The sequence below is a fragment of the Panthera uncia genome, chromosome D4 (assembly GCF_023721935.1).
Source record: "Panthera uncia isolate 11264 chromosome D4, Puncia_PCG_1.0, whole genome shotgun sequence".
Classification (NCBI taxonomy): Eukaryota; Metazoa; Chordata; class Mammalia; order Carnivora; family Felidae; genus Panthera; species Panthera uncia.
In genome coordinates this window covers 44,875,104-45,019,282 of record NC_064807.1, presented here as the reverse complement: position 1 = coordinate 45,019,282, position 144,179 = coordinate 44,875,104, and the positions used below count along the sequence as shown (strand labels likewise).

General features: G+C 41.2%; 2 protein-coding genes and 2 long non-coding RNA genes across 11 annotated transcripts in view; 2 read left to right on the top strand and 2 right to left on the bottom strand.

The window, feature by feature from the left end:
- Window positions 1–4,668, bottom strand: part of LOC125915551 (uncharacterized) — a 97,044-nt gene extending 92,376 nt beyond the window's left edge. For both annotated transcript variants that reach the window (XR_007455712.1, XR_007455696.1), the window contains exon 1: window positions 4,580–4,668. This is a non-coding gene — a long non-coding RNA (uncharacterized LOC125915551). The remainder of the gene's footprint in view (window positions 1–4,579) is intronic.
- Window positions 4,317–49,401, top strand: CDKN2B (cyclin dependent kinase inhibitor 2B). 4 transcript variants are annotated; one of them, XM_049621105.1, is made up of 3 exons: window positions 4,321–4,855; window positions 46,719–47,025; window positions 49,196–49,401. In XM_049621105.1, the coding sequence occupies exons 1-3, from the start codon at window positions 4,700–4,702 to the stop codon at window positions 49,207–49,209; spliced, it is 477 nt and encodes a 158-aa protein (XP_049477062.1). In that variant the 5' UTR covers window positions 4,321–4,699; the 3' UTR covers window positions 49,210–49,401. The 4 variants fall into 4 exon arrangements, with proteins under 4 accessions (XP_049477215.1, XP_049477062.1, XP_049477291.1 ...); XM_049621190.1 differs by lacking the exon at window positions 4,321–4,855 and adding an exon at window positions 43,045–43,209; XM_049621258.1 differs by lacking the exons at window positions 46,719–47,025; window positions 49,196–49,401 and adding an exon at window positions 7,086–8,961 and having other exon boundaries at window positions 4,317–4,855.
- Window positions 49,402–54,154: 4,753 nt separating this feature from the next.
- Window positions 54,155–90,731, top strand: LOC125915510 (uncharacterized). Its single transcript, XR_007455688.1, has 4 exons — window positions 54,155–54,336; window positions 54,931–55,029; window positions 87,402–87,519; window positions 90,228–90,731. It is a non-coding gene; the product is annotated as an uncharacterized LOC125915510 (long non-coding RNA).
- MTAP (methylthioadenosine phosphorylase) lies at window positions 73,946–116,171 on the bottom strand. 4 transcript variants are annotated; one of them, XM_049620988.1, is made up of 9 exons: window positions 115,908–116,171; window positions 106,452–106,538; window positions 105,171–105,229; window positions 102,106–102,273; window positions 97,695–97,808; window positions 88,035–88,137; window positions 83,224–83,463; window positions 78,000–78,122; window positions 73,946–75,440 (listed from the first exon to the last, which is right to left on the bottom strand). In XM_049620988.1, exons 1-9 carry the CDS (start codon window positions 115,938–115,940, stop codon window positions 75,402–75,404), a joined length of 966 nt encoding a protein of 321 aa, XP_049476945.1. In that variant the 5' UTR covers window positions 115,941–116,171; the 3' UTR covers window positions 73,946–75,401. The 4 variants fall into 4 exon arrangements, with proteins under 4 accessions (XP_049476945.1, XP_049476870.1, XP_049476721.1 ...); XM_049620913.1 differs by lacking the exon at window positions 83,224–83,463 and having other exon boundaries at window positions 115,908–116,028; XM_049620764.1 differs by lacking the exon at window positions 97,695–97,808 and having other exon boundaries at window positions 115,908–116,028.
- Between the last annotated feature and the right edge of the window lie 28,008 nt (window positions 116,172–144,179).

The following is a 144,179-nucleotide window of genomic DNA, read 5'->3' as shown; positions in this document are numbered from 1 at the left end:
TCTCTCTCTCTCTCTCTCTCTCTGCCCTTCCCACCCCCTCTCAAAATAAATAAATAAACATTTTAAAAAATAAAATAATTAAGAAATAAATAAAAAATAAACAGAGATAAAAGAGACTGGTATCAATATCAACAAACTTCAATGTGTTGATATTATTTTCATCCTTATTCAAATAAATAAATTATTAACAAAAATGATATGTGTAAAAACTGGGAAAGATTCCATTATGGACTGAATTGTGTCTCTCCAAAATTCACATGTTAAATCTTTAACCCCCACTATCTCAGACTGTGACTATACTGGAAGATAGGGCATTTAAAGAAGTGATTAAGTTAAAATGAGACTTTTGGGGTAGGTTCTAATCCAATCTGACTGGTGTCTTTATAAGAAGAGGGAATTTGGATACACAAGAGATTACCAGGAGCTTACATGCACACAGGATGACTATGTGAAAAGGCAGCAGGAATGTGACCACCTGCAAGGCAAGGAGACAGGCCTCAGGAGAAACCAAAACTGTGAGAAAATAAATTTCTATTGTTTAAGCCAACTAGTCTGTGGTACTTTTCTATGGGAGCCTTGGAAAATTCATACAGATGCTAAAATATCCACTGTTCAATAAAAGTTAAGAAATATATATGGGAATATAGAAAGAGATACGCTATGAATCCTGAAACATACATCTCAACTGATGAAATGGAGAGAATCAAGCCTCCTGATGGGAGGTGGGTCATATATAGTTTGAAAAAGTCCCCAAAATGATTTTGAATTCCCTTCTCTCTCCACTTAGAAACCATGGATCCAACCATATGCAAAGTTATGTCATTATCTCTCTTGGTCATTCAACCGATTCTATTCACACCTTCATAGTGAGTTCATATACAGTTTCACCAACTAGAATATAAACATTATCACTAGACATTTGCATTATTTATTATATTGAAACTGATTCTATTTATTCATTCCCTTCTATTTACCTCCGAAATTCTATGTCAGTTTACCATTTACTTCCTCTCTTTTCTCACTTATAAACTATCCCCTATTAAATGGCATAGCTGTGACAATTCTAAGTTTCAGCTGCCCACTATGTTCCCATCCACTTCATCTCTTAAATGTGTTTAAAGCATTAACAATAGGTTGTGTTTCATCCTAGAGACAGCTGGGTTTCAGGGAGAGGTAAAATGTTTCATTATCTCACCCTATTGTCCAAGACAAATGTGCTATTGTATTACGTGTGAAATGTCATCTTTGAAGTCTATTAAGGGTGTGCTGTGAGGTGAACCATCTGGAAAACACAATGTAGACTGGAAAATAATTATAATCCAGTTAATTGCATTTTTCCCCAGTTAAGCCTACCATGACAGCTGCTAAAAACACTATGTAGTGTTATGGATAGAGGCACTGAAGCCACACAGGTCAGACCCTACCTCCAAAAATGCTTAGCTAGTATGCAAGTTACTTTCTCTGAATCTTTGGTCTTGTCTGTAAAATTGAGAAACTAATGCATTTTGCATAGGAGTGTTACAAGAGTTAAATGAAATAATGCTTGTAAAGCACTTGGAACAGGGTAGACATTGAGGTGTGATCTCTCTTCTTTTAAATATAGAGGATGTTTAATGTTCTTTACATAGAGAATATTAGATAATCCAGTAGTATTTGGAAACCAGATCGAGCAGTTCATTGTAAAGATGTTTCGTAAAGAAGCTCATTGAGTTTCCATGTGGCTTTCTTTGAATTTCAGGAGAGAAAAAGGGTTTGAAAGATAATGTGTGAAGCTTTCTCAGCAATTCTCAGTCTGGAGTGGGTTAGGACCACCCACACACGCTTACTAGGAAAGCGCTGTCCGTGGTGCTAGCAATCGTATGTAACGCGGGCAACATTTCCCCCGCCCAAATTCTTTTCCTGTCAACTTACGTGGTGAATCTCTCACATTAGCTGCCTCGCTGAAGATTCTTACTCATTCCGCTAACTGGCTTTTTCCCTATCTTGCCACTCTTTATCTATGTCCCCTACAACTAAAAACAATTTTCTCCAATCTCTTTATCAACTCCAAATAATTTTTATTTTTGGCCACTTTGGCCATGCTTACCACTTAAGAAGGTGGCTCAAAAATTGGTTCATGCTATCTCTTTCTACCTTTTTTGTTGAGTTTCAGAGAAACCCAAAGCTCAAAGCTAGAACACAAGAAACAATTAATGATGCATTCTCTAAAGGCTCTTCATCTGGCAACGCCTCTAAGAAATCTCCTGCATCTCCATCTTGAGTCAAGTTCCCCCCTTCTAACTCCCAAAATATCCTATAGGTACATCCACAGTAAATTTATCACATTAAATTGAAACTCTCTATTAGTTTTGAGTGCCACCAGAGAGACTTTCTTAAAATCTAGCACCCATATCTTACTCAGTTGTGGACTCCTAGAATATAGGACATCCTGGAGCTAAATTTTGTTGAACTAATTTAATTACTGGACCCATTAGAAGAAATATCTGAACAACACTCCTTTAAAAGCAACCTGCCTTGTTACCTTTCGCTGTGCACTAAATTTCAGGGTAGCCAGGCTATTCTGATGAAGATACTATGATGAAGATATTCTGATAAAGACATTTGCTACCGCATCCACCTATATGAGTCTGATGACTCAGCCCCTCAGAGTGACTACCAAAAAACTCTGACTTCCCACTGTCCATATTTCCTCTTCCCTCTCCCATTCTACCTACATATCTGCAATCCCCAGTACACTGTGGGTGGGGACTGGCCCCAAAGACTGGAGAAAAAAAAAGCTCATCTATTCTTTTCATCCAGAAATAGACTTCTATTCCTCTGGCCAGACCAAGGAATGGAGCCACCATCAACAAATAAAAGGAATTTTCTTTTTCAGGTAAGTGTGGAGGTTCAAATAAGAGGAAAAGATAGGAAAATTAAGAAACTGAAAACTAAGAAATGGAGGTTGGATAAGAGAGAGAAAAAATAGTTATTAATGCTGCCTTCCTTCCCTTCCCTATCCAGGTGGATTTCGACTCTGTCTCAATCAGTAGATCTCTATCCCTAACCACCACTTCCATGGGCTCCCCTAACTTTAAAGAGCTCTTCTTTAGTCTACAACGGACTGGGGGGAAGGGAGTCCAAGCTAAGGCATGCTAGAAGAAACATGTGAAACAAACTCATTTGTGAGTAAGCAAGCAATTGCCTTCCCTTAAAAACTGCCTTCCTCTGCACTATGAACCAATAAATGATCTTGTAAATGAGAACTGTTCCATGTTAAGAGAAGCTCAGTGTAATGTGGTTCCTCACCAAAACTTTCAGACAACAGATACATAACTTGTGGTTCTCTTCCTATTTCAATCAAACATCAGCTGTAATTTCTTAAATCTTCAGAGCAATGCATATGTTAATTCAAACTCACCTAGGAAGATTGGGAAGAAAAGAAAAGCAACTGGCCTTTAAATCTTCAGAAGAGGATTTAATGACAGGTTCAGCCTGTTTAATGACAGGCCCAGCACCACACCCCTGTTTTATTATGTTTCATTATTACTGCATAAATTTCCTTTATTACTCAGGATAAATAAAAATCAAATACTTGCGAAGTGGGTTTAAATAGGTAAGCGTGCAAACAAAAATAATACTGTTCAAATATCATGAAACTGGAATTTCAGATTCTTAAAATATATATTTATATTTTTTAAATGTCTCACGTGCACCAGTTTGCCATTGTCAATCTCAAACTAGGTTTGTTTTTTGGAGCTGTGTGTGTATCTATTATTCAAAGATGAAAAGAATAAAAATCACATTCAAAACAGGATTCTCAGGATTTTTCACTGTAACTGATTTTTGACCGATTCAAATAGGAAGACACACCCAAAAGAAAATTGCTAAGGTTGATGCAAGATGAAAAGCTAGTGAAGTTCAAGTACTGCCTGGGGGTGAATTTAACCTGCATGACAGGTGCAAAGCTGTCACTTTCAGAAATCTTGGGAGAGACAGAGTTATTTTAAATGCCTTTCTCTCAGCCAGCCATTCAATTATACAAGGAAGGACTAACGTCCCCAAAGTGAAAGCAGCTGGCACGGGACTGAGGAATAGAAATCCTCTGCTCCGCCTGCTGGAGGAAGGGGATTAGGAGCTGAGTGCATGGATTCAACTTTTCCAAACCTTAGTTAAGGCCTTGCAGGACACTCGGCGAGCAGGACAACAGGCTCTGCGCGCTTGGTGTCTGGCGCATGCGTCCCAGCAGAGTCTGGGCTGGCTTCCCAGCACCGCCCCCCTCCCGCGCCCCGCCCCTACCTCGTCGGCTGTAACGTCATCCGAGGGCCGGGCCTCGCAGCCTGCAAAGTGGGGACTTGCCCGGCCCGGCCAGACGGACAGGGGGCGGGGCCTAAGGGGGTGGGGAATACCCTGTCCGGCCGCCCAGCTGGAAACGGACTCATTCCCTTGCAGGCTCTCTACCTAGCCGGACCATTGCGACCAAGCGAGGCGCTTTTTCCCGGGAGCGAGCTGGGAAAAGCCCGGTTTTGCCACGAGTGGCTCGGCCATTGCACGGGCCGCCTAAGCCACAGGAGGACGGTGAAAGAGAGCTGAAGCTAACCTGAGCTCTCCCACGTAGGGGTGAGCGCGCCAGGGCGAGGTGGGGAAGAAGGGAGGAGTGTGGCGAAGCTCACAGCCAGTGGTGGATTATCCGGGCCAGTCTGCGTCTGTGGACTGCGAAATGCGCGAGGAGGACAAGGGCATGCTCCGTGGTGGCGGCGACGGCGCGGGCCTGGCCAACGCCTCCGCGCGGGGGCAAGTGGACACTGTGCAGCAGCTCTTGGAAGCCGGTGCGGATCCCAACGGAGTCAACCGCTTCGGGAGGCGCCCAATCCAGGTAGCTGGGGCCCTGGGGCCTCGCCGGCAGGGGGCGCAGGAGTGCAGGGGAGCGGCCTCCGTGGGACGCGACTGGGACCGAGATCTTCACCGACGTCCCTTTTTCTCTCTTCCTGGAGGTGTGGAGCCTAGGTGTAAAACAGGTTCTCCCGCCCCAAAGATCCTAAAGAACGGGAGTGGAAAAAAACATTACTTCAGTTTGGTTTTCTTTTTAGTGGTGGAAAAAATGTCAATAATCTCTCTTCCGTCTCATGATCACAGATAAAACGGATAGATTCAATTGGGAAGAAAAGGAGAGGTTATTTGGGGAGAAAAACTTTTGTCTTGTCTGTCTTTAAACAAATATCTATCAACTTTCAATGATAATTAAATTACAAGTTACACAGTCCGGATTAAATTTGAGGAATCATGCAGAATCACATTACATGAAAAAATTCACCGTGAACTTATAGGTTGTGATATAAAATTCTTTGTATTTTTTCCTCATAGAGGCAAACTGAATACAAAGAGATGAGCCAGGATTCCTCGATCAAAGTATTTAATTCCTTTTATGTTAGAAGAGTCTCTTGAATATTACATAAGAAAAAAATGCTTTTATGGATTTTTGCTTAATTATCATACAAAATGATTGGATTACAAAAGCATGCTTATAGCAACTGTTAGGTCCTTTTTAAATGGCAGAGGTTCTACATGAATAATTAGCCTCTTCATTGATAAAGTTCTTTTGTTCAATATGTTTATTAATCTCGCTTTAATGAGTACATATGTATTTTTTCATTCCTTTAAAATCCAGTATCTTGTGCTTTATTGTTGACTATAATGGTCACAATTAGTATTCATCTCAATGTCACATTCTAGAACCAAACTATTATTAAGGAGTCTTGTTAACTGTATAGATTTTTAAAGAAAATATGTGTCCATTCCTTTTGCCTTCTTGGAAAAGTGTTCTAAGAAGCAGCAAAAATCTGGTAGTTCTTAGACTTCAAATAATATTAATAATTGTAAAAAGATTTTAATTATAGTTTTAATTCACCATTTCCTGAGATAACAAAAAACCTTTTTTCCCTCTATGTATGAAATACCTTACATTAATAGTGATAATGATAACATCTCATGGTTTTTAAGGGAGTAAATGGATGCTTCTAATATTCATGAAACAAAAAAGTAGTATGCTATCTTTCAGTTACATGGTACATTTCAAAATACATGAACTGGCAAGAACAAGTAACTCCGTTTTGGATATTTAATTATCAAAAACTTTTATTGTTAATTACAAGAAAGTAAATGCTTGCATAATGTACATATACACAAATGGCTGCTACAGGATTACTGCTCTAAAACATCTTTTTTCTAAGTTATGCATTGTTCTGATTTGACTAACATCCAAGCTCTTTTTTATATAGCAAATTATTTACCATCTAACATTATAAAATCCTATTACATTATAAAATCCTGTACAATGTAAATACAGTGTTTATTTTACATGCTTATGTTACATTAAATATATTACCCTTTAAACTTTATCCCTTACCTGTAACATTAACTTAAAAATATTAAAACTGGTAAATCATTTGTTAAAAAAAAACTTGTTTTCATCATCTTATTTTCTTTTTCCCCTCTATCTCCAATTTGACCCAAATTATCAGACCATATTCAGTTTATGACAACAGACATGCAGGCCAGTGAAAAGTAAAAACTCTGACAAGGGATTTACTATGAGAACTAAACAACCTATTTCTCCTCTAAAGCATGACTCTAACTCTTAAAAATATCAGCTGACTGCCTAATAAATATTTGTAGAGGTGGATTATGGCTGAGGTAGGAAAGACATCAAGGGAAATAATTTAAGACTTTAAAGGCTTTTAAACTTAACTCTGCCCATAAATCATTTAACAAACTAGATTCCCATGTTCCAACGAAAATCAAGATTTTTTCTTTTTCTGTACGAGGATTAGTGCTTTATTATCAGCTCTTTCTTGTCTCCCCTTGTTTGGAGCATGAAATGGAACTCAAGCAGGGCTGAGTAAAGTGTAAAACGGGACAGGGGGGTGGGGGGCGGTGAGTGCATCAGCCAATGAAGCGTAACCAAACGGTCTCGAGGCTCCTAGCCCCTTTGCGTTAGTGAGAAACTTCATGAATAGGTATTTCTTTGAAATGGTTCTACCTCTGGTGGCCAGGCCTGCGTGTCGCTGCTCCCGCTGCCGCCCTGACCACTCTGCTCTCTCCGGCAGGTCATGATGATGGGCAGCGCCCGCGTGGCCGAGCTGCTGCTGCTCCACGGCGCGGACCCCAACTGCGCGGATCCCGCCACCCTCACCCGACCTGTGCACGACGCCGCCCGGGAGGGGTTCCTGGACACGCTGGTGGTGCTGCACCGAGCCGGGGCGCGGCTGGATGTGCGCGATGCCTGGGGCCGCCTGCCCGTGGACCTGGCTGAGGAGCGGGGCCACCGCGACATAGTCCGGTACCTGCGCGCAGCCGCGGGAGATTGATGGCCGGTCCAGCCAGCCGCCCACCAGGACATTTCTTTTCTCCCCTGTGCCCCACGCCCAACTTAGTTCAAGGAAGGCTACGAACGTGGAGCGGCGCAAAGCCTGAAAGCCTTCCAGGAGCCTTGACTCACCGTGGGGGAGGAAAAGCAGACCGTGAATAAAAATTTTTTTTTCCTTTTTCTTTTTCTCTGGATCCAGTCCTCACGCTCACCGTGAAGCAAGCGGACTTCCCAGAGAGATTTAGGAGCTGAACGTGAAGCCCCCTGGTGTTGTTGACTTTTCAGGCTTTTCTGGCAAAAAAGTGGCCTGTAGGGTCTCTAATGATCCGAGGTGCCTGCGAAACTTCACAAGAAAGACGCTGGTGGCAAGAGGGGCGGGCGGCGGCCACTGGCATGTGAGTGGGGGGCGGGTGATCCGTTCGCCCCTCTGACCTTAAGGGAGCGCCCCGGAAGCCCCTACTGTAAGGCGTTGGGCCCCCGGAGGCTGGAGGGGAAACCGGAAGGCCGAGGAGACGGAGGACGACGAGGAGGACCGCAGACCTGGGCGCCACCAGGTGCCCAAGGCTTTCCACGGTGTGTGTTGCGCTACAAAGCACTCACCTGCGAAGCGCTGCTTCCCGGAAGCCCCGCAGACGCGCCGAGCTCCACCGCCAGGGACCGGAGGACGGGAGAGCGCGGGGAATTCTTCCACAGGTTCGAAAATCCCTGAGCCAAGATGACTCAGAACGGCTCTCTGTAGCCTGCCGTGTGTTCCTCAGAGGAGGGGAGACTTCTTCGGGAGTTCCAGAAGTCAGCGATCCGGATGAAGTGGTGGATTGCAGGGAGGGCAACCGCCTCCATTAACCATTTGCTTCATCTGTGTACGACGGGATACACCCCCCCCCCCGGAAGTCGGAAAAGATTTGGAGATGTTTTGAACTTTCGGGGTGTTCTTAACGGGGAGGCTTTAAGGAAGAAAGTAACTCCTTGGTAAAGAAGTGAAGAACTGCAGCTTTTAAATGAAGCCTTGGCACGCTGCCAAAGCCTAGACCCATTTATCCATAACCTATTTATTTAAGTTTTCTGACCGGTTCCTTTACTAGAGTGTCTCAGGGGGTCAAACTATGAAATATTCCAAATGTCTTTTAGAAAACCGATGCACCCACCCAGTAAATTATTACGGGGTATTTTCCAGAGGGCTGCTGAAAGAGTAAACTGGGTATCAAACTGTTGAAAATGTATGATGATGGCTCACGGAATGTCTTAATATCCGCTGAACAAACTAAAGGGGCACTGCTTTGGGGATTTAATTTCCAGTGCTGCTTGATTCATTACAGCATTGGAACAACTGATACTTCAATACTTTAATAAAGAAAAAAAAAAGCAATAGATTGGACTCCACGTCTGGCTAATTTGTTTTAAAAATGTATGATCATGGATTTACCACTAACTCCTGAGAAATGTTAAAGACTCAAAGATGGTCATTTCTCTCACTCTTTGTAATGATTATTGATAAATGATACCAACAACAATTCATTAAAAAAAAAAAAACCTGCTACCCATACTAGGAAAAGATTTATACATGGTGTGTGTGTATGAGAGAAAAAGAGACAGGAAAAAAAACTAACTTGGGAGACCAAAGGAAGGGGTTTCTTTGAACTGACTAAAAAATCTTTACTTCCCCATCAATTCTTTATGCCTCAAATGAATATATTACTGGGGAAAGGTAGTTGAGAATCAGAGCATTTCTTACTGGAAATGATATGTAAGCACTTATCGACACATAACTTAGGCCAGACATGCTTTAAAATACATTTGTGAATTTAATACTTAAACCTGAGAGATAGGTACCGTTTCCCAGAGGAGAACAAGACAGAGAAATATGGATTATTTTTATAATAGGGTATAATTTTTCCAATGTTCAAGACATTGCCACTCTACCAAAAGAAAAGTAGAATTAGTGATCTGAAAAAGAACAGAAATCATCAAAAGAAGCACTTCTATGGACTGGCTTCTGAAGAAAACGCAAAAGTCAGTGCCATCTAAAATACAAAAGGTCTGGGGCTCCCAGCTGGCTCAGTTGGTTAAAGCATGTGACTCTTAATCTAGAGGTCCTGAATTCGAGCCCCACACTGTAGGGATTACTTAAGTGCAGAGATTAGTTAAGTAATTAAATAAATATCTTAAAAATACAAGAGATCTGCTTTCATGTATATGTCAGCAGCTAATCATAACCAAATTCTGACATACAGTACTTACTAAGTTTTCATTACTAACAACCTATTGAGTTCTTTTGTGAAAACCTGAATAATTTTTGGCTTGGTATAATTTCATAGTGTCCAATTACTAAGCTACAAGTAGATATGGACATGGAGATCATAGATGACAGAACGTATGTAAGAAAATAAAATTTTTGTTTAAAATTTGTTCAATGTTTATTGTTGAGAGAGGGAGACAGAGTGCAAGCTGGGGAGGGGCAAAGAGAGAGGGAGACACAGAATCTGGAGCAGGCTCCAGGCTCTGAGCTGTCAGCACAGAGCCTAACGCAGGGCTGGAACTCACAAACTGTGAGATCATGAACTGAGCCGAAAATCAGGTGCTTAACCAACTGAGCTACCCAGGCACCCCTAAAATTTTAATTTTAAAAATTAGTTGGAGCAAGAACAGTTTTTCACAAAACTTTCCATGATCTTTTCCTGTTCTATTTATAATGCCAGGGAAGCAGGAGAGGATGAAGGAAAGAGAAGTTAGGGCCTGACTGGAAAATAGAAGACCAGGGTCCCAGTATTGGTTCTTCAACTACATGATGTACTGAGTCATATAACTTTGATGAGCCTCAATTTCCCTCATCTTTAAAAGGTGGGAATTGGACCAGATTACTCCTAAGTTCCCTACCATCACTAAAGTTTTACCCTTTATGAATTTGTCTCACACCTGACTGTAGTGGTGTCTTATATTTTATTAGTAATAATTGTGCCATAGTATGAATCCAGGAGGGATTATGTAGAATAGAGAGGAACAACATGTTTTAAAATCCTGGAGCCCTGGGAAGGAAAAAAATCTTTATAAGCACCACCTCCACCAGTTAGTTGAAAAATGACACGACAAATTTGTGAGAAGTAGGAACAGAAAGGATGCTTTGCAAAATCAATAGTTTAGCATTAAGGTCTTTCTCACTTCATTTTACTTCTCATTTTTCCTGTTGCTGTTTGCATTTCTCTTATGCCACCTGGAGTCACTAGAGGGATTGGTTTCTTAAAGTGAGATAAGCAAGTAGACCCAATAGATTTATTGGCATATAAGAAGGGATTCTGACCTAGAATGGGTTGGTGTAGGATTTAGAACCAAGAGAAAAAGTTGGGCTGGAGTACCTAGCTGGCTTAGTGGGTAGAGTATGCAAGTCTTTATTTGAGGGTCTTGATCTTGGTGTTATGAGTTCAAGCCCAACTCTCTGTTGGACTGTAGAGCTTAGTTTAGAAGAAAAAAAGAGAAAGAGAGAAGGTTGGGGATATCAAAGTGCAAAGGGAAGAAAATGCTAAAATACATAGTCAACAGGAGATAAGTAACTCTGTAAACAGCTGTCATGGATTTTACAGACCCATTTCTAAGTGTCTGTACTTTCTCATTTGTTTCTACTGGAATCCTTAAATTTTGTCTGGGTGGTAGCAGAAACCATCTGGTTAGGGAAGACCTTCTGTATCACCTAAATATGTACATGTCAGCCTCAGAGTTCGTGTCAGTACTCTGTCAGGAGGACAGAGAAGAGGAAAGCAACAAAAGAAAAACGAGGAGCAGCTTGGTGGTGTTTTGTGGAAGGAGGGTCAACAACTCAACAGAATTCATCAAATCAAACCAAAACAAACTTATATGGTCTACATATTTATGGGATTTGTGAAATATTCTGAGGCCTAAAATAATTCGAATCTGCTCATTCCCTACTACCCTGATTTTCTATAAAACTTTCTCAAGTTCAGCTACTACAAATGGGATAGCTCCTTTCTTGCCTCTTGAATCCCCCACTCAGAAGATTTTAATATCACTCCTTGCATAAGGAAAAAAATTACTTTTAGATATGGTAACTTTTATATATCACTTATGTTTATAATTTATAATTATATAATTATGTATAATATAGGTATAATGTATACTATATGTAGTTATCTAATTTATATATTTATAATCCCATTACTAATTTTACCACAAATTTCCTTCAAAACCAGTGCAGCTAATGAAATACTATGTAACTAGCATGGATTACATATTAGGCACAGTAATATAAATCAACATGTACATCAAAACTGAGCAACCAACTCTGATTTACTAATTTGAAGTTTGAAATAAATATAAACCAAAGATTTTACTGGGGAAAAAAAAAAAACATTAGAGATGTGTGAAGATAATGTGCTATCTCACAGCCATCTACATTACAGTGAAAGTTTACAAAGGAACTCCAAACACCTATGAATCCCCTTCCCACTCAGAGGCCCCCCTCCCCCACCCACACCCCTCCATGAGACCTTCAGTACCTGTGGGTATGAGTTGCTGAGCTTTACCACCTTTCCTAGGGCACGGAAGAACCCTTTATCCCTGTACCCCCTCCCAACGTGTCACCTAGAGTTATAAATACTAACCTTGCCTAAAATATTTTGTCATCTTCTACTACTCTCTATTGTCTGGATCGCCTTTGATAGAGTTATCACATAAGGATCTATTCAATATTGCAGGAGCCTTTTATCTGCTTAAATCTCACCATAAGCAAAAGAACTTACTATCATCCTTTCTAGGGAAAAATTGAATGATACTTCATTTTACATTCACCTTAGGTATTTATTATATCTTTACAATGATAGTGCTATCCCCAGCAGTCATTTGCGACCAACATATAAGGATGCAGTTCTCTATCTTGGCTCCATATTAGAATCACCTATATAGAGAGATGTTCTAGAATTTAGGTTTATTGACCAACATCCAGTCTCAAGAATTAGAATCCCTAGGTTTGAGGCTCCAAGTGTCTCTGGTGGTTACTTTAAAATTCTTGTTCATGATAAACTTTCAAACAGTACAGATAATAAACAAAATTAAGTGAAAATCTCCTAAAACCTCGCTACCCCTCCCCATTCTCACTACCCAGGGGTAACCATGATTTTTAAAAATTTTTAACTGACCTTCCAGAAATATAGGTACATATAATTGTAAACACCTCTCACCAATAATCACACTTGGAAAACGTAAATGGGATCATACTATTCTACAACTTGTTTTCTCTGATTAGTAATAGATCTTTGACAACTTTCCTTATCAGGACACAGAGATACACTTCATTTTTTTATGGCTGTATAGTAGTGTGGTTTAAAATGTTTTTTAATGTTTATTCACTTTTGAGAGAGAGAGAGAGACAGAGCGTGAGCATGGGAGGGGCAGAGAGAGAGGGAAACACAGAATCTGAGCTGTCAGCACACAGCCCGTTGTGGGGCTCAAACCCACAAATAGTGAGACGATGACTTGAGCCGAAGTCCCAGACTGAGCCACCCAGGCATCCTGCGAATAGTATTGTGTTTTATGGATTAAACACAGTTTTAAAAAGAAACCTATTGATAAACAAATTATCTCCTTTTTCCTTTCTTGATTTTTTTTGTGCTACTACATATGATGCTATAAAGAATCTTTTTTGCATCCTTAAGTGAATTATCTGCAGAAACTTATAGAGAGAAATTCATAGGGTTAAGAATACATCTCTCTTTCTCTCTCACACACACGCACACAAAGTGTGTGTGCATACATGTATCGTATGTAAAACCTTTCCATACTTATACATACATATATATATTATGTGTATGTATATCTTAAATATTAAGTGAGTGTGTATATATGCACACATAGAATTATGTATTTTTTCATACTTGTATGAGTTATAGGAGGGGGACTGCATATCTTTATATATGTATATAAACATGTCTGTATATATAAAAATACAAATAATATCATAAATACAAATATATGCATCCATGCATAACATACACCTCTTTACATACATGTATATTGCATATAGCATATATATATTTCCATACTTATATTTATGTATGTGTGTATCTTTGCATACGTACATGAGTTATGGGAGAGGAATTGCTAAGCCAAAGGGATACATATGCATGTTCAATTTTTATAAATACTATAAAGTTGCCTTCCATGGGGCGCCTGGGTGGCTCAGTTGGTTAAGCGTCCGACTTCAGGTCAGGTCATGATCTCACGGTCCATGAGTTCGAGCCCCGCATCGGGCTCTGTGCTGACAGCTCAGAGCCTGGAGCCTGCTTTAGATTCTGTGTCTCCCTCTCTCTCTGACCTTCCCCCGTTCATGCTGCATCTCTCTCTGTCTCAAAAATAAATAAACATTTAAAAAAAAATAAAGTTGCCTTCCAAAACAATACACCAAGTTACAATAGTGTGTGTGATTGTTTCCTGACAACTTTACCAACACTACCATTCCTTTTTTTATTTTTGCCACATCCATAGATACTGGTCATTGTTTCTGTTATCCTTCTTCACTAATGAGTAAAACTGAGTATCTTTCCATATATTTTTCTGCCCATTTGACCATTTGTATATGCTCTACTATAAACTACCCATTGTATTCTTTGCTCATATTTCTACAAGTTTATCTTTTCATATATGTATTTACTTACATATTCTAAAAGTTACTCTTTTGTCATATATGTTCAGATGATAGTTTTTAAATCTTGCTTATGGTGACTTTGGTCTTATACCTTTGGGGTTTTCAGTTTGAACATGTGCTATATTAGAGAAGTTTCTCATGGAATTCTCATCATCAAGAGTTACCAGAGGGAAGAAACTAGTATCCTGGGACATCATGGGAGGAGACGGGCAGGTGGTACAACATAAGTTAAGTAAAATGCTCTCTTCTGTCTCTGCCCGTGGGATGAACTTTCTGATCCAAAATAGAAAATCCTCTGCCTCCGTTCGAAAACTCAGAGAGATCTGAGAGATCAGTTTTTTAGGCCAAAGGAAGAGAGCAATGAAAAGAAATCACATTCAGTGATTCTGCACAAATGACCCACTGATAGCTCACTCCCTACTGACACCAGCCTTTAGTACAACAGAAAGAGCACGAGGCTTGTAGTCTAACGACCTCCTTGATGATTACAGCCCTTACACTTGCTGGCCATAGACTGTCCAAGATTTGAGCCTCTCTGGGCCTGTTTTCTCACCTGTAAAGTAGAAGTAGAAATCCCAAATTCAAAGGGCCACTGTGAGGATATAATAAGTAATACATGTGAAAGTGCGTACACATAATACTACCCAGTTCTTAAGGATGCATTTTTTAAACATCACATAGCCAAAAGCCATTTGGGATTCCAAAAGTCTTTGTAATGCCACAAATTAGTTGTTTTGCTAAAGATTCAGCTTCATAATTATATTTTGCTTAGTCTACTATTAAAATTGCATAGAATTCCCCCTGCATACCACAACGTACAAAACACAGGTGTTCGGCAGCAGGGGAAAACCAAGATGGAATTGAAGTTTAAATGTTAAAATTTATATTCATTGGACACAGAGCTTACTATATAATGACCTTAATGTTCTTACTCAAATGGCATTCCTCTGAAGTGGGCAACTTCCCTTATCCCCAGACCAAGTTTGGGTGGAGATGAAATGGCTATAGGTTAAGCTATACAGACCGCATCAATACAGACAGATTCCTGAATTTAAACTTGTCTGGAAAACTGAGGCTCAGTAAACCCCTCAGACATAATGGGATAATGTGATAGCTAATTAGGTGTCAACTTGGCTAGGCTAGAGTACCTAGATGTCTTTTCAAACACCAGTCAAGCTGTTGCTGCAAAGGCATTTTTTAGGTATGATTAACATTTAAATCCAAAGACTTTGTGGGGGGGGGGAGGAGCAGATTATCCTCCACAATGCATGTGGGCCTCACCAAGGCCGTAAGTGAAAAGACAGGCTTTGGAAGAAAAAGGAACTCTGTCTTCAGGCTGTCTTTTGACTCAAAGCTGCCTCCTCTGTTCTTCCCTGCGTCTCCAACCTCATCTACGTGTCTTGCAGATTTCAGACTTGCCAGCCCCCATAATCAAGTAAGCCAGTTCCTTAAAATAAATCATGCACAGAAACACATGCACACATGTCCTATCGGTTCCATTTCTCTGAAGAACCCTAATAATGTCAAGAGATGTGCCATACAGGTCTTCTTGACCTCACCCACTATGGTTTACTGTCACAGCTAATCCCCCCTTCCTGGAAACCCTTCACTCTACCACTTGTCCAGGGTTCTTCTAGAATACCATACTGGATATTACACTGTTCTCTAATGGTGTGCAAAGTCGCTTCCCTAAGACGGACTGAACTTCAAATTCAATATCCCTCTGCTACATGATTTTTGTATTGTTGTTATTATTACTATCATTAGCATCATTGGTGACAGCTTAGGGAGAATCTCCCAGGGAGGTGGTGTTTGAGTTTCGACTGGCTTTGAGGATTTGATGATCAAACTATATTCAATATACCCAAGGACAAATGGAAAGTATTACTCTTAATAATTACATTAATAGTAAAAGTAATGTATACGTGAAAAAAAAATACCTTCCTGGAATTGGGCAGCATTTTCCCTCCAGGATGATTTCTCTACCCACCCTCTAATGTGCCCCTCCTCTATTGGCCATAAAATGAAATCCACTCATTATAATCCATCTCACCCATGAAGTGTCTGGGGGGGGGGGTCATGGGTGTAAGTGTAAGACAGAACAGAATCTGGCTCCCATGGAGTTTACCTACCACTGTAAGAGACAAACCACAAACAAGTAAACAATCACATAGGATAATTTCTGTATGCTAAATGCTATGCAGGGAGGAAAGAAAGAAAAAAAAAAAAAAAAAAAAAAAAAAAAAAAAAAAAACAACCACCACATCAACATGGTGATCAGATGGGGCCTGAAAGAGGAAGAGTCTGTGAGCAGGGAAACTTGAGAAGAGATCTGAAGGAGAAAGAGCTAGCCTCGTGAAGACCGAGAAAGAGAATTCAGTCTAGTCGGAGAAGTAGCACGTAGCCCCAGCACGGAACACAGTGCTCAGTAAATTGAGTGAATCCTGCAGGTTCCGGGAGAGGTGCGTTTGTGAAGACCTAGACATTTAGAGTAGCTACTTAAGACTGGTACCTAAGTCTCGCTTCTTCTAACCGGCCTGGTCGGCGGCTCGGTCTCGGGATGAGGGGAGGGATGGAGAACGGGTAGACATCTGCCGCCAGACCCGGCCTCTCGGTACACTGCTTGGGCAAGGCAAGCCTCGCTTTCTCCACGTAGTGAGGGGCTTGGCACCTGATCTGTAAGGCTCTGTCAGCTCTCACGCTGTGGGTCCTCTTCGGCAGCTAAGCCACCACCCCGGGCACATAGAAGAAACCACCGCGCGGCGGGCCACCTTTAGGGTTCCGCGAAGGCTGGGCCTAGTCCCACATCCTCTGTTACACGCACGGCCGGCCAGGCCGCGCCTCCAGCCCGAGAGGCTGTAGATCGATCGCTACTGACTACAGGCCCTGGAGGTTGGGGAACCGGGTCAGCGCCACCCGCCTGAAAGCTGCGTCCTGGGCTGGACTTCCCGCCTTTGGGGAGCCAGCGAGCCGGCGTCCGAGCTCCATCCAGCCCCGGAGCGGGGACCTGCCCTGCTGCGCTCTGGAACTGGGCTCCGTGTCCTTAGGCCGCCTCCGTATCCTCGACTCACCCCTCCTTTATGCTGCCGCTTCCTTTCCTTCCCCCGCTTTTCCTGTGCTGAGGGGACCACTGAGGGGAAGGGGGAGGGAGGGTGGCCGGCAATAAAAGATCAGTGGTGTGGAAGAAACCGGAGGGCAGGGGAAGGAAGCCGGGAGCGCGGGAGAGCGGACAGCGACCGCGCTGCGGAGTCGGGCAGCGAAAGCCGAGGGTGTCAGAGCGCCGGGAGGGAGGAGAGGGAGGAGGGCTCTCCGCCGGGAATCACTGACCGCGAGGAAACCGGGAAAAGCGGGGAGCAGCCTCTGGGGGGGAGGGGAGTGCCGCGGGCGGAGGAAAGAGGAAGAAGCGTTCAGATGTTGCGCCGCTTCTCGAAGGTTAAAACCGAAAATAAAAACTGCCGGGCTTCTCCGCCCAGTCCCGCGCTCTCCGCGACGCTGGAGCACAGAGGGGAAGAGGTACCCCGACCCAGCAAGGAAGCCGGGGTTGGGGTTCGGCTCCACCTACCTGCTGGGGCGCCAGGCCCGCCGCTCCGGCGGCGCCAGCGCCACTCAGTGTCCACATGTCGCGTCGGCTGCAGGCAGCGGTTTCCTTTAATTTCGCTCGTTTCCCAAATCTAGAAGTGGAGCGTAGCGCCATTTCTTTCAAAACTGACATCCAGCCTCCTGAGTGGCTGATCGAGCGCTGAGATGACCTTGCTTTTCCTTTCTTTTTCCTCTTTTAAATAATCCGGTTTGGAGGAGTGGAAGATCTCTAGCGAGGAGCGCGAAGAATAAAAGAAGTGGGGGGGGGGCAGGGGAACTGGGGCGCGAGCGAGCAGGACTGGAAGCTGCCGCATGGCAACGCGGCGGTTCCTGCTTACGGCCGTGTCAGGTGACAAATGTTGCGAGGGGGCGGGGGCCTGGAGATGCGTTCTGGCGACAGGCCCTTGAGCTGTCACTGCGTGGGGCGCCCGCGCGGATCGGGCGGGAAAGAAGTCGTGGGGGAAGGGAGGAGAACCTTGGGTGCTAGCGGCCCGCGCGCGCGCAGCACTCCGAGCTTCTCCGCCGGCCTTTCCCGCGCGCGCCGGGCGCAGAACGGTTCTGAGACCTGGGGAGGTCGGGGGCGCGCGAGCGCGCGCAGGGAACGCGGGGGCGCGCCTGCGGGGCGGGGATGGGCGGGGGGCGGTGCGTGGGTCTCAGTCTGAGATCGGGGGGCGGGCGCGGCGCTACCTACCTCTGGTGCCAAAGGGCGGCGCAGCGGCCTCGGAGCACAGCGGTGGTGGCGGCTGCTGAAGTATGGTGCGCGCGTTTTTGATCACAGTGCGGATTCGGCGCGCTGGTGGCCCTCCACGAGTGAGGGCTTTTGTTGTGCGGATCGCGCGGCCAGCGGGTGAGTGGGCAGCTCCGGGTGTGCGGGCCGCTGCGGCCCTGGTGCTAAAGCTAGTGAGGAGCCGTCGCAGAGCGCAGCAGCCGCATCCTAGAAGAGCAGGTAAGAAAGGCCTCGAAAAGTCCCGGGCGCAGTCGGCCTTTGGAAGACTTTGTTTGGTATGATTTAATACAGATAAACCATCTTCTAGACCAGGATAGGAGGAGGAGGTTTCTAGGGGTGGAACCTCTTTCCCGGTTCGGGTTACAGTTGCTTAGAGGTGTGGTGCTCCCAATGTATTGAGCCCGGAGCTCCTTTCACACACCTCCTCAATCCGGTGAAACTCTGGGGGGAACCGGGAGATCCCAAACCCACCTTAGAAGTCAGTCACTCCTGAATTTCCTGGGTGAGAGCCAGTAAACACTCGGGCGCGCACACACATGCAAACACACACACACGCACACACACACTCTGTGAAGGTGTATTTCTAGGGCACTTTATTTCGCCCTGGAGGAAAGTATTACCAAAGGTCTTAGTTTTAAGGGGGCCACCTGTTGTCTCCTCTGCCAGGTCAACTCTCTCTCCTTACAGTAGTGGGGGATGTTAGAGGTTGGGGGCTGGCACGTGGTTTGACTTCCCGAAATAGTAACACTGATCGAAGAAGCAAACATTTGCTTTTGCAGTCTATAGAGAGAGTTGGGCTTTCGTAGTGAGGCGCAGACTTCTTATTTGAAATCTTGACAGATTCAAACTGCTCCGAATGATGCTTAGCATCAAATGCTTAGCAAAAAATAGACCTACACTGGTGAGTCTGAGAAATCACTATTAATCATACTTTAATCCTCTCAGGCCACAATGAGCACTTGTTTAAAAATGAGGCCTACTTCTTGAAAAACAAAATCCTGGGTAGTTTTGTCTTCACAGCAGACAAATCTTTACACGGTGTAATTTCCTATGACCCGAATAATTGAAAAATACACATTGCTACAATATGCAGAATCCTAATTAGAACTTGGATAATAAATCTAAAAGCAATTTAATGAGACTTAATTTTTGTGACCTTACACAAGTAAGGCATCCATTTCCACCAATAGACGTTTTAAAAAAACAAATGCGGGGGGAGGGGGAATTTTTTTCTCCCCAACGTTAATAGGCCTTTAACACGTAAATGTAAAACTGTTAAACTATAGGTGTTTAGTTAGGTACCTCCATTTCTAATGCCAAAAATTTACAAGCAGGGGCGCATGGCTGGCTCAGTCGGTAGAGCAAGCACGTCTTGATCTCCGAATTGTAAGTCCGAGCCCCACTTTGGGTGTAGAGATTACTTAAAAATAAAATCTTAAAAAAACTTACAATGTATAGGGTAAATACACATTTTCTTTTTCATATAATTATGAAAGTTCAGTATTTTTAAAAAATTAGTAAGAGCTTGTAAAAGATTTCATGGCATGTTGCTGGACTTAACTTTCCTTCATTTTAAACAACATTAACAAGACCCTGTTTGTTTTATGGTGCTTTATTCTGGCCAGCAAATGTTTACCCATCATATATTTTTGAATATCAGAGTGGTTACTATTACTCTCTACTTAAAGCTATTTTATTTAAAGTATTAGGTTGCTTCTGGAAATCTATAGTAACAAAGTAGAAAGTTTTAATCTGTGTAAATATTATAATTATGTGTTTTCTATTTTAGGAATACACAATGTAATAGTGCAATTAACTTTAAGTTAAAGACATATTTTATATATTTTATGAAATGTTAAAAATACAAAAATGGTAGTTCTTTGAAAGTAGCCATTTACTCCTTGTTATTTAGGTATAAATCAATTTTCAGGAATAATATGTAAAGTTATTTAAAAATGTATTGACTATTTGAAAAGCCCAATTTTTAGTAAATATCTGAAGGCAGAACACATGACTTAGGTAGAATAGACTATTTCTTAAATATACGTGCAATTCTCCAACTTCATTTTTTAAGTTATACACATATATAAACTTACGGAAGTATTAATTATAAATGACATATAATTATATAGTTCACATAAATATATATTATGCCTATGGTTATATTGATTTAAGAACGTATATAGAATGGATGGTAATTATGTTGGGACCCATACAATTTCTTACGAGCCACAATGCTTAAAAAAATTCTTGTATGAATTACTTAATATTATTAATATAAGTATAGAAGGTGTTATTTTTTGTTTTTAAAGTTTCTGCAACTATGTTCATTATGACTTTTTATTTTTATATGACTGGAAAATGTATATAATAAAATTCCACATTACTAGTTTCTTATTCACACATGCCTGATGAATTACATTAATTGATTTGTTGTTATTTCTACCTTGGTGTGTTTACAAAATAGTCATATTTCTATAACAGTAAGTGTTTATTTGTTTACTGCTACTTGGGAACCCTTAGGATTTTTTATCCCCTTTGACAGAATAGCATTCTCTCAAGGTAAGCTCTATACAGTTAGCATAAACCATAATTCGCAATGCGTACATGATCCCCAGGTTGTATTATGTAAAGAAACAATAACACTTAACCAAACTCAATATTTATTTACTTCTTTGGGGTCTCTTGAATTTTAAAAAGTCCATTGTCATCCTCAGGTAGCAAGGACATAACCTTGTCTACATCCATAATATTTTATATGTCTGTTAATACATGTTAATTCATCGCTAGTAACTACCATGGTAGGGTTAATCTAAACCATTTTCCCAACATGTGAGTGACCCCTGTTAGTAAAATGATCCAAATCATCTCAAAAATACTTTCTTAGCTGAACATTTGATCCAGTATTTTTATTCTTCACAATTTTTCTTCCTTTTTGAGAAGCATAACAATCTCACTCATCCCCTCCACACTAAAACACCTTGGGCCAGAGAATCCTTCTGTCTGCTGCAAAATCTAACCTGATTAAAAAAAAAGTTGTGGTGCTTTATTTCTACAGTTTAAATTATGTAAACAATGGATATTCTTTCACTTTATAAATATAAAATTATAGTTATTTGCTAACTTTTTAAAAAAGCTACAATTCTCTAAATTCTCATTGTCACATAATGATAGCTATTAATGCACTTCTTAAACCCCTCACTGGCAAGGATATTTTTACTGTAGGTATGAAGAACTTTTAAAATATCCATACATTTTTGGGGGCACCTGGTTGGCTCAGTCCACAGAGCATGTGACTTGCAAGTTCAAGCCCCATGTTGGGCATAGAGCTGACTTGAAAAAAATTTTTTTAATCAGAAAAAACATCCATACATTTGTATTCTCTGTGTGGGCATCATCCAGTGAAAGAAAGATTCTGACAAAGGTTAATACAGACAAATAGTAGCAAGAAATTGAAAATTGCCTCACATTCTAGCAACAAGATGTTAAATTGTGGTACAAAACTATGCTCTGGAATAATGGTCTGGAATATTCTGCACTCTGGAATACTAGACAATCATCGTGTCTTTGAAGAATATTTAGTAGAGTGTGAAATGATTACATTATAAAGTTAGGTGATTTTTCAAGATTCAAAACAGTAAACAATTCTTATTCTCACTTTTCCTCCTTTCCTCTCTCTGGACACACACATACACTCTGTTTTTGTACAAAAATTTTTATAGTGTTTTCCTCAGGATGAGGGGATTGGGATTGGTGATCTTTAATTTCTTCGTTATACTTTTGAGTTTTACAAGAAGTTATGACCATCACCAGTAAATATATATAAATATATATATATATAGTCATTTTCAAACCCTGAAATGATCGTGCATTAAGGATGAACTGAGAGCTTGCTTAGCCTTAGGTTGTTGAGGGGGGGGGGGTTGGGGCTGGGCAGTGAGGAAACTGAGTTGTGCAAGGGTCATAAATAACAAGGTTCTGGTAAGGTCTGGAGAAAGCACGAGACAGTTGTGACTTCAGACCAATGCTCGTTGTGCCTATTCACAACCTAGTTCGTTTTTACATAGACTATAAACGCATAGCTATGTCTATTTCCAAAGAGCTTGGGTGTTAGGCCTCTGGTCACATAACTTGCCCCCTTCTAGGAATCCCTCTCGCTAGTCCTCTCAGGACGATTTCAAACTGGGGCTCACCGCCTCCCACAGCCTGGCTGGGGTTGCAAAGGGCCTCCCCAGGACCACAGAGAGAGTCTACCGTAGGAAGCGAGACTCAAAGCTGCACCGACCTAGCCTCCCCCACCTCCTAGCTGCGACCACCCTCCTCGACCCCATCTCCCCACCCTCTCAATTTCTAGAGACGCTGCGGATCCCAGAGATTTAACTGGCAGCTGGGGTAGGACCCCGTAGCAAGAGTTTAGAGGCATAGCCCACTGATCACCCCACTCCGCGAATGCACCCCTTCTGTTGTTAACCGCCCCGGGCCTCGCCCCACACCCCAACTGTTTCCTCGGGTAAGATGTGATCTGCGTTAACAGTGACTGACGCCTAGAGCGGGATTGGGGCCCAACTAGGTGGAGGACGAAGTGGGGGCCTCTCGGATTCAGGAGGGGTGCAAGGAATGATGAGGACGTCTCTTGGTCATCTCCCCAGCTTGGAACTGGCCAGGCCTTTTTTCTGGAGGGGTGGAGCGGAATGGGTCAGGTTCATGCGAGGAAAGTGTCCAAAACTCGGCAGCCAATCCCTTCCGCGCCAGTTGGCCGCCAGCGAGTGTTGAAAGGCCTCCTTCTCTTTGTTCCTCTTTCTGGGGTGCAAGACGGAATGGAGGATGGAATAAGAAGTTTTTCCAGTGATGAAGAATTTGCCTCAAATTGTTCTCTCAATTGTTTTCTTCCCATACTGCAGCTTTCCTTGTGTTTGAACACTTGCCCTACGTTAAAACATTCATTTATTAGAATGAAAAAAAAAATCACTAAGCGTTAAAATAAGATCAATTTCTATGACAGTAAGCCAACCAATGGAAATAACCTTGGGAATAAATGAAGGCTTTGTTCAGTAGGGGAAGGAAGGTCTCTTTGTAAGGCTCTCCCCCATCCTAGAAAATGCCCAACTTGGGACCTGCACTGGTTTACCATATCCTGAGCCATGCTATGTCGGTGTGTATTCAGCAAAACCACGTATATTGACAACTGTTGAACTTGCTAAGTGTCAGCATTTATATTTTAAAGAAGGGAAAATTGAAGACAATCTCTGCTGTCAGTGCAGTTATTTATTTCAGGAGCCCTAGAATAATGGCTGCAACTGGGCAGACCTACATAATCATAAAGAAGTAATAGAAGGGAAACAACGAAACCGTCAACTACAAGACTTCAAGTTCCAGTGCCTCAGAGGTCCTTTGAAAAATAATAAGTTGATTTTTATTTTTTATATTGTAAGTAACATAATGGCTTTGTTCATGATAATATAAAAATTCTATCACAAATGACTTTTTAATTCTTCTTCAACAAGATCTCACTTTTTCCCTTCACCTCAAAAAAAAAAAAAAAACACAAAAAACTCAATTTATTTAAATGGTTTCAAAGCCAGTAGGAAGAAAGGTTTTGTAGAGGTTCAGAACTATATGAGCAAAGATATGTAATCTCTTAAACAAACTGAAACTAATAAAATTGTGCAATCAGAGTGGTATAAACAAATATGCCTTTACTTTCTTAATTTAAGCATGAGAGTAATGAGAAGTCGAAGAACTGAGGCAAAGGTTATCAGCAACATCATTACCTGGAATGCTGTTTAAAAATACACATTTCTGGCCTTCCTCACAGAAAATCTAATTCAGCATACTTGCTGCAGGTGCCAAGAATCTGCATTTTATTTTATTTTATTCCAAGAATCTGCATTTTAAATAAGCACTTGGAGGGGATTCTGTTACAGGTGGATTTCTGCAACATCATTTGGCACATATGGCCAATGTTGCTTTTTAACTAATCTTATGTTTGCTTTTTTATTTTTAAATCAAGGCCCAGGCTTTTAGGTAAGATTTAGATTTTAGAATCAGTCATGCTTTGGGCCCCAGGAGAGTCTGAATAATCAGTGGAGAAGCTATTTTACTAAGCAAAGGAAAACTCTTTATTATTATGTGATCCTTCATCTAAATTGAAAAAGATGATCTCTTAGATCCCAGATTTTTACTATCAGAACATATTTTAGGGGGGAAGGATATAACATGATATACTTGTGTGTTAAAGCTCGTAGCACCAAACAGAAATTTTCCACAGAAAACATTTGTGATATCTTTTTGAAACACTATACAAACTTAACTCCTGCTTACATAGGATGAATGGTTCTAGACAGATAGATAGATAGATAGATAGATAGACAGACAGATCGATAAGAGGTTTCTTTCATTTCATTTTATTATCCAAACCAGAAACGAGCCTGGTAAACATGACCATCTAAAATTACGTAAGAGAGGAAAAACAAAACAAAGAAGTGTTCTACAGGTTTAAATTATATTTATTAATAAAGGCAAAATTGCAATAAAATGTAGCCATAAGAGAATAAAGCATTTATGGACAAAACGATGGGACTTTGTATCTCTCTAAAGGCACACTGACACACAGTATATATACATATATATATATACACATATATATATATAATATAAGCTAAAAAAATAATTAGCCATTATAAGAAAAACTAAAATATTATGCCTTCCAAATTACAATTTTTCTGCCTTTAAAGTACAATTTGTCTAATGTTATACCTACTTTGCAGATGTATTAAGGAAGCTTATGTTTTGCTTTCTTTTCTTTTCTTTTTTTATGAGTGCCACCATTTTCTTGCTCTGAATCTCCGAGGCTGCCAGATCATCTGACTCAGCAACTGTACAGTTTTTTCACCCAATTTAAAGAAACAGCAGCCATCCAAAGAACAATGAGTCCTCCCAGTTGCAAATCTTTCTCACCTGTAGAATAAGTACCAAATTTTAACTTTGAAACAATTGTTAAATGTCCATACAACATGGGGCACTTGGAACTCATTCAGTTTACATGCTGAATAATTGAAGTTGAATATATTTTGTGTAATATATGATTTTTAAAAGAAGCTTATTGAAACTTTGTTCCAAGAGCACAGGGTCAAGTTTGCTTTCTCTTTTCCTTCAAAATAATTACAAGGACCTTAACAGTAATAGTGCACATCAACTCACAGCATCTCATTTAATTGTCACATTGTCTGTTTTAGAGATTTTATTTTCTCATTTTATAGACTGGAGACTGAGGTTCAGATAAGATGTTGCATGGTTTGCCAAAATTCACCAGTAATTCATATATAATTGAACTAGGTGTGCTTCTTGCCTCAAGTGCCCTGACGAACCACTTTATAATTTCCATATATATATATATATATATATATATATATATATATATCCATATATCACCTATCTTTATATCTATATCTATTTCTATTTCTATGTCTATATCTATATCTGTATTGTTTCAGTTCTATCTCTTCTAGTTCATTGTTGCTTCATAAGTTACTTAACTCCCTTGGATCTCTGTTTTACTCAGCATCAGCCACATGTGTTCCAGTTAATATACATTGATCAGGTGAATGGAAAAGTTCTGAAAAACAAGTCAGTATAATAATAACTGAAGTGTCCTTATGGGCTCAAAAAGCCATTGCAGCTCATAATAAAACAGGGAGATTAATTTCTTTCAGAATTTGTTTCTTGCCCAGAGTAAAATTAATCCAAACCCCCCTTGTAAATTAAGTGTAAATTACTTATTCCCACTTTGATTCAAGAGCCATAAGTGGGAAACCTATGCACAAGCATAAGAATCACTTAAAGCACAAAGTAGAAAAGTAACTTTCTTGGAATACATTACTTGTGATTAGATTGTTTCCTTTACTTACTAGCTATGTAGTATTAGGACTAAGCATTTGAAACATTTTCTAGTCTGTAAGCATGAGACAGTAGCCTATTATATTCATCTAATAAAAACTCCATAAAATAGTCTATGTAAAGATATACTGTAAATTTTAATTTGGCATACATTTTTCAGTTGTTGTTAAAGTGCCAAATTAAACTATGCCCTTAAAAGCACATTAGTTTACTTTTGCAGTTAAATGCCTACTTAATTTGACCTTAATTATTCGGACTAGCTGAAAATTCCTGAACTCCATGTTAAAATATATACATATCATAATAAAAATGTATTTATCAATTCAAATCCCTGCCACCTTCCAAGTGTGATGTCAAATCAGTGTAAATTTGCCTACTTTTTTAACCCACGTTTATACAGAAGCCCTGTATGATGTCCTTTACAGAATGACTCTGAACTCTAGTATTCATAATCATTATGTCAATATTAAATATTCATTAACCTCTATTTTCTAAGATGAAAAATCAAATGACTTTTAGAAAGCTGAAAAAAAGTTACTGACTTGCCTTCAATTGATCAAAAAACTCAGTAACCCAGAATAATAATTTCTGGAGGGAACACTGAAATAGTGGACTCTTAATTCCTCCAGAATGGTTGCCATGGTCTGAATATCTGAATCAATAGTTTTGGCACAGAATTTTGTAAAAAAAATTTTAGTGTAAAAAGTTGTGTGTGGGGGCGCCTGGGTGGCTCAGTCTGTTGGGTGTCTGACTTCAGCTCAGGTCATGATCTCACAGTCCATGAGTTCGAGCCCCGCATCGGGCTCTGTGCTGACAGCTCAGAGCCTGGAGCCTGCTTCAGATTCTGTGTCTCCCTCTCTCTCTGCCCCTCCCCTGCTCATACTCTGTCTCTCTCTGTCTCAAAAATAAATAAAAACATTTTTAAAAAAAATAAAAAAATAAATAAAAAGTTGTGTGTGTATGAGAGAGAGAGAATGCAACGAAAGAGGACTAGAAACATTAAAGTCATCCTAAAAATCTTCAGAATCTCTGCCTTGGAAGGTGGCTTGCGATTTATTAGGATATTTATGTTTATTAGGATATCAAAAAAATAAAATGTATTATTTACATTTATTTACAAAAATATGAAATATATTATGTAAACTTCCTTAAGGCAAAATTGACTTAGGTGTATAAAATTGTTGCAGAGTAAGCATAAAATGTATTGTTATCATTGCCTTTTTAAAAATGATGTATGGCAGTTATCATCTTAACCATAAGAAAAAATATATAAAGGTATACCTTCAACCCAGAGACTCAAAAGAAAATATGAATGGAGATGTTATATCTGTGAATAAAAGGTGCTAAACATGAATAAGAAGCATTTCCTCATTTATTCAGAGTTGATACATATCATTATGAAGTTGATTCCTTCCAGAGAAGTTTAATCACATATTAGGTGAAGAATGTGACTTGAGGAAAAGCAGTCCAAAACAAGAACTATTTTTAAAGGTCTTTTATAATATCAGATGATAATTTGGTTTCAGAAGTCCAGGAAAAGCCAAAAAAAAAAAAAAATTGAACATAACAGTAAGACCACAGAGCCCCAAGAAGGCAGGCTACTCTTAAAGGGTAATTGTTGGGAGGAGGGCAATCATTTCTCCATTTGAAGAGGAAAGCTTCAACTTAGATGATGACCCTGAAATTAGAGTATCCTATGTCACTGTTAACCCAATCAACCATGAACATTCAACCCCTACCCCCAAGAGTAAAAACTTAATTATTTCTCTGTGAGTTTCAATAGTTTCTTTGCATTCTAATAGCACATACATGCATCAGCAGCATAAGCAAAAATGGAATATTTCCCTTTTTTTTTTTTTTTGCCATCAACAACAGACATTTATTTTCTCACAGTTCTGGAGGCTGGAAGTTCAAGATCAAGATGCCAGCCAGCAGCATTGGTTTCCTGTGAGGACTCTCTCCTAGTCTTGCAGACAGGCACCTTCTTGCTGCCTCTTCACATGGTCTTTTCCTCTGACCCTGGCATCTCTCTTATAAGGACATGGGTGATACAGGATCAAGGAGCCACTCTAATTGCCTTAGATTAACTAAATTACTGTTTTGAAAGCCCTATCTCCCAAGTAATTTACATGGATTAGGGTCTACCCATATGACCTCATTTTACCTTAATTTCTCCATAGAGGCCCTATCTCCAAATTCATTAGATTCTATAATAACTTCCTTTAATTTTAGATAGCATGTCTCATCAAAATATACTGATAACTGCCATCTTCAGGGATTCCAGTTGCTTTATAGTTATACATAAATAATCTGGATTTCAGGTGCCCACACCTCCACTACCCCTGCCTTTGGGTGAATAAGAAAAACTTGATTCAAAACCAGTTCTACCACCCATTAAGATCCAAAGGTTGTGCTGTGATCCTGGGATTGTCCATGGCTAATGTGCTTGTGGGCTCCTCCCCACTGATGATCACACTCATGGGTGCTGCCTCTATTTCACCCCCCTTAACCAGACCGTTAATTCAGCTCCTTCGGGGATCTTCACAAAACCCCATAATGAGCTTCCTCACTTTATTTAAGAGTTGGGGCCGGTGGGGCGCCTGCGTGGCTCAGTCAGTTAAGTGTCTGACTTGGCTCAGGTCATGATCTCGAGGTTCTGGAGTTTGAACCCCCCATTGGGCTCTGTGCTGACAGTGCAGAGCCTGCTTGGGATTCTCTCTCTCTCTCTTTGTGTCTCTCTGCCCTTCCCCTGTTTGTGCACTCATGCGTGCTCTGTCTCTCTCAAAAGAAATAAACTTAAAAAAAAAAAAAAAAGAGTTGGGGCTGGAGCCAGAGCCATGGAGAGGCATTCTTCTCACACCCCTCTTCTCAGCACCACCACCACTTTCCCTGACTTTCTTTTCTTTCCTCTTCCCTCTTATGATTATGACAAATGCCTCTCCTTATCACATGCAGAGCAGTTTACTAATAACTTCTCTAGCTTGATGATACCCTTGGGTCTCACCCTCTGCCCCAAATGGTTTATTAAAGTATTTCTTCACCCAAATATATTCAGAGCTCTCTCTAAGAGGAATGCTGGTGAATATGATTTTCTCTCCCTCATTATGTATACAGAAATCAGCTCCTATTTCTGATCCAGCCCCCGTCTTCATCCTATATATCCATAACCTTGTGTTGGAGCATCCCCCTGAATGCCTTCCTGTAATGGGGTAGGACACCAGGAAGGCTGCTTGCCTGGTGCAGCTCCAGCTGGACAGGGATCAGCAACATGGTTGTGCAAAGTGATGCCACGCGCACTACAAGTCTTTATTTCAGTGAGATGCAACACTCCTCCCGTGCAAAAGCTCAGCAGTTTCCCCATGTGCAATTCTCGTTACCCGCCCCGCAAATTTGTGGCTGTAGGCAGACTCTTCAAACCTGACTCTTCCAGACTTCTGAGTTTTCTCAGCTCACAGTGTTCCTGCAGCAAGGAATTCTCTCTTGCCACAGAGAAAAAAATTCTCTGAATATTTGTGTCTCATGCAGTTCAGCAGATCACAAATGATAAACAGGCACACTCTCTTTGTTTAAAATTTTTTTTAACATTTATTCATTTTTGAAAGGCAGAGAGAGAGTATGAACGGGGGAGGGGCAGAGAGAGAGGGAGACACAGAAACAGAAGTGGGCTCCAGGCTCTGAGCCATCAGCACAGAGCCTGACACGGGGCTCGAACTCACGGACCGAGAGATCATGACCTGAGCCGAAGTCGGCCGCTCAACCGACTGAGCCACCCAGGCGCCTCATCTTTGAATTTGGTTTCAGAAGTGTGTCCATCAATCCAAGTGATCCTGGCTGCCAGAGACCTCAGAATTCATCAGCCTAGGACCCAATTCCTCCTGTTAAGGCTCTTGATGTTTTCCTTCTTTCATGTCCCTTCTGTCATGTTCCTTAGTCCCCAGTCCTCTTCAATTACACACTCCCATTAGGACTCAAATACCAGATGGTATCCCATTATTTGACAATAACTCCCCAAATGAGAGTAAAGATACTGCCAGTGTGAGGGCACTCAAACTGTCCAATATTTTCAACTCCTGTAAGCTTTCTGCAGTGCAGGAACACCTCTTATGGAATGGACATGTGCACACAGTGAGTCCTGCAAGGATGTCACCATCCTTGTCAGAAGCCACCAAGTCCTAAGTTTCTGTTACTTTAGTCTTTGAAATAAGAGATCGTAACATCAGTTTTTCCCACTCTAAGCCACTGAGTCAGCCATTTTTGGTGTTCTCAGAACTTCTTGCCAAGAAAATACATCTACTCCCTGGCCAAGCATCCCCCTGGGTCTATTTGCAAAAGGTGTTCTATTGGGTACAATATTTGAGTACCACTGCATTTCCATTATACCTGCCTCATTATCTTACAGGAATCTGTCTGTCCTTTGTTTGGAAATGTGCTGATTGTGGAGCCTGGTAAACCTCAGGCTGAAAACAGGAGTTTATGAGCTGTCCCCCAGTTCCTGTCTGCCCTCTCCTGTGGCCACAACCCCAAAAGATCAGTCACTGAAACATGTTTTGGTGTTAACTCTGAAATTCTGCTTTTTAAGAGCATACCATAATGAAACCTTGGAAATAGCATGCAGAGTTTCACCTCGTCATACCCCTGAAGATCACATACTCTCATTCAACTTAAAGGGACACTAATCATATTCAGCATTCAAGCAGAGAGGCTTGTAGTTGGAGATGACACTATCATTTGTACAGGATGTAAAAATGAAGGACCATGAATTTTATATCATTAACTGAAGAGCAGTAGTGTTAAACCTCTATAGTTATCTTCAGTGAATACATTTCAGAGACATCTTCACAAATGGGCCTTGTGTGCGACTGCACCAGCCTATAGATCCTAGAACAAAGGCAAGGCTCTACGCTGTTCTCTTCAAGGTGCACGGGCTAGCTCATCATTAAGTTAAAAGCTTAACTTAGATCTGAATTGCTTCCTCTGAGTAGAAATAAGACATGTGGGGATTCCAGGCTCCTGGGAGGATAGTGTGCCTGGAAGAGGGGTGTCTAGAGCCTCATGCCATGTTTCTGAACCACTGAGACAGAGGACAGGGAGGAAGCCCTGCAGCCCTGGGATGTAGGTAAGGTCTCCATACAACCTCCAGAACTCTGCACTCTAGCCTATCAGCACCCCCACCAGGACCTGGCGCCATCTTATTCCTGATTTCATCCCCATGTCCTCCATATGTTCTACATTTACCAGTCCCATATGTTATCCCTACACACCAAACTTGGCCCAATGTGTTGGCCCACAGAGGTAAATCACTCAACAACTCACTCTGCAATGCTACCCAGCTGACTGGTCTGCAACCCCAGGTCAGCATGGAAAGTAGCACTTCTAAGGATTTACACAGAAGATCATAAAGAACCATTTGAGTGACTTATTAGAAAAAAAAAAAAAAAAAAAAAAGGTAGGGTAAAGGATATGGATGGGGAAGGAATAGGCATGAACTGGAAGGAAAATTCAGCCCTGTGGTCACAAGCAACATGATGCCAGGGTCAAAGGCATCAATCAGAGAGAGTCATGATGATCCATCTTTGCTTCCATATGAGTGGGTGAGAAGACAGGGTAGGGCATTAGGGATAGAAGGACTGGGCAAGGAGTAAGTGATGCCCAAGGTTTAATAGTTTGCGAGTTCTGCTAATTATGCCAACATGCAAACTTATCACCTGAAAAATAATAAAGCTACTTTTGAAGCGTAGAGTCACAGAATCTCCCTGGTATGCAATTTAGGGTTCCTGGGGGGGAAAGGTTAGGAGTCACTAGTGGAAATAAAGCAAGGCATTAGCCAATGATGTAGCAATATATGCACACACATTCAGCTGAAAAGGCCCTGTCTCCAGAGGTGGGGAAAGAGTGACAATACCAGTAGGAATTTTAGATACCAATGTGCCCGGGTTGGGGAAGAACCTGGGGCAAACAGGCCTTTTAAGATAGGTTTTACTTGGGAAACTTGTCTGACTTTGTGATAAGCTTCTGTAGGTATAAGGGGCTCAACTCAGGATAGTGGGGGCTTCCACTAAATTCCTATATGCCTCACAGCTCAATTGGCTCTTCGTTTCATGCTTCATTTTCTTAGTTTGGTATATATGCTTTTCTTTTCACTACTTTCTTGAGGTCGATTTTGCATACAATAGACTATGTATATTTAAAGTATACAATTTGATGTGTTCACAGAAGTTTGCAATATACATACATACACACACATGCACACAAAGTCAAGATACCAAGCGTTCCTATCATTTCCAAAGTTTCCATTTTCCACCCGAAGTTCGTGTTTAGCAATGAAGAGGGCAACATGTGTTTGAAAGGAGAAAATCTGTCCCATCAGGAAGAAAAAGAAGAAGGTTGGGAATAGAGGTTTAGAGGAGGTAAACTTTATAATCCCTCAGTTTTGCCTGTAGTTTCCCCATTGTACCTGGTATTTGAACTGCACACCAGGAGTGGTGGGGGGTGGCAATGAATGCAGAGAAAACTTTGAACACTGACATACTTCATTGTTACTTTCCATGATTTAATGAAGGTTTTTGTGTAAATTCTTTTGTTTTACACAGCCAACTTGATTACAAAGAAGCTTTGTTTTCCAGACTTTACAATTCAAAGACAAAATTAATCACACCTTTTGGAAGGGAGTTTGCTTGTTCAAACCGCAGATACCAGCCAGAATGTATAGTAATGAACAAAAAAATACCCCAGAGGAAATTGACTTTGATGGCCTAAATGATTAACATGATAGTAAATGCCATGTCTATTCTCCAAAAAAGTAAGTTCTATTTATTGAGCCTACTGTGTGCTTAGATTTTTATATATCTGACATTCTTTATTCTTTATAAAAACCCTATAAGGTAAGCTTTATTTTCCCCACCTTGAGAGGTGGGGAAATGTAGACTCAGAAAGTTTCCATAATTTCTTCAATCCCACAGAGCTAGTTAAATGAGGGATCAGGTCTATCAGGCTTTCCAGACTGGGATTGTCCCATTACCATGCTGCATTTGTGTCTCCTCCAAGATTAGGAAGGATATGGTTGACAATCTCACCAACCACACCTGTCCAAGTCAGAGTAAACAGCTGTAAACATAGAAAGATTATGGAGAGACAATTGATTCAAAACCCGCAGCAAATATTTATTAACTGTGTAACCATGGCAATATATCACTGCTCCATTTTCTTATCTATAAGTCAGGGGGGTAGCTTTTTGAAAAGCAATTTTGCAGTATGTGTCAAGAGCCTTATACTTTGTGAAAAACTGCAATACTATTTATTATAGCAATTGGAAACACCTTAAATATCTGACAACAGGGCATCATTAAGTAAACTGTAACATTGTTTCAGTGGAATGAGGTGCAGCTGTTAAAAGTAGTGTTTATAAAGTGATTTTTTGGGGAGAATTTATAGAAATGTTTTAATGATAAGTGAGAGAAAAATCTTATTTCAGAATTCTGTTATATCCACGAGAACTAAGCAAGGAAAAAGAAAGGAAGTATTTCAAAATGTTAACAGTCATTGCTTCTCTGCAGTGTCATTTTCCATTTTCTTTATGCATCTCATTCCTTAAAAATTTTTTTACACATGTGAACTATAATCCGGAAAAAAGCGTTCAAAAATAATAGAGTTAAGTGACTCTGAAAGGACCTTAAGATCCAAATTTCTGTCATTATGCGTGGTTTTAACCAACAGTACGTCACTGAGAAACACAGTACTTCCGGAAAGTGGAGATCCTGACACCTTGGTCAGGATCTGCCACCTGCTTCTCAATTCTCAAAGAAAAAAGAGCAATGCTGAGTTGTCCCCCATGATCTGTACAAATCAGCCAACCAGGAGACGCACCAGGGAGAGGGTGGACTTCTCAGACAGAACTGCTGACACAGTTAGCAGTTTGAAGTCCATCTCCTTGTGCGTGTTGTTCCTGAAGCACTCTGGGCTTCTGTTTTGATCTATGAAGGAAGGATAATGCTGTCCACCCCACAGGACAGCTGTGGGATTAGACATGACATATGTAAAGCTGCTTAATGTTTGTCACATAGTTGGGGTTCAATAAATGGTAGCCATTATGATTTTCTTGGCAATTTTGAATGAATTTCCTATTCTTTATTTATGTCTGTTTATCCCTCCTCTGATTATATACCTTATTACTTATTTTGTTCCTTAGGATGAGGCTAATTCTCAGTATCTCTACAGGTAAAAAAATTGTACACGTGCACACAAATACATACTCTAGATAGATATAGATAGATACATAGATAGATGTGCACACACACACACACACACACACACACACACACTGTGCTAACATTTTAGTTTTTTCAACTGGCCAAATAGCTACAAATAGATAAATACAAGTAATTCACCTCAGAAACTTCTCCATATACAAAAGCAGACATTTACAGTTGAATTTGGGAATGATGGTTTTCATGAGCTGCAAAGATTCCTCATTTCATAAGAACCCACTCTATAAATACATTATAGTAAGCTCCTTACATAGATTTAAAATCATATTTGTTTTGCACAAAATTTAGAAATGATATCTGCTATATAACAAATAATGCACTTCTAAATTTTTCTCAAAATGATCTTGGGAAGATGATAGCGACTGCAGATTCTGTGCCCAGTTAATACTTTGGAAACTAAAATTGGAAAATTGTGACTTACCTATAATAATGCATCAAGTGTATAATAAGTGAAGGCATTTTGAGTTTCATGTTCCTTGCCAAAGTCCTGTCTGAACAAGAAGAGAAAATTTACAGTAATTCCGAGTGAACAGAGATGTCATAGGGTCCCTAAAAGAGCACCTTACCTATAGCAGGCACTCGGCAATTGTGCTATATTGAATTTGATTAGAGAATATTGAGAGGGAGAAGGAAACATCCTCCACCTTGAATTTTCCATAGAGCTAATCCTGGATCCCTTTCCCAGCAAACTTGTTCAGAGGTCTGCTCTGTTTTCTCAGGGGTCTCCCTTTCATGTTAAAGGTATTTTCTTCTTGTGGGAAAGTAAATAAAGGGAAACCTTGTCTTTAATTTTCTTTGCCATTTTTCACCTAAGGAAATCCTTCTTTCCCATTTAAAATACACAGATTGGACACTGAACCCTCAGAATTCTTACCCAGGGGCACTTTAATGGAGGAGCATGTTTCTTGGATCAGCAATAATCTTTCGAGGCACAGTCATTAATATACTTGCTTTGTAGATGGGGATATTTAAGCAGAATAAAGTATGACTTGTTCAAGGTGATTGGTGGCAGAAGTAGGCTCTCTTTTCCTTACAGTATTAACTTCTAAATGAAAAGGGGCACATGAAATTATCCTCCCATTGTCTTTGTCTTTGAATAATCCTCTATTGCACCCAGCATTCAATCCTAGAGCCCATCTATTCAGGCTTAACCCACCTATGTCCAGAAGCTCTATTACACAGCATAGCTTCCTCTGATAAGCTATTTCCTAAGAAACTCTCCTTAATTATGGGATCCTCTCCACGCCCTGAAACATCTTTTCCCTGGTAACACAGGTCTGGGATGTCAGTTATCAGAATTCATTTTCCTTCTCCTATACTATTAATGCAGACTCCCCTCAAGAGCCCATCCCATTTCAAAACCACCTCCCTCCTTCAGAGAAGCAAGCATGTTGACTAGGACTCTCTCTTGACTAGGACCCTTCTTTTTTTGGACTCACAGCTTAAAGCCAAGCAGCTGACATACAGTCTGTATTCAGTTACTCTTTGTCAAAGATATGAATGATGGTTTTCAGAAAGGTAACTCTTATTTGCCTACTAAAGTTATTATGTTTAATTAATTAGAATGGCTACAGTATGCACATAGTACAAAATTCAAACATTACAAGTTGCAGAACGTGAAAAAGAAAGTCTCGTGTCCATCACAGTTCCTCATTTCCTCTCCCAACAGTTAACAGACTTTTCTATATCTTTCCAGAGATATTCTATGTATATTTTATTTTTAACCTCAAACTATATTTTGAACAATTGTTTAATAACAGTGCTAATATTGAATATGGTAAAGATATATATGCTTTTAAAAATAGCTTTTATGTGTATCTCACTTGATATCATAACCTCATGAAGTATAACAAATAGAGCAAGATAGATCTCATTTTAAAAATATGGACATTAAAGCTAAAAATAGTCTCAAAGGAGTTCATAGTCCAACAGCAGTTCACTAGATACATCAGGACTGTCATTCGGTTCCATTTCAGAATGATTTCTCCAACGCCTTTTATTTTCCCAATAAAATGTTTTCATATGATACGTTTGCACACAATTCATATCAATCTTGCCAATCCTGCAGTGCCTTGTCAGAATCAGAACCTAATTTCAGAATACTACCTTCTTAATTATCTTTCTATTTCCTTCTGCTGATGTGTTAAATTAATAGTCACATCTAGAATTACTATTCTTTGATTTGTAGGTTTACTGGGATAGCACCATTGCAAGACTTTCTTTAATTTAAATAAAATAGTCAGATGCTCCTGCAATGTCATAGTCTCTTATTCTAGCTGGGTTCTCCAGGCTGATGAAATGCTTCTCTAAGTCCTACTCAGCCCAACCCTTTCTCCTAGTAACAGATATTCTAAATCTTCACCACTCTCACTTCCTTTTTTTAAATATAAATTTTTATTTAAATTCCAGTTAACATACAGTGTTTTATTAGTTTCAGATGTACAATTTAGTGATTCATCACTTACATACAAGTGCCCTCCTTAATCCCCATCACCTATTTAACCCATTCCCCCCCCCCCCCCCCAGGTCTCCTCTGGTAACCATCAGTTTGTTCTCTATAGTTAAGAGTCTGTTTCTTGGTTTTTCTCTTTCTTTTTTCCCCCCATGATCATTTGTTTTGTTTCTTAAATTCTACACATGAGTGAGATAACAATGGTATTTGTATTTCTCCGATTGACTTATTCTGCTTAGAATAATACTCTTAGTTCCATCCACATTGTTGCCAATGGCAAGGTTTTATTCTTTTTGATGGCTGAGTAATATTCCATTATATATATTCCAGTATAAATTCCGTTATATATATGTGTGTGTGTGTGTGTGTGTGTGTGTGTGTGTGCCCCCCCCACACACACACCACATCTTCTTTATCCATTCATCGGTCGATGGACATTTGGGCTCTTTCCATAATTGGCTATAGTAGATAATACTGTCATAAACATCAGGGTGCATGTATCCCTTCGAATTAGTATTTTTTGTATTCTTTGGGTAAACACCTAGTAGTACAATTGCTGGATCATAGAGTAGTTCTATTTTTAACTTTTTGAGGAACCTCCATACTGTTCTCCAGAGTGGCTCCACCAGTTTGCATCCCCACCAGCAGTGTAAGAGGGCTTCCCTTTCTCTGCATCCTCACCAACACCTGTTTTTTCTTAATTTTAGCCATTCTGACAGGTGTGAGTTGATATCTCATTGTAGTTTGGATTTGTAGTTCCTTGATGATGATTGCTGTCGAGCATCTTTTCATGTGTCTGTTGGCCATCCGTGTATCTTCTTTGGAAAAAAGATGTCCATTCATGTGTTCTGTGCATTTTTAAGTGAATTATTTGGTTTTGAGGTGTTGAGTTTTGTAAGTTCTTTATATATTTTGGATACTAAGCCTTTATCAGATATGGCATTCACTCTCACTTCCTAATCCACCATCTTATCCTCACTGCAAACAAGCCAGCCACTTTGTTCATGAAAGGAAGTGCTTCAACTTCCTCCCTGCCTTAACCTGTTCTTCTTTCTCAAATCTAGCTGTGCCTCCTGCGTCCAAATTCATGACTGCTCTCTGTGCCTTGTATTCTATTTCTTCCTGACTTTTTAAGGACCTCTGGTTCTCAGAAATACCTTATCTTGCCTGGGTCCTCGACTTCCCTTTTTTCTCTTCTGGCTGTCCTTTTCTTCACCTGGCACCTTTCCTTGTGTGTGCTCAAGCCTCCCAGCCCTGCCTCCCTTCACCCTACATTGCTGTGAACTGTGACCACTAAGCTGGGAAAGAATAGTCACTCCGGGTTTTCCAGCTGACAATCTGCGCAGCCCTTCCCACCTCCTCTGAAGGCTTCTTCGGGGAGTTTATTTCTCCAGCTTCTCACCATACATCCCAGTGAATTATTTTCAGTGTTCTTGAACTTCTATGCCTTTTCACACGCTCTCACCTTTGCTTGGAACATCTTGCTCCTCCTTTTACGTCTTTAAGCTCTTGTGCCATTCTCCAAAGCCAGGGTCAGCTTTCAGCATCCGTGCAGCCTGGGCCTGAGCCACCAGAAGTTTCGTTCCTTTTTCACTTTCCTGTGTCATCCTCTGCTTCCTTTTGCTTCCACGCACATTACATGCAATGCCACATTTAATACCTACAGCAGCTCTTTGAGGCATCTGTATCTCACTTAAACAGATGAGAAAACAGACCCAGATGCATTAAGTAACTTTGTTCAAAGTTATAGGAGCATTAAATGAAAAGTACAGGTTTGAACCCAGGCAGTCCTACTCTAAAACCATTATGTTTAAACACCCCCCCCCCCAACCTCCATGCTCCACCATTAGCCTCTTAAGTTTGTCAAATGAATGAACAAGTCTTTTTCTTTTTGGGTTTTTTTTTTTAACATTTATTCATTTTTGAGAGACAGAGAAAGACAGAGCATGAGTTGGGGAGGGGCAGAGAGAGGGAGACACAGAATTTGAAGTAGGCTTCAGGCTCTGAGCTGTCAGCACAGAGCCTGATGCGGGGCTTGAACCCATGAACCTGTGAGATCATGACCAGAGCCAAAGTTGGACACTTAACCGACTGAGCCACCCAGGCACCCCATGAGTCTTTTTCTTAAAAAATTGATCAAAATTAAACAAGTTTAAATTTCATAGCATAGATTTTCAAAACTGCCAAGGCAACACAGACCTAAATAAGGCCATGATATTCTCAAGGAAGAAGAAAAGTAAGTTTGGGAATGATAATAACAATATGTAGCAGCACCTGGATGGCTCAGTGGGCTAAATGTCTGATTCTTGATTTCGGCTCAGGTCATGATCTCACTGTTGGTGAGTTCAAGCCCCACATGGGGCTCTTCACTGTCAGCATGGAGCCTGCTTGGGATTCTCTCTCTCCCTCTCTCTCTCTGCCCCTCTGCTGCTCCCTCACTCTCAAAATAAATAATCTTTAAAAAAAGATAATATGTAATAAGTTTAGGATTAAAAAAGCTCTTTGGTGTGTATCATCTCATTTTATCAACTTATGAAATATATTACAATTCCATTTTACACGTGGGCTGAGGCTGGAACAACCAGCACCAGGTTACATTTTATGTCTTCTGAAGTACTGGCCTTCAGGTATTTACTGATATGGAAGAGTAAATTGGGAGTATGTAGGCTCTTTAAAAGAAAAACTAGGAGAGTTTTACACTATTATTAACTACTTACTTATGCAAGATTTCTAATGGAGTAGGGGATCAATTTCTAGAACAAAAGGGCCACACCCAGGGATGCCATAATCTTTTGGGAGCTCCACTGCAAGTGTCAGAGTTAGGATATACCTGTCTAAAAAAAGTCAACCTCCATGTCTGTTTACAATTCATCAGTGGATGTTTTAATATGGTTCCTTTACCCATTTCCTTAAACAACAGTCCAGTATATTGCATAAGAGTTTAATGAGTTCTTTTTAAAACTTTTTTTAATGTTTATTTAGTTTTGAGAGAAAGAGAGAGAGAGAGAGAGAGAGAGACAGACATAGCTCGGGTGGGGGAGGACCAGAGAGAGAGGGAGATACAGATACAATCTGAAACAGGCTCCAGGCTCTGAGCTGTCAGCACAGAACCCGATGTGGGGCTTGAACTTAAGAATGGCGAGATCATGACCTGAGCCAAAGTTAGACACTTAACCAACTGAGCCACCCAGGAGTCCTTTAATGAGTTTGATGTAGGAATCCATAGGTGAGTTTCAGAAGAATTTCTGAATTCCCTGAAAGTTATATTCAGAAATACATGTGCAAATGAACTCACTAGTTTATATTTTTAAGTTTATTTATTTATTTTGAGACACACAGAGAGAGCATGAGTGGGGTAGGGGGCAGAGAGAGGGAGAATTTTAAGCAGGCTCCACAGAGTCAGCGCAGAACCCAATGTGGGGCTAGAACTCACAAGACTGTAAGATCATGACCTGAGCCAACATCAAGAATCAGACGCTTAAGTGACTGAGCCACCCAGTCACCCCATGAACACACTAGTTTAAAAAAGTATTGCATACTTTTTTATTTTATTTTATTTTATTTTATTTTATTTTATTTTCCTTTTATTTATTTTTGAGAGAGAGAGCAAGTAGGGAAAAGGCAGAAAGAGAGGGGGACACAGAATCCAAAGCAGGCTCCACGCTCTGAGCTGTCAGCACAGAGCCCGATGCCGGGCTCGAAGCCACAAACCGTGAGATCATGACCTGAGCTGAAGTCAGACACTTAACCAACTGAGCCACCCAGGCGCCCCGCATACTTTATTTTTTGAGGAGAGGGTCTATAGCCTTCAACAGATTCTCAAAGGCCTACTTCCCCTGTGCCAAGATTAAGAAGCATTTTTTTTTTTGGTGATGGAAGCTAATTTTGATACTGGTGTAACAGCCAGATACATTATAAGGGAAATCTGTTCCTCATTCCCATTACCACGACTACTATTTTCCCCTTCCCTATCATACAATACCTTCAGTCACATTAAAAGAATTTTATGTCCTTTTTTTGTTTTGTTTTTTAGAACTTTATGTTCTTAGCCACAGTTTGAATTTTCCACACCAATATTACTGAGATAATTGATAGGTGCCTAGAAGAAAATATAGAAAGCACAGTAATGCATTTTTATAACAGATTTTAACATTCCATAAGTGTTTTAACTGGCATCATTTTATTTTTTTAAGTAATCTCTAAGCCCAATGTGGGACTCAAACTCATGACCCAGAGATCAATACTCACATACTCTACTGTCTGAACCAGCCAGATGCTCCTTAATTGGCGTTCATATTTTGCCTGAGCTAACAGAAACTGAAAGTATTCTGGGAGCTTCAGGAAAAGTCACCTGCGGATTGAAACATAAGTAGAACTGGATTCAAGTAGAGCTGGATTATCTATTAGGGATATTAAGCATGTGCTTTAAGGCATCAGCAAAGCCTGAGCAATCTTTTAAAAATAATATATATTGCAAAATATATTAGCCACAGGAAAAAGTAACAACCACAGGTAAAATGAGAACCTCACTGGATTTTCTTTTGCTTGCTATATTCTCAGTTGTTTAACTGTTTATTAAATTTGTGGGTGGTGGAGGGTATCCATTATCTTTTCAGTGAGTAAGGTCTGCTTGGCCTTCCCTTTTATATAATATTGATAATTCTATCCAAAGCATTTTAGTCTCTGTGCCTCACAACAAGATTGTAAAAGAATCCTCAAAATGGAAAATTTAAGAGCTAAGGTATTATTAGCTTAAGATGTGCTGCACTGTTCTAAATGCTTATATGTTCAGCAATTCATTTAAAACTCACAACAGCCTTATGAAGTAGGGACTACTCTTAGCCTCCCATTTATAACTAGGATAATTGTAAGGTTTTTTTTTTCTAGTAGGAAGGAGGGGAGGGGGCGGGAGAGGAGCGGCCCCAGGACATTGCGTGACCCTGGTCTCTGAATCACTAAGCAACTCTGCTTCTAGAGCTCTGAGCACTTTTTAAAGTCTAGGAGTAATTATTTATTTAGAACAGAGTCTAGCAGCCCAATGACTCCCTTGCCAGTTTCCTATCTGCTTGTTGGCAGAAATCTCCATCATCCCTATTAAATAGACCTCATCTTCTCGGAGCCAACCCTTATTCAAGGCACTAGTACCGGGCATTGCACAAGTCTTGGAAAAAAGGATTTGCTGTCGACATCCATTTTACACGTGTTATGTAGTGAGGACAGGCTGCTGGCCGGGCGGCCGACTCTCCGAAATGAATGTTTGAGCTAGGATTTCTGGCATAATGGGCCCAGCACGCAAAAACCAGGTGTTGAGTGGTGAAGGGGGAAGAGTCATCTAAAACTAGGAAGCCTCCGGCAGCCTGGGGAGGGGGCCGGATACAGTTAAACCGGGTCCGACTAGGCTAGGGTCATGATCTCACAGTTCGTGGGTTCGAGCCTCCTTCGGATTCTGTATCTCCCTCTTTCTCTGCCCCTCCCCCCCTCAAAAATAAACCAACATTTTTTTAAACTTAAAAAAAATTAAAGTAGGTAAGCCACGCAGTGCTACCAGTGATACCAATGCTGGGCAGGGCTCCTACTGCCAGAAGAGTTAGATGTTTCTTCTGATTAAAAGAGGAAGCAGTACTTTGCCTAAGACATCAAACACCCTGGTTCGAACTTGGCAGTTAGGAATCCTGTGCGGCTTTCAAATGCGAGGTAGTAGTACAGGGGAGGAAGGGAAACAGGGGAGAAGTACCGCTTTAATCGCGGGAACTAGCTCGGAGACCGCGTGCCTCCGCTGGGGGCGGGGGGAGTGCAGCACCGAGAGGAGGGCGGGCGGGGGACGCGGGGGCGGGGGGTAGCAGGGGAGGAGCCCCGGGCTCCCTCTCCCCCAGGGCCGCGTCCCGCTCCTAGCGCCCGTCCCCCCGGCCAGCCGCAGACCCCTTGACAGCAGAGGCCCCGCGCGGGGCGACTCCACCGGGTGTCACATTCGCAGCGAGTTAAGGGCGGACGGCGCTCCCCGGGAGAGAGACTCCTGCAGGAGGAGGGGAAGGGCAGAGTCTGGGGGCCGCTTCCGCCGGCCGGGGAGGAGAGAGGAGGGGCGGGCTGATCACGAGAGGCCGGGGCGGGCCGCTGGCTACCGACAGCCCCAGAAGAAGGGAGGGAACGGGACAGCGAGCGCTGGAGAGCAGCATGGAGCCCTTGGCCGACAGGCTCGCGACCGCGGCTGCACGGGGTCGGGCCGAAGAGGTGCGGGCGTTGCTCGCGGCGGGGGCGCAGCCCAATGCGCCGAACCGCCTCGGTCGGAGCCCGATTCAGGTGGGTGAGCCGGCCTGCCAGCCGCGGGAGAAGGGGGTGGCGGGCGCCTTTGGAGCACAAGGTTTTCAAGAGAGTTGGTACCGGTGAGCGTTGCGATTCTCGGGTAAGGGGAGACTTCCTGGTGAGTTCTCTGGTGGAGTTTGGAGCGGGAGCCCCCCCTCGTCCAAGTCCTGGGGGCTTAGGAAGCCGCGGGAGGAATGAGGAGACCTTTGGGGTGCAGATCTGTATAATGTGGGGAAGATCCGGGCGGGGGGAGCCTATTTGTGTTAATATAGTCCGAGGTATGTTCTCTATCAGATATACAGTTACGAACGCTTGGGGGTAAAAGCAAGATTTTTAAGAAATGTAAAGTTTGTTGGGCCCACTTAGCTCGGAATTCACAGACACCTGAAGGGAGCTGACCATCTTCCTTGCTGGGGGGGGGGGGGTTGCAGTGGAAACCTTCTGCTGTTTTTGTTGAATAAATATCAGCTGAAATTATTCAGAAGCAACTATATATTGTGTTTATTTTTTATTTTAACCGAATAAAGAAAATATATGCTTGTTGTAAGAATTTAGAAAATACAGACATATATGAAGAAAAACGTTAGTGTGACCTTGCCTGAAATGTTGTCAATTTACTCTTTTGCGGGTATCTCCTATTTTGTTATTTTTAACTTTATTTGTTATAGATTAACTTATTTGGGACAGAGTTTTAAATTCCTCATTGTTCAAAAAGGTTGTTTCTCCCCTTCTCCAGTTTGGGGGGGGGGGGGGGCGGGGGGAAGAGGTATTTGTCGTTTTTGTTTGCCTTCACTAACTTCCTAAATCCAGGCTAAAACAAAACGAAACAAAACAAAAAAACGATTTCTTCCTGGCAGTCACCCACCCTAGTTTTATTTCCAGTGTGGACAATGATTTCTAATTCTGAAAAATAAATGTATATGAAAGAAAGGTTCGCACAAACTCCAGCGAAACGAGACAAAGGAAAGTAACTGTACTTGCAATTTCACAGATTTCATGAGTCCATCTTCCTTTCTTGAAACTATGCTACGTCGAACAAATTTTACACATTTTAAAATACAGATATAAAAATAGGGGCGCCTGGGAGGCTCAGTCGGTTAAGCCTCCTCTCGATTTTGGCTCAGGTCATAATCTCAGAGCTCTTGAGTTGAGCCCTGCATCCGGAGCCTGGACCCTACTTCCAATTCTGTGTCTCCCTCTCTCTCTGCCCCTACCCCGTGCTCTCTCTCTCTCTCTCTCAAAAATAAATAACATTAAAAATCTTTTAATAAAAATAAAATAAAATAAAATACAGATATGAAAGTAAAACCAAAATGCCTTAAAACTTGAGATTATTTGGGATTTGTAGTGTGGAGAGATTTTGAGAGTAGAGAGGTTTTGTGATAGAAGAAAAGCATGAGTCCTTTAAAAATAATGCATGCACGATTCCTAATTTGATATCTCGAAAATTTTACCTGAAGACTGAATTGGCCTTGAAGTTCTGGAACATGTTAGAAGAGACTTCGTTTGTTTAAATACAAAAAGAAAAAAATAATTGGATAGTTAGTTTTAGCAATTTTTTAAATAGGGAGGCTAAAAACAGAGAGAAAAGGGGGCATGATTTTGGTTTAGAACCCTAACCAAACTTGTGTTTAATATAAAACTATTTAGTTTATAGAAAATTTTAACTACTTCATGGAACTCCATGTCTTATCAAATGGATTTAACACTCTACAAATATTCATTCAATTGATTCTTTTTCTTTTTGCTTTGGATTGCTATATTTAAATGTTAGGTTTCCTTTCATACTTTAACATGATGAAAACACTTAAAAGCAATTAAATGATGAAGCACTTCATTGGATAAACAGAACGTTTCATCTGTTATATTTTCACTTGCATCATATACAGACATGGAGGTTGATGTCTTCTAAGAACAGGTTTTAGACATGTGTTTCCTAGCTCTGGCACTTGCACTAGAGCTCCCAAAAGATTCTGGCATACTTGGGTGTGGCCCCGTTGTTCTGGTAGTTGACCCTATAATCTATTAGAAGTCTTGTGTAAATAAGCAGTTAACAGTGTGAGAGCTTTTCCAGTTTTTCTTCTAAAAACAGTGCATTGTTCTAATGCACTGCAAGGTTTTTTTTTTTTTCTTTTTGTAGCTGTAATTTGATTCACTTACATATTCTCTCTTTTTCCAAATCAGTTTCACTTTCTCTAGGACAAGAATTAACCACCACACTAGAACTTATTATGGTTCCTTGGTCTAGAGAAATTAAATAATTCATGTTTAATACACAATGTAACTAAAAATAAGTAATTCCTCCTTATAAGTCACTGTTGTCTAGCTAATATAATCAAATAATGGTTACCCTAAAAAATAATTATCTATCACTGCCATCCACCATGCAACACTCAAATTATAAGGTTGCTGTGATTGTGGATACTATTTAAAAATTCCTCTTTGGTGATGACTTTGTTTCAAAGATGATTTATGAAGCAAATGACGGGAGCACCTCCTATTTAATGAACTCTCAGAGTGTAAACTTGGAAAGTTGCTTAGTTTCCTATTTCTGCTATAACAAATTGCCACAAATTTAGTGGCTCAAACTAACATAAATTTATTATCTTCTAATTCTGGATATCTAAATGGATATCTAGATATCTAGATATCTAAAATGGATCCACAGGGCTGCATTCCTTTTGGAAGTTCCAGGGGGAGAATCTGTTTCCTTGCCTTTTGCAACTTCTAATGACCATCAACATTCCTTGGCTCATGGCCCCTGCATCTTTTCTCTGACCTCCATTCTTAGATCTTTTCTCTGTGACCTTCTTTAAAGGAAACTTATGATTACCTTGGGCCCATCCTGGCAATCCAGGTTAATCTCCCTCAAGATTCTTAACTTAATCACATCTGAAAAGTCTCTTGCCATGTCAGGTAATATATTCACAGCTTTCAAGTGGACATCTTTGGGAGGCATTATTTAGCTTATCACAGGAAGGAATTTGGGGGCTGGTTAGGCAAGCCTCATTTTATACTTAAAGAAAGTGAATTTCAATATTCCGGGAGGCTTAAGTATAGATTAAAAGTTTTATAAGAATTAAAGGTTAGTTGTTTTCATTTTAGCTTTCTAACGATTATCTGTACTTGGATATACAGCAGAAAAGCATATAAAATCTCTGGGCCTTATATAACTATACCAAAACGAGGGGGGAAATACAAGAGATCAGGCTGTTGTTAAGCCAGTTTTGTCCCTCACCATTTTGCTGTTGTCTGTGCATCTGGCAGTGTTGTGTGTGTGGCTGGAAACCCACAGAAGTTTGGAGAATATAATGGAATTCAATGTGTACAGAAGATGGAATGAGTATACTGGAGAACTAGCTAAGAGAGTTGGTAACTGAATGCAAATAGACACCAGTTGCTTGTACCGGAGTCTGCGCGGGGAGGAGGCTTCACAAAGAGTTTCTCTAAATGAATCTTGCCCCTTCCACCTGTCACCGCCCTGACCACTCTGCTCTCTCCGGCAGGTCATGATGATGGGCAGCGCCCGCGTGGCCGAGCTGCTGCTGCTCCACGGCGCGGACCCCAACTGCGCGGATCCCGCCACCCTCACCCGACCTGTGCACGACGCCGCCCGGGAGGGGTTCCTGGACACGCTGGTGGTGCTGCACCGAGCCGGGGCGCGGCTGGATGTGCGCGATGCCTGGGGCCGCCTGCCCGTGGACCTGGCTGAGGAGCGGGGCCACCGCGACATAGTCCGGTACCTGCGCGCAGCCACGGGGGGCACCGGAAGTGGTAGCCACACCAGTACAGACGGTGCAGAAGGTGTCGCAGGTGAGGTGGAAGATTTGAGTTGGACCCCGAAGAGCTTCAGCATTCCACTGCACTCCTTTTTCAGAAAAGAAAGCTGGCGCCGGGAGAGCAGGATCTTGGGTCCCTTGTCAGCTCTCACACTGCCATCCTGTATAACAACCCCAAGAGTCCAGTCTCGCTGCCTGGCCAGGGCTATGGACAGGCAATAGCCTAGAAGGATTTCTGCACTTTAAAACCCATCCCATAAACCGTGCCCCTATCCTCCGCCCCAAATACTCACCCTCCCCACAGCTCAAGGACTTGACTAAGGAGCATTGATGACTCAGGAGGCTAGAGGTCTAGTAGCCCCAGTTCCTCCAAACTAGCTGGCAACCGCATCCATTCAACTGCTCTGTGTCCACATTAGCATGGGTAGCTGGACCAGCCCTGCTATTTCTACAACCATTTGCACGTGGCATCATCTGACAGAAATCTATCACTCCCAGCTCTATTGCAAAATTCAACTAAATCTGACCCTCAGCTCTGTGAGGTGTTGTTTTCCAGAGCTGTCCAAGGGAGAGAGACCTCTCCAACCCTGGCAGTCTGCATACGGGGATTTGCTGCACTCTCTGAGAAACAGAGACCCTCTCTTAAGCTTTTCTTTCTCAAGCCTTTTTTTCTTTGTGAGAGAGATCACTGAGAGGGAGATGGCTATATGGTCCACCTTGCCTTCTCCTACAACCACAAGCCTTCTCTCGTGGCCCTGTTTCTCCACCTCCACTCCAGCCTGCCTGAAGTACCAATTTTCCTGATTTTTTTTTCCTGAAGGGAGAACCATTATATATACATGACATTAACACGATTATTTAAGGTAAACCATGACTTTGAAGATACTGAGATCTACTCTATTTTGGCTCAGAATTGGGGCACTAGGCCCTCTGGGCCTTAGGGGGACCTAGGAGGACAGAGAGGAGAGGCTCCCTCTGGGTCCTAGACCGGTGATGCAGCGAGTGATGTGCCTTTGACAAGAAGCAAGAAGATCTCTTTTAGCCTGCCCACCCTCTCCTCCCATTGAAGCTTGTATCCGGACACAGCGTAGGACGAGGGTCCAATCATAGGGCTGCTGAGCGGCCCCGAAGAGAAGGATTAGGTGATTGAATTGAGTCACAAATACATATTGTAACCCTTTATAAGCAAAACTAAGAGATTTGACCAAGCACACAAGTCCCTCCCTCTCTCCCTGCCTCCCTTCTCTTTATCCTACTACACGACCTCCATTTTAGATGGAGCACAAAAATGAACGAGACAAAACAGGAGACTTGCCCTCATAGAGCTTATATTCTGGGAAACAGACTTTAAACAATATATTTTCAGAGTTAGTTTGTAAAACCAATTTAGTTGTAAATAGGGAGACAGGATTAGAGTGCTCAGGGAGCCTGATGAGAAGAGATTAGCCACTGGAGGCAAAGACACATTCAAGTCGCAAAGACTGTGGCAGGAATGAATGTGGCGGGTTAGGAGGACAGACAGGCGGGCACTGGAGCGCGCACACAAGGAGATCAGGGAGGAGGGCAAAGGCCAGATAATGTACCAGCTTGTAGGTCAAAGAAAGGATGTTGGGTCGAAACGTGGATTTTGAGAAACTTTAGGATGCCATTAGTGGGTTTGGGAGAGGGAGCCTAGGGAGAAAGAGGACAGGGCTGGAACTGAAGTTTCTAGATTGCCCAGCCGCTCCTAAGCCTCAGATGCCCTCTGCTTACCCGTGTTCGCCGAATAGCCTGCAGACGCGCCAAGAGCGAGGCGGTATTTTCACGCCCTGCGCTAGGCGCTGTGCGCGGCACGGCCGCAGCACGCGTTATATACCGGGATTTTCCTGTTGCAAGCCTGCGAGGCGGAGTGACCGCGCGCTCTCTGCCCTCGCCTGGCGGGCCCGGAGCTGCTGGCGAGCCCGAGCAGCCAGCCGCGCAGTGGACGCGATGCGATATCAGAGAGGCTGAGGAGTGTACCTGCTGGCAGGGTCTAGCCTTGGTGGACAGACCCTGTGCCGAGGGTTGGTGGATATTGAGAGGAGGTGTACATGCCAGGGAAGCCGTTTGAGAATCTTGTCCATAAATGTCTGAATACTAGGTGGGAGATTACGAGAGAGGAGGGATCGGTCGCGCATTCTTGACTTCTGGTTTCTAATGTCTTTTTCTCTTTCTACCGCCTGCAGACAGCCGGACTTAAAGAATCATTGAGATCTGAAGACCCCTCAATATGGTTTTGATCTTCCGTCACCCAAGAGAAATAACCCCATCCCACCCAGCTCTTCCCTGCTTTCTTAGTTGCCATATATCAAATAGCGCTTTTTAAATCTGCCTTCCCCTTCCCCTAAATTTACATTTGTATTTCCATTTATACATTGTTATAAAAGCTAAAAAGCAACACTGTTTCTGCCTTTTTATTACTGGGTTAGAGTTTTCTGGAGCAAGTTCTTAGGCCCTGAAAACACATCTATGTGGGCACTTCCTCTTTCCAGCCTGGCACCTCAAAGGGCACTGTTGTTTTTACAGACACTTGTGAACTAAAGATACCAAACTTAAACGGGTTACATGGCCTTTCCTGTGTCCAGCAGCCATTAAGTGGCAGTGCCAAAACTCACTTTTTAAAAAGTGTTCTTTTGTTTACTCATTTATTCAGTCAACATTTACTGAGTACCTATTATGGCATCTTGCCATGGGCATGGGAAATGGAGACAGATATCAATTAATGAACCCACAAACGCATGACTAGAAATTTTTATGCCGATTTTATTGACTAGAAGGTAGTATTGTTTCCAAAAGATAAATGTACACTGCAGTAAGAGTATATAGCATGGATTGTAAGACATCTGAATTTCAGATGATAAAATGTCAAGAACTGGGTCTTAAGATCAATGAAATGGGATAAAAAAGTGATGAACAGAAACTCCAGGGAGACCTCAGATTGACAGACTCACGGCTGGCCTTCCCCTACTTACCTGGCTGCAGGAGTTGAGCCCCTCAAGGTTTGGGGCATTTTGCCCAAATCTTCAAAGCAAGCATGTGACTGAGCCAGCAAAGTGTGGTCTACAACCACAGAGCCTGGTTCTGCAGTATGCTGGGGGCCTGACTGAGCTGCCCCCAACCATGCCCAGCGCAGCTTCCTGAAACCCTCCCACAGTGGTTCCAGAGGGCTGTGAAGTAGCTACTGACTGTCACTCAAACCAAAAGCAGCTCCAGCTTCTCTGCCATGGCAGAAGGAGGAATGTGGCTTCAACTTCAGCAGAGGCCAGGAGGCCATGCTGCCTCCTCTGCAGTAGAGGTATCATACCTTCATTACTTATTTTTTTGAGGTGCAATTCATATAAAATTAATAATTTTATGTGTATTTTATTTTAATGTTTATTTGAGAGAAAGAAAAAGGGCATGCACTGAAGAGAGAAAGGAGAGAAGCAGAGAGAGAGAGAGAGGATCCCAAACAGGCTCCATACTGAGTGTGGGGCTCCACATGGGCCTGGATCCCACCACCTCCAGATCAGGACCTGAGCTGACATCAAGAGTTGGATGCTCAACTGACCGAGCCACCAAGGTGCCCCAAAATTAACAAATTTAAACCGTACAATTTGGTGTCATTTAGTCAACTCACAACGTTGTGCAGCCATCACCATTTATCTAGTTCAGAAACGTTTCCATCACCTCCAAAGGAAACCCTGTATCTATTAGGCATACTCATTAAATACTCCCTGTCCCCAGGCCCTGACAACCACTAATCTCCTTTTGTCTATGGATTTACCTATTTTGGACATTTCATGTAAGTGGAAGCATACAATATGTTGCCTTTTGTGCCTGGTTTCTTTCATTTAGCATAAGTGTTTGCAGTTCATGCATGTTGTAGCACATACCAGTACTTCATTCCTTTTTATAGCTGAATAGTATCCCACTGCTTATGCCATCTCATAATGAATGTTTGGGTTGTTTCCACCTTTTAGCTATAGCAAACAGTGCTATATTCACATATAAGTATTTGTTCAAATACTTGTTTTCAATTATTTTGGGTATATACCTAGGAGTGGAATGGTTGGATCATATAATTCTATGTTTACCTTTCTGAGGAACTGACAAACTGTTTCCACAGTAGCTGCACCATTAAACATTCCCACAACAATATACAAGGGTTCCAATATCTCCATACCCTCAATAACACTTGTTATTTTGGGATTTTTTAGAAGCCATCTAGTGGGTACGAAGTGGTATCTAATTGTAGATTTCATTTGCATTTCCTTAATGACTACAGATGTTGAGCACTTTTTCATGTGTTTATTGGCAATTTGCATATTTTCTTAGGAGAAATGTCTATTCAAGTCCTTTGCCCATTTTTAAATTGAGTTTTTAAATTTTTGTTAAGTTCTAGGAGTTCTTTGTATATTATGGATACTAGACCTTTATAAAATATATCATTTATAAATATTTTCTCTCATTGTCTGCTGACACTTTCTTGTGTCTTTTGATGCACAAAAGACTTTAATTTTGATTAAGTGTAATCAACCTTGTTTTTCTTTTGTTGTGCTTTTAGTGCCATGTCTAGGAATCCGTGGACAAATTCAAGGTCATAAAGATTTACCTCTATGTTTTCTTCTATGACTTGTACAGCTTTATATCTTGCATCTAGGTCTTTGATCCATTTTTGGTTTTTGTTTGTTTTGTTTTTTTGGGGTTTTTTTTTTTTTTTTTTTTTTTTGCATATAAGGTAGGGCTCTAACTTCATTTTTTCATGTGGGTATCCAATTGTCCCAGCATCCTTTGTTAAAGCAGCTGTTCTTTGCTAATTGAATGATCTGGGATCCGTGTCAAAAATCAATTGACTATACAGATATTAGTTTATTTCTAGACTCTCAATTCTATTCCATTGAGATATATGTCTATCTTTATGTCAATTCTACACTATTTTGATTACTGTAACTTTGTGGTTACTATGTTTTGAAATTGGGAAATGTGAGTACTCTTTTTTCTTTTTCAAAATAATTTTAATCTGTTTTAAGCTTGTGTCTGGGGCCCCTCGCAATTCCATATACATTTATGGATCAGCTTTTCCATTTCTACCAAAAAAAAAAAAAAAAGGCCACTGGGATTTTCATGGGGACTGCATTGTATATGTAGATCATTTTGGGTCCTACTGCCACCCTGAGAATATTAAGTTTTCTAATTCATAAACAAAGGATGTCTTTCCATTAATTTAGTCTTTAATTATAGCATTTAAAAAAAATTTCCAGTGCGCAAGTATTGCATGTATTCAGTTAAATTTAGTCCTATTTTATTATTTTTGAATATACAGAAAACTGAATTGTTTTCTTAATTTTTTTGGTCATTACTAGTGTATAGAAATACAAGTGATTTTGGTATATTAGTCATTTATTGAAGCTTCACTAAATTTATTAGCCCTAATAAAAGTAAATTAAAAATCTCCAGGATTTCCTATATGTGAAATTATATCATCTGCAAAGAGGAATAGTTTTACTTGTTTCTTTCCAATTTGGATGCCTCATTCCTTTTTTTTTTTTTTTTTTCTGTGCCTAATCGTTCAGGTTAAACTTTTCAGCACAATGTTGCTTATACCATTTTGAATAGAAGAAGCAGAAGCTGGCATTCTTTTCTTGTGCCTGATATCAGCAGGAAATCTTTTGGTCTTTCACCATTGATTATGATTATGATGTTAGTGGTAATTTTTTCATAAGTGCCATTAATCAGATTGAAGAAGTTCTGTTCAATCCTACTTCGTTGAATGTTTTATCATGAAAAAGTGTTGGATTTTGTCAAATTCTTTTTCTGCATCAACAGATTGTATGTTTTCCTTGATTCTATTAATATATTACACTGATCCATTTTTGTATGTGGAACCCCTTGCATTCCTGAGATAAATCTCACTTGATCATGGTGGTTTGCAAGGACTTTCTTGAGGATTTTTTTTCATCTTTGACTTAATTTCTTGTAATGTCTTTGCCTGGTTTTGGCATCAGGATAACGTTGGCCCCATGGAATGAGTTAGGAAGTGTTCACCATTCTAAGAAGAGAGAAGGACTGGTGTTAATTTTTCTTTAAACATTTGATACAATTCACTAGTGAAGCCATCTGCTCCTGGGCTTTTGTCAGGAGGTTTTTGACTACTGATTCAATTTATTTACTTGTTATAAGTCTATTTACATTTTCTTTTTTTCCCTTGAGTCAGTTTTGGTAGGTTATGTGTTTCCAGGGAATTTGTCTATTTTACTTAGGCTTGTCAGCATACATTATTCATAGTTTTATCTTATAATCCCTTTTGTTCCTTTAATGTCTCTAGTAATGTCCCCATTATACTGTGTTCAAGTCATCTTTTTCTTGATCAAGAGTTCAGTTGGTTGCTGTAAACCTGTGACTACTTTCCAGCGTTCCCACAAAGTCAATTCTGACGCTTATCTTCTTGACGTTTCTTTTTAGGGATGGGCTCTTGTAGCTTCCTACCCTGTTATTTGCACCGATGCACTTCTACTTTTTGTTTTCTATTAGAGTAGAATGGCCAACTGCCTCTGAAACGCGAAGTTCCTTCCCCCGTACATCCCGCCTGACTGGGATTCGGTTCCCCACTCCTGGCCTTCCCACCATCTGGGTATCTGTCCTCCACCATTTCTTTGAAGCTCTCTAGCTCTAGCACTAAGCTATGTCCCTCCAAATGTTTTCCACCCTCCCTCCTCCTCACGCTCCCCACCAGCACCACCCAAACCCCCGCTCCTTCTGATTGTAGGAGCTCGCCCTTCATTGCTTAACCCTCCCGCGCGCGCGCACGCGCACAACACACACACACACACACACACACACACACACACACACACACACGTGTCACTCTCTTACCCTTAGCCAGCAGGCTCCGCTGTGGTCAGGGCGCCTCAGAGACTGCACTGGCGCCGACTCGAAGGCCCCAGAGCCTCTCTCTGGCAAGACGGCGCTTCCCTCCGGGGCTCTGCGGGGCCCCGGGCTCGCGGAGGCTCCACGTGAGCGTCTCCCCCCACGCCGAGCGCGCGCACGCCTGCCCGCCAGCGCCTTCGCGGAGGGATCTGGGAGTGAAGCGCCGGGCCGGGCGCGGGTCGCACAGGTGCTTGGGCCGGACGCGAAACGGCTTTCAGTGGTTAGAAAGAGTAAGGGAGAAAGAGAAAAGGGAGGGTGCGAGAACTGGAGCGGAAGAAGAGAGAGGGAGGGGTATCATCAAGACGGTCCGAGCGCGGCGAGGGGGTAGGACGGGCGCTCAGCTCCGCGACAGGGGTTTTCCCTTGGTAACGGACCAAACGACCGAGTCAAGCAGCCGTGGGCTGTATGGTGGTGAGGGGTAAGGAATAACGATAAAAAATAGAAAAGGCGCCGCTAGACTGCAGCATTTTCAAGCTTGGGTTGGAGCGCAGCCCAGGTCCCGCGAACTGGGAACCGGGAAGGCGGTACTGGACGCTGCCGCGTCGCGAGACGGAAAGCGGCCGTGAGCCTCCCTGGGCCCCGCGCACCCCCGGGCCGGCCGTCGGGAAGGGCTTGCACCCCACCTCTTGCACCTCCTGTCAGGCCTCGCATACGTGATTTAGGCAACAGCGTTCAAGTAATAAGCAAATAAGCATATATATTTTTAAGTGAATATTATTATGACCTCACTTTTTCCGGAGTTGAGCTGCTTTGAATGGTCTTGAAACGGTTTAGTAGTTTTCTGAATTCTCAAGTGTCTTTTCATCAGATAGCGGACGCAGTAATTCGGTGTTGCTGCAGCCCTATCCGTCGATAAGAGGACTTTTTCGAGAGGCTGCAGCCAAGGAACGAGACTGAGAAAGTCGCTCTTAAACGTTTTCTGTCTACCGACTACTCTCTGAGATTAAGTTCTCTTTAAAGTATTTCTGAACATTTTGAGAATAATCAGCTCCTAACCTTTGTCTCCATTTAGATGGATGATGTAGCTGCCCCACTTCCTACTTGCACTCTTGTTTACTGGAAAAATGGATGGGAGATCTGTGGAGGCGGTAAAGCGAGGAGTTCTAACTCTGTAAGTAAGCTTACCATTCCCTAATTCATTCAATCAATAATCACTGAGCACTTCTTGTACGCCAGGCACTGTGCTAGGCAATAGAAGTAAAGGGCTCATCATCCCGAAAGAAAAAAAAAATAACAAAACAGGAGGTACTGTAGGTGTTCTTAAATCTTTTCATGTTTTGTTCTAGTTATCTCCTGAGGGAGTCCTTCCTTTCCATGGCAGGGGGAGAACAATATTAACTGACTAAAACCATACCTGTTCCCCAACCAAGCCAGTCTTTCTTGATTCGGTAAAGAGCACCAAAAAAATTTTTTTTTTATTTTTTTTAATGTTTATTTATTTTTGAGACAGGGAGAGACAGCATGAACGGGGGAGGGTCAGAGAGAGAGGGAGACACAGAATCTGAAACAGGCTCCAGGCTCTGAGCTGTCAGCACAGAGCCTGAAGCGGGGGCAAGATCATGACCTGAGCCAAAGTTGGACGCTTAACGGACTGAGCCACCCAGGCGCCCCAAAAATATTTTTTAATAAGAGAACAATTCACCATATTAGTCTACCTAGAAGAAGCTAGTGATGGTATTTTTTCTTTATTGGAGGTGAGGAGGGAGAAAGGGAGAGAGAGAAATAGCGTTCCTCTCATTATAAATCATTTAATGGAATGATTTTTGTTGTTGTCAATGACTCACGTGTGAAAACTGTTGCTACAGATGAAATTTGAAGTTAGCAACCTGGGAAGTAAATCTTGAGTCCTTCTACCTACCAGCTTCTAAAGTAACCAAGTCTGATAAATTGCTACATGATTTTAAAGCTGTTTTAACATGTAAAAAATATATATATATATTGGTTGCCATACACTTAAGCTTTAGATAGGAACAGCAAGGCAAAATAGGTTTGGTTTTTACAAATCAAGGAATCTCTATAGATAGGAAGCTGAGAAAATGACTTTGCAGGAAGCTAAACAATAATCAAATAAAATGTTTCCCTTAGGACCCTTGAGATGAGATTGATGAGAGGAGGGAAGAGAGAAATGGGGAATGTCTCTCTTTTTGACAGAAAAAGTCCCTGAAGTAAATAGTTCTTAGAAAGGGACACTTGTCCACTGGGCCCACCGTAGAACCAGAGGTACCATCAGAAAGTGAGTCAGGGTTGTGAGGGGCCAGTCAGCTCCAAAGCAGAGTTAATAATTTCCATGTCTGCCCTATATGAAGTAGATCAATCATGTAGAAACCAAAAGAGAAGGGAATTGATTTCACAGTTTCAGTTAGAAGGTAGTACCGTTACAGGAAACCAACCCCTGAACAAGGCTAAAAAAACCTAAGTTTGGGTGACGAGTGTATGTAAATAAGACCAATTTTCCTTTTTCCTTTTCTTTCTTTTCCTCTTGTGCAAAGTGTTTCCATAATGTTGAAAAGGGCGTGGATAAATATTGCTGAGGGGAGTAAAATTACATAAAATCCACAGAGAAAAATTAGCAATATCGATGAAAAATTTAAAGGGACATCTCTTCAATTAATTCCACCTCTAGAAACGATTCTGCAGATATATTTGCACATGTGCAAAATGGCCCATGTGTAAGAATAGTAACTGTAGTTTTGTAATGACACAAGAGATGAGACTATTTCAATGGCTATAAATGGAGAGGGATCAATTAAATTATGAGGCTTCCCTAAAATTAATAATATATAGCTATTAATGCAGCAGATCTGGCAGAAATATAGTGATTTTCAAGATACGTTGTTGAGGGGGAAAAAGGGTATAGGATAATGTGTGTAAAATAATTCAACTTAAATTTTAAAAATATTTGTGTATACATAGAATATTTCTGGAAAGACATGCAAAATGTTGTTGACTGTTGCCTCAAGGGAAGGATGTAGGTATCCGAGGGCTGTGTGGAGGGAAATTTATTTTGTACAGAACACAATTTGCTACCAGTTTTAAAAACAAGTGTTTGAACTATCTAATACAAATAAATAACTAATAAAATAAGCCAAGCACTGGTAGCAGGAAGTTTTTCTAGAACTTACCACATTCTATTTCGTAAGAATTCTGCAACTGTCAAAATTGCGTTAACAGGAAGAGAGAAAAGAAACCATCAGGATAAGTGATTCAGTTAGGCCTCATCTAAGCCTTAGTTTCCTCATTTGTAAAATGGGTACAAGGGTAACTATTTTGCAGAGTTGTTGTCTGGATTAGACATAAAGGCTATGAATTATTATAATAGTAGTACACACACACACACACACACACACACTCCTCTGACTCAGGCCTTCAGTTTCCCCAGTGTAATTCCCAGAAAAAGATCAAGCTGGACCTGAAACAGGAAGAATTTATTTTCTTACCAGCACAGGATTTAGCACTAGTAGTAAGTCCCATCCCCTTGGATTTCATTTACTAAATGGGAAAATGGATCCCTGGATACCATGATGACCAAGACAAAACTCTGTGCTTTCAACAGTATTATGCAGTTTATACATAAGTGGATTTGCACTCAAATAATAGAGAACAAAACTAGTATTTCCCTTTGCTGTTACTCTTCTCCCCAGAGATTAATTGCTGATATCGTCGTAAAGGTGAGGGAGATCCTTTATGACTTACGGTTTTGTTTGATGCATGTTGTTTCCCCCCTTCATTAGCATCATAAAGTATACACTGGCTAAAATATCAATATGTCTTAGAGGTTTTTCGCAGGTCATAAAGATTCTTCCCTATTCTTTTAAACTGCTGCAGGTAGCCTAGTGTATGGATAAATGTGCCATTTATTTAATCATTTACCTGTTGATGGACATTGAAGTTGTTTTCAATTTTTACTAGTATAAAATGCCCAAAAGAGCATGGTTATACATATATCTGTTTCGTATATTCAAACCCATATTTTTTTCTTTCTTTCTTTTTCCTCTGAGGCTATTAATCTTGGTTATAAACATTACAAATGTCTGCCAGCTTGTTGCTTGTATTATTACTTTGTATATGGTATCATTCAACCTACAGAATTAAATTTTTTGATGGAAATAAATGTACCAACCATTATTTTAAAAAGATGTTTTTCTTACAACTTTGTTTTCTTGTTTAAGGTCTTTTACACACCCAAGATTATATGCACATATTCTCCTATATATTCTGTTATTATTTGAAATTTACATATTTTATCAACCTGGAATTTATTTTCAGTGTATGTCAAGTTGTAGTAGGCAGTATAGTGCTCCTCCACACAAGATGGCCGTGTCCCAATCTCCAGAACCTGTGAATATGTTAGGATACAGTATGCAAAATGAAATTAAGGTTGGAGATGGAATTAAGGTGGTAATCAGCAGACCTTGCGATGATGTATTAGTTTCCTATTGCTGCTATGACAAACCACCATAAATTTAGCAACTTTAAAACAACACAAATTTCTCCTGAAAGTCAGAAGTCTTCTTCTGAAAGTCAGAAGGCCAAATGAAATAAGTTTCACTGGGCTGGAGTGAAAATGTAGGGCTGATTCTTTCTGGAGGCTCTGAGGGGAAAGTCTGATACCTTCTTTTTTTCATCTTGTAGTGGCCACTTGTATTCCTTGACATGCAGCCCTCTCTTCTACCTTCAAAGCCTGTCTCTCTAATCTCTGCTTCTGTCATCATATCTCCTTCACCTTCCTGTTGTCAAATCTCTGACACACTTATAAGGACACTTGTGATTACATTTAGGGCTCATCCGGATAATCCAGGATAATTTCCTCATTTCAAGATCCTTAATTATGTATGCAAAGTCCCTTTTTCCATATAAAGTAACAATCATAGGTTCCAGGAACTCAGGCCCAGATATTTTGGGGGACATTATTCAGTCTGCCATATATAGAGTGATTATTTTGGATTATCCAGATGGGCCCAAAGTATCACAATTCTTATAAATAAAAGAGGGAGGCAGAACAAAGAGAGCCTGAGACATAGCATTGTGAAAAAGACACAGCCTGATGTTGCTGGCTTTCAAGATAGAAGGAGGGTGTAATAAACCAAGGAATGTGGGTGACCGCTAGAGAGTGGAAAAGGCAAGAAACAATTATCCCCTAGTGCCTCCATAGCCATGTTAACACATTAATTCTAACCCAGTAAGACCCATCTTAGAAGTTTTTTTAAAAAACCTTAATTTTAGTAAGAACATTTAACATGAAATTTACCCTCTTAACAAAATTTTAAGTATACAATGCAGTATTGTTAACTATAGGTATAATGTTGTACAGCAGATCTCTAGAACTTATTCATCTTGCTTAACTGAAACTTTATGGATATTGATTAATAACTTACATTTTCAGGGTACTTGGGTGGCTTGGTTGGGTGTCCAACTTTGGCTCAGGTCATTATCTCATGGCTCATGGGTTTGAGCCCTGCATCGGGCTCTATGCTAACAGCTCAGAACCTGGAGACTGCTTTGGATTCTGTGTCTCCCTCTGTCTCTGCCCCTCCCCACTCATGCTCTGTCTCTCAAAACTGAAAAAAAATTACAAAATTTTTTAAAAATAATAATTCACATTTTCCCCTTTCTCCAGCCCCTGGAAACCACATTACATATTTTGATTCTATGAATTTGACTTTTTTAGATACCTCATGTAATGTGAAATCATGCGATTTTTGTCTTTCTGTGACTGGTTCATTCCACTTAGCATAATGTATTCAAGGTTCATCCATGTTGTTGCATATGACAGAATTTTCTTCTTTTTTAAGGCTTCTTTTCCATTGTATGTGTATACCACAATTTCTTTATTCATCTGTCGATGAACATTTATATTGTTTTCACATCTTGGCAATTGTGAATGGTTCTGTAATGAACATGGGAATGCTAATATTTTTTTAAGATTCTCTTTCAATTTTTTTGGATAAATATCCAGAAGTGGGATTGCTGGATCATATTTTTATTTAAAAATTTAATCTCCATTCTGTTTACCATAGTGGTTACACAATTTTGCATTCCCACCAGCAGTGCACAAGGGTTCCAATTTCTCTATATCCTCACCAACATTTGTAGGTTTTTTGTTTTTTTTGTTTTTACAATAGCCATTCTTAAAAACATGAAGTCATAGGGGCGCCTGGGTGGCGCAGTTGGTTAAGCGACCGACTTCAGCCAGGTCACGATCTCATGGTCCGTGAGTTCGAGCCCCACGTCAGGCTCTGGGCTAATGGCTCGGAGCCTGGAGCCTGTTTCCGATTCTGTGTCTCCCTCTCTCTCTGCCCCTCCCCCGTTCATGCTCTGTCTCCCTCTGACCAAAAAAAAAAAAAAAAAAAAAAAAAAAGTTGAAAAAATGTGAAGTCATATTTTATTGTTTTTTGATTTGCATTCCCTAGTAATTAGTGCGGTTGGAGCATTTTTCATGTACCCGATAGCCATTTATTTATATTTCTTTTTTTGAGAAATGTCTGGTAACTCCTTAGCTCATTTTTAAATCAGGTTTTGGTTTTTTTGCTATTGAGCTGTAGGAGTTCCTTATATATTTTGGATATTAACCCCTTACCAGATATATGGTTTGCACATATTTTCTCACATTCCACAATTTCCCTTTTCACTCTGCTAATTGTTTTCATTGCTGTACAGAAGCTTTTTAGTTTGATGCAGTCCCACTTCACTGTGATGCCTTTAGCTTTGTTCTTTCTCAAGATTGTTTGGCTATTCTGTGTCCTTTGGGATTCTATATGAATTTTAGGATTTTTTTTCTGTTTCTGAAAAAAAAAAAAGCCATAGGATTTTGATAGGGAATGCTTTGAAATGGTAGGTCACTTTGTGGACCTTTTATCCACTGTGTGGATATTTTAATAATATCAGTTCTTCCAATCCATGAACATAGGATGTCTTTCCATTAATTTATGTCTTCTTTAATGTCATTTATCAACTTTTTAAAGTAGGCTCCATGCCCAGTGTGGGGCTTAAACTAATGACCCTGAGATCAAGGGCTGTATGCTCTACTGGCTGAGCCAGCCACGCACCCCTCATTTATTGAAGTTTTGAAGCATTCGGTATACAAGTCTTTCACCTCATTAGTTAAGTTTATTTCAAAGCATTTTGTTATGTTTAATGCTATTGCAAATGGGACTTTTATTTCTGCATAGTTCATTGTTAGTGTATAGAAACACAATTGATTTTTTATATTGATTTTGTATTATAACACTTTACTGAATTAATGTATTAGTTCTTACAGGTTTTTTTTTTAAGTCTTTAGAGTTTTCTACATGTAAGATTATGCCATTCGCAGAGATAATTTTACTTCTTCCTTTCTAATTTGGTTGCCTTTTACTTTATTTTCTTGTCTAATTGCAGTGGCTAGGACTTCCAGTACTACGTTGAACTGAAGTGGAAAGAATAGGCATCCCTGCTGATTTTTCAGTTTCAAGAACAGCTTTCCATTTTTCACTGTTCAGTATGATGTTAATTGCAGGCTTTTCGTATATGGTCATTATTATGTTAGGGTAATTTCTTTCAGTTCCTACTTTATTGACTGTTTTATCATGAAAGGATGTTGAATTTTGTCAAATGTTTGGTCTGTTATCTATTGAAATAATTACTGTGGATAGTGTTTTTGTTACTAATTTAATCTTTTATTGTAGGTCTGTTCAGATTATCTTCTGCTTGCGTCATTTTAGAAATTTGTGTGTTTCCAGGACTTTGCCTACTTTATTTAGGCTATCTAATTTGCTCATACAATTGCTCATAGTATCCTTTTATAATCCTTTTTATTTCTATAAGAAGAGTAGGGGTGTCTCATCTTTCATTTCTAATTCCAGCAGTTTGAATGCCATCTCTTTTGTCTTTGTTAATCAAGCTAAAGTTTTATCAATTTTGTTGCTCTTTAAGAAAATAAGCTTTTTAATTGATTTTCTATATTTTTAAATTTTGTTTTATGAATTTCCACTCTGATTTGCTATTTACTTTCTTCTTCTTGCTTTAGGTTTATTTTGCTCTTCTTTTTCCAGTATTTTAAAGTGGAAAGTTAGGTTATTGGTTTGGGATCTTTCTTTCTTCTTGAAATGTTTCTGTGAACACTGCTTTTGCTACATCCCTTAAGTTTTGGTGTGTGTCTCCATTTTTATTCATCTCAACTTTGAGATGTTTTTGAGATTTTTAAAGTTCCCTTTTGATTTTTTCTTTGACCCATTGATTATTTAGAAGTGTGTTGTTTGATATCTTATGTTTCTGAATTTTTCAGTTTTCTGTCTGCGGTTGATTCATAATGTTGAAAAACATATCTTTATATCATTTCTATCCTTTTAATTTTTTAATGATTTCTATTCTGTATACTTTATTAAAACAATCCTTTAATTATTTCTACTATACTTTAAATTCATTGAGTTTTGTATTATGGTCTATGATCTATTCTGGAGAATAGCTCATATACACTTGGGAAGAGTATATTCTGTTCCTGTTTTGAGGACCATTGTATAAATGGTTGATTTATAGTGTTGCCCAAATCCTCTATTTCCTTGTTGATCTTCTGGATAGTTTAATTGTTCTATCTATTATTGGAAGTGGGGTATTGAAATATTAAACTATTATTAAGTTCTTATTATTAAACTATTATTAAGTTCTTTATTTTAATTCCAGTACAGTTAACATACAATGTTATATTAGTTTCAGGTGTACAAATAGTGATTCAACAATTCTATACATTACTCAGTGCTCATCATGGTAAGTGTACTCTATTCCCCTTCACTTATTCCACCTATCCCTCCAGAACATTTTTAGTGTTTATTTGTTTTTGAGAGAGAGAGACAGAGCATGAGCAGGGGAAGGGAAGAGAGAGAGGGAGACACAGAACTCAAAGTGGGCTCCAGGCCCTGCGCTGTCAGCACAGCCTGACGCAGGGCATGAATTTACGAACCATGAGATCATGACCAGAGCTGAAGTCGGATGCTCAACCGCTTGAGCCACCCAGAAGCCCCGTTTAGAACCTTTTTAATGTCTGCTTTTTCTGATGTTATAGCCACTCCAGCTTATTTGTTGTTGCTCTTTGCATAATGCACCGCTTTCCGTTCATTTGCTTCAAGTCTTTGTATTTTGAATCTAAAATGTGTCTCCCGTAGACAGCATAGAGTGGATCTTTAATGCACTGACAATCTCTGCCTTTTAATCAAATTATTTAATATAGTCACATTTAATGTTATTGATATATTTGGATTTATATCTGCCATTTTCTTTATGTTTTTGTATGTCTTACATCTTTTTAGTTCCTTTATTTCTTCTTTACTGCTCTCTTTTGCATTAAACTAATATTATCTGATGTACCATTTTAATTTTTAATCGTCTTTTATGCTATATTTTTTCAATTTTTATTTAAATTACAGTTAGTTAACATGTAGTATAATATTAATTTCAGGTGTATAATATAGTGATTCGTCACTTCCATACAATCCCTGGTGCTCATCATATACTATATATTTTTTGAGTAAGTTTCTTACTGATTGCTCTAGGCTTACGATATACATCTTAACTTATCAGAATCAGCTTTATATTTATATTTATATTAATATTAATTTAATTCCAGTGAGATTTAGAAACATTACTGGTAAATAGCTCCATTCCCTTTCCTCCGTTTTCTGTTATTATTGATATACATATTATATCTGTACGTTACAAACCCAATGCATGATTATAATTATATAATACTATGTCTTTTAGACTAGTTAAGAGAAGAAAGGAGAGCAAGTACATATTTATAGCTTTTCTTATATTAACCTTCTTATTTATCATTTCTGATTCTCTTTATTTATTCTTGGAGAATCAAGTCACCATTTGGCGTTATTTCCTTAGCCCAATATAACTCCCCCCCCCCATACCTTTTGTGCAGTTATTAGCAAACGTATTACATTTGTATGTATCATAGGTCCAAGAATACATTACATACATATTGATTTACACAGTTGCTTTTTAAATTGGGTAGGAGAAGAAAGGAGAAAAATGGATTTATGTTGTCTTTTTTATGACATAATTATCATTACCAGTGCTCTTTGTTTTTTAATAAGAATTTAATTACCATTGGGGGTCACTTACTTTCAGTCTGACTAACTTCCTTTAGAATTTCTTATAAGGAGGGTCTGCTAACAACAGATTCTCTTTGTTCATCTGGGAATATCTTTCATTTACTTTTGTTTTTTAAAGATAGATTTGCTGAATATAGGATTCTTGGTTAACAGTTTCTTACTTTGAGCACTTCAAATATATTATCCCATCGTTTCCTGGTCTCCATTGTTTCTGCTGCAGATGTCATATTTTAATAATTTTGAGGTTCCCTTGAAAATGAGTCATTTTCTTACTCCTGTCAATTTTCTCCCTGTGTTTTGTTCTTTCAGAATTTTTTTAAGTTTATTTATTTAGAGAGAGAGAGAGAGAGAGCACGTACGAGCAGGGGAGGGGCAGAGAGAGAGGGAGAGAGATGGTGAGAGAGAGGGTGACAGTTTCCTCACTATCAATGCAGAGCTCAATGCAGGGCTCAGCCTCACAAACCATGAGATCATGACCTGAGCCAAAATCAAGAATCAGTGCTTAACCCACTGAGCCATCCAGGCACCCATGGTTCTTTCAGAATTTTTACTATGTTTTTATTTGTGGAACTTTGTGTTTTCCTACCTGGAGTTTGTTGAGCTACCTATATGTGTAGATTATTGTTTTTCAGTAAATTTGAGATGTTGTTCATCCATTATTTCTTCAAATATTGCTGCGCTTAATACTGTCCATATTTCTCTGAAGCTCTGTTCATTTTTCTTCATTCGTTTCTCTCTCTGCTCTTCAGGTTGCATAATCTCTATTATCTTTATTCACATTTGCTAATTATTTCTCTTTTTAAAATTTTATTTATTTATTTTGCGAGAGCATGAATGGGATAGGGGTAGAGAGAGAGGGAGTGAGATTTCCAAGCAGGCTCGGTGCTGTCAGCTCAGAGCTTGATGCAGAGGCTTCAGCTCAGGAACCATGAGGTCATGACCTGAGCAGAGTCAAGAGTTGGACACTCAACTGATTAAGCCGCCCAGGGCCCCACTACTAATTATTTCTTAATCACATCTACTGTTGAGCCTCTTCAGTGAAGTTTTCACTTTAGTCATTGTACTTTTCTAGTCTAGAATTTCCATTTGATTCTTTTTTATAATTTCTATCTCTTTATTGATATTCTGTATTTGCTGAACATGTTCATCATTCCTTTTTAACTCTTTAGTCATGACTCCCTTTAGTTCTTTGAACATGTTTATAATGACTACTTTGAAGACTTTGTTAAATTTGACATCTGGTTACTCTGTAGGCAGTTAGGCACTTTCTGTCGTCTGCCTTTTTTTTTCCCCCCAGGGTGCGGGTCATACTTTCCTGTTTCCTTGCATGACTAATCATTTTTGTTGGAATCTGGACATTTTAGATAATATATTTTGGCAACTCTGGGTACTGGTGCCTCCCCTTTTGTTGTTTGCTTGTTTATTTGTTTAGTAACATTATTTTAATAGAGTCTGTTTCTTGCACTGATAAGCTTCTGATATTGCTCTTCAGGGAGCATATCCTTGGGTTATATGCACAGTCACCCTGGGTTAATGGTGGTTTTTTTCAAGGTTCTCTTTGGTTGTCTCTTTTCCTGATCATACCCAGTTGTTAAACTCTAATCGCTGGGTGATTTCTTTATGGCTTTCAATCAGTACCCTGGGGTATAAATTGCTCATCAACTAAACCAAAGAAATTCAGACTCCTTTGAAGGGATAGTTCTGGAAGGCAGTTACTAATATTTGTTCTGACCCTAGACAGTTTCCTGTAGCTATGTTCTTCCAGGTTCTCTCCTGCACACTAGCTGGCTCACAATTTACCTTATATGTCCAATGATTCTACCCATATCATCCCAATTGCCCTTCAGTACTTCTTTCACTAATAGAGTAGTTTTGGGGGGCACCTTTAGGCTTGAACTTCTCCACACTCTCTTGCAAATAAAGTCATTTCCTTTAGGAAAAGCTTTATTGCCTACTCTCCCTCCAGGAAAAGTCTTGGAGTTATGGCTATGGACCTGGAAGCGAGGACAATGGCAAGCTTCTCTCTAAATGACATTCCCAGTTTAGGAGCTGAGTGCTCAGTGGTGGTGGTTAGGGTGGGGTGGGCAGTATCTTCTGCTTTTTGTTTTTGTTTTGTTTTGTTTTGTTTTGTTTTGCTTGATTCTCCCAGCATGTAGTCAACAGACTGGTGGAAAGATGATTGGGGTCCCAATATTCTCAGCAACACCACACCCAGGGTAGAGCTCCTTAGGGACTGGGTAGAAGAAAAACTCCATCTCTATGCTTGCCTATAACTTAGCCTCAGTAGCAGATCGGTGGGGGAAAGATGAGAAATACTGACTTCCTGCCCCTCCTGGGATGATAGCTTTCTAACTGGGAACTAGGGGAGATGAAACTGTGCTCTTGCCTGAGCCAGCCTAGAGTGAAGTTTCCATCTTGCTGAATTGGGAGGAAGGGGAAGCAGATTTCTCAGTTCAAATACCACAGACTGTCAAGGTTCTTCACACATTTTAATAAATTCTCTTGAATGTGTGTTTATTCAGATGTGTGTACTTAACCATACTGAGCAATTTTAGCTGGTTGTTTTAAAATTGTTTTCACTGGGTTTGCTGGTGACTGAGACTACGGAGTTCCTCAGGCTGTCATGCTGAGAGTCTGAGGAATGCTACCCATCTTTATTTCCTCTTTCTGGAACATGTATTCTCTTCAGTAAGATTTACATTGGAACTTCTGCTATGCTTTACATTTCAAGCTGTCATATTTTCCATCTCTTTATTTCTGTTATATTCTTTTCTGTGTGAGCTCTACACCCAATGCGAGGCTAGAATTCAACTCACAACCCGGAGATCAGGAGTCACATGCTATGCCAACTGAGCCAGCCAGGCACCCCTATTTCTCTGTACATTCTGAGTTTATTTTCTTTAGTTCATAATCCATCTAACCAATTTTCTCTCCAACTCTGTCTAATATTCTGAGTTACTCTTGAATTTTTAATTTTATTTGAGTAATTTCATTTTGATTTTAATTCAGTTTTATTGCATTTAATTTTAATTTTATTAAAATTTTATATTTTAAATTTTCTTTAGTACTATTTAGTTCTTTTAAAAATCTGCCTGGTATTTTAAGATAGGGTCTCATTGATTTCTTATATTTTCTCCTCCTATGGCTTTGTTTCTAATCATTTATCCAATATGTATTTCATAGTATATATCTGATCCATTCTTAAATTCTAAGGAATTTCTGTTTCTTGTTTACTAAGCTTTTTTGCCATGAATGACTTAAATTTTATGAAATGCTCTTTCTGTATATATATTAAGATATTTTTAATCTTAAACAGGGAGGCTGTCACCTTACATTTCATGTGTTTAAATGGAGGTAACTTTGAATCAGAATATCATTTTTTTGCAACCCAATTTAAATTAATGGATAGATAGGTCATCTGGGTGGCTCAGTTGGTTGAGCTGTCCAACTGGACTCTTGATTTCAGCTCAGGTCATGATCTCAAGGTCATGGGATTGAGCCCCATGTCCGGCTCTGCACTAAGCAGTGGAGCCTGCTTAAGATTCTCTCTCTCTTCCTATCTATCTTCTCTCCCTCCCTCCTTCTGCACCTCTTCCCTCCTCACACACTCTAAAAAAATTTTAAAAATAAATTAATGGGTAGAGACATTAAAAGCTGATGGCTACTGACATCCAAGAGAGATGAGACATTATGTGCCTCCTGATGAAAGAACATACCACCTCCTCTGAAGTAGCCTTGAGAAAAAAATCTATCTAGATTCAACTAATCAACTTAGAGGAAATCAGAAGACCAAGGATTATGTTAAACTACACTATGGAGATGCAGTTAATAGAATCTGGATTATATGAAACTCTCCAGGACAAACAACTGGCTTTCCTCACCAAGTAAACTGTAAGGAGAGAGAGCAGGAGAGAACACATGAAAGATGGGGAGGGAAAGGGAAAGCAAAAGAGCCAGCAAGAATGGGAGAGTGAACTCAGAGATTAAAAGAAACATAAAATACATACAAACCAATTGCTATGTGTGGAATTTAACTGGATCCTGATTCAAATAAAGAATATGTAAAAAAAAAAAAAAGTGGCATTCAGGAGATATGTGAAGTTTTGAATATTCACTGCATATTTGATGTCACTAAGGAATTTTAATTTATTTTCAAATGTGTGCCAATGGCATTGTGCCTATCTTAAAAATAGTGATCTTTTAGATGTAACATTGAAATACTCATGGTTGAAATTATATAATGTATGTAAAATGCTTCAAAATAACATGTGAGGAGTATAGTATAGAAGAAACATATAGGCTATGAGATAATTCTTGAAGCCAGGTAATAGATAAAGGTTCATTACTATTCTTTGTATTCTCTTACACATTTGGAATTGACTTTGCTATTACTTACTGCTTTAACCTTGTAATCTTGATTCTTACAGGGAAGGAATTTTGCTAAAATGAGGTCAAAAAGAGCAGTTAACAAATGCATCATCACATTCCGATGTGTAGACTTTTTAAACCTGAATCATCTGTAAAGCTGAGGGCATCATTTGAAAACACTGACAATTTCCTGTTAATTTTCCCTAAATGAAATCATCAAATGCATTTGTTTTTATTCTGAAAAAAATGTGCTTTGCTACAAAATACTTATGGAATCAAGCACACATCTCTTTTTTCAGTTCTGAAACACTTAAAATATTTCAGTGTCTGTACTTTTTCAAAAATCATTTTTTCAGGATCCTATTGATATCACAAGCTGTTCAGTTTATGTGAGTGTTCAGTTTACACTACTGATTGAGGCAAAACCAACAACTTTTTATTTGTTGCTCATTAAATGTAATAAGACATGGGCACCTTGGGAATGGCATCTAAATCAATCCATAATTTATAGAAACCTACAGTCTCCTTGGGAAGACAGATTACATGACAAGATGAACAAGAGAAATGTGTAAAAATAATTGTCAAGGCAACAGAATAAATTACATATATGTATTTTTTGTCAACTCAGAATTCAGTACCCAGAATTCCTAATTCCCTCCATCGTAAGTATTTTTTAACTGTATTAAACCTTGATTCACCCCCACCTCTGCTGAGATAACAAGGGGATATAAATGGGCAAAATAGAATGGGTAAAGGGCTCTAGTAACGTTAATTAGGGCACCAACATACTATCTGTAAATATATTCTTTCCCTTCTTGAAAAACATGGACTTTTGGTTTCTGCCATGCCAGGACACTATGATCTTTATCCTGAATTGAACTGTTACAAGGAGCCAGACTCTAGTCCTAGGGAGAAGTGATTTGAAATGGAAATGGAAGCATCACTAAAATTTCAATAGGCAGAAGCATAATGGGTGTATACATTTCACAAATATATATAGTAATGCTTATGTGTCAGTCACTATGCTAACTGGACAATCAGGCAATTTAATACAGTGTGAACAGGGTGTTTGGGGAACACAAAAGGAAGGACAGCCAGCCAAGTGAGGCAGATGAAAGAGGGTGGTGGTGGAGCAGTCAGGTGGAGAGACAACAAAGGGCAGAAGTAAGAGGGGGGTATCCTGCTTGGACCAGAAGTCTAAGAGCTGCTCTGATATGGCGGCCATTAGACACATGTGGCTGTCGAACACTTGAAATAAATTTACTTGACTGAGAAACAATTTGTAATTTTAGCACATAACTTAAATTTAAAAACTGATAGGTTTTTTTTTACTCTTATTTTTTATTTTTTTTTCAGTATATGAAATTTATTGTCAAATTGGTTTCCATACAACACCCAGTGCTCATCCCAAAAGGTGCCCTCCTCAATACCCATCACCCACCCTCCCCTCCGTCCCGCCCCCCATCAGCCCTCAGTTAAAAACTGATGTTTCAATATACTTGCAATGATGGGTACGTGGATCTACTTTTTCATAGTAAAATTTATAAAATTTAATAACATCAAATTACTTCTAATGAAAGTTTAGCATCAGATTTGAGATGTGCTGGTAAGTGTAAAATACACATCTGATTCCAAAGATTTAGTATTTGCAAAGGTGTGTAAAATTTTTTGACTTTTCACTACTGATTACATGTTGACATATTTTGGATAGAGTAAGTAAATATATTATTATAATTAGTTGGCTTTTAAAAAATGTGGCTCCTAGATTTAAAATTACATATTGGCTCACATTATATTTCTAGGGATAGCACTAGTCTGTAGTGCTGTCAGGTGTGGGAGATAGAAGAGGCTGGAGTAAGCCAGAATATGTCAGGACATGCAGGGCTTTGCAAATTGTGATAATCAATAAGAAGCCGTACATTCAAAATAGTATTGGCTTGAAAGCCTACCAAGTGCCACTTCCTGGTCCCTTGGGATATCTATCAGTGAGCAAGATTTCTGCCTTCACAGTGTGTACATTTCTAGGGAATGGGGGTGGAAGTTATCAAAAATCAAACAAGCAAACACAAATAAATATTAGATTTGTTGGGAGGTGTTAATAGCTTATGGAAGAAAAAAATTGAGTCATGTGGGAATGGGCAGGAGGGCAGGGGCTGTGGAGTGAGAATCATTGCCCTCCATTAAAATAGGATGTTGGGTTGATGCACTGTGATTTTTGAGCAGAGATTGGAAGGTGATAGAGTGAACCACGTGGTTATCTAGAAGTTTTCCAAGTAGAAGGAATATAAAGCAAATACTCTGGTATTAAAGGCAGGAGAGGGCCTGATCTGCTCCAGGAAAAGCAAGGCCGGTGGTACAGAGGATGGTTGGTAGGAAGTCAGAGATGAGGGACATGTGCAGATTCCATGAGGACTCATGGACTATTGTGAGGATTTAGGCTCTTATTCTGAGTGAAAGAGAGTTTGAGCAAAGGAATGACTCATGTTTTACAAGGATCATTTTGGATCCTGGGTTGCTGTATGGGACTAGAGAAGAAGAAAAGAGGACCAGTTAGAATATCACAGCACCCAGGTGAGAGGTGAGTGGCTCAGACCAGGGTAGAGGTAGTAGCTGTTGTGAGGGTGTCAGTTTCTGGATATATTTTGGATGATAGAATGAATAAACCTCTTCCTGGTGTGAATGTGGGTTTTGAAGAGTCCAGGATAACTCCATGATTTTGGTCTGAGGGACCAGAACCATAAAACTGCCAACTACCAAGAAATGGCAGAGATTTGGTGGCGGCAAGGGTGGGGGTGGAGATGGGAAACAGTCACTGAGGAATGAGTGAAGATAGAGAAGTCCAAGAATTGAGCCCTGGGGCAGGTAACATTAAAAGATCTGAGAGAACAGCAGGAATCAGGAAAGAAGATTGAGTAGCAACCATTGACGTAGAAGGAAAACTGACTGTAGCATCCTTGGAAGCCATGTGAGGAGTATTTATCAAGGAGGAGGGACAGATGAAATCTATCAAATGTGTCTGATAGAAAAAGAAAGATGAAATCTTAGAACTGACTGATTTAGTAAGGAGGTGACCTTGAAAATGGTGGTAGTGGTGGTGCTGAAAGTAGAGTGCTGGAAAAGCTAGATTGGAGTGAGCTGAAGAAAGGAGGAGGAATTGGAGACAGAATAGATCTTTGGGGGTTATATTCCAATGAAAGGCAAAGCAGTAAGACAAACAGCATACTGGATTGTGGCCAAGAATTCTTTTTTAATGGGAGAAAGTAACAGCATTATTTGTGTGCAGAGAGAAATGATGCAAAGAGGGAAAATTTGAGCATGGAGAGATGGGCAACCACTAGAGTGAGGTCTTTGACCAGGTCAGAATTACACAGGAATGATCAGATTTTCATAGATGCAAATATTCACTGAACTTGTGCCAAGCACAAGGAACTGAGGATTCCAGAGACACAGTTCCTGCTTTTATGGAGGTTTATCAAAGAGTGAGGGAGATAGGGAAGTCCTTAACTGAATGATAGCCCTTTATATATTGGAAATTCTCAAAAGTTTTCCCTTCAATGGTTAGAAATTCTCAATTCCTTTAACCACTACTTATGTGGCATGGTCTTCCCAATCCTCACACCTTCCTAAACTGGTGCTTTTTAGATGGTCAGTGTTCTAAAAATGTTGTGCCCAGAACTGGATAGTGTTCCAGACATGATTTAACAGAATTCAATGTCAAACTAAGAGAGATTATTTTATTTTACAAAGCCAGGTCTCCTCTAGAGTCCACTCCTTAAAAGGTATCAATTTAAGGGGCACCTGGGTGATTCAGTGGGTTAAACTATCCAACTCTTGATTTTGGCTCAAGTCATGACCTCACAGTTTGGGAGTTTAAGTCCCGCATTGGGGTTTCAGACTGACCGTGTGGAGCCTGCTTAGGATTCTCTCCCCGCCCCCCACCCCTTCCCTCTGCCCCTCCTGCACATGCTCTCTCTCAAATAAACTTTTTTTTTAAAGGTATCAATTTAAGAGAGTAGATGCTTACAGTAAAAAGCTCAAACAGTGCAGAAAGACATGAAGTACACAGTAGATCTCTTGATTCATACCTCAGAGGTTATCACCAAGCTTCTTACCAGAAACTTTCTATGAACATAAAGCATAAATACACTATCCACACATCCAGTATTTTTCTGACTTCCACTTGTAACAGACATCATTCCATTCTGGTGCATAAAGATACACATCATTTATTTGAGCTGATGTATCTTATTTAGATGCCCCCACTCCTTTGAGAATTTTAGCCATTCCTAAGCTTTTGCCTACTATAAACAACTCCAGAATGCACTCAGGCTAACTTGCAAAACATGTCAGGTTTCAAATATAACCCTGGTATTCCAGCCTTCTCCTTTTTTGGTTAACACTCTACATATGAAGGATTCTGGTTTATCCACAAAATCATGAAAAACAATGCAAAACAATGCATTATCAATAAAGTTTTTAAGTAGATGCAAATGCACAAATCAGTAACTTGGCACTCTTCCAGAGGGTTAAGTCACTATGCTACAACTTTTCCATTACGCCCATAACCTTCACTAGGGAAAATGAAAATATTTCAAAACTGACCAATGCGTTCCCTTAATTTTGTAGCTAAAAAAAAAAAAAAAAAAAGTGAAAGATCATGTAAAAAGCATCCCAGGAAGAAAGTCTACATAGTCCTTAAGAATAAGGTATCAGCTGGGGCACGTGGGTGGCTCATGTGGTTAAGCATCTGACTTTTGATCTCAACTCAGGTCATGATCTCATTGTTCCTGAGTTTCAGCCCTGAATCTGCCTCTGCGCTGATGGCTAGGAGCCTGCTTGGGATTCTAGCTCTACCTCTCTCTGCCCCTCTCCTGCTCGTGCATGTGCATGCTATTTCTCAAAATAAGTAAACTTTAATTTTTTTAATGTTTATTTTTTGAGAGAGCGAGCGAGCGAGCAGGGGAAGGGCAGAGAGAGAGAGAGGGAGACACAGGATCTGAAGCAGGCTCCAGGCTCCAGCTGTCTGCACAGAGCCCTATGTGAAGCTTGAATCCCTAAAACCATGAGATCATGACCTAAGCTGAAGTCGGACGCTTAACCAACGGAGCCACCCAGTGCCCCAAAATAAATAAACTTAAAATGCCCCCCCTTTGCTCATGCTCTTTCTCAAAAATAAACATTTTAAAAAAATGAAAAAAAAAAAAAAAAAGACTGACTGATGGGTAACAACAAAAAGACAGGAGTATATGCCAAATGAGAACTCTGAAAATGAGGTTGCTAGAAAAGGCTACTGAATCAAGAAAAGTACATAAGTCATTGGGGGAAAACTGTGCTTTCTGAAGGCAGCAAGAAAAATGCCCACGTTTTTGCCTTGATATCCTCAGACTTCTAAGAATGAAGGAAAGGAAGGCATAGTATTACAGAGTAGTGAATCAGGGTTTACAGACCCAGACAACCCTGGGTTCAGATTCATTAGGCCATCTGTGCATCTCTAATGCGCAACCAGAGTTGAATCACTGTATTGGAGAATGCGAGAGTCATAATCACATGTAACCCAAACAGCTCCATGTTTTAATGCTGGGGGTAACTGGTTTATTTTATTGTTTATAATTAGCAGATTATCTTGAAGCCAATCTCCTAGACACAAACACATGGACTTTACAGACTCTTTAAACAGGATATATCACTAAAGGATCCAGTAACAGCCCACAGTGAAAAGTAATAATTCTGAGGAAAAAAAAAAAGATCTCCCTGTGACAGAACAAAACACATTCCTATAAAATTAACAAAAAGCAGTGTAAGAAGCAAGCTTCTATTTTATGAAAAAATCTAAACCACTAACTCATGTAAAATAATTCATCAACTCAAAAAGTAGAAACAAAGATCAAATATTAATTTTAAAAATACCTGACACACTATAATGTGTGTATATAGTCTCTTACATGGTTTAAGACTATCTGAGTATTAAACACCCAGTTTTTCTCAAGTTGTGGCAGGCCCAAATATCGTTCTGACTGTACAGTCACTCATGAAGATCGAACTCAAACAGAACTCTTCTTAGAATTACCATCTTAAATTTTGTATCATTACACCTGTATTTTTTCAAGAACTGGGTCTTTTTTATTTTTAAGACAGCTTTACCATTTGAGTATATTCACTGTAGAAAAATGTGAAGACACAGAAAAATATAAAGAAAATTAAATTGTTTCCCTCCCCCAAATATGGTAACAAAAGATTATAATATATTCATTTCTAGTCTTTTTATACATCAATGCAGAATTTAAAGACAAAATTAGCAATGTAAAATGCTTACGCATATCCTTTTGTCATTTCATATTACAGAGCAGTCATTTCTTTAGGACATTAAATATGTGAAAACATGATCTTTACTTGGCTGCTTCACAATCTAATTAGAGCTAGGTCATAATTTACCTCCAACTGTTGGATATTCAGATTGTTTTGTATATTTGTTATTATAACTAAAACTATATTAGACATCCTTCTTTATACATAATTCTTTGTATCTCTGATAATTTTATAAAGATAAAGTCCTAGGACTAGAGTAGCCAGCACATAGGGTGTAAGTATTTTTAAAACTTTTTAAAACTGTAGGAATTTTACCAAACTGCCCTCCAGAAAGACTGTATGAATTTACAGTTACACCAATAAATAGTCTAAGAATTCCAGTTCTTCTTCATATTTCCTTGGTAACATAGGAAGCTGGATGTTATCTCCTACCCTGTATTATTACAAACCTACTGGGGGAAGGGCAAATGGGGTCTTGTCTTTTTAAGAATTTTTCCACGTGTTTAACTGGTGATTTGCTTTCCTTCTGTTTTCTGAAGCAGTCCAAGCCTTCTAGAAGGCATTTCTGATATGTGCATGTCTTGTCATGTTCTTCCTTAGCAGGCAGGGGCACGAGAGCTGCATGTCTTTCCATGTTTTTTCCATTAACTAGGCAGAAATTTCCCAAATGACTGGAATTAGAAAGTCTTCTGGTCTTCTAGGCAGCCACGCTCTTTTAATGTCTTGGTAATAAAACAGAAAACTGGGCTGTATTCTAAAAGGAAGAAAGCAGGCATAGATTACAGTTAACCAAGCACTTGCTGTAGGTATTGATTCTTAGGATCAGGATAATCACCTGGAGTACTTATTACAAACCAGATTTTGATTTTAATGTTTATTTTTGAGAGAGAGAGAGCACGAGAAGGGGAGGCCAAGAGAAGGAGACAGGGTCTGAAACAGGCTCCAGCTCTGAGCTATCAGCACAGGGCCCAACACAGGGCTTGAACTGACAGACCTCAAGACAGTGACCTGAGCCACAGTCGGATGCTTAACCGACTAAGCCACCCAGGTGCCCCAAACCAGATTTTGATTTCAGAGAGTGAGGACTCATGGTGTACACTCCTCAGAAAATTCTCATGTTCACCAAAGCTTAAAAACAACCAACCAGAGGTGGGACTTGGGACATAGCTCATAACTCTTTGTTCCTCTGTCTCTCTCTCTCCTTTCCTGTAAAGTGTGTTTATTTCAAGAAGGTTGTTCAGATTCTCTCAGATCTCTATCCCCTTTCACATCCACTAGGACACATTTTATGCACCAACCTCCAGCCTCGATTAATTTAACGCAATCTCTGTCATTCACCTTATCCCACTGGAAAAAATCCTTGAAATTTTAACATACTGGTATCTCCAAACATAATAGGATCTTCTTTATCACAGCAAGTCTTATATATCTTTATAAACCACAGCTGGACACATAACGGGTACTAAGTGTTTCTGAAATGCATGAGTGAATGGATGATACACATTTCAGTGTACAGAGGTCTGAACATGCTACCCCAGAAAACCCCAAAAGAATAAGCGGTTATTAGTAGGGTGTCCCTTAATGTGACAGAATGGAGGTCATGATTCTTAGTTTTGTCTAGAGCAGCAATTCTTTATTTTCTTCAGAATCTGATGATCAATTTCTTTCCTGAGAATCTGATGAAAGCTACACATATTAACCCTCTTTAAAAATGCATATATACAGAAATACACTATTTTTACATACTTTCAGAAGTTTCTCAGAAGGAAAGGAACACATGAATTTCTACCATTCAAGCATTTTTTACTTAAAAATGAGGCTGAAATAATTTATTGCTTGGGAAATTATCTTCAAATTTAAAAGACCATGGTCAAAATACGGTCAGTTGGAAAACCTAAAGAAAAAAAAAACAACCCATCATATTTTGCAGGTGACATTAGCCTCAGCAGCTGCAAAAGTATGAGTCATATTTCCCACAATCAATAGTGTGCTTGTTTAGACAAGCTAACGTTATGCTGCTCCTACTGCACCACACTCAGGGAAATATAACGGTTTCTGGTTATAACACTCCCTATTCTTAGAAATTATTGTTTCCCTTTCCTTCTCAATTATAGTAAGGATTGCCTGCATTCAATTATGATGGGGGAAAAGGGCTATCGTTTACTTACTTAAGAACATGTATCTCCTAGGTATACAGGTTGAAACCAACACATGTATTTCCTGTCCCTTATGGACTTGAAGTCTAGTGGGAAAACAGAATACAAATTCCAATATTCTTGACTTTGCCAGTCCTTAAGGCTGACAGACATCTTGTTATAGGGTGTGCTGCAGCCTGCTATATCAGTTTGCAAGAACCAGCTCTGTGTATCTATCAATGGCTTTGTGTGGACAGCTTGAAATCAGCTGTGCTGGAGCATTTACACCATGCAGTCAGCATCCACTCCAAATCATGGTTCCTCTAAGCCCAGCAGTTGTCCATCACTGACCACCACACGGTGTCTTCATCACACTGAAATCGTGGCTCTCATTCCAGGGCTCCTTGGTAGTAGCAGTTCAGGTAGGGAGGGCTTTTACCAACTTTTCAAATCCTCTCTCAACTACCTGTCATAAGATCCAAGAGTACAGGTGTGTTCTAGACCTTAGAACATGCTAGTTATCTTCTCTGGATAGTAGGGGAATATAATATCCAATCAATTTGAGGCAATTCCTTATCCAATGGGGTTAATCATGAGAGTCACAAAATGTCCAAGTAAAAATCATGAGTCTCTGAGTTTAGCAGTCTGTTTAAATTATATTCTGGGAATGACTACTAGAGTTGAAAAGCTACCAATCTACAACCCATCCCATGTTTATAATTAATCACTGTCTTAATTTGATACAACATCAGCCCTAGGTAGACATTCCTTGGCACCGTTTTGGTATTGCTATCTTAGTGTTTTGGCTTTAAATTTTGCATGGATCTGCCAAACAGCAAATAGCTTTGTCAACAATGTAAGCCATGTGCACAATAAGCACAATCAATCTTCTTTAAAGTATGACTTAGTGATACCTTGCAAAGCATGACAATGTTAAGAACCTGGCGGACTAGATAATAAAACTCTCACCACCTCGACTTTCAACAGTCTTGCATTATTAGCCAAAATATAAAACTACTCAATTTTAGTATGATAGTAAAGAGCATGAAAACTTGTAGAGAAATTCTAGACTAGTATAAAATACATGACGGGCTAAATCAAGGTGAAGTGAAAATAAGAGAAAAAGGCAGCTGAAGGTCTATGGAAGGGTCTGCTTGAAGATAGCTAAGGATACTTACCTTCAGGTTCTGGAGGGTTTCTGACCATTCCATGGACCCTATCTGAGGTATGGTAGTGAGGAGTAAACTTTTGGCTTTATTGGCATTTTCTTTCAGGGTCTTTAAGACCCGGTCCACTGAAACCTAGAGAAACAACAGCACAGGATGTTACTAGCAATTTAGAATTCCACTGCTTTTCGCAGACCATTTTCCTGAGTTTCTACCTCATCTGTGAAGTCAGTTTACTCCAATTCCAATCCCCTGAGCACCAGCTCTGCATTTTTCAAGGCAGTCTTGCTTCCAGGGGGAAGGTCTTGGAGAAACCTAATGACATCTCTGAAAAGCACCACTGGTTCTCAATATAATGTCTGAGAAACCATCTCAGAAGTATGTGTTAGCATGGTCTGGAAAGATGTGGCTAATTCTCCTCACATCCACAGTAAAATGGATCCCAGTCTTAAAACCATTGCTACACTGGCTAACCAGTCAGAAGATGAGCACATTTCTCTTAAAAAAATTTTTTTTTTTAATAGAACTACCTTATGATCCAGCAATTGCACTATCAGGTATTTATCCAAGGGATACATGCTGTTTCGAAGGGGCACATGCCCCCCAATGTTTATAGCAGCACTATCAACAATAGCCAAAGTATGGAAAGAGCGCAAATGTCCATCGATGGATGAATGGATAAAGAAGATGTGGTATATATATACAATGGAGTATTTATTACTCGGCAATCAAAAAGAATGAAATCTTGCCATTCGCAACTATGTGGATGGAACGAGAGAGTATTATGCTAAATTAGTCAGAGAAAGACAAATATCATAGGACTTCACTCATACGAGGACTTTAAGACACAGAACAGATGAACACAAGGGAAGCAAAAATAATATAAAAACAGGGAGAGGGATAAAACATAAGAGACTCTTGAATATGGAGAACAAACAGAGGGTTACTGGAGGGGGGATGGGCTAAATGGGTAAGGGGCTTTAAGGAATCTACTCCTGAAATCACTGTTGCACTATATGCTAACTAACTTGGATGTAAATTAAAAAAAAAAATCTTTTTTAATGTTTATTCATTTTTTGAGAGAGAGCGAGTGCATGAGTGGGGGAGGGGTAGAGAGCAAGGGAGACACAGAATCTGAAGTAGACTCCAGGCTGTCAGCAGAGGGCCTGATGCAGGGGCTCAAACCCATGAACTGCAAGATCATGACCTGAGTCTGACATTTAACAGACTGAGCCACCCAGATGCTCCAGCACGTTTCCCTTTAGAGACGTCTTCAAGACGAATCAGAGTCTCATCATTTTTATAGCTCCCAATGAATTAATGGATGAGCTGCTAATATCACAGAAACAACAACAAAAAAATCCCAAACCAAACAAATAGTCCACTTTAATGAGCTTCCTGATGGGAAAACTAAACACTACATCTGAGGCCTGAACTGGATCAAAAAATCTTTAGAACCAGCTGTCAATTTACAGAAAATAATACAGCAGACAGAGAAATCTTTCAAACTACCCCAAGGAGATGATTTCAGTGATCCAGATGGTGGGAAACTCTGGTGGGAAACTCTATAGATCAAAAGACCTGGTTTCTTCTCAGAACACTTGGAAGTAAAAAACTGTGGTATTAGAGACCACTAGAAACGTGAACTCTGCCTCGATAGGTTAAGGAATTGTTGGAAAGTGATGATAATGTATGTTAGGTGTCTATGGATAAAATTATGGATCAGAGTACAGATGAAATATGGTTGGCCATTAAGTTGGTATGTTCACAGATGAAGCTGGGTGTTGATTTACAAAAGCTCATACTATTATCTACTTTTGTATATGACTGAAATTGCTTCATAAGGAAGCTGAAAATTGTGAATGTAAAATGGATAATTAGAGGTGGAATATTTGTCACACCTCACTATACTTCAGAACGTATCTGAGGTTCAGGGACACAAGGACTGTAATACTTTACTACTTATTTCCTGGTGTTTATATAAAGTCCAAATCCCTCCCACAAACACTGAGGTGTGTTTTGGAAAAAAATGATGGGCACCGTTCACTGCGGGGATACGAAGCAGTGACGGGCTGGGTGCTGCCAGGTACATGGAGAGGCATATTTTAAGCAGAGTCTTCCAGGGCAGGCTCATGAAGCACCCAAGGGATTTACCTTATATTTGCTTTTTTTTTCCTTACGCTTTTCCTTTTGACTGATATTTCTATATAGACTCTGACCTCTCTTTTCTTTGTTCCTAATGTTGGGTTCTACCTAAAATGCCCACTCTACTAACCTCCTCATAATAAAATCTAACCCTCTGTTTAAAGTTTATTATTTATTTTTGAGAAAGAGCAAGTGAGAGCTAGAGCAAGGGAGGGGCAGAGAGGGAGAGAAAGAGAGGATCCCAAACAGGCCCTGCAAAGCCCAATGTGGGGTTCGATCTTATGAACCATGAGATCACAACCTGAGCCGAAGTCAGATGCTTAACCGACTGAGCCACCCAGGCGCCCCTCTAAATCCTCTGTTTAATGTCTAGCTCAAATGTCAAGTTTTCTTCACACTTCTGCACCCCCCTCCGTCATAGCTGCCATCCGATGACCACCCCTGCATAGGAGCCAGCACTATGGTACTTGCTCAACATATATCATTTGGTTTAATTCTCCCAGAAATCCTGCAAGGTCAAAACTATATACGCCTCCCTCTCACCTTTGGCTCCATCCCACAGAAGAGTAAATGGATCAAATAACCTGCCCCATCTTACAAGTAAATGGAGCAACAGGAATTTGACAGCAGGTTTAGGCAACTCCCAGATCTTCACACCACGCCAGGCTGCACATCTGGTCTAAAGCACAGTGACACACATGGCTGGTTGACGATGCGGCGAACTTCATCTATGCTTTTCTTGTGGCATTCAGCATTATCTGCCTTCATGCCTTACCACTTACACCCAGCTCAGTTTCTCTGCTTTCAACTCAAGCGACTCCAACTGACTGCTTTCCAAACCTCATGTAGTAAAGGAAAGCACCATTTGCTCTGCAGAGGAGACCGATGTTACGAGACTGAGCAGAAAGCCACAGGCAGGAAGCAATCTGCTCTTGGGTAGTGGCAGGGGCTGGAGCCTCCTGCTAATTGGAGGCAGCTTCTCAACACCACAAGTCTGAGCTGTCCCTTAGGTGACCAGAGCTGCCAAGTCAGAGATTATGCTGTGTCAGGATCTGGAAGTCTCTTACACACCAAGCTACTGATGCAAAACAAGGAACCTGTGTTCAGGTATAACCCAAACCCCATATACACAGATGGACAGACAGCAAGAATATCTTATTCGGTTTTGTATGAAAATGGACGGTGAAACAAGCAGTTCTGACGTAGTGGGAAGGGTCACCTTGGAGAAGATGTCAGTTCCCCTACATGTGCTCAGAACAGCCAGCCCTGTACTTGTTCTTTACTTCAAAACTCCTTGACTGTACTTTTGTCCCTTTCTCTATTTTAGTCTATGTGCTGCTGAAGCAAGCACTCCCTTTCTCTATTTTAAAATGAGATAGAGGACAAGACAAATGATCCAGTTTCTTCAAGTAAAATCCAAGGAGTGAAAAGACAGGGGAATATTAGATTGAAAGAGATATAAGAGGTGTATCATTCCAGGGGCACCCGGGTGGCTCAGTTGGTTAAGTGTCTGACTCTTGATTTCAGCTCAGCACATGATCTCACGGTTGTGAGATCGAGCCCTGTGTTGGGCTCTGTGCTGAGTGTGGAGTCTACTTAAGATTCTCTCTCCCTCTCCCTTTGCCCTTCCCACACAAGCTTGCATGCTCTCTCTCAAAACAAAACAAAAAAAGGCATATCATTCAAATGCAATGTATGGGTTATAAGGGACCCTGATGTGAATGGTTGTAGAAGACTGGAAGGAAAATGTAAACAGTCTAGATATTTGATTACACTAGGAATTCATATCAGTATTTTGGGGTACAATAATGGTATTGTGGTTATTTTGTTATTTTATTTAAAAAAATAAAAGAGACTCCTTTAGAAAAATATTTACTCAAAATAATGAGGGCAGGGGAGAGAGAAGCGGGTAGGGGTATATTTATATGACCCAAGACTGGCCATAGCTGGTAACTGGAAAGGTGGGTGATGGGTAACCGGGGGTTCATTATACTAGACTCTCTACTTTTGTAGCTGTTTGAAGTTTTTCACAATGAGAATATTTATTTTGGAAGCCTGACTGAAGTGGTCCAGTGTCTTCAGATACCAGTTGGACCTTGCCGTCTTTCCTGCCCAGAACTCCTTACTAACCTCCCCGCTGAAATCCTTATATAGCCTACATGGCGCTGCCTGCCTCCCTCCCTCCTCTCCACTCCACCCACGCATGCCTGCCTTTCCCACCGCACATACACCAGAAAGGCTTCCCAGACTTCAAATGCTTGGTTGAGTCAACTGGATATATACTTCTCACCATACTATTTCTTTATAAGCCTGAGTTTTCTTACATTGGTCTGCTTAACCTCTGTACTTCCTCCCTAAGCCCCCAAAAAACTCAGAATGTTAGACCCTTATAGGCTTGACTGTCTGCTGTCATATTCCTGTACCAAGCATCATCCATCCAGTCATGGCAGGTTAAACAGATATGAACACAGAGTCCTCTTACCAGGAAGAGGTAATAGGTCTTTCCCTTTGAAAACAAACAACCTGTAGCGCAGGATAAGGAAATTACAACCAAAACACACTTTCATCTTTAAAATAAGGCCCAAGTCTCAGGGTGCCTGGGTGGCTCAGTTGGGTAAGCGTCTGACTTCTGCTCAGGTCATGATCTCATGGTTCGTGGGTTTGAGCTCTGGGTCGGGCTCTGTGCTGACTGTTCAGAGCCTAGAGCCTGCTCCGAATTCTGTGTCTCTCTTTCTGCCCCTCCCCTGCTTGTATTCTCTCTCTCTCTCAAAAATAAACATTAAAAAAATAAAAAATAAGGCGCAAGTCTCAAAATGAATTCCCACTGCATCTACATGTCTACAATGTACTGTTTACTGTTGATCCTTGGAAAGAAGTGTCTTGTTCTTCTCTCTGGAGACCATTTTGTATCTTCCAATGAGAACTATATAGAAAATATTTGACCATATATAAAAAGCTGACTTTAAGACCTGGTAGAAAGGTGCTTTCTGGAACTAATACAGTAGAAACAAATGGTTAAGGCACCCTCTCAATGGCTCTCGTGGCACCCGGAAACCCAGGTCGTATATATTCAGAAGGAAATTCCACCTACCGCTTCCTCATGCTCCTTCCAGCAATCATAATCTGTCGCCATGGCGATACTTGCATAGCAAATTCCAGCCTCCTTAGCAAGAACCACCTCGGGAACCGTGGTCATGTTGATAACATCCGCCCCCCAGGTACGGAACATGAAGCTTTCTGCCCGGGAGCTAAAGCGAGGTCCCTCAATTGTGACCATTGTCCCTTTTGAGTGGCACCGGAGCCCTAACTTTTTAGCAGTCTCTATGAGGACCTAGAAAACACAGAGTCACAAACTCAAAACATACAAATGTAAGTAACAGTTTAATATTGGTTTTTTTTCCCCCAATGTTGAACAAGTTAATTAAGTATTTTTCTATAAATGGCTAGTACCTGGAGGCCCTCAGACAGAGCCTGGGAGATCACGGAAATGTGTTTCCTGGATCCTCACCTTCCTTACATAATCCTGTTCCCCCAGCGCCTTGCACATATGGCTTACAGCAACAAAAGCAAACAGTGAGCTTTTTCTATACACTAGGCATTTGTTTTTATACTTTAATTTCATTTATTAACAGCTTGAAGAGACTAAGCTGGGTTGTGAATATGGATTTGAGTCTGAGCTCTTCACCCCAGAGGCTGAGCTAAGGTTCTGATTCTAGTCACATCTCAAAGACATGCTAGGAACAGTTTCCAAGCTCCTGAAAGGTCTTTCATACACAATCTAAAGACCGTTGTAAAAGCTTTTCTTGGCTAGAAGATGATTTCTTCATAATCTCTTTTGCCTGTTGCCTCTTCCACAAACATATAGAAACAGAATGAGGCTGTGCAGGTTTTTTCTCTCTAGGGATAAATTTATCGTGGTATCTCTTTCAATGGTAAGGCTATGCATGGATTTTAAAAACATTATTTATTTATTTTTAACGTTTATTTATTTTTGAGACAGAGAGAGATAGAGCATGAACGGGGGAGGGTCAGAGAGAGGGAGACACAGAATCTGAAACAGGCTCCAGGCTCTGAGCTGTCAGCACAGAGCCCCACGCGGGGCTCAAACCCACGGACCGTGAGATCATGACCTGAGCCGAAGTCGACCGCTTAACCGACTGAGCCACCCAGGCGCCCCTAAAAACATTATTTAAAAGCCTGATCAGTTTTTCCAGTATCTAATTAATAATGCACATCTAACCTTTAGGTTATTAATTTCTAGCCTGTGCTTCAACATTCCTTTTTAATTAAAAACAAAAATGAAGTCCTAAAAAAAAAAATTAAGTCTTTTAAACTTAACTGTTAACCTACTTAAGCACTGCCAGAAATTCACTTAATCTTTGTATGTTGTTTTCTCATCTGTAAAATGGTAATAAGATTGTATTATAGAAGTGTTGTGCAGGTTAAAGGAGCTAAGGAGTATACATTACAGAACTGTGTTGGGCATATTGTAAACACTGTGTAAAAAGCCAAACCGGTCTTCTAACAATTGTTAATTTTGGCACCTTCTACACACGTTTGCCAAATAATTGACAAAGGTTCCTGGGGTGCTTTAAATATAAAATGGAGAGACTCAATGTCAATAAAGTCTCCAATTTAGGCCAAAGTATGTCTAGCCTGCATGTGTCGGAACCACATAAGCAAATTAACCTATTTCTTAAATAATTTTGGCAAGAGCCTTGGCAACTCCAAATTTAGAAGCGTGACAAGTCATAGGACAGTGAACAGTTGATGTTATATCATGTTTATTTATCCCAGATTATGCTGAAAATAAGAGTATGCTTAATAAAAACTTTTCCCTAGAGTACAGGTTATAAATTCAAAGGCCTAAATCACTCCTCTTTCCCCTACCTACCCCCGCCACCTCCAAATTAAGAATATACCCAGCCTAGGGGTGCCTGGGTGGCTCTGTTGGTTGAGCATCCAACTTCGGCTCAGGTCATGATCTCCCAGTTCGTGAATTCAAGCCCTGCGTCAGGCTCTGTGCTGACAGCTCAGAGATTGGAGGCTGCTTCAGATTCTGTTTTTCTCTCTCTCTCTCTGTCCCTCCCCCGCTGGTGCTCTGTGTCTCTCTCAAAAATGAATGAACATTTAAAAAATTGTTTTTAAAAGATATAGCCAGCCCAGTCCTGTCTTCATTAAATGTCTTTTAAAATCCTGAATAACTAAGCTGTATGTCTGGCCAAACTTGAGCACCTCTAGAGATGAGTGAAGGAATAGCACAACCACTTGGTACACTGGATTATGGCGTGTTAAGTTCTCACGTCACTCTGGGAGGTGGGTGCATGATGGTGAGGAGGAAGAAGAGAAGGCTTCTTTGGGTGTGGACCAGCTACAGTGACAGACCCTGGGGTCTCGTCACTTTGCACCCCCCACAAGAACAGAGAACTTCAACACTATGTACCAGAGATACAAACCACAGGCTGACTGAGAGATCTCTGGGTCTGAGGTCAAGATGCTTTCATTTACATGTTTTGAGCAATCATGATGGAATTCCTGAACCTACCACCATCCTTCAAATATTATCAGCAATATTAGATCACCAAGCTAAATATATTTTATGTGTTAGAACTTGCAAAGACTGTGTCTTCAGATTACCTCCTAAAACGACATGAAGTGAAAATATTTTGGGGGTACAAGTGACATGGGACAAAAGATAAACACTACAAAAGGATATTATTCTGTGACGAGTATTTTTTCCACCCATGTCCTAGTGAACCAATTCACCTCCCCAAGGGAAATCACCAGTTTTTTTGGTCAGTTTTCCAAAAAGACTCTATTTGCATGTAAATATTTTCATATTTACCTCTTTATATATAACACAAGTGGTAGAGCAGTACAACCATTGTTCACACCTTGTTTGCCACTTGACAATTCTTCCTCATCAGTACATGAAAAGTCATGTGAATGTTCAAAGTTAAAGTAATAATTACCAAGGGGCAGCACCATCTACTCTTTACATTTCTGGACAATATTTACAAATCTCTCAGAGTATGTAGGAATAAAGTTATATTCCAAAGGTTTATTTTTCTTTTTTCTTTTTTCTTTTTTCTAGTTAGAGAACACACACAAGAGGAGGAGGGGGTTGGGAATGGGGAGAGGGAGAGAGTGGGACAGAGGGAGAGAGAGAATATCCCAAGCAGGCTCAACATTCAGTGTGGAGCCTAACGTGGGGGCTCCATCCCACAACTCTGGGATCATGACCTGAGTTGAAATGAAGAATTGGACGCTCATCTGCCTGAACCACCTAGGCACCTCTTTCCCATTTTCTTAAACTGCCTTTCCTAGCACTCTAAATGTTGGGGGGGTCCCTTGACTTGGCTAGACCAATAACTGCTGAGTTAATGTGGTCTCAAGGGAGGCCAAACTCTGTTACTGGAAACTATCACCAAGCCACCACATTTGCATGAGTTCTGAAGACATCATTAGTATTTCCCTTACCCTACACCTCTACTCCTAGTACTGTAAATCAGTGTTTTCTCTGTGGGACAAGATCTCAAGCGTATCTCTCCCTAGTCTATTTCTTCCCAAGCTGCCCCCATTTGGAAATGGATGAGAATTTTATATACATCTAATTAACCCTGGAAAACAAATTCATTATGTGGACAGATCTGTGTTTCAGAGGGAAGACTAGCACCAACATTTTGATATATTCTGCTGCTAACTACCCAGAAACATATACATCCAAATACAAAAATACAAACTTAACCTTCCATTTTTTTAAAACAAATAAAAAATTACTTTCACAGAAATCAGAGGGAACCAACAAGCAGTGGTATATCTGAAATGGCTTCCCTGCCCCCCGATCCCCCGCAACTCCTGGTTTCAGATTCTAGAATTTTGAGATCACAGTGAGGTTAAGATGCCCTTGCTGTTAACCACACGGAACCTATTTTTACACAATTATGCAGGGTTGAACATAAAAGTTCTTTTACTTTCCGTATGTAGGTGTTGAAATTATCTGAATGAGTGGCATGGTTAGGTACTTCCACTGGCATTTGTAGGGCTATCCCCGTAGTTCTGAGATTTTACTATAATCCTGGAAAGGAGGCTGGACAGTAATAGCCAAACTCATCTTAAAAGTCAATGATGCCATTCTGAAAATTTACAGATTATCACTAATAACTTAATTCATAAAAGCAGTTACCACTCATTGGATGTCTCATAACAGGTATAGTTCAAAGCACTTTATGAGTAATAACCTATCTATCCCTCACACATTTCTATCAGGTACATGTTATCATTATCTTCATTTTCCAAGTGGGGAAACTGAGGCTCAGAGGCATTAAGAAGTTGTCCAACAAAACACAACTAAGCAGAAGAGCAGAGGTTTGATCCCAGAACCAAGGTAATCTTGTTCTAGACTATACATCCTTGACTAATACGCTGTCCTACACTAAATTATTTAAAAGGTATTCTGGGCCACCAGGGTGGCTCAGTCAGTTAAGTATCCGACTCATGGTTTCAGCTCAGGTCATGATCTCATGGTTCATGGGGTCATGCCCTGAGTCGGGCTCCATGCGGACAGCTCAGGGCCTGCTTGGGATTCTCTCTCTCCCTCTTTCTGCTTCTTCCCTGCTTGTGTGCACATGCACCCTCTCTCTCAAAATAAATAAACTTAAAAAAAGGTTTTCTGACAGCAAAATCAAGTCCTATAAAAAGTAGCTTACATCTTTGAGTGATTCAGCTTATAAATGACTGAGAGGCATTACTGACACAGAGAAACTCTTCGTGAAACCTTGCCCAAGAAGCAAGCTTGAGAGGTGGAAGAGGGACCATGTGCTTAGCCAATTAGTCTAACTCTAGATGCCACCCCAAGCCCTTACAACTTATTTTAGCGCACCTTCTAGAAAGACTACAAACCTCTCTCGTTTTGGGGCAGAACGGCTCAGCCATGGGAATATGGCATACTCCTCTGGCACAGGAGTGACTTCCATCATAGAAGGTCTGAGGCCTTATGGTGGTCCTATAAAATAAAGTGAAAAAAAATCTTTTTTAAAAGCCATCACTCCATCCTCTGGCGGCTGGGTGAATCAACTTTATCTAGGTCAGCATCTTGGTGCCTGCTCCAGAATCAATAGCTCTGGATATGGTGAAGGCAACTATTGGAAAAGCCACTCTGGAATGGTATTTGGCTTTTTTGGCTCTGGGTTGGTGGCAAAATGCTTCCCACCAGGTCTGGTGACTATGACAGGACAACCAAAGTGGACTGTAGGCACAGCTCAACTTTGGGCTCAGGAGGCTGGGTAAACCACTTAAGAAGTCACTATAAAATCCCCAATCATTATAGATGTAGAGGACTGTACAGTGAACCCCATATATATCCATCACCTGGATTCAACAATTCAAATGTTGTCAAGCTTGCCTCATCTGTTAGCTTTTCCATGATTGCAAATCTCAGACTTTGTCATTTTACCCATTAGATGGACCAAAATATGTGTACTTTTCACTGCAATGTCATTATCACATCTGATTAAAATTAATTCCTCAGCACCAACTAATACACAGACCACATGCAAATTTCCTTGATGCCCTCAAAAATGTCCCTTTTTTTTTTTTAATTTTTTTTTTCCAACGTTTTTTATTTATTTTTGGGACAGAGAGAGACAGAGCATGAACGGGGGAGGGGCAGAGAGAGAGGGAGACACAGAATCGGAAACAGGCTCCAGGCTCCGAGCCATCAGCCCAGAGCCCGACGCGGGGCTCAAACTCACGGACCGCGAGATCGTGACCCAGCCAAAGTCGGACGCCTAACCGACTGCGCCACCCAGGCCCTTTTTTTTTTTTTTTTTAAACAAATGCTTTTTTAGTTTCAAGTTCCAGATGAGGTCCTAAACTTGCATTTGACTGACCTGTCTCTAATGAAAGTAATTTCTGCCCTCTACCCCCAATCTTATTTTTTCATGCCTTTGGCCCACTGAAAAAGCAGCCATTTGTCCTGCTCCACTTTTGGGAATCTCTTTGCCACCCCATTTAGCTTGTTGCTCTACCCATCATAATTAGTTCTGAACTCTCTTAGTTCAACTTTTTGGTAAAACATTTTTGAATCCACAAAGAAGAGGTTAAAATTAACCCAGAGCCAGAGCCAAATCACCCTGCAATTTTCACCCAAAGTTTTCAGAATAAAGCACTTTCTATGTCCTTTATATTGTTCTCAACTTGAACTCATGAGTAATACAGGAAAGAGACTCTTCATCTTTCCTACAGAGGGGAGGGCTGGAGAGGGCCAGACCAAGGGAAAACAGGGGAAGGTAGATCACTTAATGTCTACTTCCGGGGACGGGAGAGAAGGAAACGGCATGGAGAATATACTAGTTCAGTTTATACAGCTGGTGGGTCCGCCTACCAAAATTAATGTTACTTTCATCCTGTCACATACCAAACAGGGACACTAGCTGGCACCAAAGCCACCTGGCTCAGTAAGGAGGCCTCCGTGCTTTGCAGGGATGAAAACCTAGCCTGTACTCCTCCCAACCTTTTGTCATGTGTCTCAGGGGAAGGCTAAGTTAACTCCAAAGCAATTCCAGATGGGGTTGAAGAACAGGTCAAATGACTGTTCCAGCCCATATAAGCAGAGGCTTTTCTCTTTTTGTAAAACTAACCAATAAAATGGTGCCACGTACTCCAGCTCTGGCTTGGTATCTGCCTTCCATGAGTCAAGTATTAGCAATATCCCCATTTACAACCATGATTGAGTACAAAAACAGGGCCACAAAAACCTCTAGCAGCTATACCCCAATGTCCACGCAATAGAACCCACACCGTATCTCTGTCCCCCTCTCCTCTATTTCTACCCCTTCTTTGCCTAATCACTCCTCTCTGTTCTGAACTTCTATCTTAAGACAAAACATGTATTAGTTATGCTTTATGTTATGTCATATACATGTGATATTATTAACTATAGTTTTCATTTCCTCTGTCAAGTGGAAGATTTTACATTTTTCACTTTAAATAAAGCTCTTTAACCACTAGCTATATGGCTTAGAGCAAACTGCCGTATCTTTTTGATTTTCCATTTCCAATCATAAAATGTAGTTTATCCACCCATTTATACAGGTATTATGAGGATTAAGTCAATCAAGATGTCCAGACAAATGCCAGCAGCTCGGAAGTGAGGTCTGGGCTGGAGATGGAACAGAGAGCCAGCACCAAGGAGAAGCTGTGGTTGAGGCTGGAGCCTCAGAGCACTCAAGCCTGCAGGGGCAAGTGAAGGGGACAGCCCTGAGGAGGCAATGAAGACTTTAATACTAATATTTCCAATGGTTTCAGGGCTAGGCTGTCGAGATCCAGCAAAGAAAGGAGCTAATGAGAAATACCTTGCTTCACACACCTGCCCACCTATCCGTGGTGTTTCATATAACTTAAGTGTCAGTACATTCAATGAAACATTTAATGACCTAAACTTCAATTGCTATAAATAGCAATACTCCTGTCCAGCATAAAATAAGGCATGATTAATGCTGAAGGAAATGCTGACCAAGGGCAATGGGGGTTTATAATCATAGGGGACAAGAGTGGAGTACATTTTCTTTGATAAGTACAGTAAAGTATATAAATGTATTTTCTTTATGATTTTCTTTTTTTTAAATGTTTTTATTTATTTATTTTTGACAGAGAGAGAGAGAGAGAGAGAGAGAGAGAGAGAGAGAGAGAATGTGCACGCGCGCGACAGAGAATCCTAAGCAGGCTCCACGCTATAAGCACATGGGGCTTACGCTTGTAAACTGTGAGATCATGACCTGAGCCACAATCAAGAGTCAGATCCTCAACAGACTAAGCCACCCAGGCGCCCCTTCCTTAGAATTTTCTTAATGACAACTTCTTTTCTGTAGCTTACTTTATGGTAAGACTATAGTACATAATACATATACCAGATAAAATTCACGTTAAATGACTGTTATCAAAGGCTTCTGGTCAACAGTAGACTATTAGTAGTTAAGTTTTGGGGAGGTTAAAAATTATACATGGGCTTTCAACTCAAGAGGAGTCAGCACTCCTAGCCCCCATGTTGTTTAAGGGTCAACTGTAATTTGTTACAGCATCAACAGGACACTAATACATATGCTCACATGGTTTAAGATACAGTCAACTGAGTTCTGGTTTCTGCAAGTAATAAAGAAATGACGCTGAAGGCTGTCCCAACTCTTGCTACAGTTAGCATACCTTCCCAGCTAGGCAAGAGGATTATCATTTCACTTCCCCACTAGCTTAGGACCCCACCTGGCAGAAAGACTCTTGAAGTGACTGATCTGGCTGGCTTTACCGCTTACTCAAGAACTCTATGCCTCTAGGAAAGTCAATCTGATGTCTATGCACCTCAGTTTTTATCTGTTTTCTCATATTCAGAATGAGAAGTAAGTAATACAACCTGCCTTCCAAGGTTGATGTGAAGACTGAATGAGACACATGAAGCAAGTGCTCAGCACTAGCAACTACTGTTCAGGGAAAATCTACTTCTGTACTTGCCACGTGCCAACCTCAGAGCCTGACGTGTGTGTGGACCTCAAGGCAAAGGTGCACAAAAAACTGTGTGAGGCTATCAAACCCGAATACATGCTAAGAGACGTTATGTGTACATACAAACAAAAAACTGCCCATGGTAGAGTGAAGGAGGCAAAATTGTGTTGTGTACTGGCAAGAAAAATGACTTCAAGACTGCCAAGGCACTTTCACACACAGAATAGGGAAAAGCCTAAAAAAAGATGGACTGGTAGGTTGTTTCTGAATCAAGACTCTTAAATCAGTCGTAGGACAGTCATTTGTTAATAATTTTCTTTTGAAGAAACGCTGAGTTGCAAACAACTTGTCCTACAGCAGAAGCAAACCTAACTGCACATCTCTGAGGAGGCACATGTCCGCAACAGGCCTCAGCATGCAGGAACATGAGTCAATGAATATACTGGCAAAGCAGGGCCAACGACTACTCATAAGGAGCATGGCTTTGGGGAAATGATTCCACCCACATAACTTAAAAGATATCCAAACAATAATGTGCATGGGAAGAGGCAAACTCAGTTTCTGAGAAACCAAATTCAAACAAAAAAACCTCCCAGTCCCTCTTTTCATTACAGCCTGGGCTCTGAGGGAAAGTGGAGGTGTTCTATGTAGGTCTGTCACAGCCACCTTGATGCCCAGAAGCTGTGCTAGCAATTTATCCTACAGGGATGTTCACACAAATACAAAGACAACTGGACACACCAATGTTAACTGAACCAGTTAATACAAACAGGAAACTGAAAACAAATTTCTCACTTAGAAGGCAACTTAAATAAATCACATACCCAACAATGGAAGAGCGTATAGCTGTTAGGAAGAAAGTGATGGTATCTGACTACACGTATGGAAAGATAAGAGAGAGATGGTGAAAAGGGAAAACCGCATGTTGTGAACTAGAATAGAATAAAAAGAAAAACTGTTCTTTTTCTAGAATTCCTACAGTCATACAAACGTATTTTCTTTGTGTTAAAGAATATATAAATGTATATAATATGGACTCACAAAATGCTTGATTTAGTTAATAATATCTCTTTTTTTTAGTTAATGGTACATCTCGACGATTTTTCTAGATCAGGACATAAAAATCTATTTGTTTAAAGTGCTAAATAGAAAGCCACAGATAGGCCAGTATATTTATTATACAAAAAATGGGTAATTAAAAAGGGTACAACCAGTATCTCTGCATGAGCTACCTTGTACACAGTTCTCCCCTCAGAAAGTTCCCCCCTAAAATTTCTTACAGGGCCGGTTTAGTGGTAACAAACTCCTTTAGTTTTTGTTTGGGAATTTTTTTTCTCTCTCCTTCTATTTTGAATGACAGCCTTGATGGATAAAGAATTCTTGGCTACGTATTTTTCTGATTCAGCACAATAAATATATCCTGCCACTCCTTATGGCCTGCCAAGTTCTGTAGATAGGTCTGTTGCAAATCTGATCTGTCTTTCCTTGTAGGTTAAGGACTCTTTCTCCCTTGCTGCTTTCATGATTCTTTCCTTGTCTGTGTATTTTGTGAATTTGACTATGATATGCCTTGTTGATGATTGGGTTTTTGTTGAATCTAAAGGGGGTTCTCTGTGCTTCCTGGATTTGGATGTCTATGTCTTTCCCCAGGTTAGTAAAGTTTTCTGCTATGATTTGCTCACATAAGCCTTCTACCCCTTTTTCTCTCTCTTCATCTTCTAGTACCCCTATGATTTGGATGTTACTCCTTTTTAATGAGTCACTGAGTTCTCTAATTCTTATATCATGCTCTTTTGCCTTAGTTTCCCTCTTTTGTTCTGCTTCATTATTCTACATAAATTTGTCTTCTATATCGCTGATACGCTGTTCTGCTTCTTTCATCCTTGCCCTTGTGACATCAATTCGAGATTGCATCTCAGTTATAGCATTTCTAATTTTGTCCTGACTAGATGTTACTTCTTTTGTCTCTGCAGAAAGGGATTCTATGCTTTTTTCAACCCTAGCTAGCATTCTTATTATTATGATTCTAAATTCTGGTTCAGACATCTTGCTTGTATCTGTGCTGATTAAGTCCCTGACTGTCATTTCTTCCTGGTCTTTCTTTTGGGGTGAATTTTGTCATTTTGGAGGAAGAAAAAGAATTAATAAAATAAAAATTGAAAAATTAAAAACACCACAAAATCAAATAAAGAACTGAAGATCCTAGGTGTGTTTTGGTCTAGTTGTTGAAAGAAGCTGGACAGAATAGAGAAAAAAGGGAGGAAAAGAAAAAAAAGGAAAAAAGGAAAACGTTTGAAAATTTAAAAACATAAATACAATAAAAAAGAATAAAATGGAATGACGAAGTAAAATAGAAGTAAAAAATTTACAAAAAAGTAAAAGTATAGTAGAAAAAATTAAAGAAAAATTTTTATTAATATGGAAAATAAAAATAAATTTTTATGTATTCAAGAATAAGAGAAGAAAAAAATTCAATAGACGGACCAACAGAATGAAATATGATTGGAATTATGTCCAGTTTCTCTTGGAAGTCAAACTATGAAGCACTTTATGGTCTTAAACTAAGCAGGCAGAGACGTGTGGTGTTCCTCTAGAGCACAGTTGGCACAGTTGGATGGGGTTTGGTATAATGGCTCTGTTCTCCACTAGATGGTGCTGAGTTTACCAGGGTGGATCATTTGTGGTGCATGCACAGGAAGGGTGAAAATGGTGTCACCCAGCTACCCAGTCTCTAGTATCAGAACTCTGTGCTCTCCCCAACAGGCAATCAAGCGCCCCTCCTTTGTCTCCAGCTTCCGTCCACTCCCCTCTTCTACACTGTCCATGACCAAGCCGTCAATCAGCCTGCCAGGTGGCACCTCCCTCCTGAGCTTTATCTCAAATGGAGCTGTGTTTCCAAACCCCTCACTTCTGAGGGCCCTGTGGCTTTGACCCACTCCAATCCTCTGGGGGAGGGTCTCACCGAGCAATGGCCAGGTGCCAGCCTGCCCCAGAAAAAGTTCAGATCGTGTAGCAGCAGCATTCCAGGGATTATGGTAAATCACAACACACATCCGGTGCCAGGCTTCACCTTTAACATCCTTGTTCCAACACCAGCAAATGTAGCTGTTCTCCGGGGTCCACTGGGACCTTTGCCTGTGGGGAGGCCACACAACCTCTACCAAATGTCCTCTCAGCAAGGGAACCACTTCTCCTCATGTGGCCTGAGGACCCCTCAGACCCTGCTGTCTGCTCCTAGGAATTCACCTTTCCCACTACAGCTCCAACAGGTATCAAGCTGCGGAGTTTCAGACTCTGCACTCCCCTGTTTATAGTGTCTTAACGGTATTTAAACCCTCTTCTTTGTATTTTCTCCTTTCTCCCTTTCTTGTTAAGCCCCTTAGAGGTGTTTCCACTCTTTCTCTTTCTCTCCAGCTGCTTTCGGGGGGAGTGCTTTTCCTGTATTCTCTCCCCCACCCCAGTCTCCATCATCTCTCCGCAAGCAAAATCAGCTCTCTACCCTCTACGGCTTCTCTCTCCCCTAGTTCACTTCTGTGTGCCATGCAACTGCCAAGTTCTGTGCTTCAAGTTGTGCAGCCTGTTGTGTTAATCCTCAGATCAGTTTTTAGGTGTGCAAAATAGTTTGGTGTTGATCTACCTGCATTTCAGGGATGAGAGAGGCAAAAAAACCTTCCATGCTGCTCTGCCATCTTGGCCCCTCCCAAACAAAGAGCTTATTAGGACATTCCTTCTCCCCAGGCTGTATTGTTAACTCAGCCTTGTGGGTCTGAGCTGGTACTAATCACCACTGTGTGACAACCCTAAGCGAGTGCTCCCAGAGAGTAGTGGATGCTTTGTTTCCAGCACTTTTCTGATCATGTCTTTGTTTCTGTTCTATTTTCTGGGAGTAGTCTGGAAACCAGCTTTGCAGGAGACACACTGGAGAGAAGGAGGGATGTGAGGGAAGTGGTTGACAGAGAACAGAGGGTGGTTCAAAGCACACACAGGTATGACCTGAGGATGGACTCTCCATGCAGGGGTGACCCAGAGCCATGGCACTGACTGCCAGGTTGAGGCAGTACCATGGGTATGATCAACTTAGGAATTTTCCAAGCAGGGAAGGAAGAGCTCAGGTGGGGTGAGAGTGTGGGGTTAGAAGACATCCAAGGGGGGTAATTTAATCTTGAATTACAAAGTGTGAGGTATCTCTGGGACCCTGTCCTGTATCTAGTGGCCAGTGGGATCTGAAGGGGGAAGGCACAGCTGGGAAGTCTGTGTGTGAAGGGTGGGTGAGGTCACAGGCTCTGGATGCTAACTGGACTTCAAACTCCATGGATCCCACTTACTAGAGAGTAATGACCAATATCTTTGAGTTTTAAGTCTCTTCAACCATAAACTGAGAAAATTACACTTGTACGTGATGAACAGGATTAAGGGATTTGTGGCACTTGGTAATAACCCCCAAATTGGAAGCTTATCAGCATTTTTAATAAGAGAAGGGATATGAAGCGAGGCAGTAATAAGGGAACTAGGTTGCGGAGCAGAATGAGGAAACTCTCGGGAACATGGGTATAGCTGCCCCTGCTTCCTGGACAGGTGGGCAGGAAGATGGTAAAGGCTGGGCACACAAGTAACTGATGAGAGGGAGGGGGAAGGAACATGGTAAGTTATGCCTAATAGCTTCTGTTTTTTTCATAAAGAAGTAATGCTCTCAACTAAGAGTGAAGGAGAGGGGCAGGAAGCAGTCAGGGTTTGAAATAGCTGCTCACGGGCATGGAAAAAGGGCTAAGGGAGGGCTTCCTGTGAAATCCTTTACCAGAAGCCCCATTAGTACCGATAAAAATCCACGCCATGCCCCAGAAGTTCAAAGACTGGTGATATAATGGACAGCAGAACACACCTCAACCTCCGGGTCAGTCCTTGGCAGGGGCCCGTTCAAACAATATTATACCATGACCTCAAGGGGGGAAGCCCAGGGCTTTGGGAGGGGGAAATAAACTGACATAATCCCTTACCACTGTGTTTACAGCGGGACTTTCCTGATGAGTAAGCAAGCAAGCATCACAGCCACATTACTCAAACCTTTCCCTGACGTAGTGAAAAAAGAACGCTAAGAAGAGGGAGGCTATCAACTCAAGAACCAATCCAGCACCCTCATTTTGCAGATGAGGACACTCAGTGACAAAAGAGTTTGGGGGCAAAGCCAGGGAACAATTCTGGACGTTCTCACTTCTAAGCCGGGGCTTCTCCCACTGCATTCTCCACCAGAACCTAACTGGGGGCCTCAAACGTAACAGGCTAACATGTTAACGGCATTTTGCAGAAAACATCTGGCAGTAGGAATCACACCCTGTTTTTCATCTCAAATTTTTTATTGTATTTTTCTTAATTGTTTAAAAAAAAAAAAATCCTCATCTGCATAACATTCCTGATAAAAGCCACTATTAGAAAGTAAGAATCTCATCTTTGTCCTTCACAGATGTTTGCTAGCCCCAGCTCGAGATAGTTCCGATAGCTATAGCAGTTTAATGGGTCCTACTAATCTGCATCTTAAAAAACAAACAAACAAACAAAAAAACAAACAAAAACTTAATAGAACGTGGGCATCTTTCCAAATAGCGTACCCACATATAGAGAATTCAATTCCTTTCAGTAACTATCAGGATTGATGGTGAAGAGAAGAGTCATGTATGGAACTGCTGGAATCCTCTACCCATGTGTACCAGGCACGACATGGAGAGTCAGTAGTTCGGGGTGACAGGTATACGCTACACACACAAGAGTTTGCATCACAGAAGAACCCCCAAATTATGAATCTCGGAGCATCTCCCTTGTGAGATCCTTTTAAAGTATAAACAGCCTCTCAACAGTCTCTTAAGACAGACAGAAAGATCAAATTCCTTCCCTAGTTCAAAGGGACCACGGAATGACCGTCAAGGAGTGAAACAAGTCCCATTCTTAACCATGTTTTATCCCGAACTGTCAAATGACCTGTGGCTCTGACAACAAGAACCTCCATCAAGGTAGAAGAAATGGATCAATCAAACCCAGTTCCATCAGAAGGCATGAGGCACTGAAAAAACTTACTGTGGACGAACCTCCCACAAGTTCTCAGTACTTGTAGAACGCCATTTGTAACTGGTTTGTGAAGAGCGTTGTGCCTGAAGCCCAGGACCCAGGGCAAGGGAAGAGTGAAGAAACCTGTCACCGTGTAGGAAGAATAGGAAAATGACAAAACCAACACATTCTTCTGGTATTTAAATTCTAGACCATCCATTTTGCTTTCCACAGCTGCCCTAATCATAAGCACAAGATATTATTTTCACTTTAAATATTTGCTAAGGCATTTCTTTGCATGTCTGAGAAAGAGATGCATGACTGCACACACCCCAAAAATACTTGGAGCCACTCCCCTCCCCACCTGTCTGCTGTCCTGCTCTCTCCATGTCAGCCACACCCAGGATTCCCCTTCTCTCAGGCCCAGGCTTTCAACTTTTCACAGGCTGGAACACAGCTGGAGAGAAAAAAATTACTTTCAGAAGACAATGAGCTTGGGGCACCTGGGTGGCTCGGTCAGTTAAGCGTCCAACTCTTGGTTTCAGCTCAGGTCACAATCTCACAGCTTGTGAGTTCAACCCCCACACGGGGCTCTGCGGTGACAGTGTGGAGCCTGCTTGGGATTCTCTCTCTCTCTTCTTCTCTCTCTGCCCTTCCCTAACTCATGCTGTCTGTCTCAAAATAAATAAATAAACTTTAAAAAAAAAAAAAAAAAAGAGGACAATGAGCTTATTTTCTTAAAAGAGCTTCTAGTCCATCATACTCCTTTAAGGGTGTATTCCATTTTTAGGGTAGAAATCTAACATTTTAAAAACCACCATAAAATCAGAGCCTGCTGGGGCGCCTGGGTGGCGCAGTCGGTTAAGTGTCCGACTTCAGCCAGGTCACGATGTCGCGGTCCGTGAGTTCGAGCCCCGCGTCGGGCTCTGGGCTGATGGCTCGGAGCCTGGAGCCTGTTTCCGATTCTGTGTCTCCCTCTCTCTCTGCCCCTCCCCCGTTCATGCTCTGTCTCTCTCTGTCCCAAAAATAAATAAAAAACGTTGAAAAAAAAAAAAAAATCAGAGCCTGCTGTCACTCTTAACCTTAATGGCCTCTAAGGTAGGCATGGCTGATAAGCCAGGCTGGTGGTGGTTTTCTCTATGCTGGGCACTTTTTCTATGGACGGCAGAGCAAATGACGTGTTTTAGTTCTGCCATCTATTAAGTAAGAATAGCCACACTACTCCTTCCTGATTCTTTATCACAAGTTTCTGTTAGGGATATTAAAACAATCCCACTTAATCCTCTGATGACCACTTTAGGACAAGGATATTTTTTCTAAGATAATGTGCCGACAAAGTGACAGCAGTAAGCAAAAATATGTTTCTAGATCAGTCCCTGTAGAAGAATCCATATGTAGTGCAGAGAGAAAGAGCCTAAGTAATGGTGGGGCTCAACCTGGATTTAAGAGAGGGCAACGGGCTGCTGATTTGGCTGAGGATAAACAGAGCCAAGAGAAAACCTCATAATCCAGGGCTCCTGTCCCCGTGGCTATCATCCACTGGGTGGCTTTGCAGAATGTTGCAATTTTGTCACCCAAGCTGAGGCTGGGTGGGTGGCTATGGGAACCTCAAGCTACAAACAGCACAGCCGCTCGCTCACCATTCTGTGTCTGAGGCCATCACCCAGAGAACGCATCAGGTGCCTGCCTGAACACACCAAGGTTTACCTTAAATACACGAAGGCCATTACTCATAAGGTAAAAAGTACCGATTCTCCTCTCCTATGACATAAACCTACTCACAGTGACTCAGGTACATACCCAAGCTTGGTTAAGTGGCCCAGCTAGTGGCAGCATTATTCAGAAACACTGTCCAATAGCAGTATAATACAAGCCACTTAGTCATTTTACGTTTTCTAACACATTAAAAAAAAGTAAAAGAAATAAGTAAAATTAGCTTTAGTATCTTATCTAGCCCAATAAATCCAAAATGTCATCATTGCAATATGTCATCAACATAAAACTTCAGATTTCTTCTAAATGATATTCCCTTAAGAGAAAGTCTCTTCTATTGTTACCAAATAATGTTAACTACAGACCCACCCAACCAACATGCCACAAGCACAATAATGGCACCCAAGTACTGGGAAGGTAGTACGTGCTAGATAAAAGGCACTTGCTAGACTCTGAATTTCCAAGGTAAAAGCAAGGAGTCAGGTTATCCCCACTTCACATAAAAGAAAACAGGTATCAGAAGGCGTTAAGGTTACACAGCTAAGGAGTGCTACGACGGAATGAAACCACATAGGAGGGCAACGCTTGTTCTCTTTCTCTTCTCCATCACCCCAACTGCTTTCTTGAAAGAGCCAGTATGGGAAACATCTACATTTGCTATATATATGTGAGGAAAATATCTGGCAAACACCACAGTTACACCATCTAAGTAACAAATTAATCCAAGGCTTAACGCCCAAGTCAGACATTTCTTTCCAGCACCATCTTTGATAATAAATTTGGATTAGTCTGAATACGGAGTTTTATACTCTGCTATACTTTTTTTTTTTTAAGTAGGCCCCACACCCAATGTGGGACTTGAACTCACCACCCTGAAGTCAAGAGTTCCATGCGCTCTCTACTGACTGAGCTAGTCAGGCATCCCATGTACTCTGCTTTATGAAACACAAGCATATTACAGCCATTTTCTCAAGTCATTTACCTCCAAGCACAGGGACTCTTGACAACTATAGAGATTTTGATCAAGAATTCCAACCTCTCTCTTCCTTTGAACGATCACGTTCATGCAATTGCTAAACAATACTGACTGGCTGGTTCAGCCGGTTAAGTGTCCGACTCTAGATTGCAACTCAGGTCATGATCTCACAGTTTGTGATATCGAGCCCCGTGTCCAGCTCTGCGCTGACAGTGGAGCCTGCTTGAGATTCTCTCTCCCTCTCTGCCCCTCCCCTATTCATGCACTCACGCTCTCGCTCTCTCTCTCAAAATAAAGAAAAGAAACTTTAAAAATAAATACTGACGGAGCAACTACGGGCCATGCACTGTTGTGAGTGTTAGGGATAAAGTGGCAGATAGGGTCTTTACCCTCACATGGCCTATATTCTAGAGGGAAAGATGAATAATAAACATATGGTGTCAGGTGCTGAAAAAATGATAGGAAAAATGATACATGAAGGTCATGTAATGATTTTCGTCTACCCCCATTATTTGTTAGGTGGAGCCACATGAAACTGCTGATATTCAACCATTTCTGACCTAGAGAATGGTCAATTTCATGTAGTTCAACCTAACAGTTTCACTCCATCAGGGAATAATCAAGAATGCTTCTGATGGACTCTAAATAGAACAGATCCCTGACAGGCAGAAGGCACAGAGAACCAGACTGAATAAACTTTCCTTGCATAGAAGAGGTATGAGAGGTGTCTGGGTGTAGTAAACTCAGACAGAGCAGATGGGAAGGGAGTGATAGACATAGGTCATGGTCTGGGGACTCCAGTAGGAGCCACCAAGTGGCTTCCACTCTGCTACTTCTCCCCATCATTGACTCAAGGCGCAGAGCACAGCCACCTGTCTCCATCCAAAACACCTTGGGAGGTGGTTCTTTTCACCACGAATTGTAGGGGGGCAGGGTGCAGCAGGCAGGAATCCCTAGGAGACCACCCATTCTCCCTTGTGACCTCTTTAACTATTTCTAAGTCCAGAAAAAGCCCAGGAGCTTGGCAGTCTATTACTACTGAATTTTTTTGGTAAAGGACAGTTATAAATTACTTGTGCAATTAAGTAACAAAGAAGTCCGTAGTTCCTGAACCAACTGATCAATCAACACCGTGTAAAGACAAGCAGATATCACGTGCCTGCTGGTACAACGCGGAAGGGAGGGTTCTTGCCAAGAATTTGAACCTGGTTCTTATCAGGCCTCCAGAGCTACCCACTGGTTTACAACAAACACAGGACACAGGGGAACACCCTAAGTGACACTTAAGGATGCAGTCAGTAAAATCCAGACTGGGGACACTACAGAATAACAAGAAAAATGAAAAAAGGAGGTGGATGAAACATTATTAGCTCTTTCATGTATGAGTGGACCCCCCCTCTGGACCCGTATTTGAACAAACCAACTTAACAAAAGTCTCTAAGATGGTAGAGAAGAGGGGAGCACTGTCTAGACTGCTAATACTAAGGAAATATTAAGTGATTTGCTTGTTTCTAACAGAGTCCTTATCTTTTCAAGTTACAGGCTGTAGTGAACTGATATATGGCAAAGCTGGGAACTGGTAACCGGAGAGATTCTTATTCTGTTTTGCAGATGTTTAAAACTCCCACAATGAAAAGCTTAGAGCAAGTCTGTGGGCCTGCCCTCCGCATCTCTCCCAGGTACCCACCAAATGTCCATTTGAGCTGGGAATGATCTTACATGAGCCTAAAGCATCTTCAATGATCTGCTCACCTGTCGATGAACTGATCGATAATGACGATATCACCAGGTTGAATCTCTTCCCTCAAAGAACCGCAAGCTGTGGTCACTATGACATGTGTACAGCCCTCCTCCTTCAGAGCCCAGATGTTCGCCTGGTAGTTGACTTTGGAAGGCATGATGCTGTGCTGTCTCCCATGCCTGTGGGAAGAATACAGCAGATGAGTGAGCAGGGCACTCGAATACTGTCAGAATAGAAGCAGTATTTCATAGAGTTAAAATTATTCTGGGCTGCTTGAAAAACTACCAATACTACATGGAATGTTCCACCACAGAAAGGCAAAGTGTCAAGTCCAGTGTCCTTTACATGTGGTAATACAGAGGTAAGCTTTCAAGGAAGTAACCGAACACACACAAATCTCTTTCTAGAATGACGATTAAGTTTGAGCTTTGGAGTAAAACTGCCTGGGTCCAAATCCTAGCATTGCCATTTACTACTGGGGTGATCTCATCACAGCCACTCAGCTCTCTCAGCCCAGTTTTTTTCATCTGTAAAATGGATATTACTGCACCATAGATTGTTATTAAATATCCCTTGTATCATCCCATATTTATATTAAAAAAAGAAACTTTAATCTTTACCAACAGAATTATGTAAAACATCAAAATGCTCTGTACATAATTTCAGACTTATCAGGGAATAGCTTATCAGGGTTTTTATCCTGAGTTGACAGATGACTTCTCAGAAGGTAGAGGTTCATGAATGCCCAGAAAGTATATGCGTTTTCCTAAGACTGGTCTTCAAAACACTAAAAAGATTTTCAAAAGAAAATCAAAAACCAAAAGTAGGCAAGAGGGCTGGGTGGCTCAGTCAGTTAAGTGTCTGATTTCGGGTCAGGTCATGATCTCATGGTCCATGAGTTCGAGCCCCACATAGGGGCTCTGTGCTGACAGCTCTGAGCCTGGAACCTGCTTCGGATTCTGTGTCTTCCTTCTCTGCCCCTCCCCCGCTTGCTCTCTGTCTCTCTGTCTCTCTCTCAAAAATGAATAAACATTTAAAAAAAAAAAGCAGTTAAGAAACACTGCACTAGACATGCACGAGGGTGGCTTAGTTGGTAAGCATACAACTCTTGATCTCAGGGTTGTGAGTTCGAGCCCATGTTGGATGTAGGGATTACTCAAAAGTAAAATCGTTAGGGGTGCCTGGGTGGCTCAGTCCTTAAGCATCTGACTTCGGCTCAGGTCATGATTCACGGTTCTTGAGTTTGAGCCCCACATCAGGTGAGCTTGAGCCCCGCTTTGGGTGAGCCTTGCTTCTCTCTCTCTCTTTCTCTGCCCCTAGCTCACTCGTGCCCTCTCACTCTCAAATTAAAAAAAAAAAATTTTTAAAAAGTAAAATAAAATAAAATAAAATCTAAAAAAAAAAAAAGAAACACTACATTAGAGGGACAAATAGTTCACAGTCCAACACAATTCAGTTCAATTGGCAGTAGTATAAAAGCCTCACCATGGGGCCACACCACTAGCTGTTTTCTCTTAGAGCCTGGAAAAAATTAATCAATCCTCCCGCAATGACCACAGACCAACAAAGAATTTTGCCTGAAATCAACCCATGTAACCATCTAAACCTAAATTTAGTTTTACTGAATTCAGCAAAGTCACTTCTGTTTTAAAAATGTGGTGTGGCAGACAGGGGCACCTGGGTGGCTCAATCAGTTGGGCGTCTGACTTCAGCTCACGTCATGATCTCACGGTTCGGGAGTTTGAGCCCCTCATTGGGCTGGCTGTGTGCTGAGAGCTCAGAGCCTGGAGCCTGTTTTGGATTCTGTGTCTGTCTGTCTGTCTCTCTCTCTCTGCCCCTCCCTGGCTCTCAAGGTCTCTCTCTCAAAAATAAATAAACATTAAAAATATTTTTTTTTAAAAAGGGGTGTGGCAAACAGACTCTAGGGTGATCCCCGTTTTCACGCTCCATCTAATTCCCTCCTCCCTCCACTGCAGGTGGATGTGAGATTTGCTTCCAGCCAATGGGCTACACCAGAGGTGTTGGGGTCACTCTCCTGACTAGGTTTCACCTGGCCAGCATGTACTAGAGCACCCCCTCCTTCTGGCCCTGAGGAAGCAGGCCGCTATCCTATGACCTACGCCCCCGGAACTGAATTCTGCCAACAAGCACTTAAGCCTGAATGAGGACCCGGAGCTCCAAATGAGAACAAGTCCTGAGTGTACCTTGTGTGACCTTGTGTGACCCTGAACACAGGAGTCAGCTAAGCTGCACCCACACTCCTGGGGCGCAGAAAGTGTGTATTGTTTTAAGCTGCTAAATTTGTGCTAATTTGTTCTACAGCAACAGAAAACTAATCTATGTAGTCTAATTTCCAACCTTGTGATAAAAATGATTTGCTCCCTCTGTAATAATGGAATAGTCCTAGCCTGGTCAAGAAAACAGAGTGTGGATACCAAAGGGAACCCATTCCCTGCAAACCTAGAACTGTTACTGCACCAGGGGTCGTGAATGAAGCAGTCTGCCTTATTAGAAGAAAAACAATGGGGGTGCCTGGGTGGCTCAGTCAGTTGAGCGACTAACTCTTTTGATTTCAGCTCAGGTCATGATCCCAGGGTTGTGGGATCAAGTCCTGCCTCAGGCTCAAAGCTGAGCATGGAGCCTGCTTGAGATATTCTCTCTCTCTCTCTCTCTCTCTCCCCCCCCCCTCCCTCCGCCCCTCTCCCCTGCTTACAAATACACTCTTACTCTCTAAAATAAATTTTTTAAAAAAGAAGAAAAACAACGGACATGAGAAAGCCTCTCTCCTCTTGAAGTTAGAACTGAAACCAGAAGCTTCAATTTTTGTCGGACTTGCTGTACTGCTCATTAATTACTCTAACCACTTGTCTAGTCTAAGGGGGGTGGGGTGAGATCTCTGTTCTCCAGAGTCCAGATAATTTACCCCAAAACCATAAGTAGTAAATAAAGGTGACCGAGAAGCTCTGGCTCCACCAGCACATAAAAACTCATTCCTGTGTCATTACTCTCTCCAGAATTCAGGTCAAATTTAAATCTTCCTTTGGTACCAACATTCAAAAAGCTTAGAATATCTTACCTTGCGAGAAGGACGCAGTCAACATTCTTTATCTTCCCCAAAATTAAGGCATCAGAAGGCTGAACATAATGAAAAATGGTTACAACCCAGTGACGTGGATACACTCATATATAAACAATTTAAAAACTGCCACTTCCATTGTTCAACCACAAAAGGATTCATGAGAACTCGGAAGATATGCTTTTAAAGAAGTACAAGAGTCTATATTTGATTAACTTAGTCACTAATACTGAGCCTTCTACAAGCACAGAAAGTCACAGGACCTGGAGAGCTGCCCTGGGTGCATGGGGTAGACCACACTTAGCAAGAACTATTTGTAGCCAAGCGCCCCAGGGATTCTGATGTCACTAACACTGATCAAAGAGAGATGTGTCAAGGGTATTGGGCGGGTACAAGAACAGGTGCAGAAAGGAGTTCACTGTCACAGAATTTAAGGACTCCGCACTGGAACAGTTTGCCATGTTAACCAGGTCTTAGATGGTCATGGGACGACCTGAGATAATGGAGAGGAAGGTCCCGACAACTTGAAGGGGGCGGGGGGGTGGGGAGGGTTAAGAAAACAGGAGACCGTGAAGTGAGCCAAGGCGAAAGCAGGACTTAGAGAACACAAGGTCAATCTATAGCCTTGGATGAAAAGGAGGACTGGGTTGAGACTGCCAGATGCAGGGATCTTACAGGACCAGGAGAACCATCGAGTTTGGAAGCAACACTATGGAATTAGAAGGCAGACACCTCATCCTAGCTGGCTGACACAAGAGCTGGAAGAACAAATAGCCTCCATGCAACAGAAAAGGAGTGTTTTATTTCCAGTTTAGTTATGCTATTGTGTTCTGCATCCTCAGGAAATCCCCCCTTTGGGCCAGGGCTTACTGAGAAGAGGCCACTTTGCATTATTTGCTACCGTGTGTCATCAGTCTGTCTCCAAAATTAGTATGGAAGACACACAGGCCCCAATTAGAAGCTGATTTGAATGCAGAGATCTGAAGAAGTGCAGTTGCGGTCTCTGAAATGAGTGTCTGGCTTCTAGAGATAAAAATTGAGAAGTTGTGTGTGCACGTTCAAAAGCCATGTTCTCAATCGTGTGAAGTCCAAGGCACTCTTAGGGACACGGTCTCAGCTGGCAGAGCCCAGTGACAGGAATACTGGCCCCTCTCAGCCGGGGGCAGAGAGCCCTGTGCTGCCACGACAAAAGCAATTTAAAAAAAGTTCTTTTTAACTTAAAAACCTAGCCAGCAAGAAGAAAGGAAGAGGCTGGTATGTCTCTGCTAACTGGATATGAACCTTGCCAAATGGAGTATCCACGTATTTTTCTGTTCGTCCTTCCAAGATCTCAGGATCATCCAGGCCTGTTCCACCAATTATTCCAATCTAAAGGAGACAATAAGAAAACAACATATTTGGTCATTTTTCATTGTAAACAAGACCATTATTTCATGCAAGTTCATTTATTCATACATATATGCTCTTCACCATTCCTGCTAAGTCCTAGTTATTTTTAAAAAACTGAACATCACAGGGGCGCCTGGGTGGCTCAGTCGGTTGAGCGTCCGACTTCGGCCCAGGTCATGATCTCGCAGTCCGTGAGTTCGAGCCCCACGTCGGGCTCTGTGCTGACAGCTCAGACCCTGGAGCCTGTTTCAGATTCTGTGTCTCCCTGTCTCTGCCCCTCCCGCGTTCATGCTCTGTCTCTTTCTGTCTCAAAAATAAATAAACATTGAAAAAAAAAATTAAAAAAAAAAAAACAACTGAACATCACAGAAAAACAATCACTCATTCAATACACATTTGAGAGCCTTCTATATTCCAGAAATAACCAATGCATGGGACATATTTTGGACTATATGACATTTGTTTCTGACTATGGAAATAACAAAGGTAGCATAGAAAAATACTTTAACTAGCTTAAGTTAGAAAGGCAAACCTAAAAATGAGGCATGTGGTTCTAACCAATCTTGTTTTCTCTACTAAATGGGTTATGGAGTAAGAAATGCTCAAAAGACGGCCAGGACAGAAAATATTCTGTATCCCCATCCAGTAATGATTTCTCTTCATTATGCCATTTGATAAAGAAACAAGAAAGATTTTCTTTCCTAGGCCACTGAAATCACAGAGCTGTAAGAGATCATGATAGAAGAGTCTGAAAAAGCATAAAAAGTTAGCTTCATGTATATTTATAAAATCAAACTATCCTTCATATATATGTAAATATAAATAAGTAATGCAAGTTCTAAATTAAAAAAAATTTTTTTAAGTTTTTTTAACGTTTATTTATTATTGAGAGAGAGAGAGAGAGAGAGAGAGAGAGAGAGAGAGACAGAGCATGAACATGGGAGGGGCAGAGAGAGGGGGAGACACAGAATCCGAAGGAGGCTCCAGGCCCCGAACTGTTAGCATAGAGCCCAATGCGGGGCTCAAACTCAATACTGGCGAGATCATGACCTGAGCAGAAGTTGGACACTTAACTGACTGAGCCACCCAGGAGCCCCTAAAATTTTTTTAATGTTTATTTATTTTTGAGAGAGAAAGAGAGGGGGAGGGACAGAAAGAGGGAGATACAGAATCCAAAGGAGGCTCCAGTCTCTGAACTGTCAGCACAGAGCCTGATGAGGGGCTCGAACTTGTAAACTGTGAGATCATGACCTGAGCTGAAGTCAGACGCTTAACTGACTGGGCCACCCAGGCACCCCAACAAGTTCTAAATTTTTCAAGTTCAAGTGTTGTATTGCATTTTCCAGAGATGAACTTATTAGTCCTTGTCTCCAGGTGCTAATCGGAGTTACAGGAACCTGATACTGCAATTCCAGAGTTAATTTGATGACTAAGAAACACAAACAAGAATAATTACAAAGACAACTAAATATTAACTGAACAGTTAACTAAAACTTCAATGACTGAAATCATTCAGGTTCCCTGGGCTGACAGTTCCTCAAAGAGAAACAGGATTTAAATTACTGATGACAGGTTAAAAGAGAGGACACTTTACTAGAAACTGAATGGAAAGTGACCTGCACGTTTTCCTTTTTTTCAACAAAAAGCTTTAAATCTATTGTCACTGGAGTAAAATTTCTACTAAATGAAAGAAAGCAGCTCCTTGAGAAAAAATTCCAGAGTTAAGAATTAACTGAACATCTGAGTGATTTTCAGATCAAGTGACACAAGTTGACTTCTATTTAATATGTGGGAAAATGGCCACCTCTCTGGCCCGCGGTTTTCTGGAAGGAAAACCAAACAGAATAAAACAACACAGGTAATTTAGTGAGATTTTACTGAAGAACTGCTAGTTACAGGATTCAGACCTTTAAAAATATCCCCCCAACGTCCTCAAGTGGCTAAACCAGTTTTTGAAGTTGGTGCCACCTTGTGGTATGTTAAAACCACAGCAGGTTACACATTCGATGCGGACCCCACATTTCTCTCGTATCTTGCTACCACGTAAGACAAAACCCACATTGCAGTTTTGAAATCAACAGAAATGTTCATTTAAGTCAGTACATTTAAACCATGACAATTTTGATAGAAAAAAATTTTTTTTAATTTGGTTTTATATAATCCTAACCCTTCCTTTCGCTGGGCCAGGGCATCTCACATCCGGATTCAATACTGGATTCTCAGACTTGTACATACAAGACAACACAGACTTTGTTGTGAAACCACCTCGGTTTGGGGGAAGCTAGCCCAGCCTCGCAGCAGCGATGAAGAAATGCCAACCAGGGATCCTGCTGCAGTCTGGAGCCCCTGGGCCCGCTATCAGCAGCCCCAAGCTTCAGTCCGCAGCACCCTGGCTGCATGACTGCATTAGGTAGCTGGTAACTCAGCCCTCAGAGAAGAACACGTAGTTTCACTGGGCATGAAAGCAAGAGCTGCTACCGCTCCCCAGAAGGTTGGAACAGGGTCTCGGGCACTGGAATTATCTATAGGTGAACACATCCAGTCATCTAACCGGCTCCAATTGTTCATGGAAAACCACATCTCAAAAGGGATACAGAACACATGTAGCAAACTGCATACTGCCATATCGGGGAAATAGACCTCTAACCATTTTTCTGCTGTGGAGGGAGGCCAGCAGTGCCAGAATGGGGCAATGTTGCCACCTGCTGGCTCCACAGCAAAGTACAACTAGGAGGGAACTCTCTCAAGCACCCATGGCCTACCTAATAGGGTGTCACGTGGAGCCTCTCAATTCAACAGTCCATCTAGTACTTGCCTTGGTAATGCCTTAGTGATGAAGTAATTGTGTCTGAGTACTTACAAGTCACAGGCACTAGGCTGAGTGCTTCAGATGCCTTACCTCAACTGATCTTCACAACCACCCTGCAAGACAGGCCCCACAGTGTCACAGTCACTTTACCAAAGACAAAAAAAAAAAAGCATCAGATTAAGAAACTTGTCCAAGAAGTAAGGAGCAAAGCTGGAATAGGAACCTAGGTCTTTCACGCTCAACTACAACGATGTACTACTACCTTCCAATATCCCCTGGAGTCCTTTACAGCATCGTACTGTACTGGGAAAGTTTTTCTGTCTCCATGTATTAAGGAAACTGATGTCCAGAGAGGTCAGATTCTGGACCGGGGTCACAGAGCGAACAGAAATAATGACTCTGGCATCTACGCAAACACCTAAGAAGGGAGGGGACTCTCCATCAGTGACTTCATCCACACTCAGGAAGCAACGACAGGACCTTACCAGGCCTTCTGGGTCAGAAGCATCAGCCCTCCATCCAGGAAACCCTAGACTGCTAGAAATAAATATGTTTGGAGACAAGGATGGAATTCCTAGGTCACTTTACACCAGATAAAGTTCTAAAATAGAGACCCCCCCCCCCCAACCTGGTCAATCATGGTCACTGCCAAATTATAACAGCTACTGGGTTCATTCCATACTTTCCCACTGACAGACCACCGAGTCAACTTCCTTCAAAAGAGAAGAGAGTTTGACTTCCTGAGAGTACAAAAGCATTTTATCTAAATGTTGGCTTACCTGGCCACAATGGTTATTTCCAGCAATGCTAAAAGGGCTCACACTAACCCCCTATCCTGCGTCCTTTTCCCCTGGTACCTAGACCTAGGAGATTTCACATATCCCACTTGGTTTCAAGAACCACTCACCATCACTCTGAGGCCCAGATACACTACCTAAAGGAACCTAGCACTCCACGACGGCATTCTCAAAACACCGTAACCCCAAGCAGTTGAGACTAGCTCATGCCAGAGAGGTGGGCTTCCTCTGAGCGCTTCAAGCTCACAAGGAGGCAAGAAGGCCAGAGCTCAAGCTGGCAGCAATCCCTTATCTGAGCATTTCAGTCCTGCAGCCCCGGCTGCCGTTGACCTATTTGGCAAGCACAAGAGACAAAAGTTCTCCCTTAATTGAGCCAACCTGGCTTTGAGCCTCCCAGGGCCTTGCAAAATCCCAGAAGCCCAGCTGTATGCGGACAGAGTGGCCAAATGTCTCAGTCTGGGTGGCCTGTTGAAAACCTGCAATACGGTCCAGATAGCTGGTGGCTCCATCTCGGACAAGATGCCCTTCTCCGTAAGCCACCCTTGTAGGTGATGGTTATTGGCTGAACTGGTTCCCCCCAAATCCGTATTTTGAAGCACTAATATCTAATATCTCAGAATGCAACTCTTTTCGGAAATAGGATCTTTGTTGAGGTAATTAAAGTTAAATGAAGTCACAGGAAGGGCCCTAATCCAATATGACTGGTATCCCTATAAAACAAGATTAGGAACACAAACACACAGAGGGAAGACCATGTGAGGCACAGGAAGCTGGCTGACTGCAAGCCAAGGAGAGGCCTCAGAAGCAACCAACCATGCTGACACCTGGATCTTGGCCTCCCAGCCTCCAGACAAAGAATAAATGTCTGTTGCCTAAGTAACAGTTTGCGGTACTTTGCTATGGCGGCACTGGGAAACTAATCTGGTCATGTGATATTCTGATCAGAGATAACCTTGGGGCTCAGAACATCTGTAGCTTTACTTAACCAACCACCTCTTGCAAAGTCAGGATGTTTATTCTAATGGGTAGACACCCCCCTTGAAGATATAATTCACCTCCTGAAATGGCCAATTTTTTTATACTCTGGTTTCTCTTCAGATCGCATAAATCTTTCGCCTTTTACTGAAATGGCCAACTTTTTTTTCTTTTTTGAGAAGGATTTTCCTCAATGCTAATTGTATTCTGTAGAGCTTTCCTTCCCTTGTGGCACAGCAGCAGGAATGTTCCCGGTGTTCCCCCTGGGTCAGCTCCGGGATACGAGAATCCTGTGGGGAACTTTCAATACTGAAGCTCAGGTCCAAGAATCCAGAGACTCTGATTAACCGGGCAAGGCAAGGTTTGTGTTCTTAAAGCTCCTCAGGTAGTTCTAATGTGCAGCCAGAAATGAGCACCCCCACCCTATGGCCCAGACCACGAATTGCCAAAATCTGGACTAGCTGAGGCTAAATAAATAACGCTCCTGAAAGAGATCCTGTCTGTGTCCTAAGCCCCAGAACCTGTGAATGTTACCTTACTGGATTAAGTTACAAATCTCGAGACAGGGAGATTATCCTGGATTATCTGGGTAGGCCCTAAATGTCCTTATAAGACGGTCAAATGGGAAAGAAGGTGACGTGATCCGGGGCCATGAGCCAAGGAACACTGGTGATCTCTAGATGCTGGAAAAGCAAGGGACCGGGACTCTCCCTTGGCTCTTCCAAGAGGAGCCACTCTACTGACACTCCCATTTTAGCCCAGTTAGGACTCATTCTTGCACTTCTAACCTCCAGAACTGCGAGAAAATACATCTGCATTGTTTTAAGCCATCCAGTCTGTGGTAACGGTTATAGCAGCCATGGCAAACTAGAACACCAAGAAGCATCTGAAGAGCTTGTTCTGAGTGCAGAAACCTGGCCTTTTCAAAGCTCCCTGGGTCAGCAGCTATCACACTCTAGTGGGCTTCTGAATACACTGAGGCTGTTTAAAACCCAGATTGCTGGACACCCCCAACCCCCAGAGGTTCTGATTCCGCAGGCCTGGGGTAGGCCTGATAACGTGCCTTTCTAACAAATCCCCAAGGTGGGTGCAGATGCATCATACACTTTGGAAACGATTGCTTTAGATGTTTCTGAGGCACAGACTAGAATACCATGATCATGGGGCACCTGGGTGGTTCAGTCGGTAAGCGTCCTGACTTAGGCTCAGGTCATGATCTCGCAGTTCAAGGGTTCGAGGCCCGCGCTGGGCTCTGTGCTGACAGCTCAGAGCCTGGCGCCTGCTTTAGATTCTGTGTCTCTCTCTCTCTCTCTCTCTCTCTCTCTCTCTCTGCCCCTCCCCTGCTCACACTTTCTCTCAAAAATAAATAAACATTAAAAAAAAATTTTTAAAATAGAATACCATGATCACAATCACAATTAGGGATTAGAGTCCATTGGACACAAAAATTTATATCACCTGTTTGCTCATCGGTACTGAAAAGGAGATCCTTAATTTATAGAATGATGAGAATCAAGTGAAATAATGCATTAATATCTGTCACCGTTTCTGTATATCTTCCCACTTCCAGCAACAACAAAACAAAAATGAACATCCCTCGAAGCAACAACAAAAAGCCCCCTATTGCTTGGTCTTTCTCTGCTGGTCGGAATGCAAACTGGGCTGCTCCCGCATCTCCTCACCAGGTAGTCTCTGTCTCAGGGATCTGGCCCAGGTCCCTCAACCCAGCGTGTACTGGCTCTCCTGGGAGTGTCGGGAAACCCATGGGGACACTTCTGGCTGCCACAACAAGGGGGCAGGAGCGCCACGGGCATTTTGTGGGGAGGCGTCCAGGATGCACTATATGCCTGGCAATGCTCAGGGCAGCCCTACAAAAGGAGGAAGCGTCCTGTCCAAAATGCCACTGTGACCCCAGGCAAAAAATGAAGCCTCCCTGGCCTCCAGCTTCCAGTTGAGGCCTGGTTTCGGAGAGTCGCTCAAGGACTCTCAGTCTGAAGGCCTCTGCCAGCCACACTCAGGCAGCCACAAGGAGAGCTCAAAAGGCCCATTCATCACAGTCTAGACTCCGTGACTTGCCTGTCTCTCTCCATACCATTTTGTTGACAGCTCACTACACACTTATGATGGAACCGTATTTCCTCCTTGTGATAACAACCGTGATTAATAAGGCTTATTTTTAATCCCCCAGAGCAGCTGCCTGGGGGAACCATAGCCAGCTGAAAGAGCCCTTTAGAATGTTCTGTCCGGGTGCCAAAAACCAGTTTAGCCCTCTGCATGGTCATACGTACCACCTGCCCGTGACTGATGTTGGAGGATGATGTCTCCCTGAGGTCCTCCCAGACAACAGCTATCCTTAATAACATGGGAGAGTAGCCAGTGGGCATGGGGAGGGGGGTGCAGGCTGCATGATCTCTCTACTCACACAATAAAACAGGACATGTCGTATTTCGGAACTGCCTCACATCCAGCTGGGGGCACACCAGGCTCTGGGCCCAATTCTATCACTATCTAGGTCCAGCTGTATAGTCCTGGACACCTTAGTCGACCTTTCCAGGCCTCAGCTTTATGTCCACAAAAAGGGTCTGTGTGGCTATGTGGTCTTAAGAAATGTTCCAGCTCTACATTTCACAATCTGGAGACAGGGTATGGTTTTTAGGAGCCCATTTTGCTCTGCACGCTGGCACCTCGTGTCTCCTGCATAGGACGTAGCCTCAGCAGTCTGAGGGATTTGGCGTTGCCATCATGGTTTCTCAAAGCACAGCAGTCACCCTTCTAAGCTCAAAGAGCAATCAGCCAGCAGGCCTAGCACTATTTGTCCCTCTTAATTTTATATTCAGCAGCTCGCCAAGACCAAAGATATACGTCATTCAGTATTTACATCAGGGCTCTAGTCAATGCCCGTTCTGCACTTAAGTGTACTGCACTAATTTCACAGGGATTGTGTGACTGGAGAATGTCAAACAAGACTGAAGGGAGGCTGTTTCCATAACCATCCCTCTCTGCTCCTAATGTCACTTTAAGTGTACTCCTATAAGGGAAAGGTGATCACTTCCGCTGCTTAGCCACTGAAAGCTGTCATCTAATAAGACCTAGCAAAATAACTGTTGGAGAAAAGACTTGTAAAATTTATTTCAGCTCCCGCACTAATAAGCACTAACATCTAATAAGTACTAACATCTAATAAGTTTCAACCATGTGCTAGACAGATTAATTGTCACCATCCCAGCAAACCCTGCAGGAAAATCCCCACTTAAAAGACGGACACCTAAAGAACTCACCTACTTTGCTCATAAGCGTGGTAAACATTTTCTGCTTGTCCTCTGCTACTGACAAGGGAGAGGCCTTCTACAAATGTTTGTTAAGCGCAAGATTCTTTTCAAAATGTCAAAGCTGAGTATCATGTCTGAGTATGAATGCAACACTCTCTACCCTACCCCTTCTCATTCTAAGTGTCTCATTAAGAGCTGCAAGGGCTAATAAACTCATCACTCTGGCTGAATACACACCGCAGAGATTTGCCTTCTCCCAAAAGAACTGAACACAAAGGCGGGAATCAGGAGATAACCGAAGAGGGATCTATCCCAGACCTTCCTATCCCATCCGCCAAGAATTTCTAAAGTCAAACAAATTTACTGAGTTCTTAGCCAATCATAAACAACCTAGAAGAGATCTGAAGTTTCATCATCAATATTTCCATTGCTCTGTAATTCTACACTCTTCTCCCGAGACTACAACCAGGATGTGTTTAAAAAGCCCCAGGGAGGGGCGCCTGGGTGGCGCAGTCGGTTGGGCGTCCGACTTCAGCCAGGTCACGATCTCGCACTCCGTGAGTTCGAGCCCCGCGTCAGGCTCTGGGCTGATGGCTCAGAGCCTGGAGCCTGTTTCCGATTCTGTGTCTCCCTCTCTCTCTGCCCCTCCCCCGTTCATGCTCTGTCTCTCTCTGTCCCAAAAATAAATAAATGTTGAAAAAAAAAAATTAAAAAAAAAATAAATAAATAAAAAGCCCCAGGGAAGCTCGAGGCACCCTTCAGAACTCGGGCCCTCCCCTGGCCAAAGCTTCCACCGAACAAAGATCCCTTGTATGGAGACCTGTGAGGTCCGAGGGTACAAGAAAACCGATCTCTGTTTCAAGGTTGCAAACAAAGCAGCTTAAAGCCAGAGGCCTCCAAACAGGGAGCGGCCCGGTACTCCATTTCGGTGAGGTCAAAAAGTCTCAGAATTCCCCAAGCATTGCGCTGCAGGGAAAACTTCAGGACAGAAAAGCCCTACGTTTGAAAGCATAAGAAAAAAACCGGAAGCTCGCACAAGTTCAAGCACCCAGTTCTCCCACGTGGGCCGCGGGCAGCGAGCCGAGTTGGAGCGGAAGCGTGAGTACTGCCGGCACCGGAGGCGGGTCTCAGCAGTTGCGGGCGCCCACGCTGCTAGTCCAGCAGCTGCCCGCCGGAAAGGAGTGGAGCTGGGGAAGCGTTGGGGGGGGGGGGGGGTGTGGGGAGCAAGCGCAGCCTCCACCCACCGCCCTTCTCCACTTGCCCACTCCTGGCGCGGCGCAGGTGCCTCTGAGCCCAAGGTGTGGGGGGAGAGGAGCGAGACTGCAAGCATTCTCTCTCCCCCAACCCACGCCGCTGGGCCAGCGCCCCCGGGGCCGGGCCCCAGACCCTGCCGGCCGTGGCTGGGGCGCACAGGCCCGGCGCGTGGCCCGAAGGCGCGGTCCCCCACCCACCCAGCGGGAGCAGGGCGGACTGCAGCCGCCGAGACGGCTCATCTCACCTTCACCGCCGCGGGGGTGGCACCTGAGGCCATATCTGCGCGGGGAAGCGGCTGCGGTGGCGGACGCGCTGAGACCGGGAGCCGAGCGAGTTGTAGCGGTGGCACCGCGCGGAGCAGTGCGGAGTCCCGGGGGAGGCCCTGGCTCCTCCTCTTCCTCCCCGGGACAGCTGGATTGGCTGCTGGTGTGGGAATCGCCCCCGCCACCCCCCTCCTCAATTGGAGGTTCTCGCGTCCGGTCCTTTTGGCAGACCTTTCCGGTTCTCCGCGGTTTCTTTCTCACCCCAGTTCTAAGTAAGGGGTTCACAGTTATGATAATAATAATGGAGACCGTTAGTTGAGCCGTTGCACTGCCCCAGATTCTGTGCCTTTGCCCTTTAATCAGATCTGTTACCTTTCGCAAGATCCCTACGAGGAAGAGCGCCACTCCCTGCTCTGCCCACTGGTAGCTGCAACCTCGGCCTCCTCTGTAAAATCAGGCTGGTCGCTGTTCCAGAAGTTCTCGCGGGAGGGAGACTCCTCTGGAGGAAACTGGCTGTTAACAGACATTCTGCCCAACTGCTAACACCCGGCTGCCGAGCCTTGCTCTTCCTACTCCCGCGACCCGATCGGGGGTGTGCTCCTGTCCCTGAATTCCTGAAGGACTAAGTAGGGATGAGGTTGACGCAAGACTCCGAGGTAACAAAAAGGAAATAAACAGAGTAACCGGCTACCGGATGACCTTTCTGATGTGCATACTATACTCATCTTAAATTTGAGGGGAGGCTTTTGAAGGGATGAGACACTGCCAACCCCCAGTTTGGCTTGATGCAGGCCAAGGCCATCTTTAACCTCTCCCACCCCAGCCAATGTCCAATACACCGAGATTCAGAATCCAGACTCATGGTCTTCATTGTTCGACACCGACTGACCACTCCCGCATCCCCCTGCAGCATGCCCCCCTCCCCAACCATCCCCAAGGCAGAGCACCAGCCCTCCACTGGGATAATCCTTTCCTCTCAAAGTCCCCATCCCTTCCCTGCTGGGATAATCTAGTTGAACCTCCCTTGATGGATTAAACTCTCCTAAACTAAATGCTGGGTGGCAGTAATGTTCTGAGATACAAAAATACTGCACATAAACCTAGGGGTTGGGAGGATGGCTGTGAAAGAATACACTTTCCTCTTTCCCTACAGCAGCAAAGCACTGAAACAAGACACAAGTACACTTTCATTTAAAATATCACTGTGGGGGTGCTGCCCATGTAAGCTGTTTACTGAAATAGTAAAGACTTCCACTCTTTGTTACTTTTTGCTCTAGGTCTACCCTTTCTTACAATGTAAAGGTTGTTTGTTTATTTTAAGTTATAAAATGAAATGGCTAAAGAATAAATGTAGAAGACGGGGGTGTTCCTTTGAAAAGGCAGAAGGCTGGGAGTCCCTCAAAGATGTAGTTTTCTGGGAGTCTGCTGATTTCTCTACTGGGGAGCAGGAAGCCCAGTGATCAGAAGGGAACCATTGTGGGAAGGAAGATACCCTGGGTATGATTGCTTTGTAATTGGGGGATCTTGACCAACTTCTGTGCTTTAATGTGACCAGCAAGTCCAATTTCTGTTCTGTGCTGCCTCTCTGCCCAAAGTTAGACCCTGTGAATAGAATGGATCCTGTAAGCATTAGAAGACTCTCAGAGAAAGAGTTGGAAACTTGGAAGGGGTTAAACTGGACTTCTGGACTTTTGTACTATAACTTGCAGGTCAGGGCTCAAACGTGCTCTTTTTAAAAATTTTTTAATTTTATTTATATTTTTAAAAATTTACATCCAAATTAGCATACAGTGCAACAATGATTTCAGGAGTAGATTCCTTAGTGCCCCTTACCCATTTAGCCCATCCCCCCTCCCACAACCCCTCCAGTAACCCTCTGTTTGTTCTCCATATTTATGAGTCTCTTCTGTTTTGTCCCCCTCCCTGTTTTTATATTATTTTTGTTTCCCTTCCCTATGTTCATCTGTTTTGTCTCCTCATATGAGTGAAGTCATATGGTATTTGTCTTTCTCTGACTGACTAATTTCACTTAGCATGATAGCCTCCAGTTCCATCCACGTAGTTGCAAATGGCAAAATTTCATTCTTGTTGATTGCCAAGTAATACTCCATTGTATACATATATACCACATCTTCTGTATCCATTCATCCATTGATGGACATTGGGCTCTTTCCAGACTTCGGCTATTGTTGATAGTGCTGCTATAAACATTGGGGTGCATGTGTCCCTTTGAAACAGCACACCTGTATCCCTTGGATAAATACCTAGTAATGCAATTGCTGGGTGGTAGGGTAGTTCTATTTTTAGTTTTTCAAGGAACCTCCATACTGTTTTCCAGAGTGGCTGCACCAGCTTGCATTCCCACCAGCAGTGCAAAAGAGATCCTCTTTGTCCGCATCCTCACCAACATCTTCAAACATGTGCTCTTGAACATGTGATGTCTGTGAAGGGAAAATTGTCCCAAATCTGGTCTGGGTTTTTGAGTGATATAATTCACAAACCATCAATAGGAGGAAATTAGCACTTCTAGACAAAATTTAAGCAATTTTCTAACCTCTTGTAGGAAACCAGTCACTTCCCCCGCCCCCCCCCCAGCTGATTGTCATGCACTATTTATGTGTGTGTGTGTGTGGCATGTAGTTCAAGACAAATGGACCCACCTTCCAAGGGAACTGTATTAGTTTTTATCACAATGCATTATGAGAAAAAAGCAGGCAAATACTGAGAAGGATTGGACTGGCAAACTCTAGGTGATTTGAACTCACAGCAGCCACTATAGGGTTCTCTTAATATAAAAATCCAATTTTAGAAGAATGTGTCAAAATAAGTTTTCAGATAATTAAAAACATAATATTCAAATGAATATATAGTCCGCCTATGTCAGAGATGTACTTAGTCTCTAAAAAATCTCTTAGTCGTTAGTAAAGGATCTAGTGGAGTGGCAAAGCTGATTCAAAGGAGGAGAGTAAGAAGCTGAAACAGCAGAAAATAGTATGTTAGAAGATGGCAAAATTAGATACAAAACTGTTTTTGCAAAACAATAAAACTATAGCCTTTGGAGTTTTCTTATCTACCAACAATCCTATTTGCAGCTTTGCCAAAAAAAAAAAAGTAACTTATCAACCATAACAAACAAGAAATCTACCACCTGAGTCTAAACACTTATCAATAAGAAACAATAAAACAAAGTTACAGCCCCTTAGGTAAGGTCTGTAAACCTTACCTATTAAGAGGCAAAAATCAAGGAGTATGTGAAGCTTGAAAATGTAGACAATGTCTAATTGAATGAGCATGGCTATATTCCAGTACAACTTTATGGACACTACAATTTGAATTTTATATAGTGTTTACATATGACAAACTATAACTCTTCTTTAGAGTTTTTCATCTCCCACTTAAGATTATAAAAACCATTCTTAGTTTGAATCTATGTAAAAACAGGTAGAGAGCTGGTTTGGCTAAGGGTGAGGGCCATTGTTTGCCATTCACCCCTGGAAGCAGATGACCCTTGGGCAGACTTGTTGGATAATGACTTCATGTGTCTTTGAAAAGACAGACAGTAACCTTTTTGGCTTATTTCCAAGTTTTAGATATTTTTTTTTTTCTTAGTAAGCCCTCAAATCAACAGAGGGCAGCATTTTTAATAGTTAGTGGTCTCTCTTTTTGATTGGTATGGGGAATTCACAAGAGGTATCTCAAGAGTCTGTATATGAAAATAACGTCTTGTTCTATCCTTCTGTTCTTGCCCTATAAATTCTCTCTGTTCACCTGTACACCTGTTTTTTTCTAAGAAATTCTAAAGAAGTACCCAGGTCACCTTATAACAATTCTGATCATGACACTGTACAGGTATTTCAATAGCTTCTTCTTTTTTCGGGTAATCCCTCATACATACCTTCCCAACGTCCAGCTCCCAGCCAACAACATACTGAGAGGGTGTTGCTAATAGCTGTCCAGATCACATCTTGAGCATGACCTGAGCCCAAATCAAGAGTTGGATGCTTAACTGACTGAGCCACTCAGTTGCCCCTACAAATACTTGTTTAAATATTATTTTTTTTCCTAAGGATAAATTTCTAGGAGTGGGGCTGGAGAATCAAAAGGAATGAACATTTTGCAAGCACCCAATAGGGTCCAATTATCTTACAGAAAGCTACCACCACCTTGTACTCCTGGGAAGAAAATGAAATTGTTTCCCACATACTCACCAATAATAAGCATTATATTTATAAATACAAATCCATTTTGTGGTTAATTTGTATTTAACTCCTTGTACATCTGAGCTTTTTCTCATATATTATTAGCCATTCACATTTCAAGTGTTTTGTCTTGATCCATATCCTGAATTAAAAAATATATTAAATAGATACATGTATAAATACTTTCTTTCTAAACCCCAATTTTATGTCCTAATTCTACAGAAATAGTCAGCTATACTTTCTAACTTGAACTAAAAAGAAAACTTGCTATCTGAAAGGACATTTATTGAAAAAATACCTACATGTCAATTATATTACAGTTACATGTCAATTACATTTAACAACTTAATCTCCTAAAAAAATCTATAAGATAGAAATTATTATTCCCACTTTAGAAAGAGGAAAACTCAGGATTAAGGAATGTCAGGTCAATATCCATCTTCTACAAGGATGAGACATTGGGACATGACAAGATTTATATATACGTATATATGATGATATACATGTGCATACATGTATATACATATGATGCATACACATATACATGTTTATATGTATACATATATGATGATGGGGCTAGGATTTTCAACTTTCAACATTCAAATTCCTTAGTGTGTCTTCTTAAAATGGTGAAATTCGACTTCATACCTACTTGAAAAACCTGAATGTTCTCTGATGCTTCTTAATTTTTTTTACCAAGTGATATACTTCAGACTAGTGAGTTTGCAATACAGGGATGGGGAGCTTGATAAGCAGGACTTGGGGAGGAGAGTGATGATCAGAGGAACGGAGCGCCAAGTCACTTCTTGAGTCTGTCTTAGTGTCATTGGCTCCTAAGAGAAAGGTTTTGTAGGTTGGACATGCCCAGATCTAAGCAATAAACTAGTGACCAAATCACTTGATCCTTAACTTTAACTGTGGTAATTTACAATTCAAATGGCAAGACTCCACAGTTTTCACAAAATGTTGACAGAGTGCTTTACATAAATATTTGGTTTTCCAATCACAACCAAGTTGATTGCCCTTTGTGTTGGCATCACCCTGGGGCTGTTGCATTAAATTGGTTGAGAGCCCAAACTCTTCAGTGGTGACAATGACCATGCTATTTTTGACAACTTAATCAGCTAATCAGATTTCGTAGGAAATAATCTCGAGTAGGATTAGCCATGATTAACTTTCTTCCTGGGACAAACTTAAAGAATGCCATATGAGCCTTTGTGATTAGCTGGTTATAAATTAGAAATAGCTCAGTGGTTCTTACAACTATTCATGGTGCATACATAATAAGTTTTCTGATGGGATGGATATATAAAATTGGGAAATATCTGAGTGTAAAAGAAATTACTGTTATTGAAATCTTTGCATTTCCTTTCTGGCCTGACAATAGTAAGCTGTGAGTAAAAAAAGAAAAGAAAAGAAAAGAAAAGAGAAAAAGCCAACCCCAAAACAAAAAAGTTGATTCGCTATATTTCTGAGTATTATAGGTAATTCTATAAGCATATAAATAATTCCATTTAAAAAATATTTGAGTTATTGGAAATGCTTTGCTTATAGGTATCTTAAATGTGTCTTGTTAGAAATGTGAAATGCTTCAATATAAAGTGAAATATGTAAAATTTTTGAAAAATTTAAAATATTTAATTGAATCTAATGACAAAAGAGAGCTGAGGAAAATTATTCTGTTTAATATAGAAATGTTACCAATAATAGTTAATACAATAATCAGTAAAAAAGTGAAGATATTTCTCATTGTACCCAATGTAAAAATAGAATAGGACAATTTGTAAACTGAATGTAATTACTGAAGGAATACTTACAACTTGTTTTTTATTTAATTAATAAATTGAATGTTAATAAATATTTAATTAATAAATTAATAAATTGAATATTAATGTTAAAACCAAATAGTTTTAAACACTTCTTTATATATATGCAGAGCTCTCTACTCCATCTGACTCCAGAATATTAAACATAAAAACAAAGCCCTCACATTGATTATTCCACCAAGAGTGGAAACTGACTAGACTGAAGAGCAAAAGGAATGGTCTGGAAGTGAGGAAGAGACAAGAGATACCTCCCTCCTGAAGTTTGGAAGTGAAAGGAGGCGACACTGAAACACGATAAGAGGAGAGGAAGTCAATGTTGGTTTTCTTTCCCTTTAACGATGAAAGAGTTTTGAATACATTTGTAAGCAGAGGGGAAGAAGTTCACACAGAAGGAAAAATGGAAGATACTGATAGAGAGGGATGGCTAATGGGGCAGGATCTCAGAGTTTCCCAGGGGGATGGGATCAGAAGTACTGATGAAGAGAATGGTCCTGTATCAGAGGAAGGAGCTGTGGGTCTGGAAAAAGGAGGTAAGAATGGGAGCTCGAGATAAACTTAATAGAAGGTTCCTGATGGCCTAATATTCTCAACAAAGTGAGAGATGAGGTTGCAGAATGGCTTTGAAGATAAATGGCATACTTTTGGCATGGTTGTGGGACTATGTCAGATTAAGGACCATAAATTTGAAATGGTACCAATCTACAATGGTGTATAATTTTCCCTCGTAGGCCTCTATTGTCTGACTTGCTAGGGTCTCAAGGAATGGGCGGAATTGGGAAGGTGAGTTTATATCATCAGTCATGCGAGTCCAACCTTCTAGGGAGCAGAGGCCAAGAAGGAGCTGGGTGATGGTAAAAGGAACTGAAGGTCGCAAAAAAAGGCTCGGCGCAGTGGTGGTAGGATGAAGGGGTGTGAAAGATGGAAGGAGGGGAGGTCCTGAAGGGAGATATTGAAGCTCAAGGTTTTAGAAAAATAGTCACCCCAGGTTATGGCAAGATCCAAAAAGTGTACAGCTAAATCAGATCATTAGATAGGACAGAAGATATTGTCTGTGTGCATGGTCTGAGATCATACTGTAGCTCCATGGTCTATAACAGAACTTGGGGAAAGGGGAAGGCAGGGAGCCAGGATCCAACTGCTGGAGGAGCTGGCAAGAGAGAACTACAAGGCTGGTCAGAGACCTCAATATAGTATTAGTTTTATAGACATCAGGAAGCAAACCAATCTGGAGTTGGCAGTTGAGGGACTGGCAGTCCCATGATGCATGAGGAACGCTAGAACATTTGGCCTCTCCTGGAGAAAGTTGTGGAGGGAAATGGTTGACTAGGCTTCAATAAAGGCAAGGAGGTGGAAAGAGTGATCGAGAAGGAGGGTGAGGTTGTAGGGGAGCTTATTAATAATTAAACAGTCATTTCACGGAGTGCAGTGGAAAATGTATTTATAAAGTGCTGAGGGAAAATGGGAGAGAGGAGTTCTTAATCAGACTGGTAGCTCAGGAAGAATCAGGAAAAACTTCCCAGAGGTGGCGATATGTGATGGGGCTCCTAAAAGACAGCCCCTAGTTAGCTACGTAAAGCGGGGAGGTAGGTGCCAAGTTTCAAGCCAATGGGCGATATTTCACAGAGAAATGGCACTCCTGTGGTATTGCCATAGGTTCCAAGAGGCTGAATTGAAGAGTAAGTGATTGGCCATCGCTGAGGTAGCTTCTGATCAAACGGAAATTATCGCTTTTTGCCCAAATGGAGCAAAGGTTAGTAAAAGGAAGCACGGTATTGCTGAGAATTCCACAGGCCTCCCCAGAGATCTTATACCAGATGCAATATTTTATTCTAGATCATCTGACAAGATATTTCAGAATTAAATTAAAACATTAGTTTGTGTGTTCGAGCCCCAAATCTGGCTCTGTGCTGCCAGCTCAGAGCCTGGAGCCCGCTTCACATTCTGTGTCTCCCTCTCTCTCTGCCGCTCCCCCACTCAAGCTCTGTCTCTCTGTCTCAAAAATAAATAAACATTAAAAAAAAGTTTTATGCTTAAAATGGACTTAAAGTAAAAAGGAAACAAGTGGCTATCCTCCTGGTGCTGCCATGACTGGATTACACTCTGTTCACCGTCCTGTCCACTCTCTCCTCCCCTCCTTCTCCTTGCCTGTCCTCCCTTTCTGCCCCCTTCCCTTCTCTTCCCCACTCTGCCTCAGACTATTATTAAGGCAAACATCACTGATTTGATACAACTGAATTTATAGACTCTAGGGACATTATTTTAATTAATTAATTAATTAATTTAGAGAGAGAGTACAAGCAGGTGAGGGACAGCGAGAGAAAGGGAGAGAATTCCAAGCAGACTCGGCTCAGTCAAGGCAGAGCCTGAAGCGGGGCTCAACCCCACCAACTGTGAGATAATTACCCAAGCTGAAATGAAGAGTCAGACGCTTAACCGACCGAGCCACCCAGGCGCCCCTCTAGGGGCATTTTAAAACAGATTTTCATGTCATTTTACCTTGGAATTCTTCATTTTGCTTTCCTTGTCTCAGTCAGGTTTTCTTTCCTTGTCTCAGTCACCTTGTACAGCATGGCTCATAGGTAGGTAGTACGGCTTGTATTCATTCATTGAGTAAATAACTGAGTGAACAACTATGTGAATAAATAAAAGCAGGAACAAACACATTTTGTTTTTAGTTTTAGCAAGAATGAAAGCTCAGATATGCTAAGAAACTTGAACAGCAGGGGGCAGCAAAACTTAGCCTTTTTTTTTTTTTTTTTTTTTTTAACCTTGCCAGTCAATATTGTCTAACATTTGTCCCGCTCACTTTGGACGGGAAAGAGAGACACACACAGATACACACAGAGGTGTCATCATTTAAAGGTCAACTTTAAAGTCACAAATGTACCCACAAATGGGTTGGTGTGTGCTTTTTCACAGTCCTTTCAAGGACCCCAAACTGTTCATACAGAGTTAAATACCAATGGCCAGCAGATGGCAGTACTTTTCATGGGTCAGGATTACAAAACAAGATCTTGAGGAAAAAATAAAGCATACAGAGGGCATGAAATCTTTATTTTAAAAACTATAGAAGTAAAGTCAGTGTGAAATAGAAGTTTAAGTCTTATAGGTCTCAAATGTCTTGATGAAAGAAAGGTAGAATTTTAACCGTAGGTGCATTGTTGGTTTTGAAGCAAGGTGATAACGAAAACGTTTTAAAATGTCAAGTTTGAGACTGACAAAAGGTAAGCTGTAATTGATGGCAATCATTTGGATTTCACTGTGTACTTTTAGAATGTTCCTTTATCAGATTTTTCAGTGATCAATTCACAGATGTTAGCCAAGGGAGAGACACTTGCACACCTACACAAAGCTTTTAGATTACTGATTAATAGCAGTAAATGACTTCCTGCGTTGTCCTTGGCTACAGTATTTAAGTGTCAACAGAGTACTCAGAGCGTCTTACGTATTATCAGGTCTTCACCCTTTTTAAACATTTAACTACTTTAGTTGGCTTTTAATAATCAGATTAAAAGTAGGAATGTCTGTAGTTGGAGTACTTGAACTGCAAAGGAAATGGCAGATCCCCTGGCTTTGAGAGTGACTGCACTTGCCCAGACATTGCACACAGGACCTGAAACTTCCATCGGGGTGAAGGAGCAGAGACCCGTCTAGCACTTGGCTTCTTTTTAGATCTTCTATCCTTAGCCATGCAGATAAATAATAACTGCTTGGAGGGGCATAAAAAGCATTCTGTTGCATTTCTGCATATAATGAAAAGTCCCCTTGTGGCTCTTTGCGATTCCACATGAAGCCCAACTTAGATTTTACTACAATAACAAAGAGCACTAGAAAAAAACAGAAGGGCATATTTGCTTAAATTGTTGTTTGCACCGAAAGAAACTCCCTAATGGGGTTATCGCTGGGTCAGGCTGCACTCTGTTTTTCACCAAGGCTGAATCAAGGGAAAATGAATTCAGAAAGCTAGGCGGGTTTAGATTCTTTGAACACCGCTGTTTTAATAATGTTTTGCCTTCTTGGCAAAACAGGCTCTGAGCTCTTCTATTTGATTAGCAACTGAAAGATACATCAAAAGGGATTAGGAATCCTGAAGAATGGTCAATTACCCAGGAAATGACCCTTAGATTTAATTTTGTTTCCAAAGAGTAACACTACTCCATGTGGGAGGAACTGTGATCTAGAAAAGTGGCCTCTGACCCTAGACTATTTGGTGTTGAATATTGTCACATTCTGTGCCTCAGTTTCCTTGGCTGTAAAACGAAGAGAATAGCAGGTGGGGTGAGAGTTCGAGTTAGTACTTGTAAAGCACTAGGAATGCAGTGAGAACTATGTGTGTTAATGATGATAATGGTGTACCCGGCACTCATGAAGTGCTGAGAAAATAAATGGGTAAGACAACAATCTGACTGCCGCACCAGGACACAGGCTGGTCTGGGTATCATGGGCTGGAGACAAGAAGGAAACTGTGCTACTGAGTTATGCCCAGCTCTGTGAAACTGAGTTGCAGCTTCTGAGTTACATCCAATAGTCACTGAACAAATGTAGGAAACCCATTAGGTGCAAGGTTCTTGCTAATTCTACTCTGCTTTTAGGGAGTCTATTGCTGTTGTAAATACTTGGAGGAAGGGGACACTTGAATGAATAAGACACAAGTTTTGGCCTTCAAGTAGGTTTATAACCTGGTAGAGAAAATCAATCTGCAAGTAAATGACTGTAATTCGGAGCAGAGTGACAAGCCCAGAAGCAGCAGCAATGAATTCTGACTTGTGGGTAGGTTCAAACAATCAAGTCTTTGAAAGGAAGGAACTAAGAGTACATTTTCCCCCAAAATTTTCTTTGAGAATGCCCTTGAAATCATTCCTAGAAAAGAGATACTAATAGAATCTTACAGCTGGACAGGAGAAGCTAGAGGTGAATACATTCTAACCTTCGACTTTACAAAGAAATTAAATCCTAGCGAAACTCTCATAGCTTGAAAGAAGCAAATTTTCATTCCTGTGCCAGGCAGGAGACACTCATTCATTTCACTTCGTGATCATTTAAAAGAAAAACAAACACACTGACGAAAGAAAATGCATTTTCAGCTGTTAAAACTGATGGCTGTGAAATCCTCCCTATACCTTTGAACAAATTCAGTTATATATTTTATACCAAATCACACTTTTTTAAATAAAATATCTTCCACCTCAATGAATCTTTTCTTTATGCCCTTTCTAAAGAGACTTACTTTTTAAAAAATAAGTTTAAGATGCAATTTTTAAGGGAAGTCTCAACCAGCATCAAATAATATATGCCATGCATATTACGTATACATTTCTCTCACAACACAGCGAGGCCTCTTTAAATACATATACATAAAAGTTTTTCATATATATAAAAATTTCCCCCTCAGTATAGCATTAAAGGTAGTTAATGTAATTAAGTGTTTTGCCCTCCGTAGGAAAAAAAAAAAGATTCTGAATCTTAAAATGGTTTACAATCACTGTTTTTCCCTCATCTGGCCACTAGGAGAGAGCAAGACCGATAGTTGAAATGACTTATGCAGAGTTGAGAAGCATTTGCAAAGCTTAGACCCTGGCTGGTGACATCATCCCATCCCAGAAGCCACATTGTCTAACTGCTGGTCACTCATGCAGAAGGTTATTTCTGGAGTCTCACCTTGAAGTGGATTTGCTTGGTAGTTGGGAAAGTAGGAAGGATAGATCAGTGACTTCCTCCTACCTACTGAACAACTTGCTGAACATGTTGTGCACTATCCAGGTAGCCGAGATGAGAATCTCAGGGGAAAAAAATCAGCAAAGTTCAAACAGCTGCAAGCACTCCCAGAGAATAAAAGCAATTTCTGCCCCAAAGGTAATTGAGTGGAGCTTATTTTAGCTGAAAATTAATCTTATGTCTTTGTTGTTTCCTTCTTCTTCTGTCTCAGATCCCTTTCGTTATTGCCCAAGACTTGTAGGAAAAATCCCTGAAATATTTAAGCCTTAATATATTAAAAGTAAATAATAATAATAATAATAATAATACTGATTCATATTGAATGAGCTGGAGAAGAGGACTAGTTTCGAGTGATGAATCCATACTTTGAATCTGCTGAAAATTCACCGCATCCTGCATGTCTCACACTATGCAAGAGGAATCACTGGATTATACACTCAAAAAGAATCTAAACTGTATGTGTGCAGGATGGCACTCAGATTTACCTTTGGTCGTTGGGTGAAAGCAGAAAGAGAATGCTATGACATCTGGCAAAAAGGCTCAAGGCAGAATTTCCTGCAGGATTTTATTCATGATAAGTGAAAAAAAAATTACCGATTGTTGTAATGCTTTTTTTCTTTTTTCCTAGCCTGTTCCTCTGCATTTCTTCACACAGGAAACATGATTTTCTATCATTTAATTGCTGCCCTTTCTCCAGCATGGAACCATTCACCTGTAATCGAGTGCAGTGTTCAAAGTAAATGCGAACACACGAACGTAATTTTTACCCCAGCATGCACAGGGGAGCTGATTGTTCCAGAAAGCAGAGAGCCAGCTATATTAACTCTCCCTGGATCAAGCTGTAGTGGACAGAGACTGGGCTTTTGGGAATGATAGTAAGAATGGAGCCCTTGTTTTCCCAGCTTCTTTTAAATACATAATAATTAAAGAGTGAGAGAAATCTCCATGGAGTTTGGCAAAGAGCTAAAGACATCTGCCTTCTATACCTTTAGCTTTCTCTAGGTGGAAAAGTTTATGGAAAACTCCTTCTCTGTTAATCATAGAAGCAATATCTCAACCATAGTATAGGACAACTTGAAAAAGAAGAATAATTCATAGTTTTGTCATCCTGAGGCCAGATTCTCAAGTTGAATTCTGACCATGTCCCTTTGTAGCTGACTGACCTTGAAAAAAGTTATTAAGCCTCTTTTGCTTCAATTTCCTCACCCATAAGATGGAGATATTGATAGTACTCACTTAATTGAGCAGTTTGAGGATTATGTTAGATAAAATATATATAAAGCACTTAGAACAGTGTTTGGCACCAAGAAGTCTTTTGTAAATATTAGTCACTATTATTATTAATTTGGAAATAATTACATTAAAATATTCATCCTTTTTAATCTTAGTCCAAATTCTACATATTTTTTAAAAAGTGTTTATTTATTTATTTTTAAAGTTTATTTATTTATTTTTACAGAGACTGAGACAGCATGAGTAGGGGAGGGGCAGAGAGAGAGGCACGCAAAATCTGAAGCAGGCTCCAGGTTCTGAGCTGTCAGCATAGAGCCTGACATGGGGCTGTAGCTCATGAACTGTTGAGATCATGACCTGAGCCAAACTTGGACGCTTGACCAAGTGAGCCACCCAGGCACCCCTAAAATAACGACATTTTAATATAACTCTCCAAAATGGTTGCCCTAAATTACAATATTGCAAATGCTGTATGAATGCTTTGTATCACATCTTCACTAGATGTGGATTGTTATTAATCCAGTTTGGCTCATTTGATAGGATTAAACTAATATTTTTATTGTTATCTTCTGTTTATTTTTTTAGAATTTATATCTCTTACTATGTGGTCATTGCTTGTATCCTTTGAACACTTAACTATTGGGATTATTTTCTCTTCTTTTCTTTTCTTTTTTTAGAGAGAGAGAATGCAAACAGGGGAGAGGGGTAGAGGGAGGAGAGAGACAGAGAAAGAGAGAGAGAGAGAATCCTAAACAGGCTGTATGCTCAGTGCAAAGTAGGACATGGGGCTCAATCCCATGACCCTGGGATCATGACCTGAGCAGAAATCAAAAGTCAGATACCCAACCGACTGAGCCACTTAGGCATGCTGGGATTATTTTTCTTATATGCTTGAATATGGACATTAATTCTTTTCTTCACATTTAATGAGAAACAATTTCCTTTTTATTATTGTTTTGTGATTTACATATTTGCGATTTCATAAAGTTTTGTATATTTGAATATTTTCCTTTGAATCTTTCTAAAATTTTTTTTAAAAATGTATTTATTTTTGAGAGAGAGAAACGCACACATACACAGCATGAGCAGGGAAGGGCCAGAAAGAGAGAGGGAGACACAGAATCCAAAGCAGACTCCAAGCTCTGAGCTGTCAGCATAGAGCTCAATGCAGGGCTCGAACTCATGAACCATGAAATCATGGCCTGAGTTGAAGTTGGACGCTTAACTGACTGAGCCACTCAGGCGCACCTCCTTTGAATCTTTTTTTATTGCATCTGGGTTGCATCAAGATAGAATTATCTTGTTCTTCTATTTTTCTTCTTTTTTTTCCCCTCACACGTAAATTCTTTGGGATTTATTTTGACATACAGCATAAGAAATATTTTTAAAACAATGGTATTCTAGGGACACGTGGGTGGCTCAGTTGGTTGAGCATCCGACTCTTGACTTTGCCTCAGGTCATGATCCCAGGGTCGTGGGATCAAACCCCACCATGGGCTCCACGCTCAGTTTAAGATTCTCTCTCTCTTTCTCTTTCCCTATTGCCCTCTCTCCCCGCTCACTTTCTCTTTCTCTCTCTCTAAAAAAAAAGAAAGAAAAAAATAACATTCTAGTAAATTACCACATTATATGAAACAGCTAGTATTTGTATTTCTGAGATACAATATTACAAGTAAGGGAGAAATACAACAGGATTCTACAAGAAGCTGAGAACAGATAGCTAATTCTTTGAGTAGAGTCTCTTTGCTTTTGCTCTGTGTTAGCTTGTCCTGATTCCAGACACAAACTCCAAACAAAGGGAGAAACCGGTGCCCCAAATACAGCAAAAAGTTTAGTACTAAAGACCATGTTGAGGACTCACTGTCTCTTTGGCTTGGCTGATCTACTTTATCTTCTCTTTTCATAAAATTAATCTTAAGTGCACACACTGCTCATGCTCCTGAATTAAGGGATGCTTAATGTACTTAGTGCAAGCTAGAAATATTGATTTCTTAATGTAATACTTAAACACATATTTCATGACACCAATTCCTGGCAGAAACTACTTTAATTTAATTCTTTTAATGAGTAAAAAAATAAAAGTGCTGTTTGTGGTTAGAAATATAAGTGTATTGGGGCGCCTGGGTGGCTCGGTCAGTTAAACATCTGACTCTTGACATCAGCTCAGGTCATGATCTCAGCGTTCGTGAGTTCAAGCACTGCAACAGGCTCTGTGCTGACAGCATGGAACCTGCTTGGGATTCTCTGTCTTTCTCTCTCTCTCTTTTTCTCTCTCTCTGCCCTTTCCCTGCTCACCCTCTCTCTCAAAAAATAAATAAACAAACTTAAAAAAACAAGTAAGTGTACTTAGCAAGAGGTCCAGTTTGGTAAGGTTACAAACCAGAAATTCTAACAAAATATTGTGTCTCACTTGATTACTTGACTCTAGACACAGAAAGACTTGGTCTTTGGCTTTTTAAGCGTTTCATTTCGGTACATCAAACATTTATTAAGTACCTCTTCTGTACTAGGCACTATGCTAAGGTGCTGGAGGTAAAAAGATAAATAAGAAAAAGATCTTGCTGGGGCAATTTAAAGCCTACTTGTAGACAGGCACATAAACAGATCATTGCAATATAATTCAAGTCCTGAGGTTCAGAGCATTTAGCTGTTTATGTCAAAGATTTTAAGAGAGGTTGATACTTTACTCTTTGTAGGATTATTCTCCTACCTGGTTTTATTTTAAGTTTATTTTTGAGAGAAGGAGGGAGAGAAAGAGAGAGAAGCTCAGGGGAGGAGCAGAGAGAGAGAGAGAGAGAGAGTGAGCAAGAGAGAATCCCAAGCAGGTTCCCAGCTATTAGATGCTTAACTGACTGGGTCACCCAGACGCCACTCTCCCACCCTCTTTGACGCTGTCTCCAGTTCAACATAAAAGGCTTTAGAGACACACAGCCTTCCTTCCACAACTCCACCAACCTAATTCCTCCACCTGTTTCGTCATCACCTACTACCTTAGCCCCCTATCCCAGGAAGGAAGCTGTACTCAGAATTCATTTCCGCCTTTCCCTAAGAGGCCATGGGACTAATCCTCATGTCTCACACTCTCATTGGCCTTAGTCACCACAAGTCCAAGCCTCTCAGGTCAACACAGGCACTCTAGTCCATACGTTGCTGTGAAGCCCATTATTTGAGCCACCCTCCCGTTCCTTCCCAAACTGCAGTCCTTTCCAGTGTGGCCTTTGGAACTCAGAGCTTGAATAGCAACACCTCTTTTACCTTCACGCTCTTCTCTGAATCCTCTTCCCAGACTCTCTCCTGAATACCTTCACGTTCTTGCCCTCAGATCCGGATCTGCCCCCTGCATCCTGCTTACCGGCAGCCCTTCCAGTTGGTGGCTGTGTTTGCTTCCCCGTCCCACATTTCTGGGTCCTAGAGGTGAGAATAGGAAAACAGGTGCTCTCCTTGTTTCTCATCAGTGCTTCTTTTTCAGAAACCCCTGCTGCCTTGAGGTGACACTAAACTGCTTTTATTTCCTATCCACCCAGTCATTCTGCTTCAGGCATGGCAGATTTGAGCAACCAACTCACTACATTTCCTTCTGTTACTGCTCCTGATATCATTCTTGGTGACTTCAACACTATATAGATGGTTGGTCTCCAAATTTACCTACACATTTGCATCACAGGATGATGTCTTTCAAGATTACCTGGGCCCACCTCCCCAAACCCTAGAGAGGCTGATTTAATTGGTCAAGATAAAATCCAGGCATTGGGTATTTTTTTTTCTCAACCCGTGGGTTGATCTGAACATGCAGGCGGGATTCAGAACCCCTTTACTTGGGACATCAAGTCCAATTCCTCAATCTCACTCCAACATCTCCCCTCCACCCACCTCCCCATCATGCTCACTTGTTCCCACAATGATAGCCTAGATCTTGTTATTATCAGCAAGCTCCAAAATCTTGTTTTCCGTCACCCCACTTTGTGATCTCCACTGTGATATCACTCAAAAATGACACCATTCCGGTAGATCAGGGATCCACCCCATGACCTCTTCCCTGTCCAATTCTCTCCTCTTGGCTCACTTCTTTCCTTACCCAGCTTAGATTTCATAGAGTGTCACCACAATGTCCTTAGACACGCCCTCAACTCTTTTGTCTGCCTCTATTTCCATTGTACTGTTCCTGACAAAACCCAAACCCTGGTGATAATTCAACCCTGCCTATCCCACACCTGCATTCTAGCAGCCAGATGGATGGGACGTGAGGAAAAAGACATTTGCTTTACATGCATTGCCACAGATCTCAACTGGGGGCCCAGACTGCAGGAGAATTCTGCTCGAATTCTCTGTTCAGTTTCCTGTCCACTTTTTCAGAGGACTGTTCTAGATGGTCTCTCTTTTCCAACCTCCAATGCTTCCTCCCGGTCACCACTCTCAGCTTATAATTAACAACAACAACAACAAAACAAGCAGATGAGAATTGCTTCCTTTCCCCCGTCCCAAATCCACCAGCCTCCTTTCACCACACCCTCATGCAATGTCTTCCCTTTGGTCACAAAGGATGAGCAGCTCCTGCTCTCTCTAAGGACAGTCTCTCCACCCTGAGCCCGTCCCCGGCACTTCCACTCTTCGGTCTCACTGGATATCAGCATGCAATTAGACTTTTCATCTCAGCAAAGTAGAGGCAAGCCTTTCCTAGACCTACTCCCACATTGCCTCAGCTTCTGGGCAAGACTTAACAGACTTGACTGTGTTCGCTGTCGCACTGTCTCACCTCGCGCAGCGCGCTGACTCGCTTCAGCGGGGATTTGCCCTCACTACTCTGAAATTGCTCTGTGAAAATCACCAGCAATCTTCATGTTGCTAAAAGCAGCGGTTTTCTTCTGCTTTTTATGGTCTTTAAATTTGAGTATGGTTGACACACCGCAGTACGTTAGATGCACAACATAGTGGTTTGACTTCTCTCCACGTCAGGCTGTGATCACAAGTATAGCCACCTTCTGTCGCCACACAGCACTAGTATAGTATCATTGACTCTATTCCCTGTGCTGTGCCTTTTATTCCGTGACTTGCTCAATCCATAACTGGAAGCTTGGATCTCCGGCTCCCCTTCTCCCATGCTGCCCCCCCCCCCCTCGTCTGGCAACCGCTAGCAGCAAATTTTCAATCTCCATGTTCTGCAACCTCGCGGCAGACTGAGCACAGATATCCCCTTGGAAGACACGGTCTTGTGGGTCCTCCCTGCACACCTGCACATACTCTCCTGGGTATCCTCCCACCTCACCTCTTTTGCTTCCCAGTTCCGGCTGCAAGCTCTGGGCCCCGCCCTCCTCACAGGCTCCCTAGCTGATCCCATCCAGGCGCGTGGCTTTAAATAGCATCCAGTGAGAATCCCGTTCCCTCCTGCCCCCGAAGCTTCAGGTTTGAATACCATCACGTTAAAACCAAAATTATTAATTTTTTTCGTCTCAAATCCGCCCTTTGCACGGATTCTCTTTTTTAGTATAGGGCATCACCATTGCCTGAATCACACAGTCAAATGTGTAGGTGTCATCCCAAATCTTCACACACTTTACTTCTCTTCCTCCAAGTGTTGTCAGCGGCACCTTCAAAACATGACGTTGAATCTGACAGTTCTCACCACATCCACTCTCTTATTTTGGTCCAAGGGAGTCTTACACCTGACTGTGGTATTAATTAAATTCCTAACTCATCTTCCTATTTTTGCTCCTGCTTTTTACCAACTGGTTCTCCACACAGCAGCAGAATATGTTTCCGGAACATAAATTTGTCTGATAAAACTATCCTGTGTTTGCCACTCCACTGTGAGCAAGGTAAATCCTTGCGGGGTCTGACAAGGCCCTCTGTGACCTGCCTTCTGAATCACCTTCCTGACCTCTTTACCAGTACCCCTTGCTCGGTCTGCTTAAGTCAAACGGTCTGGCATTGCTTTCTGGAATGCACGAAGCTTGCTCTTTCAGGTCGTTCATTTTGTTCATTCTGGGGTATGTAGTATGCAGAATGCAGTATGCAGTATGTGGAATGTACTTTTGTTCATTTTGCAGAGAATGCTGCGCCCCTGTATCTTCACACCTGCTCAGTTTCTCATTTCATAGAAATGAATGCTTCTGTGAGTAGCAATACCTAGACCTCCTTGTCTTCCTTCTCTCACTTTCCTTTATATCCTCCATATTACTGATCACTACCTGAATTCAAATATTTATGTTTACTTTTTTTTATTATGTGTTTCTCTTGCTAGAATAAGCCTCTTGAGGGTCGAAATCTTACCTGTCTTGTTTATAGTGGCATCCCCAATGTGTGGAAACACAGCCTGGGGTCTGGGAGATTCTCAAGAAGCATTTGTTTGATGAATGAATGGAAGGCGTAAATCATCACTAAAACAGACTTAAATATTTATGCCAAGAGGTTACCTTATTGATATTACTTTATTACTCATTAAAAACAAATAACTACTCGTGCGTTTCTGTACCGCCTAAACCCATCTCGCCTACTTTTTTTTTTAATATATGAAATTTATTGTCAAATTGGTTTCCATACAACACCCAGTGCTCATCCCAAAAGGTGCCCTCCTCAATACCCATCACCCACCCTCCTCTCCCTCCCACCCCCCATCAACCCTCAGTTTGTTCTCAGTTTTTAACAGTCTCTTATGCTTTTCGCCTACTTTTAAATAACATTGCAGCCACCATACTTTGAATAGCATTATTATCTAACTTGCGAACTGAACGTATGACCTCTGCTGACCCTGGCTGGTTCAACCAGGGGTGGGTCCCTGGCTAAAGAACTATGGATCTACTGTGTGATTACTGACCAACTAGTTAGCCTGGTTTGCAAACCTGATCAAAAGCATTACTACTTAGGTTGAAACCTGCTGCCGGGTAGCATAAAGTGATTGCCGGCAAATCATTGCTGTCTCGTTTATAATGTTAGAAAATGTAGAATACCTTGAATGTCTAATATTAGAGGACTGGGTACTTACACAGTATAGAATGTTATACAGTCATTAAAATGATACAAATAAAAACCTTTGAAAGATGCTTACTATATATGGTGTATTGTTGAGTGAAAGAAGCAGGGAGCAAAGCGGTTTATGCTGTATGACTTCAATTTTGTTAATCTCTCCCATCTCTCTCTCTCTCTCTCCATACACACACACACACACACACACACACACACACACACACACACACCTTTACATCTATCTATCTATCTGTCTAATCTATCTTTCTATCTATATCTTCACAAGAAAAAGAAAAGAAATATACCAAATATTTAATAGGGCTTCCCTTTTCCTGGATGGTGCCAATGAAGATTATGGGAATATCCTCATTATGCATGGTTTTATTTTTGTCTTTATAGTTTTATGAACTTTTTCGAATTAAATTAATTATGATAAAAAGCCACATTACTTAGAAACCTTTCCACAAAAAGAACACACTGAGATTTAGTGCATTGTTTGAAACTATATTTTTTTTGCATTATATATAAAACTATAGGAATAAAATATTATATATAGCTCTGTGTTACATAGTATTTATGTCACCTACCAGGTTAGAATATATTGCATATATTGTGTTTTACACACATACACACACATATAACTTCATAGAATAGTGAATTCCTTGATTTGATGATAATTCCTTTAAATGACTGCCAAGCATTTGGTTTTTATTCTAAAGAGAGTACAATAAATAAAAATAAGTCTGAGTATAATTATATCCTTATATGAGAATGAAAAAGTTAAAGTCCAGTTGTTTAAAGATTGCACTGTGGGATAATGAGAGCTTTATTTTAACATTATTATTCATTTCATAAATTCCAATATATCCTTGGTAGGTGATAATGACCTCGTCTTTAACCCCTAAATGCTACATGCATGCAAAGTAGGAAATGGAGCTATTACATAGTAAATCTCAAAGAGTAGTTTATTATAATTCAAATATTAAGGCCTAGGACTGAAAATGATTTGAAATAACAGTTTAAAGACAATACAGAAATGAGTAATACAAATGCATTTTGTTGAAAAATAAAATTAATGGGCTTGGTTTGTACTTAATTAGGAAGTCTTTCTCCTTGTTTAAAATTCAGATTTAGTCATTACTTCTTTTATCTGTTGATTTGACAAGTATTTATAGAGCATCTACTGTGCCAAGTGCTAAGAATACAGTGGTGAAAAAGAGATGAACCATATCTTCTTGAAATAGACTGTGCATTAGTCAACTGGTTGCACAATTTATCAGTGAGTCATAAGTATGATACATATTAGGGAGTTGAAGTGGGGCTGAACATTAAGTTTGAGGTGAAGTATAGGATCTCAAGGGATCCTTTCTTCTAAAGAAGTGTTTAAAGCTTCTAAACCCTATTTACCTAAAGCACCTGGCCAGGGGGTAAAATCTGTTTTTCTTTGTAGCCTAGATGAAAACTGATTGTACAATTAGTCACTGACATGCTTGAAATTCCGTGCTTACATTATCCACAAGATATACCACAGGAATGAGAGCAAAGCAGACATTTACCAACCCCCAAGTGGTGTGCTTCTAATACCCCCCGCCCCACCATGTTATGGTCCCAAATTGTTATTTGTCTTATGACAAATGGTCAAATGTCCACTGATCATTCTGAACCAATAAACACATTTCTGTGGTAGATGCTGGATAATAGGACAGAGAGAGGGGGCGAGAGTAAGGACAAATGATAAGAACATCAGCTCCCTTTTTCTTTTTTAATTTTTTAAACGTTTATTTATTATTTTTGAGAGACAGAGAGAGACAGAGCATGAGTGGGGGAGAGGTAGAGAGAGAGAAAAAGTGAGGTACAGAATCTAAAGCAGGCTCCAGGTTCTGAGCTGTCAGCATAGAGCCCGATGCGGGTTTGAACCCACAAGCCGTGAGATCATGACCTGAGCCGAAGTCGGATGCTTAATGGACCGAGCCATCCAGGTGCCCCAGTTCCCCCTTTTTAGATCCCTGCTACATGCCACGTTCTATGCCTGATCCTCATAAGAACTCTGCAGCACAGATACTATCATAACTTAATGATGAGAAAACTTGGGTCAAGAAACACAAGCAACACAGAAGATACTATCATAACTTAACGATGAGAAAACTTGGGTCAAGAAACGCAGAAGGAATCATTCAGGGATACTTAGCAATTACACAGTAGATCTATGATTAAAATTCAGGTCTTTCAAACTCCAGAGCTAGGGTTGTTTTTAAATACTTCCCTGCTAGTAGCAGAATATCTACACAGGGAGGAAAAAGGAGAGTAACCATAGAAGTTGTGGATCTTTTGTAATTATCCAAAAAATGCAAGAATTAGGGATGCTAGCAAATAAAATGTATAACTTTATAACTGCCAGATTTGCTTTATTGCTATTCTCACTGCAGTTTGCTTTATTTTTTTTTTCCAAATATTTATTTATTTATTTATTTATTTATTTATTTATTGGGAAAGCACAAGTGGGGTAGGGGGAACGAGAAGGGTATTTATTTATTTATTGGGAAAGCACAAGTGGGGTAGGGGGAACGAGAGGGGGACAGAAGATCTGAAGGGGTCTCTGCACTGACAGGCTGGCAGCAGTGAGCCTGATGGGGGGCTTGAACTTAATGAACGGTAAGATCATGACCTAAGCCAAAGTCAGATGCTCAACCAACTGAGCCACCTAGGTGCCCCCAGTTTGCTTTTTTTTTTTAAAGTTTACTTATTTATTTTGAGACAGAGAGAAGTGGGGAAGGGAGAGAGAGACACAGAGAGAGAGAGAATCCCAAGCAGGATCTGAGCTATCAGGGCAAAGCCTGACGTGGGGCTCAGACTCACAGACTGGGAGATCATGACCCGCACCGAAATCGAGTTGGTCACTCAACTGACTGAGCCACCCAGACGCCCCACTGGACGTTTGCTTTTTTAACCCTCCTCTACCCCAGTCTTGCTAGAAAATGTTTCCCCAGGAAGTTCAACATATCCTATACATATGGACCATTGTGGTTGACTGAATTTGGGGTTTCAATTCTTTATCGTCTCATGACAGATTTATATCATTCCTTCCCTTGCCTTGCTCCCATATGAGTGAAGTGTGTTTTTCCTGCTCTTCAACTTTGGGCTTGGACATGTAAGCTGCTTTGGTGATGCAATGGTGGTGACAAAAGCAGAGACCAGAAACGTACCTGAATGGTTCTGCCTGCCCTCTTGTACTCCAGTTTCCCCCATGAGAAGAACATGCTCTACCTGGAGAGCTGTTTCCCTGCCAGCCCAGCCCCCTCACACAGACACTTAGAATAGACTTCAACTGAACCTGCAGCCGGGAACCAAAGCCAGCCAGCCCACAGCCCGGAAAAGAGGCTAGGTTAGCCAGACCACATCTTCCGCAAGTGTAAGGATAAACGCTTATTGCTGTAAGCCACCGAGTTTAGGGATCATTTGTTATGCAGCAGTATTGTGCCTCTAGTTGACTGAGATAGCCATCATGTGCACATACAATTACGAGAGGTGCATAAGAAGAAAGATATTCTTCCTAATCTTAATTCTTTCTGAGTCAACAAGACAGAAAGTCAGAAATGAAGGGCCATGACTAAGGGACTTGAATATGTGGCCCGAGCACATGTGAGAACTGTTCCTGCATGTTGATTTGCATGACCAGGGGAGAGCTAACAGGTGAAGGGTGAAGGAGAGCCCCACCAGTGTGAGAGCAGCTCCCCAGCCAGACTCCTAAGCTTAGCTGCAGGAGCCAAGCGAATGCTGTCAGAGGGAGAAATAGGATAAGGGACAAAGGATTAAAGCAATTGTCTCGGCTCTTAGCTCTGCAGCCTTACAAATGAAACTAATAAATTGCCAAACTGTACTTTTTGTGTTACTAGCTGACTTCATCATAGTAACCACCTCTCGTTTCCCTAGAGAATGATATTTTAAGCCAACTAGGGCTTAGGCCTCATTAGATATATTGGCATATACTTTGCTCATGAAGTAAGCTGTAGATTAAAGTCACTGGAACAAAATACCAAAACTGAAGGTGCTTGAGGCGATTTTAGTCTAGTATAGATTATCGCCTGGTGAAGGATTTACCACAGAAACATGTTATTCAGACGTATGCAGGTGAGGATTTACAGTAATATTTAGTAAAAACAGGCACGGGGCTTATCATGAAATAGGCTCATGTGATGTGTCCGACATGCCTAAGGAACTTGGCACAAATACTAAAGCTCCACTACGTGATGCCAAAGTCACTAATATGAGGTGGTTCACCTCAAGAGACACAACTATTTGATTTATACACAGACCGCCCCCCCCAAAAAAAATCACCTTAGCTCAGTTAAAAACATCCACATGCTGGTCCCAGTTTTAAGCCATTTTCTGATAGATGTCTTTGTTTGGCTAACTCCTTTTTACTGACTTTGTTTGTTTGTTTGTTTTAGTTCTTGGACTTCTCGCATGGAAAATAGTACTAGAACCAACAGGATGCTTTTGCCACTTGAGTTATATGGAATATGCATCCCGTGATGGTGAGATGAAGAAGATTTTCCAGACACATTCCTTTATTCTGTGCGGACCAATTTTCTAGTTTTTAAAACCCTGTGTTATATGACAATTACATGTAGTCAACCAGTCATTCACATCCATTTTTAGGGAGGGGTGGCAGAAAGAATAATATGATTAAAGAAAACAAACAGAAGTTTCACTTTTTGTCTTCTTCATGGTCCAAATGGTGAGGGTCTCTTACAACAAATTATTTCTGTTTTGAGGTAATGAGTGCCCCTTGGTTGGGACTCAAAATTTCTCATCTAAAATTCAGGGGAATAATAGTATCTCCTTGTAATGAGTTTCCTATTGTTCCTATAGCAAAGTAGCACAAACTCAGTGGCTTGAAACAACACACATCGACTTTTCAGTTTTGTGGGTCAGAGGCCTGATGTGGGTCTCGCTGGATTAAAATCAAGATGTTGGTCGGGGCGCCTGGGTGGCGCAGTCGGTTAAGCGTCCGACTTCAGCCAGGTCACGATCTCGCGGTCTGTGAGTTCGAGCCCCGCGTCAGGCTCTGGGCTGATGGCTCGGAGCCTGGAGCCTGTTTCCGATTCTGTGTCTCCCTCTCTCTCTGCCCCTCCCCCGTTCATGCTCTGTCTCTCTCTGTCCCAAAAATAAAAATAAAAAACGTTGAAAAAAAAAAAATCAAGATGTTGGCAGGACTGTGTTCTTTCTGGAGATCCTAGGGGAGAATCAGGTTTTTGGCCTTTTCCAGCTTCTAGAGGCTGCCCACACTCTTTGGTTTGTGGCCCCCGTGCCTTCTCAAAGCCAGCAAGAGCCCACTGAATCTTACATTGCATCACTCTGGCACTGACGTCTTCCATATTCAAGAACTCTTGCGATTACTTTAGGCCCACTCAGATAATCCAGGATAATCTCCCTATTTTTTTTTTTTTTTTGAGAGACAGCAAGCATGCATGAGAGCAAGGGAAGGGCAAATAGAAAGAAAGAGAGAGAGAGAGAGAGAGAGGGAGAGAGAGAGAGAATCCCAAGCAGGCTGCACACCCAGCATGGAGCCCAATGGGGGGTTAGATTTCATGACCATGAGATCATGACCTGAGCTGAAATCAAGAATCAGTCGCCTAACTGACTAAGCTACCCAGGAGCCCCCAAATCTCCCTATTTTTAAAGTCAGATGATTAGCAGCCTTAATTTCACCTGTTACCTTGCTTCTCTTTTGCATTGTAACATAACATTCATAGGTTGGTGGGATTAATGTGCGGACATCTTTTGGAAACCCCTATTTTGCCTTCCACACTCTTGTATGTTTGTGAGGATTAAGTGAGATCATACACATGTAAATCTGACCCATAGGGCATACTCAATAAATGCTTTAGCTAACGTTATTATTGTTACTTTGTAAAGGCAAGGTGTCAGATATGTTACCTCTGATTGAAGGCTCACCAATCACAAACACTACCACACTTCAACATACAGGTAAATATTCATGGGGATTGGATTTTGAAAACTCCAAACCTTCAGCAGGCTTTGTCTCTAGGCATTTGGGACCTCAATGTCTGCCTGGTGCATAAAGTATAGAATCAGGTAACTAGGAAATGCTAGTTTTTCAGAACATGCCCTTCATTGATAGGATGGGCACCATAGACATGCAGAACACCCCACTTTTCAATGCCCATAAGGACCAAAAAGTAAACTGGTATTCAATCTAGGTTGATGTTTAAGAGCCATGGGAGACAAGAGTAATTTTCCAAGTCCTATTAGTGTGGCCTTAAGTGGACTATTTGGTTTGGATCAGGGCCCCTGCCAATGGGTACAGAGGGTAGGGTTTACTCACACTGAAAAGCATCTTGATGCCTGGGTCCAGCCCCAGACCTAACTGAGTAAATGGGATACACAATAGGAAACTAAAGTTCAAGTTCAGTAGTGAACCATAGAATGGAACAAGCCAGTTGTTAAGCAAAGAAAGCCGCCTGGTGGGATCACCTTAGTACGCTGATTACTCTGTTTAGGTAAACAAGACTCATTCTAGATTGGATCGGTGGATGAGTCTGAAGCTGCAAATGCTTAACTGCTTTGGCTGGATTTGGTTGCCGATTGCAGGCCATAGCTAGTCAAACCTGGGGAATGGCAGTGGCATTAGATTCATGAAGTTTAACATTAGCCGTTCATTTAGCAAATAGCGACTGAACTCTGTGTATAATACGTGTGCATATCTAAGGAAAAAGTAGTGGGAAGAATGAGTGCAAGCCTCATTTATAGACAGAATTGTATTTAAGTTCTGCTGCTAAAAGTGACAAGGTTTATGACCTAGAACAAGTTGCAAAGTAAGCCTAAGGTTCTTCATCTATAACGTTACACACAAACAAGGTTGTATGGATTAAATGACATCACATGCTAAAGGACCCAGAATGGCCTAGCACATTGGAGAAATGCAATAAATGATACAAGTATACTGATTTGACAATTGAGGAGAAAGTTCTTTTTTTTTTCTTTTCCAACTACTTTTACCAGGAGCCAAGACTTTGTCCTCATGGAGAGGAGAGCACCTTTTGCAGAGCTTTTGACAAGCTGTAGAAAGCGAGCCTCCAATTCCAAGGATTCTCTGCACCTGTCTCTAAAGCAAACTCAAAATATAGCACTTGTATTTATCCTGTTTGGAATTCCCTGAGCTTTTTGAGTCTTTGGATTACCGTGTTTAAATGTTTTTTAATGTTTATTTATTTTTGAGAGAGAGAGAGACAGACAGAGGTTTAATTTCATTAAAACCTTTCAAAGAGAATAAAAGTTATAGATTCAAAGGAGCAAAAGGAAAGTGATGAAGGAGTTTAGACAGGGTGTGACCTGCGCTGGTCTATGTTTCAAATAGATCTCTCTGGTGGAAGTGTGGATGATGGGTTAGAAAGAAAAGCAAGACCTCAATGTAGGGAATCCAGTTAGGAAAATACTGCAGTAATTCAGGTGAGTGACATTCCTGGCTGGAGGTGGTTCCAGAGAATGAAAAATGGGTTTGAGCAATATATAGGAAATTCAATCGGCTGAAATCAGAGCCTGAGTAGATGTCAGGGGTAAGGCCTAGCATGCTTCCCAGATTTTTATTTTGGTGGCTAGCGGCAGGAGCATACTATCACTGAGACAGGAAACAGAGAGGGATAAACAAATTCAGGGACAGAGGAGGTGAGGGGTTTGTTATTTTTGTCACATGTACACATCCAGGATAGGCTTTCAAGTCCTTACTCGTTAAAAATTTGCTATAAGTATTTTTTAGGAAAAAAAAAAGACGCTTAGAAAGCTCATATTTCAAAATGATATATTGATTACTAGAACTTTGAATTCATTATGTGTCCCTCTAGTACTGTTGGGTTTCTAGAATGTATTCCCAGCATATTGATACTGAGCAGGACAGAATTCCATTTATTTTCAGTAATTTTTTAATTTCCTTCCACCTTCTACCACATTCATTATACTTCTGATAGGAACCCTTGGTATGTGGCTGTCTTCCAATACCTTTTCTCATCAATAATTTCTGTGGCTATAGAACACATAATGAATATTTTAAAAGAATCACATATATATTGAGAATGCCCCATGCCACAAACAGATCAATATTCTGTATTCTTTTAGTAATCCTTTACAATGGAATCTAATTACAGGATCCATTAAGATTTTGCTTGTTTCAATTATTGCTACATAAAGAATATATTAAATTCTTCATAACTCTTAAGAGAATAGATAATGTCATATAGAAAATATGCTTTATTGCTGTGTCATTCGTACTACTTTGCATCAAAGTTTTCCCGATCGGTAC

Coding starts and splice junctions, on each gene's coding strand:
- MTAP (XM_049620988.1), bottom strand. CDS start 115,940: ATGGCCTCAGGTGCCACCCCCGCGGCGGTGAAG. Junction 106,539..115,907: donor CCACCCCCGCGGCGGTGAAG/GTGAGATGAGCC, acceptor TGTCTCCTTTAG/ATTGGAATAATTGGTGGAAC. Junction 102,274..105,170: donor GACTGCGTCCTTCTCGCAAG/GTAAGATATTCT, acceptor TTCTTCCCACAG/GCATGGGAGACAGCACAGCA.
- CDKN2B (XM_049621105.1), top strand. CDS start 4,700: ATGCGCGAGGAGGACAAGGGCATGCTCCGTGGTGGCGGCGACGGCGCG. Junction 4,856..46,718: donor TCGGGAGGCGCCCAATCCAG/GTAGCTGGGGCC, acceptor TCTCTCCGGCAG/GTCATGATGATGGGCAGCGC.